At 40.5% G+C, this 144179-nt stretch overlaps 1 long non-coding RNA gene across 1 annotated transcript; it reads right to left on the bottom strand.

Annotated features, from left to right (window-relative positions):
• Positions 1-40814: 40814 nt before the first annotated feature.
• LOC144579959 (uncharacterized) lies at positions 40815-139038 on the bottom strand. The gene is made up of 4 exons (XR_013528736.1): positions 138850-139038; positions 137458-138336; positions 43640-43776; positions 40815-41809 (listed from the first exon to the last, which is right to left on the bottom strand). It is a non-coding gene; the product is annotated as an uncharacterized LOC144579959 (long non-coding RNA).
• Between the last annotated feature and the right edge of the window lie 5141 nt (positions 139039-144179).

Here is a 144179-nt window from a genome sequence, read left to right as displayed (position 1 = left end):
TGTCATCACAGGTTGCAGTCACGAGACTTCATAGGAGATAAAATATGAGATGGTTCTAGAAAAACAAGGAAAATGTTGACAGATGGTAATGGGGGGGATGGACGGTACTTTCTGCTCAGTGACACACTCTCAATCCTGGTTGACCCCTCATATGGAGACCTTCCCTGGACCCCCAAATCTGGGTTACTTGGCACTCCATTGGGTACTGTGTTAGTCTGTTCTCACACTTATTTGAGACTGGGTAATTTATAACAAAAGAAGTTTAATTGACTCACCGTTCCACGTTGCTAGGGAAGCCTCAGGAAACTTATAGTCATGGCAGAAGGTGAAGGAAAAGAAGGCACCTTCTTCACGGGTGGCTGGACAGAGTGAGCGCAAGCAGGGGAAATACCAGACGCTTATAAAACCAACAGATCTCGTCAGACTCACTCACTATCACGAGAACAGGATGGGGGAAACGCCCCCCCATGATCCAATTACCTCCACCTGGTCCTACCCCTGACACGTGGGGATGACGGGGATTACAATTCAAGATGAGATTTGAGTGGGAACACAGCCAAACCACATCAGAGACCAAATTCCTGCTCACCCTTCCCCTTTCCTCTCCCACCCCATGCCTCCCTGCCAGTTTCTCTTGATAGCAACCCCCAGAAAAATCCCATAAACCCAGATCCCTGTGTCAAGCTCTTGGATATATAAGACAGTTACCCAAGAAGCTCTTCTAGAGCTCCATTTCCTCACCTGTAAAACCCTGATAATACCCCACAAGTGGCTGTGAAAACAAGGTGATGTAGTTTTAAGTTGCTTGCACATGTCTGGGCTCAATAAAGCGTGGCAAAAGCTTTTTCCATCTTTATCTACATTTCAAGAGAATTTCTGGTCTCTGGGACATGAAACAAAGAGACCAGAAATTCTCTTGAAATGTAGATAAAGAAGGAAAAAGCTTTTGCCACGCTTTATTGAGCACAGGTAGCAGCATCAGGTGTCAGTAGCGGCTGAGGGGCCAGAGCAACTAGGAGTTTGTAAATGCAGGAGGCGCCAATCAGGCAGGGAGCTGGGATAGGAGGTTGTGGAAGGGGACAGGTGGCAGGGCAGTGGGATGCCATTGGAGAAGTTTCAATTCAGTACATTTGTAGGTTAGCGTCACTGTTTACCTTTTAAGCAGAAGGGCAAACAGATCGCCCACCAGATAAAATGGCTCTCTCTGAAATACTGCTTCCCGACGCCACTGTTTCACCTTACTGGCTTCCGCCTCCCTCCACCCTCTCCTTTCAGGCTGGCTTCCCACAGGCCCTGCAGGGTGAGCCTGAGCTGATGAGGGCACCTGGCTTTGGCGGCAGCTCTTCAAAGCCAGAGGTCAGGTGTGTTTCTAGGATTTAATTAAGCTAGAAATGAAATCCAGGCCTGCAGTGGCTCATCGTCTTTATTATCACATTTCTTACTGCTTGTCAGGCCACAGTGGCTGCAGGTCTTGAAAAGAAGCAGCGGCATGCTTCCTAGGAAGGGCTCAGTTAATCTATTCCACACGGCATTTCAGGTACATTCCTCCATTTTAGGATGGGAGAAAAACACAGTATTCTCAGGGTCCTTTGTGGGGGAAAGGATCACTTTTAAATGAACAAAGGTAATTCTTGCTATAATACGTGACCACTATAAAAAGTATAACAGAAAGAATGTTAAAAATCACTTGTAATCTTACCAGCGAGAGATAAACGTGGCTAGTATTATAGTCTCCTTTCTGCCAAGTTACAGGTTGTAAAAGAGAGAGAGGTCTGATACTGGGGGGAAGGGGGGTTCTGATTCACTGTATAAACAAATCATATAAATCATATTTTTCACTTATGTATGTACTCACTAACATTAATTTTTATAGGACGCCCATTCACTAAGATCAGTGTTCCCCCACTTTCAAACAATGTGGAACTAGAAAAAAAAATCAGGACTTAAAGGAATTTTCATGCTCCATAATACTAGATGATCACATTGCAGTCATGTTTTCTGTGCCTAATAACATATTCTATAGTCTCTCAGATTAATCAAATGAGATGAGGGGATTTATGCACTGCTGTGCACTGAGAAGGGGGCTTAACAGTCTCCCAAAGTAATATCATTTGACATTCGGTGCTGCTAGACTGCAACTGTAAAGGGCATTCATTTTTTAGCCTGATTTGTGTTCTGCGGGTGGCAGTCCCCTTCCTGTCCCCTTAGTGTGGTGAGGTTTGGCAACTACAGGGCACTGACCTTTCTCACTCTGGAGATGTGATTGCTTTCACACTGATTGCGCAGAAACACTTAGCAAATCTCATACTGTTAACTCCATCCCACACTGGCAATGTTGGCATTTTCTGACTGTCATGTGGCATTAGCCAGCTGAAAAGTCACTTAGATGAGGAAGCTGTGCTGAATTAATAACTTCTGAGATAGTCAGTTTTCATGAAATTAATAAGTTCCACCTTGGCCAATGGTAAAAGCTACAAAATCATGAACCATCCAAGATGGAAGGAACCTTCAAGAACTCCTAGTTCAATACCTTCATTTTATAAATAAAGGGAACTGAGCACTAAAAAAAGAAAGGGATTTTTGTTTTCAAGATCATAGAGCTAGGATGGAGTAGTGGTTTTCAACCTGCATAGTGACAGCTGAGATCTAAATGGAGTCCTGCATGCATCCCTGCAACATGTATGAAGCATCTAAGAAAGAAGTACCAAGACTGAAGCAGGGTGGGAATCCATAGCCTCACCCACCGCTTGTCCACCTCAGCTCTCAGACACCTCGGAGAAGCCCTGAGCCTCAATGAGGCACGGATCAAACCACCTTCTTATAGCATGTTGGCTTCAGTTACATTTCTCACACCTCCAAATACCTGTTATATAAACAAATAGTCTCTTTTAGACTGATACATAATTCGAAATGTAAGAGTGTGATCTCACAGTTCTCTCATTTGCTAAAGGAAGACAAAAATGATCTCTGTCACAGCAAAGGAAATACCCATTAGAAGTTGAAAAGATAAGAAAAACAAGTAGACATTGTGATATCCTCCCTCAGCATCAATTTCAGCCCTGATCAACTGTAGAACTGTTATGAGGTTTAGGCAGGGACTGACACCAGCTCCAGCTTCAATGATGCTCCAGGATTGGTCTAAAACACTGAGCTATAGGTAACCACTGAATTGGTAAATGTCAATAGTAGGGTAAGTATGTGATAGTTAATTTTATATGTCAAGTTGACCAGGCCACAGGGATGACCAGATATTTGGTTAAATGTTGTTGTTGAATATGTCTGTTTCTGGATAATAGTAACATTTGTGTTTTGTTTTTTGGTTTTGTTTTTTTTTTTTTTTTTGAGATGGAGTTTCGCTCTTGTTACCCAGGCTGGAGTGCAATGGCGTGATCTCGGCTCACCGCAAACTCCACCTCCTGGGTTCAGGCAATTCTCCTCCCTCAGCCTCCTGAGTAGCTGGGATTACAGGCACGCACCACCGTGCCCAGCTAATTTTTTGTATTTTTAGTAGAGACGGGGTTTCACCATGTCGACCACGATGGTCTCGATCTATTGACCTCGTGATCCACCCTCCTCGGCCTCCCAAAGTGCTGGGATTACAGGCGTGAGCCACTGCGCCTGGCCAATAGTAACATTTGAATCAGGAGACTGAGCCCTCATCCAACCTGTTGAAACCCTAAATAAAATAAAAGAATGAGTAAGAAAGAAGCTTTTCTCTCTGTGTCTGACTGTCTTCAAGCTAGGGCTTTTCCTACCCTCAGACATGGACTCAGATTGGAACTTACACCTTTGACTCTCCTGGTTTTCAAACTCAGACTTGAAATGGAACTTACATGATTAGCTTTCCTGGTTCGCAGGCCTTTAGTCTCAGAATTTAACTATACCATCAGCCTCTTGGGTCTGGACTTCTCAGCTTCCATAATCATGTGAGCCAATTCTTTATGAAATATCTAGACAGTCAGAAAGATAGATACATACATACAAACATAGAGACATATATGGATATAAACATACAGATACATTCTATTGGTTCCGTTTCTCTGGAGAACGCTGATTGGTATTAAGAACAAACACTGGCCTTGGCTTGGGCAACTCAAACAAGGTTTAATAATTGAAGAAGTACAGAAGGAAGTCAGAGTGGTAAAAACAGACACCAGAGAGAGTCCAACCCGACTATCCAAAGGAGTAACAAGCTTCCAAGTCACAAAAATTCTCAACAGTAGACCCACACTTGCAGATAATAACTTTGCAAGAGAAAAATCACATTAGACTTTCTAGACACCCAGCAGCCCCGCTTCATGAATAAGGCTAGAATTGCCCTACGTGTTAGGTAGCCTGAATATTGGGCTGCCCTCATTTGGGTAAGCTGCATACCATCACTTTTGGAACTATATCATTTATGATAAAACTAAAGTTGGTGGTCAGCCCAGTACAATATACTTGGACATAAAAATAGCCCGATTTATCATTCTCAGCCTTCCCAAGCTAATATAGCCTGGTCCAGTGACTCTCTTAACTAAAGATTGTCAAATCGAAAGAACCTCTTTTACGCAGGTATCCTTACCAGTCAGTCCAAGATGTCATTGAGCTGCTTGATCAACCCTCACCTAAAGTCAGTACCTGTTGCACAAGCCAATAAATTCCCTTTCTTTAAGGTTGACGTGGGTTCCTTGATACTTACGATGGAGACCACACCTATTGATATGCAAACACAGGGAGGACTCCTAAGTTCATGAAAGCCTGAGACACTTAAATGCTTCCAATTGTGTGAAGATAATTCACTTTAAAAACCCTTCAGTATTAGGCCATATATTCAATCCTTGAGTCAACAATTTAGATCAATGAATGTGTGGAAACCCACTCTGTGCTGGAGCCTGTGATGGGCAATGGGTAAAAAAGAATGAATCCCTTAGAATGGCGATCATTAAAAAATCTGGAGACAACAGATGCTGGAGAGGATGTGGAGAAATAGGAACACTTTTACACTGCTGGTGGGAGTGTAAATTAGTTCAACCATTGTGGAAGACAGTGTGGCGATTCCTCAAGGACCTAGAAATAGAAATTCCATTTGACCCAGCAATCCCATTACTGGGTATATATCCAAAGTACTATAAATCATTCTACTATAAGGACACATGCACATGAATGTTCATTGCAGCACTGTTTACAATAGCAAAGACCTGGAACCAACCCAAATGCCCATCGATGATAGACTGGACTGGGAAAATGTGGCACATATATACCATGGAATATTATGCAGCCATCAAAAATGATGAGTTTGTGTCCTTTGCAGGGACATGAATGAACCTAGAGAACATCATTCTCAGCAAACTGACACAAGAACAGAAAATGAAATACGGCATGTTCTCACTCATAGGTGGGTGATGAACAATGAGAACACATGGACACAGGGAGGGGAGCACTACACACTGGGTTCTATTGGGGGAAATAGGGGAGGGACAGTGGAGGGGGAGCTGGGGAGAGATAGCATGGGGAGAAATGCCAGATGTGGGTGAAGGGGAGGAAGACAGCAAATCACACTGCCACGTGTGTACCTACGCAACTATCTTGCATGTTTTTCACATGTACCCCAAAACCTAAAATGCAATTAAAAAAAAAAAAGTAGGAATGGGATTGGAAGGGTCTGCATGTTATTTTTCAACACATCGAAAGGCCCAAGAGAAAAACTACATATATAAACAGAATCAGACTGGCTAACTATGTTTGGGCTCTGGTTACCTTTGAATAAGGTTACATTGATTATTCTAAGGTGTTGAGTTCTGATTGGAAGTTAGAAATGAAAAAACAAATTTAAGACTAAAAAATATGTTTAACACGTTTTCTATTTAAGGCAGACAAATTCCAATACAGAGAGATGAAGAAGGGGTAGGAGGAAGAGCAAGAAGTGAGGGAAAGGAACAAAAAGAATTAAATGGTAGGCAATGATTCAATCTGTAATTAAATCGCTTTCACACTTGTTAAGGTGTCCTAAAGTTCATTCTTCCGAATTGCTTCATTTTCACCTCTGTTGACTTGGAAGAAAAGCCACCTTTGAAAATACCAGAACATAAGAAGCTCATAAAGATGAAGGAATAGCTTCATTTTCCCTCTACTTTACAGCACAAGAACAGTATCATTCACAAAGTACATTTTGAGCTCCTGAAAGAGGTACTGATTTGGTTTCCTAGGGCTGCTGCACAAATCACCACAAACTGGATGGCTTAAAAGAACAGATAGCTATTCTCAGACACTTCGGAAGGCCAGAAGACTGAAATCCAGTGTCGAGGGGGCCATGCTCCCTCCGAGGGCTCTTGGGCAGCATCTTTTCTTGCCTGTTCTAGCTTCTGGGGGTTCCTGGCTTGCCATGGCTGGTAGCAGCATCACTCTGATCTCTGTCTCATCTTCACACGGCAAGTCTCCCTCTCCTTCTCTTATAAGGATACTGGTCATCAGCTTGGGGCCCACCTGAAATCCAGGATGTTTACATCTGAAGATCTTAACTTAATTCCCTCTTCAAGGACCCTACTTCCAAATACGGATCACAGTCACAGTTACTGGGGGCAAGGATTTGTAGATATCTTTTTTGAGAGATGTTATGCAAGGTTCCAAGTCAGTGAATGCATACACCTGACTTTTACATCCATCTTTCCAATTGCCTGAGGAAATAACCACCCAAACCAACATCAGTCCCTCGAAAGCAGCATAACTGAAACTGAGCTAATTCTGATTCCTCTCAAATGGTTTTCTTTTTCTGCCTCTTACTAGCAACATCCCACATTGAATCAGACACCATACTCCATTTGAGCTCTAAAATCTCTCTCACCCGCATTTCCTTTTCATACATGGCCTATTTTTCACATGTTTATACTCCTTCTCATAAGCCAACTTCACGGTTAGCCTCCCTGCCCCCAGCTCCACAATCCCCTACCACTAACCCATCCTCCTCACCACTAAATGATTGATTTTCCTGAAATAACAGTCTGCTCAAAAGCCAACCCCGACTTTCCCCCATTTACATCTTTCCGCACTCCACACTTACTTCAAGGGCTATTTAAGCCACCAAGTGCCACTCAATCCCAAAAACTTTATATAATTTTCCCAAGTAGAAATATTCTCTTCTCTGAATACCTATAGTTCATCTTCTCTACCTTGTATTATTTTAGGCATTGGCTGTGTGGGTCAGTAATCTACAGTCATTTCCATTAAAGTCAGACTTATCATTGCTCCCCTAGCAAACGCCAAGTCATAGTCACATATTAAATCCTCTATTAGTCATTTCTTGAGGTTTCTTTTCACCCTTGCTTCTCTGAGTACTAATGCTTGCTTTTACTGGGCCCAGCATGATTTTACTTTCTTCACTCTGTCAAAACTTATTGGACCTGGACAAAGTTTGGGACAGTCAGATGCTCCTCCTAGGACTTGAAAATTAAGGCTGATAAGTTACAGCTCCTTCAGGGACTCCTTATTTGAACAGAAAAGGAATTTCTTTTCCTTAATGTTCATGCCAGTGCAGTCAGTGGAGTGTTTGTGACTGGTCTATCACAAAATAGATATAGAAATTGAAAGTAAGTATGTAGAAACTTTTATGGAAATTTGAGTAATTTTATGTCTATTCACTCTCTAATCATGAAAAATGTAGAGACTGTATTTTGAATTTTATTTTTATTTTCTAATAATTTATATTTAATAACTTTTTTGAAATAAGTTAAAACTCACAAGAAGTTGCAAAAATAGTACAGAAGGCTCCTAAAGTCCCTTCACCCAGCTTTCCCCAATGATAATATCTATACACCATGGAATATTATGCAGCCATCAAAAATGATGAGTTCATGTCCTTTGTAGGGACATGGATGAACCTGGAGAACATCATTCTCAGCAAAGTGACACAAGAACAGAAAATGAAATACCGCATGTTCTCACTCATAGGCGAGTGTTGAACAATGAGAACACATGGACACAGGGAGGGGAGCACTACACACAGGGGTCAGTTGGGGGTAATAGGGGAGGGACAGCGGTGGGTGGGGAGTTGGGGAAAGATAGCATGGGAGAAATGCCAAATATAGTTGAAGGGGAGGAAGGCAGCAAATCACACCGCCACTTGTGTACCTATGCAACTATCTTGCATGTTCTTCACATGTACCCCAAAACCTAAAATGCAATTTAAAAAAAGAAAAAAAAATCTTATTTAACCATAGTACACTGTCCAAACCAGGTAATGGACACAGGTCTGATTCTAATAATTCACTTTTATTGTATTTTACAAAAGTATACATCTATGACAGATTAGAAAAATTTTAAAAACTGGTTATTCACCATAGATACTTCAGAAAAAGCTAATTCACATCATCTTACTCCAAAAATAATTAAGGTAGCAACAGAAACTAATAAAAGAGTGGAAATGTCAGAGACTTGGGACCAGCTGACCTGACTGAGCACCTAATCACTCTTCAGTGTAGTTGTGGGCAAATCACATAACCTAGACATAGAGTTAATAGTTATTAACTAGAAACTAGGGGAAATAGTCTTTCTCACAGAACTGTAAGGATCAGATGGTATAACATTTGCAAAGGTACTTTGAAAAATACTTTCAAGTGTGAGCGTGTGTTCTTTCTATACCAATAAAACATCGACATCCAGCTTACATCTGCATCTATTAGTGCACAAACTGTGTCCAAATATAGCAAAATTATAGGAATTCCTTCTTTCACAAGCACTTAACAATTTTCAAGCCCTTTTCTCATGAACCATAAACCTATTTAATCTCAGCAAAGGTGCTTTTTCCAATTTTATCCATAAAGCTCAGGAAGGTTAAATGGTCTGCACAGAGTAAATAACCAGGACAAGTCAGAGTTGACAGAGGAACTAAGATATTCTTTCTCTGAATAGTTTCCTTTCACTTACCAAAATCTGTGTGCATTTGGCAAAAACCTGAAATTAGCTCAACTCTTCAAGACTCCAACAAACCAAGAAAAGAAAAAGACAAAATTTGTGCAGATTTTGTAAGTTACATTGCCAACTTAAAGACCTAGTTGAAAAAAAAACTTAGTATTTTATGATGATTGGCCTTTTTTCATACACGCTTCCCTTTCATGTATATGTAATTCTATCCGTTAATTTCCCCTTTCCCAAAAGTGGCACCAGAGAGGTTGCTAAGCAATTGTCCCTGACAAGGTCTCAGCACCTGCCAATAAAACTGAACATTTTCCCATTCTCTGTTCCCTTCTAGGACTAAGGAGTATGTCAATCAAAGAACATCAGTAAACGCTGGCAGAAAGACCCTGACAGGCAGGGAATAAGAGATGACTATTTTTAAACTAACAAGTCCTTTCTTAAAGTAAAGCCAGTTGAATAAGAGAAAGACAAGCTTCAGTACTCTTGTTTGTCTGGGAGGTAACAGGGCTCCTTCGGGTCAAGCTACCACCTTGATTTGAGAAAGATGCCTTCGTTGTCCAGAGAGCAGTTTTCAATGGTGTATCACTGCTCTACGTAAATCAAAGATTAAAAATCGTCAACAAATAGAGAGCTGAAAATAATATTTTTCCAAAAGATTTGGGGATTTAGAAGACTCTAAAAGTATTGGTCATCATACTTGAAAGAAAAATCTTCACAGAATGGAGAATTGATGTGCAGAGTAGGTGTATTTAAATATCCAACTTATGAACCTATATTTGTACTTAATAAACACAATCCAAGTTACTGTATTCATACATACACATTGGCTGCCATCTTTGCATATAGCATTAGAGTATACAAAGACAAATGCCTGGAGATTAAGGTAAGGAGGCATTTGCTCCCTGCAATATGTACAACTAGTTGAATGCAGAATTGATACCTGGACACAGACCCATAAGGAGGAACATTTAGTCAAGCTACAGATAATCTGTCTTATATTTAAGGTTGAAGTAATCAATCAAACTGCTATTCCATCCACTTCCAAAAAAAAGGAAACTTTCAAATTGTATTGCCCCAAACTGACCTAGTTCTTCTTATAACATACCACTCTGCAGCATTAGAATGTACCAAGTTGCTCTTAAGCTCTTACCTGAATCATTTTTCAGAATAAACTCATTAACCTTTGCTCAAACATATGCATATGTTCCTAGCAGGTGGCAGGCGTTCTTCAGTCCCTGGTAATATCAAGATAATTCTAGTGCAAACACAGAAATGTCAGTGTTGCTAAACTTTTTAATTACACAGCCATATTACCTTCATGTGACAGGAAATGACAAAGTTCTTCAAATAGCCTGCACTGAAAGCAAATGCGTGTAAGGAAGATATTACAGTGAAGTCAACACAGAATATGTTGAGGGTAAAGTGGTAAGACAACTTTGACTTGGTGAGGCCATGACAATGGAGGTGATAGGGAACAACTGGCCAGTGTGATAAGCGTTTAGTTCTCCACCAAAGTGGCACTGAAAGTATTCTACCCCCCATATCTATGATAAGCCAGAAGGTGTGAGACCAGCCAGTGGGGAGCAAGAAGCATAGAACTCTCTTTTACAATATTTTCCTTAAAGACAAAGTAAAAGATCTACTTGCATACATATTTTTCTGAGTGAGAAACAGTACATTTTCAATAATATTTATGTTTGGCTATTAGTTTTTAATCTTGTGGCATCAAGTTCCCCACGAGATTTTGAACCTGTTTCTTAATCCCTACTCTCTTTTTAACCCATTCTCCAGTCTCTAGATGCAAACAGAATTTCAAACAACAGGCTGTAGACTCCATGACATAGCCAAAAAACTGTGAGTGTCCCAAGTGTGTAATGGGGGAAGTCCACCGCCTAACACACATCCTCACTGGGGAAACTGAAGGTCTAGATCACAGAGGGATTTAACCTTACCTGAAACTGAGGAGAATTTAAAGAGCCAAGCAAAAATATGGGGTAGAGGAAGCAGTGGGAAGAGCCTGTGGGAACTCTTTGTCCCCAGGGAAGCCATTTATGACTGTCTTACAGGGATCCTTGGGGAGAACGGCCAGTGGAATTGGGGAAAGACCACAGGGAGGAAACTTCCAGCTGAACTTTGTAACAATTTCAACGCAAAGTTTCCTGGGCAGAATCCAGGGGAGGGGGTGAACAGAGAGTGAAGCTACAAGCACAGAAGCCGCAGCAGGTGGGGAGGCATGAAGCCCTGCTTGCCTTCTCAGTCGGGAGGCTTACAGCCTGGACTGTTTTCTGTTGGTAATTTACAAAATTACCATTTAATTCTCGCTGCTTGTTATAGGTCTGTTCAGAGTTTCTATTTCTTCCTGGTTTAATCTAGGAGGGTTGTATATTTCCAGGAATGTATCCATCTCCTCTACGTCTTCTAGTTTGTGAATATACAGGTGTTTATAGTAGCCCTGAATCATCTTTTGTATTTTTGTGATATTGGCTGTAGTATCTCTTGTTTCATTATTAGTTGAGCCTATTCAGATCTTCTCTCTTCTTGGTTAATCTTGTTAACTCTATCTATTTTGTTTATGTTTTCAAAGAACCAGCTTTTTGTTTCATTTATCTTCTGTATTTTTTGTTTCAATTTTATTTAGTTCTGCTCTACTAAAGCATAATCAGTGTGGTACAGTAAAAACAATGACAGCTTCAAGGACATTGATTCAAGTTTGAGCTCTACCCCTTCACTCTGAATCTCAGCTGTGTCTTCTATAAGGTAGGCCTGATAATATCCATGCAATGGAGTTGTTATAAGATATAAATAAAATATTGGGGGTGGGGCCAAGATGGCTGACTAGAAGCAGTGGCAATCAGAGGCTCCCGTTGACAAGAACCAAAACAGCATGCAAACCTTGCACCAGCACCCCAGGTGTCCAGGTTCTATCATCAGGACTAGGTGGCTGGCATGACCCACAGAGAGTAAGGAAGAACAGTGTGGTATAGAGAGCTACAAGAGGAGGGGAGTCCCCACCCCCCAGCCAACAGAGGTGGTGAGCGAGTGTGTTACCCAATCTGGGAAACCGTGCTTTTTCCATGGAACTGTGCAACCCACAGATTGCAAGATCCCACTTATGAGCCCACACTACCAGGGCCTAGGGTCTCAACCATGAAGCCGTACAAATTCTCAACAGCTACTCAGCTAGAATCTGTCTAAGCCTTTTGCGTTCCTGGGCAGAGGGATGGCCATCACCACAGCTGTGGTTGCCTACTGTCTAAGCCATCTGGGCTTCTTGGGGGAGGGGTTGCAGCCAACACTGAGACTGCTAGCTCCCAGGGTTGGGGAAGGGTGGCATCCATCTCTATAGCCCCAGGCCATGCTTTTCCTTGGCTGGAGCCAGGGAGGCCGGACGGCTTGGTCCCAAGAGGTGTTCCCCACAGCCCAACATACTGGCTGTGGCAGATTGCAGCCAGGGTACCTCTTCAGGCCTGACCCTGACCCATCCCTCCTCACTGGGTGGGGGCTCCCTGCAGGAACTCCAACAACTCCAGCCAGGGGCTCAGGGACATCACTCTGATCTCCCTGGGCCTGAGCCCACAGTGGGAGGGGTGGCAGTAGTCTCCATGAACCAGGTGACTTAGTCTTTTTTCCTGCTAGTCCTGAGGAATCTGGCAGTGCAGAGGAGTGCGTTTCCCCCAGCACAGCACACCTCCTCCACCAAGGAACAGCCAAAGTGCTTTGTTAAACAGGTCTTGCTTCCCATGTCACCCAACTGGGTGAGACCCTCCAACAGGGGTTGTCAGACACCCTATACAGGAGCTTTCCTACTGGCATCAGGTGAGTGCCACTAGAGGTCGGAGATCCCAGAGACCCATCTCTGCTCCTGTTCAGCCTCCTCGAGTGACATCTCCAGACACAAGAGCTAACTAGATGAATGACCCCACAGCAAACCGCAGCATCCCTATAGAATAGGGACCTGACTATCGAAAGAAAAATAAACAGAAAGCAATAACAGAAGCAACAAAAAAACTCCCCACAAAAACCTCATCTAAATGTCAGCAGCCTCAAAGATCAAAACTAGACAAACTCATGAAGATGAGAAAGAATCAATGAAAAAAATGCAGAAAACCCAGAAGTCTAGAGTGCCTCCTCTCCTCCAAATGATTGCAACACCTCTCCAGCAAGGGTGCAGAAATGGACAGAGGATGAGACGGATGAACTGACAGAAGTAGGCTTCAGAAGGTGGGTAATAACAAACCTCACTGAGGTAAAGGAACACGTTCTAAGCCAACACAAAGAAGCTAAAAACCTTGATAAAAGCTTACAGGAGCTGACAACTAAAATAAGCAGTTTAGAAAGGAACATAAATGACTTAATGGAGCTGAAAAACACAGCATGAAAGCTTCAGGAAGCATACCTGAGTATCAACAGCTGAAACAATCAAGCAGAAAAAAGAATATTAGAGATTGAAGACCATCTTGCTGAAATAAGGCAGGCAGACAAGATTAGAGATAAAAGTATGAAAAGAAATTAACAAAACCTCCAAGAAATATGGGACTATGTAAAAACAGAAAACCTACAACTGACTGGAGTAGCTGAAAGAGACAAGGAGAATGGAACCAACATGGAAAACACACATCAAGATATCATCCAGGAGAACTTTTCCAACCTAGCAAGAGAGGCCAACATTCAAATTCAGGAAATACAGAGAGCACCACTAAGATACTTCTTGAGAAGATGAACCCCAAGACACATAATCATCAGGTTCTCCAAGGTCAAAATGAAGGAAGAAGTATAAAGGGCAGCCAGAGAGAAAGACCAGGTCACCCTACAAAGGAAAGCCCATAAGACTACCAGCCCATCTCTCAGCAGAAACCCCATAAACCAGAAGAGAGTGGGGGCCATTATTCAACATTCTTAAGGAAAAGAATTTTTAACCCAGAATTTCATATCCGGCCAAACTAAGCTTCATAAGTGAAGGAGAAATAAAATCCTTTCAGACAAGCAAATGCTGAGGGATTTTGTCACCAGCAGGCCTGCAAGAGGTCCTGAAGGAAGGACTACATACGGAAAGGAAAAACCGATACCAGCCACTGCAAACACACACCAAAGTATAAAGACCAATGAAACTATGAAGAAATTGCATCAACTAGTGTGAAAAATAATGAGCTACCATCATGATGGCAGGATCAAATCCACACATAACAATATTAACCTTATATGTAGTCAAGACACATTGGTGTGCTGTATTCAGGAGACCCATCTCACGTGCAGACACACATAAGCTCAAAGTAAAGAAATGGAGGAATATTTACCAAGCAAATTGAAAGCAAAAGAAAAAAAAAGCAGAAGTTGCAATCCTAGTCTCTGACAAAACATACTTTAAACCAACAAGTAAGATCAAATAGATTAAATAAGACAAGAAGGGCATTACATAATGGTAAAGGAATCAATGCAATGAAAAGAGATAACTATCATAAATATATATGCACCCAACACAGGGGCACCCAGATTCATTAAACACATTCTTGGAGACTTACAAAAAGACTTAAACTCTTGCACAATAATAGCAGGAGACTGTAATATCCCACTGTCAATATTAGACAGATCAATGAGACACAAAATTAACAAGGATATTCAGGACTTAAATTCAGCTCTGGATCAAGTGGACCTAATAGATATCTACAGAACTCTGCATCCCCAATCAACAGCATGTACATTCTTCTCAGTGCCACATGGTGTCTATTCTAAAATCGACCACATAATTGGAAGTAAAACACTATTCAGCAAATGCAAAAGAATGGAAATTATAACAAACAGTCTTTCAGACCACAGAGCAATCAAACTAGATCTCAGGATTATGAAACTCACTCAAAAGCACACAACTACATGGAAACTAGACAACCTGCTTCTGAATGACTACTGGATAAATAATAAAATGAAGGCAAAAATAAATAAGTTCTTTGAAACCAATGAGAACAAAAAGACAAAGTAGCAGAATCTCTGGGACACAGGTAAAGCAGTGCTAAGAGGGAAATTTATAGCACTAAATACCCACATCAGAAAGCGGAAAAGATCTAAAATTGACACCCTAACATCACAATTAAAGCACTAGAGAAGCAAGAGCAAACATATCCAAAAGCTAGCATAAGACAAGAGACAACTAAGATCAGAGCAGAATTGAAGGAGATAGAGACACACAAAAAAATCAATGAATCCAGAAGCTGTTCATTGAAAAAATTAACAAAATAGATACCCCATTAGCTATACTAATAAAGAAGAAAAGAGAAGAATCAAACTGACACAATAAAAAATGATAAAGGGGATATCACCACTGACCCCACAGAAATACAAACTACCATCTGAGAATATTATAAACAGCTCTATGCAAATAAACTAGAAAATCTAGAAGAAATGAATAAATTCCTGGACAATACACCCTCCCAAGACTAACCCAGGAAGAAGTCAAATCCCTGAATACACCAAAAACAAGTTCTGAAATTGAGGCAGTAATTAATAGCCTACCAACCAAAAAAAAAAGCCCAGGACCAGACAGATTCAAGCCAAATTCTACCAGAGGTACAAAGAGGAGCTGGTACCATTTCTTCTCAAACTATTTCAAACAATTGAAAAGGACAGACTCCTCCCTAACTCACTTTATGAAGCCACCATCAACTTGATATGAAGACTTGGCAGAAACAACAACAACAAAAAAGAAAACTTCAGGTGAAATTATTGATGATCTGATGAACATCAGGGCAAAAATCCTCAATAAAATACTGGCAAACTGAATCCAGCAGCATATCCAAGAGTTTATCCAACACAATCAAATTTGCTTCATCCCTGGGATGCAAGGCTGATTCAACATATGCAAATCAATAAACATAATCTATCACATAAACAGAACCAATGACAAAAACCACATGATCATCTCAATGGATGAAGAAAAGGCCTTTGATAAAATTCAGCATGTTAAAAACTCTCAGTAAACTAGGTATTGATGGAACATATCTCAAAATAAAAAGAGCTATTTATGACAAACCTGCAGCCAATAAAAGCAAGCAATGGGGAAAGAATTTCCTATTTAATAAATGGTGCTGGAAAAACTGGCTAGCCATATGCAGAAAACTGAAACTGGACCCCTTCCTTACCTTATACAAAAATTAACTCAAAATGGATTAAAGACTTACACATAAAACCCTAAAACATAAAAACTATAGAAGAAAACCTAGGCAGTATCATTCACGACATAGGAAAGGGAACGATTTCATGATGAAAATGCCAAAAGCCATTGCAGTGAAAGCTAAAATTGACAAACGGTATCTAATTAAGCTAGACAGCTTCAGCATAGTAAAAGAAACTTAGCAGCAGAGTGAAGAGGCAGCCTACAGAATGGGAGAAAATGTTTGCAATCTACCCACTGGAATCTGTGAGGAAATTAAACTTACAAGAAAAAAAAAATCAAAAAGTGGGCAAAGAATATGAACAGGCACTTCTCAAAAGAAGACATTTATGTGGCCAAGAAACATAAAAGAAAGATCAATATCACTGATCATCAGAGAAATGCAAATCAAAACCACAATGAGATACCATCTCCTGCCAGTCAGAATGGTGATTATTAAAAAGTCAAGAAACAACAGATGCTGGTGAGGCTGTGGAGAAATAGGAATGTTTTTACACTGTTGGTGGGAATGTAAATTAGTTAAACATTGTAGAAGACAATGTAGTGATTTCCCAAGGATCTAGAACCAGAAATACCATTTGACTCAGCAATCCCATATACCCAAGGAAATATAAATCATCCTACTATAAATACACATTCACATGTATGTTTATTGCAGCACTATGTGCATCCTACTATAAATACACATGCACATGTATGTTTATTGCAGACATGGAACCAACCCAGATGTCCATCAATGATAAATTGGATAAAAAAAAATAGGGTACCTGTATACTATGAAATACTATGCAGTCATAAAAAGTAATGAGACCATATCCCTTGCAGGGACATGGATGAAGCTGGAAGCCAAACCAAACACCACATGTTCTCACTCATAAGTAGGAGTTGAACAATGAGAACACATGGACACAGGGGTGGGAACAACAACGCCTGTCGTTGGTGGGGAGCCGAGGGGAAGGACAGCACCAAAACAAATAGCTAATACATGCAGAACTTAAAACCTGTGTGATGGGTTGATAGGTACAGCAAACCACCATGGCACATGTGTACCTATGTAACAAACCTGCACATTCTGCACATGTATCCTGGAACTTAAAGTAAAATAAAAATTTAAAAATAAATAAAATACCAAAAATAATTTGTGCTACATTGTGTTTAATAAATGCTAGTCTATTGCTCTCCATATGAGTGTGAGGGAGATGATTTATTCATCTTTGTATTACCAACAGCATAGAATTTAATAGGTTGTAAAGTGTTCTCCATTTTTAAATATCCTTTTCATATTTCTTCCCTCCATACTCAACCCATCTGTCAACGATTTCTGCTTTCAATGTAACAGACAAAAATGCAGAACATGTAGTAGAGTGTTGCTAAGCAGCTCAGTGACTCTGGAAGATTATAATAAAAGGAATACATAGATAATGTCATCCTTGACATTGGAAGATGTTTATAGTGATGGTATAACGCCGTGCGAGTAAAAATATGAAATCTCATGGAACGCTTACACCTTCCAGATCACCAAAAAATAGAAACTGCTTGCTGTGTTGTAACATAGCCATTCTCTACAATGCTCACTGATTCTACATCATGACTTCTTGTTATGAAAAGGTCAATCTATTACCCAAGTTATTTCCCAGAATTCTACAGCTACGTCTGTGCATAAGCAGGTGGGCACATTGAGAGGGCGTGACACTGTTGTAGACCAAACCACAAGCAAAGAGCATGCCACATAGAATGTCAAAGCACCTGCTTCATTGGCCCTAATGTGATGGCACAATTTGATCAATACCTCTGTCTTAAAGAAATTTAGAAACACATCCCTAGCTGTCCAACAGACTCCCAAATATTAGGTGTGGGAGAAATAAGCCAAATTAAAAACATAAAACCAGAGATGAAGATTACATAAGGTTTCCCATCACTTCTCCCCATTCTTAAAATTATTCAAGTGTGTAAGTGAAAAGGTATCTTTTAAAAATGCAGATGTTTTTCACTTTGCCTCTGTCCTGTGAATCGGACTTCTAATGTAAATACTTCTTTTCAGATCATAGAAAATGCCCATAGAAAGTAAATTTTCTCTTTTTTTTTTTTTTTTTTTTTTTGAGACGGAGTTTTGCTCTTGTTACCCAGGCTGGAGTGCAATGGCGTGATCTCGGCTTACCACAACCTCTGCCTCCTGGGTTCAGGCAATTCTCCTGCCTCAGTCACCTGAGTAGCTGGGCTTACAGACACGTGCCACCATGCCCAGCTAATTTTTTGTATTTTTAGTAGAGACGGGGTTTCACCATGTTGACCAGGATGTGGTCTCCAACTCTTGACCTCATGATCCACCCGCCTCGGCCTCCCAAGTGCTGGGATTACAGGCTTGAGCCACCGCTCCCAGCCAGAAAGTACATTTTCTAAAGCTGAGGAACTCATTCTGAAGTAAGCTCTTTCTCTTGTTTGTTACAATGAATGGAGGAACTAGGGTAGACAAGGCTGGTGGAAAAAGCCCCTCTAGGACCCAATTTGATTTGGAATGGCAGAGGAAATGAGACTACACTAAAAAAATGAGTAATTTAATTTTTAAAAATCTCACAGATAAGCTATATTTTTAGGAAGTAGATTTTCTGTAGGAGCAAAGACAAAAAAGCCCTTGGATTGTGCAACCGGGAAGACTAGGCATCTTTTACCTCCCTCCCACCATCATCAAGAAACAACTTATGAAGAGCTCATCCAGAAAAATGAAAGTGATTAAAATATGAACAATAAAAAGATGTAGGTAAAATACTGATACAAACTTCCAAAAGATGCATGAGTAGCAACAGACAAAAACTCTTACTGAACAACGGTGCCAGCGAGCTGATCAAAATTGTGATCACGCATTTTACGAGGATTTATATTCAATATTAATAAAATAAATACCTCTGTGAATAGGAACCACAATGCAGGAATGCATAAATTCAAAAAAGAGATGGGGAAATGGCAGGAATATTCTTCCTATGAGCTCTTTTTAAAGAAATTACTAAGATACAAACTATATAACAGAAGTAAAGATACATGTTGCAGTGCAAAGGAAATACTTTCTTATTTTTATTGACTAACATGAGACAGAGAGAAGAAAGAGAAAGTTTTAGGAAATGGGATTATGCTGCTGTGGTGTGTCCTCTCCAAAATTCAGACATTGCTTAATGCTGTCACTAAGTACGATAGTATTAAGAGGTGGGGGCCTTTAAGAGGCCATGAGAGCTCCTCCCTCAGGAATGCAGGTAAATGATTTTATAAAAGGGCTTGACAGAGGGAGTTCATTCCTTTTTTCCCTTCCACCTTCTGCCATGTAAGGATACAGGACTCCCTCCTTTGGAGTATGCAGCATATAAGACAGCATCTTGGTGGCAAAGAGTGGCCCTCACCAGACCACTGAACCTGCTGTTGGTTTGATCTTAGACTTTCCAGCTTCCAGAACTGTGAGAAATAAATTTCTGTGTTTATAAGCTACCCGGTCTATGGTATTTTGTTATAGCAGCTCAAACAAATTAACACAGCTTGTTTAGCTTAAAGCCAGTTTTCTCAACCTAGGCACTATTGACACATTGACTTGGTGATTCTTTGGGCGTAGAGAGCTGTCCTGTGCATTGTAGGATATTTAGCAACTTCCTTGATTTCTACCACTAGATGCCAATAGCACCCTCTCTAGTCGTGACAATCAAAAATGTTTCCAGACTGTCAAATGTCCCTGGGAGGACAGCACTTCTCCCAGTTCAGAACCACTGCATTAGTAGTAGAAGAACCTCTATGGGTGGCAGAACAGCACTGAAGAGCTCATGGGAGTTTAGTTGATAGTAAGGTATTTCTTATAGAGCTTTAGTGTGAAAGCATTCCATGGAGATGCCTACAGCATTTATTCACTCCATTGATGTAATCATGATGTAGTGAGTAACAGTTCAAAGCTCTCACTAGGGACCCCTTTCCCTCACGTCTTTTAATCATGAATACCTAACCCCTCATATACAGGGCCCCCTACCTCAAGAAAGATTTTTATTTAGAAACCCTCTTCTTATATTTTATGTATTTAGCCAGAGGGTCTGTTATCATTCTTGATTATTTATTTATTCCTTCTCTAAGATATTTACATAGATCATAATGAACATTTCCACAACATTCTTAATTCAGCATTTGTAAACTGTTATGAGTGATAAAATAGTGACATTGTAATGAGTGAAGATCTTTGCCCGAATCCCTCATTAGCATAGATAAGGCTTCACACTGTAGGGAAATGACCTCACTAAAACAGTCCAGTCAAGTCCCTAAACAAATAAACAATCAAATAACAAGAAGTCCCGGTGAGGGTAAAGGAGTGAGTGTCCAAAAGTTCTACAATATTTTATCTAAAATGTCCCATTTCGAAAAAAAAAATTGAGACATGCAGAGAAACAGCAAAGTGTGACTTACACATAAGAAAAAGTGTGCAACAGAAACTGCCTGTGAAAAAATCCAAAAGTTGGCTTAAGAGGCAATGCAACCATTATAACTATGTCCAAAGAACTAAACAAAAACATATCTAAAAACTAAAGCAGGCCAGGCACAGTGGCTCATGCCTGTAACCCCAGCACTTTGGGAGGCTGAGGCGGGTGGATCACGAGGAAAGGAGTTCTAGACCAGCCTGACTAACATGGTGAAACCCCATCTCTACTAAAAATACAAAAATTAACTGAGCATGATGGCACACACCTGTAATCCCAGCTACTCAGGAGGCTGAGGCAGGAGAATTGCTTGAACCCGGGAGGCAGAGGTTGCAGTGAGCCAAGATCATACCATTGCACTCTAGCCTGGGCAACAAGAGCAAAACTCCATCTCAAAAGAAAAAAAAAAGAAAAACTAAAGCAAAGATGAAAATAATGTCCAACCAAACGTGTTTTAAAAACCAAATAGATATTCTGGAGTTGAAAATGTACCATAACTAAAATGAAAAACATCACTAAAAAGTAATTTTTTCTAGTGATTTTTATATAAAAAATCGGGCTCAACGGCGGATTAATGCTGTCAAAAGAAAGAATCAGAAACATTGAAAATGCAGCTATTGATAGTTGTAGAAAAAGTACCTAACAAAAACCAATACCCTCATGATAAAAGCCCTCAAACTAGCAATAAATGAAGCTTTAGCAATCTGATAGAGTATCTGTGAAAAACCCACAGTTTACATCTTACTTAATGGTCAGGAAAAGACAAAAATATCTGCTCCCACAACATCTACCTAACATTGTACTGAAGGTCAGAGCCAGTGTAATTAGATGACAAATTAAAGACATTCGTATTGGGAAGAAAGAATTAAAATTATCTATACTTGCAGATGGCATAATTTATATACAAAAATATCCTAAATTATTCACTCAAAAACTACTAGAACTAACTAAGAGTGTTTGATAGTAGGCAGGACAAAAAATCAATATACAATACATAATAATACACAATAATCACAATGAGCAATCAAAAATAAAATAAAGAAGCAATTTCACTTACCATAGCATTGAAAAGAAAAATGCTTAATAAATTTAACAAAAAGTGTAAAACATATAGTCTGAAAACTAAAAAGTACTGTTGAAAGAAACTGAAAAAGACATAAATAAACGGAAAGACATGCCATGTTCATAGATTAGAAGACTATTTGTCTAAGATAGCAATAAATATTCCCAAAATTGATCTACAAGATTCAATGTAATCTTCATTAAAGTCCAAGATGACTTCTTTGCAGAAATTGATGAGCTGATTCTAAAAGTCGAGGGATTAGAGTAGCCAAACAACCTTTAAAAAGAAGAACAAAATAGGTGGAGCCAATTTCAAAAGTTTCTACAAAGCTGCAGTCATCAATATAGCATGGTACTGCCTCAAAGATGTCATATAGTTCAAACACGTAGAATTTAGAGTCTAGACATAAACCTTTGGTTAACAGTTAGTTGATTTTCTTCTTTTTATTTATTTTAAGCAGAAAAGGATTTTTTTTAATTGTACTTTAAGTCCTAGGGTACATGTGCAGATCTTGCAGGATTGTTGCACAGGTATACACATGCCATGGTGGTTTGCTGTCTCTATCCCCCCATCACCTACATCAGGCATTTCTCCCAATGTTATCTTTTCCCAACCTCCCCACCCTCTGCTGTCCCTTCCCATCCCCCCCACCCCTCAACAGACCCAGTGTGTGGTGTTCGCCTCCCTGTGTCTATGTTCAACACCCACCTGTGAGTGAGAACATGTGGTGTATGGTTTCCTGTTCTTGTGTCAGTTTGCTGAGAATAATGGTTTCCAGATTCATCCATGACCCTACAAAGGACATGAACTCATCATTTTTTATGGCTGCATAGTATTCTATGGTGTATATGTGCCACATTTTCTTTGTCCAGCCTATCATTGATGGGCATTTGGGTTGGTTCCAGGTCTTTGCTATTGTAAACAGTGCATGTGTCTTTATAACAGAACGATTTAAAATCCTTTGGGTATATACCCAGTAATGGGATTCCTGGGTCAAATGGAATGTCTATGTCTAGATCCTTGAGGAATGGCCACACTGTCTTCCACAATGGTTGAACTAATTTACCCTCCCACCAACAGTGTAAAAGTGTTCCTATTTCTCCACATCCTCTCCAGCATCTGTCTCCAGATTTTTTAATGATCGCCATTCGAACTGGCATGAGATGGCATCTCAATGTGGTTTTGATTTGCATTTCTCTAATGACCAGTGATGATGAGCATTTTTTGATATGTTTGTTGGCCTCATAAAAGTCCTCTTTTGAAAAGTGTCTGTTCATATCTTTCACCCACTTTTGAATGGGTTTCTTTGGTTTTTTCTTCTTGTAAATCTGCTTTAGTTCTTTGTAGATTCTGGTTATTAGCCCTTTGTCTGATGGGTAGATTGCAAAAAATTTTTCCCATTCTGTTAGTTGCCAGTTCACTCTGATGATTGTTTCTTCTGTTTATTTTTTATTTTTATTTTTTTACTTTAAGTCCCGGGACACATGTTCAGAATGTGCAGTTTTGTTACATAGGTATACATGTGCTATGGTGGTTTGCTGCACCTGTTGACCCGTCCTCTAAGTTCCCTCAGTCAATTGATTTTCAATGAGTCTTTCAATGCCAAATGTTGACAAAGACGTGGAGCAACAGGCTCTCTCACCTACCATGAGATTATAATTTTGTACAATTATGTTGGAAAACTGCTTAGCATTATCTAATAAAGTTAAAGATGGCACATTCTACAACCCAGTGATTTTCCTTCTAAGTATATTTCAAAAAAAAAATATCTAACAAGAGATTGTTTTTGTAAATAAAGACCTGAAAAAATGCTCAGGAAATCTTAGTCCACAATTTAAAGAGAAACACTGGAAGCAATTCAAATGTTCATTAACAGTGGAATGAATAAATAAGTGATTTCTTCATGCAAGGTATTCATATGTACAATGTAAAACTACAGGTTTATGTATCAACACGTGGAAAATCCAAAATGATGATGTTGAGTAAAAGAAGCAAATCACAGAAGCAAATACTTACTGTGGATCTGCTTACACAAAGTTCAAAGCAGACAAGACCAAATATTACTTAGCGATATATTACTTAGGGAATATACCTATATATATAGTATATTAATTGAGGCAATATTTGTGCATTATAAAAGTATAAAGAAAAGCAAGGAAATGATAACCACAACATCCAAGAGATTGGGTTCTCCGAGAAAAGGAAGAAATGGGATTTTTTAGAAAGCATCATTAGGAGCTTTTAAGGTTTTGAAAATGATTGTTACTTTTAAACTGGGTAATGGGCATTTGTCTTCATTACATTATTCTTTTAAGTGCCCATGTAAATGTTGTTCATATTAAATCACAACATTTCATTTCAGCTTCACTGGAAATTACACTAAACCTCTTGCTTTTAAGACTGGAATGTCAAAATTTGAAGGAACATATGTCCATGAGAACAGAAAATGCAACAGATTTAATGAGGAGTTTGGAGACAAGGAGACCAAACGGAAGTAACTTGCTGCCTTAGTCTCCCCCCCATTCCATTCCCACATGTTAAGTGAGCAAATCAAAGACAAACAAAATCACTCCCACTAAAAAAGATAAGCAATAATTAGAAATAAAACAGCATGAGCCATTGCATAAATATTCCAGTAAAAATTGGAAGAGCCATAAGAGCAAAAAGCATGTGAAATACAATTCAGAAAAATGTTTACTCTAGAAAACAAGTGAAAAATCTTCCTGATACATTACTCTTTATTTTCAAATAAAGATGACAAAAACTCCTTGAATAAAAACAATTCAAAGAAGAAATAAGAGGCAAAAGAGAATATAAGACAAGTAAAAGACATGGAGAGTTTGCTGGCAGTGATCTGGGGAAGAAAGATAATGGCTTGAAGATTGATAGAATATTCATGATCCTTGAAGTAAAAGTTTGAGTTCAAACCTTGCTTAGTACTATAATCTACAGTCGTATGAACCCTGAGCAAGTGAAATCCCTCTCTGAACCTGTTTTCTCATCTATAAAATCAGGACAAATTTTATTTCAATGGGTTTTTTTTTTGACGGAGTTTTGCTCTTGTTGCCCAGGGCAATGACATCATCTCGGCTCACCACAACCTCCGACTCCTGGGTTCAAGCGCTTCTCCTGCCTCAGCCTCCCAAGTAGCTGGGATTACAGGTGTGTGCCACCACACCCGGCTAATTTTGTATTCTTTTAGTAGAAACTGGGTTTCTCCCTGTTGGTCAGGCTGGTCTTGAACTCCCAACCTCAGGTGATTGGTCCACCTAGGCCTCCCAAAGTTCTGGGATTACAGGCATGAGCCATGGCTCCCGACCTTCAGTGGGTTTTGTAAGTATTAAGGGAATAACCTAGTCTAATAATAGACTCACAGAATGCACTCAATAAATGTCTCTCCTTTGATCCATCCATTTATCTGTTTGCCCCTGTCTTTGTCCTCTCCATCTGTCAGTCTCTTACTTTTCTCTTCAGTTGAAAACTACAACTAATTCTTGGTTATTTGTGCTAAAAGAACACAAATGAACAGGAAGAGTTTAAATCTGCACAGTATTCAAGACTCCCTCAACTATTAATTTCAATCAGCTTTTCTAGCTAGAATTTTTTTACATTTTATTGCAGAGTCTATGCTGACGTACTAAATCTGGATATTCTACAAAGCCAATAAAAGAAAGAAGCAAAGAAAGAAAAAAAGAGAGAGAAAGGGGAGGAGAGGGGAGGGGAGGGGAGGGAGAGAAAAGGGGGAGAGAGAGAGGGGAAAGAAAGAGTGAAGGAAGGAAAGAAGGAGGGAAGGGATAAATGTGAGCTCATATATTTGGTTATTTAGGAAAAATTATCCTAAAATAATTGAGTAAATATGACTCATTTGTACCAGCTCCAATCAAAGCACTAATAATGTAATAAGATGAACAAAGGGAAGGGGAGTATAAAACATCTGGATGAATTGTTTTGCAAAATGGACCACTGATTTAATTGCTTGGGTCATTCACTGCTTGTTATTATCTCAACCAATGCTATCCAATAGAACATTATGTAATAAAGGAAATGTTCTGTATCTGTGTTATCCAATATAGTAGCCAAATAGTCACATGTAGTTACTGAGCACCAGAGGTATTCTTAGTATAACCAACGCACTGAAATATAAAGTTTACTTAATTTTACTTGGTTGAAATGTTAATATAAATAGCCACATGCGGCTAGTGGCTATCATTTTGGACAGTGCAGATCTGGACTAATTAAGTCATATCATCTGGTAAGTAGAAATAATCTCATTTAAATTCATTTTCTTCATCTTAAACAAGTCTCCTGTTATTAATGATTATGTTCCTTCATATAGTGACCAATTCACAATAGTAGTAGATCTCACTTTCCATTACTCCCTCTTCTCTTACTCAAGCCATCATAGAGGTACAAATAACCCCGAAATAGTTAAAGACATAGAGTCATCAATGAGCTAAGCTACATGACATGCACAATAGATTTTTCCTCCATGTTTTGCACTGTATAATAAAAGACATTCTCAGGCTCATTCTCTCCACAGTCCCAACAAGGCATTTCTAATGCTGTTTCTCATAACATTCTTCAACAGAGACTCACAATTCACCTTATAGTACAAATCTTTGAGGACACCATTATTATTCAATCCAAATTCATAGCTCTCTTGGGTCTAGAGGGAAATATTTACATTTCAAAAGAAAAAATTAATTGCATATCCTTTATGAAATGCATGCTGAATGTTGTTTATTCTCAGCTGTGATTTTAATAACTTTTGGACAGCTATAAATCTGAGTGCACTCCTGGAAAGTACTTGAACACAGGCATCTATGTGACCATGGGAGTGAAGGGCAAGCAGCCCTGCACAAGTAGTCAAATTCAAAAAGTCAATTTCACTATCGGGAAACTTAAGGACCCTAGCAAGGACCAGCGCCTGAAGGGTATACCCCATCTCTTCTAGGAGGTAAATAGCACTGATTACCTTCCCTAACCCCGACTTAATATTACTTTATATAGCTTCTGACCTCCAAAATGTTTTCACAACCCTTCCCAATAATGGGATGTTACCCATTTATGGCCTCTGCCGTGTGAATATTTTATTATGGGGTTTAGAGCAAATGTCCCATTAAAAAGAGACCATCTTGTTCTGTTTACTCATAGTGCCTAAGACCCACCTTGTACAGAGTGAGTGCTCATTAGCTACATGTCAATTACACAAAGAACGACCGTAATTGGGATAAGCAGAATTCCAACCATGCCATACTACCCTTGGATGATTTAAAAGAAATTGCTAAACTATGTTTAAAAATAAAAAGGCTTAATTTACATGGGCCCTTCAAATTATTGCCATCCTTAATGAAAATGATAAGTCAGAAACACAGCTCTTCTCCCAGGAAATATTTCTTTGAGTGTTTTCTCTTGACCAAAATAAAACGTCATGTCAGTCTCTCCCTTTATACTTCATTTCTTCTTTAATACTTATTTACAGAAATACTTTCAAAAATTTGTTTTATATTATCTCTCTTTCCCTATAAACAATCTCTAGCCAATGAGTTTCCTCATTTTATTTCAAAACAGACTGTCAGGTCAGACTGTTCAGAGAGGCTTGATGTGCCTATAGTTGGTATGCACAATGACTAAGAGAAGACAGCATCAAACTTTGGAATGTGCGTAACACCTGAGATGTATACTAGTGGAGGAGATGGGCAATGGACATAAGTTTCTACTGGTCTTGAGTTGTCCACATTCCAGACACTAAACAGGGCTCATGGGGATCCAATTAAAGTGACTAGAGGGTGTACTTTTATAACAGTAGTTTAGCAATTAAATTAATGAATCTAAAAGAAGGAGTAAGTACTTTGTGGAGTTTGGGAAAATTGGCACCTAAGAACAAGAACATTGTAGCAGTTATCTATTATATGAGAATGCTCTGGTCACTAAAGTGGCATACTGTCTTCTGTGAACTGGAGAGAGTGCCCACCTGGTCACTAATTCCATTTCTTCTGAGTCTATTCACTAATAAACCTTAGACTACAAAGTCGGTAGCATATCACCTTAATACCAAGAAAAACGTTCTTCGGTGGTGGGCACCATTACTATGTCCACAGGAAATAAAAGCTTTGTTTGTAAATCAATAAATGGATGCTCAATTCTAAACATTAGTCAGTTCCCTGAGGCTCATCAGATCTGGGGCACTGACAAGTTTAGTTTATGGATTCAGGAAGAAAAGAGCCTTGGATTGCTCATTGCCATTGTAAACCTTCCCTAAGAAGTCAGGCTGTCTCTTTTCGATATCTCCAACTCACTATCTTTATTCTCAACATTCTATGTCTGAAAACACCTTGACAAATCCTATTCTTTTCACTACATTTGTGCATGTATTCTTTTCTATCTAAGAGCCAGAGAAGCAATGGAAGATAGGCATTTTGCCAACTGTCAATATGCGTGAAGCAGAAACTTCTCATTTCTTGACTTGTGGATAACTTCTTTGTTTTACCCCTTATATTGGTGTTGAAGCAAAACATCTTCTGAATCAAATTCATTCACCCTACAGAGGTCCGACTGATGGAAAGAGAATACATTTAGAAGCTAAATAGATATGGGTTGAATTTTAGATCCATCATTTGCATTCACTTGCCATTTGAGATTAGACAAATCCTTAACCTCTCTTACCCTCAAAGTCTTCATCTGTGAAAATAATAATACTTATATCACAAGATTAGGAGTATTTCAGGAGTCTATATATTTAAGTATCTGGAACTTAATGGGTATTCACACGTATTCATTTTCTTTTTCTCAATATAATCTTCTCTGGCAAATAGCTTTGGCATTCAGTAACATTTGCAGGGATTATTCCAATTACTATTCCAGCCACTTTTTTCTGAAATTACCAAGCCATAGTTTATCATCGTGTGTCCAATATTAGTTATATCCTTATTACCAGCTGTAACTACAAATGCATGAGTTATATTGTTATTTATAATAAAACTATTTTTCTATAATCTTTCAAGGGACACTTTGATTTATTACAGGCATAGTCTGTGTTTGGACATCTAATGCATGGCTTAGCACAAAGCTAATCCTCTTTCTTTCTAATAATTACCACAATAAAGTTGTTAATATCAACAAAAGTTACAGGCTGTTGAATATATAGTCGTATATCACATGATGGCATTTTGGTCAAAGATGGACCACATATATGACAGTGGTCACATAAGATTCTGATACCACAGTTTTGCTGCACCTTTTCTATGTTTAGATACATATAGATACACAAATACTCACCACTGTGTTTTAATGGCTTGCCAACAGTATTCAGGACAGTAACATGCTTTACAGGTTTGCATAGGAGCAATAGGCTCTACAATATAGCCTGAGTGTGTAGTAGGTTACACCATCTAGGTTTATGTAAGTATACTCTATGATGTTCAGACAATGATAAAATTGCCTAATGATGCATTTCTCTGAACATACTCCCATCGTCAAGCAATGCAGGCTGCATATAGTTAAGCCGAAGAGGAAACAAAGAATTTGGCCATCTGTGTATATTTATTGCACTATTTCCCTTACTGGTTGGCTCCACCTGAAATCTGTTCTCCAGCTCTGATCCTGGATAGTCTATGCCCAAGCTTTGGATTCCAATTCTAGCTTTTGACTTACAGCCTGCCTCTTTGAACAGCAAAGACTGTATAGTGTCAAGTGCATAATAATGCAGACATGTAGATAATCACAAGCTCCAGAGGAAAAGTGGGTCAGAATGGAAAGAAATTACATTCTAGGCAAACAAGAATATTTCTTGCATTAACTGTAGATTTCGTCATTAACTGTAGATTTCGTCAAACCCTGTCCTATCCTTGCTACCAACTATGTTACTTCTGAGTAAGGCATCAGGATTTGTGGGAAAGCCAGTAAACATTTTATAAGGTAATAAAAATACTGGCAGGCCAAAGGATTATTTCATCTATCTGGGAGCCAAAAGAGTCAGACTCCAAGATTTTGAGTGATTTGGCTAAGTCAGTTTTGCACCTGTATCTGAAAAAGATGTAAACAGAAACATTAATCACAAGTGTGCACAACCTTAAAAGAGAAAAATCTAACCCATATTCAGTTAAATCTCTCCTGACTCTTGCCACTCAGAGATTCAGTTAAACTTCTCCTGACTCCCAATTCCACTGCCTGGTAAGTCTTTCCACAACATCTCAAAGCTCAAAGGTTCATTTCCTCCTGCTTATTTTGCCACTGAATCTCTGTCTTCTTTATTTGTTTTTATTGAGAGGCAGGATCTCACTCTGTTGCCCAGGCTGGGGTGCAGTGACATGATCACAGCTCATCATAAACTTGAACTCCTGGGCTCAAGCAATCCTCCCGCCTCAGCTTCCTGAGTAACTAGGACCACAGACCCACAGATGCATGCATCTACATTCAGCTAATTTTTTTTTTTTTAAAGAAACAAAGTCTTGCTATGTTTCCCAGGCTGGTCTTGAAATCCAGGCCTCAAATAATCCTCCCACTTTGCCTCACAAAGTGCTCAGATTACAGGTGTGAGCCACTATGCTTGGTCCTTGGTTATCTTTAATTCCGCAGCACCCTCAGTCCCCTCACCAGTTTCCAAAAGAAAGACACCACTAAAAAAGCACATTTCATGAATTGGAGAGGCTTCCTGAAGACCAGGGGTGACACATGGAGAAGGGTTACCTCAGACAGCTCACATCCTTCCTCAATCTCCTGGTTGATCTGTCAACATCTCTGAACAACCAACAGAATCTCTTGTATCACCCAAACAAAATCGATTTAGAATATACCCTAATTCCTTGGGGCAAAGGAAAAGGGAGAATATAGTGCCACACTAAACTCATAAAAATCCTTTTCTTCAAAGACACCTTTCACTTTCTCAGGAGAGTTCCAATGAACATCATTTTCTCTGGCTCATTACAGTGACATTCAAAATGGTGGTCTTGGCCGGGTACAGTGGCTCACACCTGTAATCCCAGCACTTTGGGAGGCCAAGGCAGGTGGATCACAAGGTCAGGAGTTCGAGACCAGGCTGGCCAAGATGGTGAAACCCCATATCTACTAAAAATACAAAAATTAGCCATACACAGTGACAGCCACCTGTAATCCCAGCTACTTGGAAGGCTGAGGCAGGAGAATCGCTTGAACCCAGGAGGCGGACGTTGCAGTGAGCCGAGATCAGGCCACTGCACTCTAGCCTGGGTGACAGAACAAGACTCTGTCTCAAAAAAAAGAAAATGTTGGTCTTAGCAACGCAAACTAACATTTGTGAGTGTTTATTATGTGCTACCCACTTTATATTTACCACCTACATTCCTCACAAAGCTGACCCTGTGCCATCTGCATCATGCAAAATAGGAAACTAAGGTTCAAAGAGGTTCAACAACACTCCAGGTATCACAGCAAGTAAATGATGGAACTGAGGTTCTACCTAACTAGATTGACAGCAAAGCCTAAGCTTAACTCCCCAACCTCTAACTTCCTCCACACTTACCCTCTCATCAAAAAGGAGCCACTCACCCAGTTCTAAGATAATGCCTCAAGCTGTGAAATACCCTGGGGAGCTGGAAAGGTAACAGATGAACTCCAAACTATAGCAAAGGAGAGAACCCTTCTCAGCTTTCTTTTCTCTCATTATAGAGAAATCCCAAATTCCAAGTGCTTCTGAGCAACACTGATAATGTCTTGTGAAAGGTTTGCAGAATACTCCAGCCAGGAATGCCAGAAAAAAGCCTATAAGCTACCGATTCTAACAATCATTAACAAAAAGCAACTTGATTTTTTAAAAAGCAGTTAACAAAAAGCAAGGCAGTTATTTTTTACCTTTTGCTTGAAGGCAAAAAAAATAAAATAAAATAAAATAAAGAGCTTTATCCCTGAATACACCATGTTAAGTTTCTATTTTATTTCCTCCATTTTAGAGAACCTAAAGCAACAGGCTAACCAGCCATTTTTATTCCACATTTATGCTGACATTTTGCATTTACAAAAAAGCATAGGGGACATATTTACAAATTCAACAGCAAGGGAAAGAAAAACTTTTCAAGTTTGGCCTAACCTACTTTTCACAGCATTTTTAAATATTTCTTTCGTCAGAGGAGCAGATGTTGCAACCCTGTACAAAATCTGAGAAGGCAAAAGCCTTTTGAGAGTCTCTAATCATCGTCAACTTCTGTGGGATTTCCCTGTGTGTTTGTGTGTGTTCTCCCACCGAATTCCTTTATGCGTGCATGTGTGTGTGTGTGTGTGTGTGTGTGTGTGTGTGTGTGTGTGTGCTGAAAGAGCGTGAGAGAAGGGAAAACATTTCCTATTAAAAATTTGGCTGAGAAATGCAAAAGACAAGGAATTGCAGCAACCAACAGCCTGAACCACTGAGGTACTATCATTGGACAGTGATGCTGCATGATTTTTACAACAGAAGTAAGAAAACTATAAATATCCATCAAGAAGGGAAGCAATAAACTACAGACAATCAGACAATGAATCTTAGGCAATCAGTACAAGTAAATTAGGGCTTCATACAGTGGCAGGAAACAATTTCAACAATATTTTCATTAAAGATGTTATAGAATAATATAGGTAGTATAATCCCATTATGTTTAAATACATATATTTGTCAATTTATTATAATAATTATGCATCACATTATATTATATAGAAATGAGTCATATGACTTACACTCAATAAAGGAAGTTTGAAAGGTGTTAACAGCACTTGTCATTGGATGACATTATAGATGCTTTTTGCATTCTTCTTTGAGTATATCTGTATTTTTAGTTCATGATATAATGAATATGCATTAGTCCTTTAAAAGATATTTTTCCAGCCTGACCAACATGGCAAAACTCCATCTCTACAAAAAATACAAATAATTTTTTAATTGCATTTTAGGTTTTGGGGTACATGTGAAAAACATGCAAGATAGTTGCATAGGTACACACGTGGCTGTGTGATTTGCTACCTTCCTCCCCTTCACCCATATCTGGCATTTCTCCCCATGCTATCTCTCCCCAACTCCCCACCCGCTGTCCCTCCCCTATTCCCCCCAATAGACCCCAGTGTGTAGTGCTCCCCTCCCTGTGTCCATGTGTTCTCATTGTTCATCACCCACCTATGAGTGACAACATGCAGTATTTCATTTTCTGTTCTTGTGTCAGTTTGCTGAGAATGATGTTATCCAGGTTCATCCATGTCCCTGCAAAGGACACGAACTCATCGTTTTTGATGGCTGCATAATATTCCATGGTGTATATGTGCCACATTTTCCCCGTCCAGTCTATCATTGATGGGCATTTGGGTTGGTTCCAGGTCTTTGCTATTGTAAACAGTGCTGCAATGAACATTCATGTGCATGTGTCCTTATAGTAGAATGATTTATAGTCCTTTGGATATATACCCAGTAAAGGGATTGCTGGGTCAAATGGGATTTCTATTTCTAGGTCCTTGAGGAATCGCCACACTGTCTTTCACAGTGGTTGAACTAATTTACACTCCCACCAGCAGTGTAAAAGTGTTCCTATGTCTCCACATCCTCTCCAGCATCTGTTGTCTACAGATAGTTTAATGATCGCCATTCTAACTGGCATGAGATGGTATCTCAATGTAGTTTTGATTTGCATTTCTCTGATGACCAGTGATGATGAGCATTTTTTGATATGTTTGTTGGCCTCATGAAAATACAAATAATTTAGTCAGGCGTGGTGGCATATACCTGTCATTCCAGCTTCCCAGGAGGCTGAGGTGGGAGGACTGATTGAGCCCAGGAGGCTGATGCTGCAGTGAGTCATAATCATGTCATTGCACTCCCACCTGAGAGAAATAATGAGACCTTTTCTCACATTTTTAAAAATAATTAATAAACACATAAATAATATTTTTAAAGTAATTTTTTTTTTTGAGATGGAGTTTCGCTCTTGTTACCCAGACTGGAGTGCAATGGCGCGATCTCGGCTCACCGCAACCTCCGTCTCCTGGGTTCAGGCAATTCTCCCGCCTCAGCCTCCCGAGTAGCTGGGATTACAGGCACGCGCCACCATGCCCAGCTAATTTTTGTATTTTTAGTAGAGACGGGGTTTCACCATGTTGACCAGGATGGTCTCAATCTCTTGACCTCGTGATCCACCCGCCTCAGCCTCCCAAAGTGCTGGGATTACAGGCGTGAGCCACTGCGCCCAGCCCTTTAAAAGTGATTTTTTAATGAAAATAGATGCACATGAGAAGAATTCTTCAGTATTCCAGCAGCATCCAGAATTGAGAGCACATTCTTCAAGAGGTGTTTTTGACAAACCTGAGTGTCTATGGGAGGAGATTCCCACATTAGGTAGAAAACCTTCCTCAGGTCTCTCAGATCATCAAACAATTCGGGCCAGTGTCACCTGGATCCCCAGGGTTAGTGTTCCTGCACAGCTGACAGCATGAGCTTCAGTGGGTAGGGAGAGCAGCAGGCTGGAACTCAAATGACTTGCAGGGACCCACATAGGTTTTGTAACTTAGAATGAAGCTCAACCCCCTAGATAAGAAATGCATATCCTGTCCACATTGTTCCACTTATCTGTGGCAGTTAATGACGCACCACAAGCTTAGTGGACTAACACAACAATCATTTTATTAGCTCACAGTTGCTGTAGGTCAGGACTTAAAGCAGAACATAGCAGGAATGGCTTTTCTCTGTTCCACAGTGTCTGAAATCTCAGCTGGGAAGATTCAAACAGCTGGGGGCTGACATATCTGGAGGCCTCTTCAGTTCCATGTCTGGTACTTGGGCTGAGATGACTCGAAGACTGGGCTCCACCACAGCTGACAATTGAAGCACTCACATGTGGTCTCTCCATGTGGCTTTAACTTCTCACAGCATGGCCACTGGAATTCACAAGTGTCACAAGCCTGAGCATTCCAGGAGAACCGGGAAAACACTGCAAGGTCTTTCGTGACTTAGTCTCAGCACTCACACGGTGTCACTTCCATCATACTCCATTGGTCAAAGTAGTTACAAGTCTGTCTACAGTAAAAGAGTGAGAACGTGAACTCCACCTCTTGATGGGACAGTGTCAACAAACTTGTGGCCATTTCTTTCTAAACTATCACACACATTTGTCAAGTTTCTGCTCCATGATAGCCACTGGAACTGTAGCTTCAAAAAAGAAAAAACAGTATTGGGGATTAGAAGGGCTTGCAGCCTTCCTTCCTGATTTCTCCAATAAATCCAGTCTCCAATAACTCTGTATCAGTTATTAATTCTATTTCTCCCTCAGCAAGATAAAAATAGTAACGTTAGGTTGAAACATGAAATTGCTAATACTTGACCATTTCTAACCCTAAAATTTTGCAATTTGTTTAATCATGTTTGCCTTACGTGCTTCATAAAACTGTGAGTCTACATCCTGGCCAGCATGGTGAAACCCCATCTCTACTGAAAATACAAAAATTAGCTGAGTGTGGCGGCACAGGCCTGCATTCCCAGCTACTCAGGAGGCTGAGGCAGAAGAATCGCTTGAACCCAGGAGGCGGAAGGTACAGTGAGCCAAGATCACACCACTACACTCCAGCCTGGCAACAGAGTAAAATTCTGTCTCAAAAAAAAAAAAAAAAGTGAGTCTAAAAAGTGATAACAGATAAAAGGTTCTTGAGGGGCAAAAGGATTTGACGCTCCTTATTTTCTGAGCTTTCTTTTATAGGCCTTTGTAATGTATCTACTTATTTAATGAGAAAATTATATTCCACACTGGCTTTTTAAAATATTAAATAGGCAATGTCTAGTCTATTGCCAGGATGTATGTTCTGTGATTATGATTCTACTCCCCTCATCATGTGAAATGTCTTTTCTAAAACCTTCTTGGATGTCATTTATGATACTGTAACAATGCTTAGTTGTTATTCACCAAATTCTGAATTCTTGTCAATTTGACATTATATTTGAATAATGTTCTGTCAAATGCTACATGATACTAGTATGCAGGGTCCTCAGTATTCAATGGGTTACTTCCTTTACTTATCAAACCACGTTGGCGGTCATTAAGCACCATCTACACTTACAATCAACCACGTTTTCTATTGTTACAGATATTTAACCGCTAAAACTAGTTTGTGTACAGAAATGAAAACATTAATAAAACAGAAAAAGAGAGGCAAGAAATTCTTTTCTGGCCCAAACTAGAAGAGCAAGAGAGGCGAAACAAGGGCAAATCACTCACAGGTAATTTTGTCACAAAATACAACTGCGAAATAATGAGACTTGGTCTCCTAAATGGCCCTAGAAACTGCATCTAGTGATGAATCCCAAGATTTGGAATTTCCAAACATGTAACTGAGCAACCTCTCAAAGGCAATTTTTCAAAAGGCACAAGCCAATGTTGTCAGTATTTTCTTTCTTCGTTCTCCTGTGTATCTCTAAATCAACCATATTACTCCACTGGTAGGGCAGCCATTGTCTACATGCAAAATAATAGAAGCCTAAACAAAGCCAATTAATACAGCAACTAAAACAGCGAATATACCAGGGAAGCTGTGAAAAACAAGAACGAATCCTTTCCTTGGATTTGAAGATCCAGAACTGAACTTACTAGTAGGGTGACCAACTGATCCCACTTTGCCCAGAATTGTCTTCAGCTCATCAGCCTACTTATAGATAACTTCAGATAAACCACTTGCCTTTCATATGATTCAATTTCTTCAAATGTAAAGTGATTTTTAAAATAAAATCTAATTTGTAGACTTGCTATGAGAACAATGAAAATAAAGTTTCAAAGCACATTTTTCACTGTCTACAAGCCTTTTGTAACCTGACCCAAGGGTACCGAGACAGTTGCCCGGCTCTCTAGTAATCGCATGGTGTGGTCCCTAGACTTTTAAGATAAAATCTTAAATATGAAAAGGATGTTGGCCGGGCGCAGTGGCTCATGCCTGTAATCCCAGCACTTTAGGAGGCTGAGGCGGGTGGATCACGAGGTCAAGAGATTGAGACCATCCTGGTCAACATGGTGAAACCCCGTCTCTACTAAAAATACAAAAAATTAGCTGGGCATGGTGGTGCGTGCCTGTAATCCCAGCTACTCGGGAGGCTGAGGCAGGAGAATTGCCTGAACCCGGGAGGTGGAGGTTGCAGTGAGCTGAGATCACGCCATTGCACTCCAGTCTGGGTAACAAGAGCGAAACTCCGTCTCAAAAAAAAAAAAAAAAAAGAATGTTGTTGCCCCCTCCTTCTTCCAGAGGACCCCTGAATGCTGCCCAAAATCAGAAGAGCCCATAAAACCCAGATCCTAGGAAACGTTACTTAGAGTAATCCCACATTTTTAAAAACTATGAGGACTTGCTTTGTCTTTCTCTTGCCAGATGAGAATCTCAATCATCCTTCATTTTAGAACCACACCCACCTTTCCTCCCACCCAAACAAGAAACAATAGGAGGAGAGGCAGAGGGAGAAAGTGTAAAAACTCTGTCTTCAGCAAATTTTGGAAATATTTTCTCTCAAAGTCCTATCAGACACATTTCCTTTCCTAATGCAAATTAGCAATAGAACAAGAAAGAAAATGCTTTCAGACTATTACACTAATAAAGAAGACATTAAGCCACTACAGTCAGAAAGCTGAGCACTAATAATAATGGAATTTTTCCAGCCTATCACGTAATTAAAAGTTGCCAAAATTAGCATATGTGCCCCTCTCTGGGTTCAGTAGCAGTGAACCCCTCCCTCATTAATCCCCCACCTCCTGTCCCACCCCTGCCCCCCTGTCCCACTGTGCCCCCTTTTCTTGTCTCTCCGTAGATACCATCCTTTCTCTCCCTTCACCTCTCTCACACCTGGAGACCACAAGGATATGCAGCTCCAAATGCGCTGAGAAAATGAAAATTACCTTCCTAGAGACAGGAAAGTGCATTTGACATCCCTCTTGTTCCAGACCTTGAGAGACTCTGATATAATTACCTCTGAGAGGCTGCAGGCAGATGGCAGCCTCGGCAGTCCCAGGTCTACAGTCAGCAGGACACTGCCGAGATGCTCTCCATGGCATTTTGTTCAAGATGTTTCCAGAACACAAAGCTGAGTGCTGGCAACCAGCAAAGGCGCCTGCAGAGCGTTCGTCAGCCTGGAATTACAGCCATCTCATACATCCACCCTGCAGGTCCCAGCCGCCATACCTCTGCCCAGTCCCATAGGCAAAGTCAGGAACATGACTGATGGTCGCATATTTACAGAGAGGCTGAAGTGTGAGCACATGGGTGAGATGGAGACAAGCAGAAAAAATGGTGAGTGTGCTGTGCCTGACTCTGGTCCTCCTCAGACATCATTCTCCTCCATTTTCATCTGTGGGGGGTTGTACAGGATGTCAATGCAAGCTGTGAACCTCTAGGCAGATGTTTGGGATTCCTATCAAAGGGAATAACGGAGGAGTCAAGCAGTATAGCCCCACCATGTGTGTAATGTTTCCCTCCCTTGAATTGCCGTTTCATTAACATCTGACCTTTCAGGAATTTCTACTAGTATCCATAATAGTTAGGGTAACACACCAGCTGCTGTAACAAGCAAACCCAAATCTCAGTAGCCTAATCTAATGGAGATTTATTTCTCACTCAAGACAAAGCCTCATGTGGTAGTAAGCTCTCCTTGGTGCCTCCCCTCCAAGAGGACCCAGCTGCTTCTACCTCAAATACATGGCCTCTGAGATCACTGCTGAAGGGGAAAGCAAGAGCATGGACTTATAGCCATGTCTGGAAGTGTCCCTTGGATGTGACAATACTGGGAAGTAGCTAGTTGCCTCGATAATAGTCATTGAGGCTGAGGCATTAACAGCCAGATAGCAGAGTGCTGAGACTTCAAGATTAGTATTTTAAAAGACAATTAAAAATTAATTAATTAATTAATGAGGACTTTCTAATAATTGAGACAAAACTGAGCTTCCTTTTTGTCAGCAAATCCCTCCTAGATGCAAATTAGAGTGTGAAATATTCAGAACAGGGGGATGTTGGAATACTGAAGAGACCGTCCCATTTTCAGCCAATTTCAGGATTCCTCAAATAGGAGATCCTAAAAGCTCAGGTCCAAGTCACACTGTATGACATTTGTCCCTGGGAAAAGTCAAGTTAGGGAGTGAGTGTAGGTTCAAAGATGGCCTTGAAGGAAACAGAAAGTCCCTACAGGAAGAGGTGCAGTCACAGTGGAGGGGACATGGGCAGAGGCACAGCCCATCAGGCTCACGATTGTGGGGAAGGCATTAATGGGTCAACTTCACTGGTGTGTCTACAGCCCAGAGGCATCCTTTGCTCCCACAGGCTACCTCCCTGGGTCCTTGCCCAGTGGGGTTGGGCTCCCTGGTCCTTGCCCAGAGAGAAGTAGAGGAGTCAGAGCCCAGAGGTGGCAGTTGATTGGGGTAAAGGGTAGATCAGCTCTGACTTCAGGCATCTCAGCAGCTTATTTATGTACCAGAAATTAATTAATCTCCTTAAAATTCCCCCCTGTCTATAAGTTAAATAAAGCAATCTTTTTATATCTGTAGTCATTCAGTTGACATTCATCAAGCACAAACCAACCATGTGCCAAGCTCTGTGACAGGTGCTGGGGTGAATGCTCACTTAGTTCCTCCCAAAAGTTCCCAGGTTGGGACCTATTTCAGGCTACACTGAGTCATTTCATTAAATTGAAAGTGGGGGGAGAAACAGAACATATGTACTGCCTCTAATTGCAACAGGAAAATAAAGCACTATTAATCACCGTGCTCAGAGAGGCAAAGCAAATTTCTCAAGGTCACACAACTGGGAAATGACAGACAAAATGCACAGTGAAAATAAGAGAATTGAACTTTCGGAAACACTTTTCATTTAAACTTTATGCCATGTCAGGCCCATCTTCCTGCTGTGTGTCTCCTCACTGCATTTTGCTGCATTGTGTTTTGGGTTTCTGGAGTTATTTACAACACCCCCTTCAGCCCATATTTACTCCAGCACACAGGGCTGTAATTTGAAACTTGCTTTCCTTCTGACAGAATGTCATGAAGGCTAACGACACCATGTCTTCAAATGCTTTGATCATATAGAAGACAAACTCAAGCAGAAGTTCATATTGTTATAGTGATTATAATGATTATAATTTATACTATACAACATCATGATAAGAACGTGTTGCATTTATAATGGGTAATTAGAGCCATTTTATCATTATTTTCTTCCTAGGCCTAATGATGATGATCATCATTATTAATAATGAACATAACCACAGGAAGACAGTGATGACAAACAGCTCAGTGCCAGCTTGGGCTTCTGCCGGGAAGATCACTCCTTCCAATCATCTCTCGCTGGTCAGAGTGACTTTGTTAGTTGTGAAGTGATAGCTTTAATTGTAAATGACAAGTGGCATCACGTTGCAGAGAAGAAAAGATGGTCAGGCCTCCGACACATCACTGGGACAGTGCCTGCCCCCCGCCTCCCACAGGCACTATTGATACACAAATATTTATATAGCCATAACTACGAGTACAGCCTCCAAGCAGGCACTATAATTTATCCATTCATTTAAAAAAAAAAAAAAAAGCTCTGCAGTAGGAAAGCCTGGGCATAAGATCCCTGCTCCCCCATTGGTCTGGTTCCTGGGACCACCTAGGTGCCATTCTACTTTTATTCAGACTTGTGAGAAGACCCGGCGCTATCTTAGGTGTCATATAGGAGAGATACATTAGGTTTAAACAACAGATGGCTAATATATGCTCATATATACAGGGCCAGGAAAAATCTTAGTTAAGTCTTGGGTACACTCACTGAGTCACAACTGAAGTCCCCAAAGGGAATTTACGAGTCATCCAGGAGAGACCAGGGTGGTGTTTCTTTTGCTGGCAAATGCGACATAAATTGTCCAACTTGAGCAACACTAAGGCCATGGAACTACAGCTGATGAACTTTGCAGCACTTAAGACTTATTGAAGAACCAAAAGTGACCATCCCCTCTCCTCCTGCCCCACTTCAGCGGCTCGGAACCCTTCTCTCCCTCTTTGCTGAACAGACAAGTCACTCTGTACATCCTACCAAAGAGGTAGAACACGTGTGAACGTTACCATCCTGTAACTCTCCAACAACATGTCTACCCACATAGCAAGCTATGGAGAAGAACAGTAAAACCATCTGTGAGAGGATGGAGAATCAGGCGGTGGAGAGAAGGAAAAAGGCAGCCATGCCCAGTGAGAAGAGAAGCATCAACACAAACAGACAGTGAGACGTTGTTCCTGAACACAAACCATCAAGCTTACAAATGCTGGAGGCGCACAAACAGAAGTACTTTCGAAATTCATTTATTCGTTCAACAAGTATGCATTGACAGTTTCAGGCATGTGCCCATTCGGATAAAGCAACAGGCCCGACATGCAAGATCAGCCCCCAAGAAACTCACAGCCTAGAGAAGACTGGCAATAAATAAACAAGTTATAAATTATAACAAGTGTTCAGAGAGCAGAGACTGAAACCCAACCCTGTAGAAAAACAAGCAACCTAAGGATTGGGGGTTTAACTAGTACAGACCCACTGTGCCTTAGTGATAGATATCAAACCTCAATACTCTGAGTTCTGGGTGTCCTGTTTACAAATAACAAATCTTTTAAATATAATTTTTGAAGTAAATACCAGGTGATGTTCAACAAACGAAACCAACAATAGTGTCAGCCACAGTGAGCACCAAGCTGACCCCAGTGCCCTAGACTTGGTTGTGAACTGGCTTACCAGCACTGATTCTTGGGGCAGAACTGGTTCCTGGAAATAAGAAGCTGCCGTTTTTCCCATTCACTCAAGAATGCTTTTGTGCCTATGAAAAGGCTGAACACCGTGCCACAGCAGCAGTCTCATAGAATTTCAACATCCCCTCCCCAAATCAACCCCAGAGTTTTGTTGACGATGCTGAAGGAAAACTTGGTAGAGTCCACACCGGGACATAGATAAGCAATCCCAGGGTTCAGGAGGTGGAAAAATCATTGCTCTACTATGCCACCGATTTGCCCTTCATCCAACACAGTCTACCTTATGAGTATGCGAGAACTCTTATCTCCCTTCTCTTTCTCAATTTCATTCCTACCCTCTAGCTCTTTGTCCTCAGCCTGGGTTCTTGGGTCCACTTAATAAGCCACCCATAAGTGTCTCCTGCCATTTTTAAGGAGAGATGTGAAGTTTTCGGTGTCCTCAAAGTAGAGCATCCACAGCGCTTTCTCATGGCGACGCCGATCCTTTGTTTAATATGATCTGGGTGCATTGCTGTGAGTCTCTGCCTCCTAGCTTTATCTTCTAGGAATGAGGAGAGAAAGAAAATAAGATCAAGACAGAGAAAGAAACATACCCTGCCACACTTGGTCTTGCAGAGCTACATGAGAATTTTTTTAACTGAAATTAATCACTAACAGGCCTCTTCAGTGTGCCCATCTCCAAGGGCTGGAGAAGCTAGAGCCTCTGTACTCTTCAGGTTGCTGTCTAAATAGGCCGTCTGAGCGAAGGCTATGCCACTCTGAAAGTGTGCACCAGACACATATCCTCACTCCTCTGAGTTTCAGGCTTCAAATCCCGGTTATAATGAAAGAGGAGAAAATTCTTGCGGATTCAGAGGCCACAATCTATGCTATTCTAAAATCTCAGGAAAGTGCCTGTCAAGCTCTGGTCTGAAAGAAATAGACATTTGAGCACTTCAGAGAGAGAGAAGGAAGGTGTGACATACACTGCAGGCAGCCACTGTCCACCCAACTAATTATCTTCTCTCCACCTCTGGGTCTCTGATCATAGGTAATCTTTTTGCTTGGAAACTTCTCGTGTCTTTCCCATAAAACACCTAGCAGCAGTTTTTGGCTTGATTTAAAGATGGTTTCCTATAAAAAGTCTTCCCTAATTTAATTCCTTCATAAACAATATGTTAACAGTAACATGGTGAGCTTACTATATGCCACGTATGTCATGTATTTTTTGTTCATTTGGTTCTCAAAGCCATGTCATTAATGTTATTGGTATGTTTATCATTAATGCTGCCTTTCAGATGAAGCTCAAGTAGGTAATTTTGGTAAGGTCACGCATCCAGAAAATGGTGGAGTCACAGCCCTTTGCTATCTGTTATAATACTTGACAATTTGCCTTCTGTATTGGCTACTAGAGTAGGTGGCCATGTATCATACAAACTTGGAAATTTCTGCAGGAAATGCTTGACTTTTGGTTCTCTGCTTTATAATTAGTAATAAAGCCCCCACTTCCTGCTCCCACCCCAGTAGAAAACCTTTGATATAGTAAACGTTCAACAAGTGTTGTTTTTCATGGAATGGAACTAACACTGAGCAACAAGAAACAGAGTGCTCAAGGATAAAAAGATGGGCTGGGCATGGTTGCTCACACCTGCAATCCCAGCACTATGGGAGGCTGAGGCAGGTGGATGGCCTGAGCTCAGGAATTCAAGACCAGCCTGGGCAACACGGTGAAACCCCATCTCTGCTAAAACACAAAAACTAGCTGGGTGTGGCAGCATGTGTCTGTAGTCCCAGTTACTTGGGAGGCTGAGGCAGGAGAATTAGTTGAACCTGGGAGGCAATGTTGCGGTGAGCTAAGATCACACCACTGCACTCCAGCCTGGGCAACAGAGCGAGACTCTGTCTCAAAAGAAAATAGATGGATGCATACCTAATGTGAGTTTAGTCCTTGCTTTGGAAGTATGGACTTGGATGGATGACATTTTTCAGTTATTCCACTGAAAAGATTAGGAAGATTGGCTTCCTAATCACGTGGTAATTTTGGAATCAGAGACTAGGCCATACTAGCCATCCAGCCCTATGGAGACATATTCACAAATAAGAAGAGCCTGGATTGGCATCTAGCTGCAGAAATGTGTATGTGACAAGTGCATTCTTGATCCTCATTGCCCTGCCCCTCCCACCAGAAGGGCTAATGCACATAGCCTTGCTCCATTTGACTTTCTAAAAAATAAAATTGAAAATCTAGGCCCAAGTCTGGATTAGTGCTCTATTGCTTTGTAACAAATTACCACAAACGCAGTGGCTTTAAAAGACACCCATGTATTATCTCATAGTTTCTGTGGATCAGTAGTTCAAGCACAGCTTAGCAAGTTCTCTGAGGGCTTCTCACCGAGCTGAAATCATGATGTTGACCTGGGCTTTGTCTCATCAGTGAACTCAACACGGAAAGATTTCTATTGCCAAGCTCCCTTGGGTTGTTGACAGAAGTAATTTCCTTGCAGCTGTAGAACGCATGGCAGCTTGCTTCTTCAAAGTAAGCAATGGAGAGAGAGAGAGAGAGAGAGAGACTGTTGCTTGGAGTTTGCAACTTCAAAGAAGGCCTAAGCCCTCTTTTGAAGGGCTTACCCAATTTTATCAAGCCCACTTATAATAATATCCCTCAAGGCAACCGATGTAGGACCTTAATTACATCTGCAAAACCCTGTCATTTTTGTCATGCAATGTTAATAATCACGGCAACAGTTCTGTTAGAAGCAAGCCAAGCAAGCCACATGTTCTGCCTATATCCAAAAAAAAAGATTATATAAGGCAGAGGAAATCATAGGGACTGTCATAGAATTTGGTCTACAACTTTCTCCATCTTCCCCAGAAAAGCTTCTGTTGCTTCAAAATAAGAGAATCTGGGCTCAAATTTTGGTCAGGCTAATATAAACTTGTCTCCCTCAGGCAACTCAATTTCTAAGGTAAGATGTCTTCTAAATTATCGATTCTATCACTCAGGTACTAATTTTTCCCTTTATTAATCATCAAGACACAAAATTGTTTATTTGGAGTCCTTATTTTATTCTCCTTTTACTTTTCTTTGAGGATGTTCCCATTATTTCCCAATAATGATTTGGGTTACACTTTGGTTTTCCTCTCCCTCCCACCCGTTGCTTCTGACACAATAACAATAATGACAATGACAGCACTGGGGATGTCAATGTCAGACAGCTCTGACAGAAGGCAATCGTCCTCCCCCATCCCCTTTAAAGACTTCCACAATTGCACATCTGTCAGGGGCTGATGGGAAAACAAACCAAATTAAGTTTAATGTCAACTTGTATCACCTCATATTTGTGAACTCTCTTTATTTCTTTGTCTCAGAAGCTGTTGAACGTGATGGACAGCAGCAAACCCCTGATTAGCATATTTCCCACTGCCATTTCAGGCAAATGAATCTTCCCTCACCAGGATTTGAGATTCCAGTCAGATTCTCAATTCCATCTGGCTAGTCATTCTCATTATTATGCAAATGTCAGCTTTACCTGAAGGCAAGAGCTTTCTTCTTAATATTTAAATTCCATCTCTTTTTCATTGATCTCTAAACAACAGCCCATCTTTGAACTTTCCTTGGAGAACGTTTTTTTAGGGATGAAATGTCCCCTGAGATTGTTTGGTTCCCTTTTTAAAAATAGACCGGGATGACTTGGAAAGTGGTGGAGGTAAGTGCCCTTCCTCTGCTTCCAGAACAGGATTTTTGAGTGACTTTGAAGTCTGATAGAGAGTGCCCTGCTGCTAGGTAAAGGCATTCAGGGGAGAAACTGACTGGCAGAGATAGGAGAAAGTCAACACGTCAGGCAAGCCCCTGTATTGAAGAAGACCCAGAAACCAACAAGAGAAACTAACTGCCAAGGCAAACAGTCTGTATCAGGCTGGCAGCAAATGGACCTCAGCCCTGGGAATCCAAACCAGCAAGTGGGCAGACTTGAAGACGGCCGGCTTGGGAACTAGAGGCAGGGCTAGAGATGCTGGTTTCCTCAGTCACTATCTGGAGTGAAGAGTGCATTACCGCAGCATGGCCCCAGTCACCAGAATTGTGGCCTGGCATGGCGACCTAGTGTCTAACAGATGCCAGTTATTCTCTCCACAAATCATGCTTTCCCCTGTCCAAGTGTCTTCTCAGAGTGTCTATACCCTCAGCAGGTTTGCTGTCAACCTGAACACCTTTGTTTGTATCCATGTAAACACTGACCAAAGCCAAACCAATCAGATTTTCTAGCAGGAAATGTAAAATTACGGTTCAGAGACCAGTTGATCTCATTCTCTTTTTCTTTTTCTCTCCCTGTCTATCTTTCCCTTCTCCCCTCTCTCCAATATCTTCCTTGCTGCTTCAAAAGAAAGGTTATATAAAAGCTAACCAACAAGTCAGTTTTTCAGCTAATGTCTGTGGGGGCCATAGGCTCTTGGTTCTCCTGTTTTTCCTAAAAAATCACTGACATGAGGCAGATTGATTAATAGGCAAAAAGGCATACAATTTAACATGTATACACAGTAGCCATCAGAATGAAGACCCAACCCATAGAAGCTTATGTCCCATCTTGAGAATATGGAAAGAATGTGGACTCAGAAAGAGCATGCCCAAAACAGGTTTTTAGTGGTAAGACAGGTTATAAGAGAGAGAAAATAAGGGGCTTGGCTGGCAAAGGTGGACCTGCTTTAGAGATGAATCCTCCCTCAGAGAGAATACATGGTAAGTGTGTCTCTTTAGACTTGTGAAAGTTTCAGACTCTCAGTCTCTCCTAGATCTGGGAAAGGCACAGAAAAGGCCAGGCTACATTCATGGAGATTCTCTACAAATGCAAGTTTTTCCCCACAAAAGATAGCTTTGCAAGGCCACTTCTGTTTGCTGACTCTGTGGCAGCCATTTCAAAATGTGTCAAAGAAATACACTTTGAGGTAAAATATCTTTATTTCTTTTGTGCCTTGTTCTCTAAGAAAACATCTGCAGAGTGAGAGAGAAGCAACCACATGGAGAACATGAAGGGTGGGGAGAATGACTGAAACTGTCAGCTACCAAATTCCCACGTTATGGTCAGTTCTGGTATTAGAACCCAGAAGCAGGGACCATTAGGAAGTAAGCAGAGAGTACTCACTAGACTATTCTAGAGCGTAGTCTTGATACCCAACACCACTCTTCGTCTTCCTCCTTTCCCTCAAGCAATTGTCTTCTAGGGATCAAAGATCCAGTTCCTCAGAGTTTTAATGGCTGCTTCTAAATGTCATCAGTGATAGAATCTTTTCCTTCCACCCCACCTTTAGCTCCCTGAGACATTTTTGGAGACTGGCATAAAATTTGAAAGATAAAGTTTTGTTTTCATTTTCTAATTTATCTCCAGTACAAATGTCAGCATTTTAAACTTTTTGTCAGAAGAAAGAAGTGTTTTCAACTGTTTGAAGTTACTTTGGACATTTTTAACTTGTCAAATGAAATAATGTTAAAACATCACTCCCACCTGTCTCAGCATGAGAGAATATGAATACAGGAAGAACAAAAGGGAGAAGGCTAGAAACAAGAAGCAGAAAGTTAGGGAGGAAAAAAAGCAACTTCTTACCTACCCTGTGCACTTGTCTGAATTCATATTCCGTTACTATAACAGAATTCCTGAGACTGAGCAATTTGTAAGAAGAAAAACAGTTTATTTGGCTCATAATTCTACTGGCTGGAAGAATGGGCACCCACATCTGGTGAGAGGCTCAGGCTGCTCCCACCCATGGCAGAAGGCAAAGGGGCCTCACATGTACAGAGGTCATGTGGTAAGAGGGAAAGCAAGAGAGAGGAGAGAGGTGCCAGGCTCTTTTAAACAACCAGCTTTCACAGGAACTGATAGAGAAAAACTCACTCACCCTTGAGGAAACGCATGAATCCATTCATGAGAGACCTGCCATCATAACCTAAACACCTCCCATTAGACCCCACTTCCAACACTGGGAATCATATTTCAACATGAGAGTTGGGGGGACAAACATCCAAACCATAGCAATATTGTTCTTGGCTCTTGATGTACATTATTGTTTTAATCTTCTAAACATCCCTATAAGGTAGATACTGAACACGAGAGGGATTATTTTGGACAAGCATAGGCTCTGAAAACAGATGGCTGAGGACTGAATACCAGCTCTGATATTTATTTAACAACTTTTTTCCTCAGTTTCCTCATCTGTAAAATGGAGATGATACAGGTGAAACCTACATGAGTTAACACATGTAACACTCTTAGAATGGTGCCTCTCATAGAGTGGATGCCCAGTAAAACTTTGGCTATTACTATTAATATTACTACCATTTTACAATTGAAGAAAACTAAGGAACAGAAGAGTTAAGTTTCTTACTAAGGGACACACAGCTATTAAATGATAGAGTCAGAAGTCTACCCTATAACTACTATACTCTATAACAGCCATGTAGCTCTTGTTCTATCAGTGCTCTATTGTGAGCCTTAGGAACCTGGGAGACTCTCAAACTGCTCAAAAGGAAAGGAATAAAGAATTGAAGTGAATACAATCACTTGGACCTTCCATTATAAGGTCTTGTCTCCTTTTCCTCCAGGAAGTTACCCCAAAATTAAAAATAGGAGACAGAACACCAAATTCCATACACAACAAACTAGAAGACTTTTGAAATTCTGAACCACAATAAAAGAGAAAGAGCTATGAAATCCAGTGAAGAAGTTCACAAGGACATCAGCAGGTGCAGATCTCAGACAAAGCTGTCAGAGCACAGTTGTCCAAACAAGATGGTACACTCTAGGGAGAAAAACTCTCGCATTTGGAGCAATATTAGGGGCTCAGCAAGCTGTCAGTGAGAGTGTTTCGGGGGAAATGGGCTCAACGAGGAAACACAAAATTTGCAGGAAGCAAGCTGTTATGGTATAAATGGAAGAGAGTTTCTCAATTGCAAACAACACTGCACTGACAATTTCTTTTGTGTGGGGAGAATTAAAAGCCAAAATAACCCATTCAGTCTCAAGTGCATATAACCCCGCATTATAAGGCCAAACCTAATGAAAAATGTGAATTCATAAGGAACTGGCTTTATTCCAAGATGTCCTAATGCAAAAAGAACCAACACAGATTTATATAAAGAGACCACATGGAAATGAAAGACAGAAGAAAATATGTCAGAAATAAAAATATTGAGCAGAAAAAAAATTAAATATTGTTGACAAAGAGCAGGAAAAACAGTCACTAACATCACCAAGCATTTAAAAGTTTATTTAAAAAAAAACCCTCAAGGCAAAAAAAATAAAAGGGAAAAATTTTATGACATTGGATTTGGCAAGACGTTTTTGGATATGACACCAAAAACACAGGCAATAAAAGAAAAAAATAGACAAATTGAACTACCCCAAAATTTAAAACTTCTGTGCATCAAAGGATATCAAGAGTAAAAAGGCATTCCCAAGAATGATAGAAAACATTTTCAAGCCATATATCTACTAACTGGTTAATATCCAGAAGATATAAAGAACTCCTACCACTCAACAACAACAACCTCAAAATTCCTCTGAAGAAGAGACACAAATAGCCAATAAGCACAGGAAAGATGCTCAACATCACTAATCATTAGGGAAATACAAATAAAACCCACGAGGTAGCATTTCTCACACTTTAGGATGGCTATTATAAAAAAAATTTTTTAACAGAAAATAACAAGTGTTGACAAGGATGTAGAAAAATTGGTACACTGCTGGTGGTGAAGTTAAATGCTGTGACTGCTGTGCAAAGCAATATGGTGGTTCCTCAAAAAATTAAAAATAGAATTACCATGTGATCCAGTAATTCCATGTCTTAGTATATACACACACAAAAATGAAAGCAGGGTCTCAAAGAGATCTTTGTACACAAATGTTTATAGCAACATTATTCATTGCCAAAAAGTGGAAGCAATCCAAGTGTCTATAAATAGATGAATGGATAAATGAAATGTGATACATAGATGCAATGGAATGTTATTCAACATTAAAACAGAAGGGAATTGTGACATATGCTACAACATGGATGGCCCTTGAGGACATCATCCTAAGTCAAATAAGATAACCACAAAAGTTAATATTGTATGTTTCCATTTATATAAGGTATTGTATTAGTCCATCCTCCCATTTCTATAAGGAAATACCCAAGACTGGGTAATTTATAAAGGAAAAATATTTAATTGACTCACAGTTCCATATGGGTGGGGAGGCCTCAAGAAACTTACACTCATGGTACAAGGTGAAGGGGAGGCAAGCAACTTCTTCACACAGCAGGAAGGAGAATCACTGAAGGAGGAACTTGCCCACTTATAAAATCATCAGACCTCCTGAGAACTCACTCACTATCACGAGAGTGGCATGGGGGAAACCACCTCAATGATTTAATTATCTCTACCTTGTCTCTCACTTGACATATGGGGATTATATTTAGAGATGAGATTTTGGGTGGGGACACAGCCAAACCATATCAGTACCCAGAGTAATTAAATGCATAGAGACAGAAAGTAGTAGGGTGGTAACCAGGGACTAGGGTAAAAGTGAATTAGTTGTTATTTAATGGGTATAGAGTTTTAGTTTTGCAAAATGAAAAGAGTTCCTGAGTTGTGAACAACAATGTACACATACAAAACTATCGAAAATAGAGTTTATACCTCTATTTTTAATAACAAAAAATAGATAATACGGTAAATTTGGTGTTATGTGTATTTTACCACAATTAAAAATAAATTTTAAAATTAAAAGAATTATAGACCTATAAAAGAGATCAAAGAAGAGCTATAAAGTTTCAGCCAAAATGGGTAATGAATGATAATAGAAGGAGATAAGCCATCAAGTGACAGGGCTCAGGAAATTCATAGAAAATATCATAAATCACAAATATGAAGTTCATATTAAAAGGGAGAACAAAAGGGAAAATACATTAATGAAACACACAAAGATAAATAGAACGAGATGGTAAAAATGATCACAATAAACAAACTTTTAAAGGATTCAAGAAAAAAATGATGTAGAAGACAGATAATGATATTACAACATATGTATAATCACTATATTTACTCTGAAGAAGAGAACCAAGTAACTGGAAACCAAAACATAAAGAGTTATTTTAGAAAATATTTTACCAAAATAAAAAAAGGACTTATAGATAGGAAATGCCCATGGAGAAAATTTTACAGGATGATCAACACCAAGGTCTATTGGAGATTTTATACTTCAAAAATAAAGCATACTTCGAGCAGCTAAGCAAAAGATCTAATCATCTTAGAGCTGAGAAAAAATATGATGCCTCAAACTTGATCTCAGCTATATTAAATGAAAGAAGATCATAAAAAAAGCTAATAAAATCCTCAAAGAAAGTGTGACCCAAGAACTTTATATCCAATCACACTTTTGTTTAAAGATAGCAGCAACAGGAAAACATATTTCAAATGTGCAAGAATTCAAGGAACAAATTCCTATGAGCCTTTCTTAGAGAAACTACTAGAGACCAAACTTCAACTGAGAGACAAGAGAACTATAGTAAAAGGACTAATGATGGGCATTGATCCATTTCACTGAAAGGCTAAGATAAAAAAAACTATGAGGATTACATTTAGAGAATAGAATACAGGTTATTCACAATGATAAATGCAGAAATAAAATTACTAACAAAAATTGGGAGGAGGTGAAGAGAAAGGTAGTTAACTTTGTCAGCTTTTCTAGGCTGCAGTCCAAACATATTTAAATCCGATAAATCAACTGAGAAGTAGGATAATTATATTTAAAGGTATAAATGTAAACTCTAGAAATCTCATAAAAGAAAGGGAACTGACAAAAGCTGAGTACAGAAGGGGAAACAGAAGAGGTTAAAAAAAGCAAAAGTTATTCCAGCAAAGTCAACAGAGTCTATTGTTATTTTTAACATTCTAAATTTTCAAATTAATTGATATAGTAAACTTGGTAGCTGAAAAGATTTAAAAAAACATATATTTGATTTGCATGTGTTGAACCATCCTTGCACCCCCGGAATAAAGTTCACTTGGTGATGGTTTATTATCTTTTTTATGAGCTGTTGGATTTTGTTTGCTAATATTTTGTTGTGGATTTTTGCATCTGTGTTCATTAGGGATACTGGCCTGTAATGTTCTTTTTTTGTTGTGTCCTTACCCAGCTCTGTTATCCGGGTGATACCAGCTTCACAGAATGAGTAAGGGAGGATTCCTCCTCTGTAATTTTTTGGAACAGTTTCAGTAAAATTGGTGCCAATTCTTCTTTGCACGTCTGATAGAATCTGGCTATGAAATAATCTGATCCTGGGCTTTTTGATGCTGTTGGTGGAAGGTTTTATTATAACTGATTTAATTTCACTACTCATTGCTGGTCTGTTCAGAATATATACTACTTCCTGATTAATCTTAAGAGGTTGTAAATTTCCAGGAATTTATCCATTTTCCCTAGATTTTTCAGTGTCTGTGCATAGAGATGCTCATAATAGACTCTGATAATCTTTTGTATTTCTGTGGTTTCAGTTGTAATGTCACTTTTATTGTTTCTCTTTGTGCTTATTTGAATCTTTTCTTTCTTTTCTTACTTGATCTAACTAGTGGTCTAGCAAATCCCTGGGAAATTTGGTTTATCTTTTCAAGTAACCCACTTTTTATTTACTTGATCTTTTCTATTGCATTTTTGGTCTCGGTGTCATTTAGTTCTGCTCTCTTCTTTGTTATTTCTTTTCTTCTGCTAGCTTTAATTTTGGTTTTTTTATTGTTTATCTAGTTCCTTCAGGTTATGACATCAGGTTGTTATTTGAGATCTATCTTTTCAATCTAGGCATTTAACAAACTTCCCTCAGTACTGCTTTTGCCACACCCTAGAGGTTTTTGATACATTGTATCTCTATTTTCATTTGTTTCAAAACTATGTTTTAATTTACATCTTAATTTTATTGCTTATCCAAAGATCATTAAGGAGCAGGTTATTTAATTTCCATGTATTTATACGGTTTTGAGAGCTCCTCTTCATATTGATTTCTAGTTTTATGCTACTATAGTCTGAGATGTTTGATGTAATTTTCACTTTTCAAAATTTACTTAGACTTGCCTTGGGCCTATAATATGGCCAATTTTGAGAATGTTCCAAGCACAGATGAGAAGAATGAATATTCTGTGGTTACAGGACAGAATATTCTGTAAATGTCTATTCGGTCCATTTGGTCTAGAGTCCACTTTAAGATAAACTCATCTTCGAAAGAGCACAAAATCCAGATGGCTCTTTCTTGGGAATGTCTCATCATTAAATCTCTCCTCCTCTATCTATTCTGATTTTTATCAGCCTATTTCTACCAGGTGTCATTATCTCCATCTTCCCTTTAAAACATTTTTGTTTTGTTTGTTTTGAGACAGGGTCTCACTCTGCCATTCAGTCTGGAGAGCAATATTGTGATCATGGCTTACTACAGTCAGGACATTTTGGCCCAAGCAATCCTCCTATCTTAACCTCCTGAGTAGCTGGGACAACAGGTATGAGCCGCTATACCTGGCTAACTTTGTTATTGTAGAGACAGAGTCTCCCTATGTTTTCCAGGCTGGTCTTGAGATTCTCCCACCTCAGTATCTCTAGGTTCTGGATTACAGGCATGAACCACCATGCGTGGTCCTTAAAAACTTTTGTTTCAAGATGCCTCTCTGAAAGCTAGTCATGCAGTTTGGAAAATGGTCTTGCAAATAAATATGAGCAGAAAACTTTACCCAACGAGGTAAAGGTGATTCAAGTGCATCCTGAGAAAGCCAATTACCTTCTCTAACCTGAAGTTTAGTGTTCTGTTTGCAAAGGAATAAATATATGGGTTAATAATGAGATTGTATTTGGGACATGGATAATAAGAATAATTAAAATTTATTTATCATTTACTATAGGTTAAAAGCTTTATATAATTTATCCCAGCAACTCCCCTCAATAACTCAATAGAGTACATGGAATTTTATTCCAGAAAGTACAAATAGGGAAACTACGCCTCAGGAGCAAAATAATATGTCCAATTAACATTCAGGCAGTGGGTGGCAGAGCATACCTGCTATTGACTACAGAGCCCAATCCTTTAATGCAGTGACCATTGCTCTGAGCCTATATCTTTGCCCCCAAAACTAAGATTTAGAGGCCTATTTAAGAATCTGCCTGAAGATTCCAGATATATCCAGAAACGGAATACAAACTGTGTTTCTGGCCACAGGAAAGGTTTGAGATAGATTATGAATAAACTCCAGGACAAAGATAGATATGTTTTTTCTTTGGAAAGAATATTGGAGGGTTATTCCAAAACAGAAGAACAAACAAGGAAATTCCTGAGACAAGATAAAGTCATCTGTATAAATGTCAGGGAAATGAAGCAAATGCCAAAGTGAATGCATGATGAAAGGTACCTCCTCCCAACTTCCCTCCACAGAGCCAATTCTCTTCCTCTCACCTATACTTAAATAAAGTTGTGTTTTTGCATGCAGATCTTTCCATCTTTGTTTCTTTTTTAAAATGCTTTTAAGGGAGTCCTTCCCTTAGGTCCATATTTCTACATTTAGTTCAATGCAACTATGTAAGGAAACATAGAGCTTGACTCCCACCCGTGTTCACAGCTTACGAGGAAGTCAGACAGCCTGCGGGTACAGCCATCTGCTACATCTGGTACCTCTGAATTCTGATCTGGTCTGGCAGCTGAGGCCTCGGCTCAGTCCCACCTGGGCCACTCTCTCTAACCCTTTGGCCCTCAAATCGAGGTCTCTTCCTGCTCTGACATGCTATTATATAAAGTAGTCTCTTGTCAAAAATCAAGGTTGTAGCACAACCTTGATTTTTCCTTTTCTTCTCCATGGGGCTCTCCGGAGATTTTCTCATCTGAAGTGCGGTTCTGAGTTTCCCCCTCTCTCTCCAGTATTTCTTGCAGGTCAGGGTTATCAGCCAGGGCAACCTTCTAGCCTATGGTCTGAGACCCTGAGTTCTTCCTCTGAAGTTGACGGTTCTTCTGTGACCACGCCAGCTCACAATTTCCTGAGTGTCTGGAACACTGGAATAGCTTTCTCTTATGATTCCCATCGATTGCACCCCACTGAATAGCCCAACTTGATTCATCAGACTGAGGTCCAAAATATCAGTTCCTTTTGTCACATTGCTCTAATTTTCAGGCAATAATAATAACAGCAATAATTAGAGCTGACATTTAGTAAGTGCCAGACAAGTAACTAAGAACATTATGTGCATTATCTCAGTGAATCTTCACAGAGAACATGAAGTTCAGAGACAAGAAACTTTTCCAAGACCACAAGGCTAATAAATGAGAAAACTAGAATCCTAAATCGTCTGTCTGATTCCAAAACTTTTAATACAAATAATATATACTACAAAAAATATAAAAATGAAAATGTGAAAGAAAAAAATTGCCCCTGCTCTCTTCTCAAGCCTCAAAATAGAATTCCACACATTTTGGTATATAAGGAAAGTAAAAATTCTCAAGGGCTCCCTTCATAACTAGGCTCAGTAAACTTCCAGAAATTAGTTTCTTAGCCTAGCAAGTCAAGAGCAAGATATGAACTTTATTGTTGTCATTCATGTCATGCCACACTACATTAACTATCTCTGTATCTGAATTCCAAACAAGAGTCTGCACTCTTGAAGGTAAGTCTCCATATACACAGTGACCGGCTTACAAAGATGCTCAGTAAAGATGTGTTATTGCTGTTGTTGCTGTGACCTGCTCCCTGGGATCTGTAGGCATGTAGCTCATTCTCTCAACCCAGGAAAGTTTTAGTATTTATCCCAATGCCTCTAACAGCGAGTAATCAGATTTTGAACAGTCAGCTTTTCCCTCCAGCAGCAGTCTGGATACTTCCTATGACAGGAGATGAAAAGGATCCCAGATACAAGGAAGGAAGGAAAACTGGAATTTGAAGAAATTGTACCCAATTTCAGAAGTTTGCTATCTCTCCCTGTGAGATTGGGCCTCACCCACCATGCTCTGTGCATGGACCACTGACACTGAGATGAGCCATGAGTCAAATTGCCACAGAAAGTACTGTGATCTGATCAGTTGGAGACTGAGGTCATTGCTACTCAGAGCCATTCTCTAGATTCCATTGGCCACTCCTTGCTGTCAGGGAGAGTCCCGGGTTTGCGGGGAAGAACAATCATTGGTGAAGAGACAAAAGATCAAGATTGATCAATGCACAAACAGTGAAAGAGGAGAATTTCAACAAGATCCATAAGGAAGGATTACCTTGGCAAGCCAGATCCATCCAGATTTTATTTGGGTACTGAAGATAAACCTGTAAGCATTCTCCTTCAAGCCTCTGCAGCAAAGTCTTCCCGTGGAGCACAGGCTGGAGGATCCAGTGTCAGAAGAGTGATGTGTTTTTAATTCTGTGTGCCTGTAATTTAGAAGGAATGTCGTCCCTCCATCACTACCTTAAGCTGAAATTCTGAGGCTTCTCAAGGGCCTACAGGCTGAGATAAGAATCAGCTCTCAACTAAAAGTAAAAGGGTCAAAAACAGCTTCTGCCTCCTATGGGTGATCCAAGAATTGATGTAAAGAAAATAAAATGTGAACTGAAACGATTGATGCTTTGTTTCTTATTCTTTGTTGCTTTATTTTGTCTTTTATAAACTTTCTATCAGTTTATAGACTGAAGACCTATATCCAATCCTACCATCACCACCCCCTCCCCTGTTACAAATAAGAGAACTGATCTTCCGCAAAATTAAATGACCACCTCATTACCATATGGCTCAATCAAACTCTTGGTTAAGTCTGAAACCAGGTCTCCTGTTTCCTAGTCCCAGCGATTCTTTCTTTGCATAACAAGCCTTTTTTTTTTTTTTTTTTTTTTTTTTTTTTTTTTTTTTTGCATCATGAGTACAAAACTCAAAAGGAAGTGGACTGCAAACTGCAACCTGCTGAAATAGAAAGTAATCAATCATTTGGAGAGAGGGTCCATGCAGGGTCCCTGGCAAGACTTTGCCTCTCAACCCCAGGCCCATATGCCACTTCCCTTTGCCAGGGCAGCTCCTGAACTGCTGGGTGTCCTTCTGCTCGGGACACCGAGAAAACTAGGTCAAACAGTATTCAGCAACCTTTCTTGCAGCTTTGAAGGTCACCTCAGTGCTCAGCATTTTTGCATCTTTTCAAATAAATAATGAAAATGGAGATTTCTCAATATGGCATAGCTGGACTGACTCCCTAGGAGCAGCATTCACACTGCACTATGTATTGCCAGCATATGTTTCTCCTTGTAGAGTAGATGCCAGATTGATATCACATTAGGGAATAAATTTTCACAAAGAATTAAGGACATTCAGTGATAACTTATTAGAAAAATATGCTAGGAAGGAATACGGGCAACGAGAAATCCTGTTCACAATAGCAACACACAATATGGAAGTTTAAGGAGTATAATTAATAAGACAGGGTCTATACAGCTAGTAGAGGAAACCTCAAAATGTCACCAGGAGATCACTATGAAGATTAAACTACATCTTACTGATGGATGAAATTTTGCAAAATGCCAATTCTGCCAGGATTCTTTAACACACACTTAACAGACATCCAAACAAAATTCTAATGCTATTTGTGGCAGGTAAATTTATGGTTCTCCAAATATGCCCACATCATAATCTCTAGGACCTGTGAATATACTATCTTAAAAGGCAAAAGAAACTTTGCAGATGTGATGACAGGTGAAGACTTTATGATAGGGGGAATATCCAGAGGAGCCTAATCTAATTACATGCTTCCTTCCTTAAAATTGGAGAATCTTTATTGGATGTGCTCAGGGAGAGAAACCGGTCAGAATGATGCACTATTGCTACCTTGGAAGATGGAGGAAGGGGCCCATGAGCCACAGAATGTGGGCAGCCTCTAGAAGGTGAAAAAGGCAAGGAAACCGATTATCTCCCAGAGCTTCCAGAAAAGAACACATCCCTCCTGATATCTTGATTTTAGCTAAATGAGACCAGTGTCGAACTAGTTCTATCTAACCTATAGAATTGTAGGGTCAAAAAAAAAACTAGGGTTGTTTTAAGTCTTTAAGCTTGCGGTTTTATTTTATAGCAGCAAAGGAAAATCGATACACTATTTTTTAACCTGACCAAGTTATGAAATTGTCAAATATGAAGTTAACCAAAGAAGGTAACAGAGGGACAATTTTTTTGTTTTTTTTTTTTTTTTGAGACGGAGTTTTGCTCTTGTTACCCAGGCCGGAGTACAATGGCGTGATCTTGGCTCACCGCAACCTCCACCTCCTGGGTTCAGGCAATTCTCCTGCCTCAGCCTCCTGAGTAGCTGGGATTACAGGCACGCGCCACCGTGCCCAGCTAATTTTTGTAGTAGAGACGGGGTTTCACCATGTTGACCAGGATGGTCTTGATCTGTTGACCTCATGATGCACCCGCCTCGGCCTCCCAAAGTGCTGGGATTACAGGCTTGAGCCACCGCGCCCGGCTGACAATTTTTTTAATACACAACTTTTAAGTTCAGGGGTACATGCACAGGACGTACAGGTTTCTTACATAGGTAAACATAGGCCACAGCGGTTTGCTGCACAGATCATCCCATTACCCAGGTATGAAGCCCAGCATTCATTATCTATTCTTCCTGATCCTCTCCCTCCTCTCACCCCCAACCCTTTGACAGGCCCCAGTGTGTGTTGTTCCCCTCAATGGGCCCATGTATTCTCATCATTCAGCTCCCACTTATAAGTGAGAACATGCGATATTTGGTTTTGTGTTTCTGCATAAGTTTGCTCCATCTCTATCCATATTCCTGCAAGGGATGTAATCTCATTCCTTTGTATGGCTGCATAGTAGTCCATGTTGTATGTGTATCACATTTCCTTTATTCAGTCTGTCATTGGTGGGCATTTCGGTTGATTCCATGTCTTTGTTATTGTGAACAGTGTTATGGTGAACATATGTGTCCATGTGTATTTATAGCAGAACAATTTATATTTCTTTGGGAATATGCCCAGTAATGGGATTGCTGGGTTAAATAGTACTTCTGCCTCTGTTCTTTGAGGAATCACCACACTATATTCCACAATGGTTGAACTAATTTACACTCCCACCAAGAGCATAAAAACATTCCTTTTTCTGCACAACCTCACCAGCAACTGTTGTCTTTTGACTTTTTAATAATAGCCATTCTGACTGGTGTGAGATGGTATCTCACTGTAGTTTTGATTTGCATTTCTCTAATGATCAGTGATGTTGAGCTTTTTTCCGTGTTTGTTGGTTGCATGTATGTCTTCTTTTGAGAAGTGTGTGTTCATGTCCTTTGCCCACTTTTTAATGGAATTTTTTGTTTTTTTCTTGTAAATTTGTTTAAGTTGCTTTTAGATGCTGGATATTAGACCTATGTCAGATGGACAGATTATAAAAAATTTCTCCCATTCTGTAGGTTGTCTATTTACTCTGCTGATAGTTACTTTTGCTGTGCAGAAACTCTTTATTTTAATAAAATTCCATTTGTCAGTTTTGGCTTTTATTGCCTTTGCTTTTAGTATCTTTGATGTGAAATCTTTGTCCATGCCTATGTACTGAATGATATTGCATAGGTTTTCTGTTAGGGTCTTACATTTAAGTCTTGAATCCATCTTGAGTTAATCTTTGTATGAGGTATAAGGAAAGGGTCCAGATTCCATTTTCTGCATATGGCTAGACAGTTCTCCCAGCACCACTTATTAAATAGAGAATCCTCTCACCATTGCTTGTTTTTGTCAGGTTTGTCAAAGATCAGATGGTTGTAGGTGTGCACTCTTATTTCTGGGTTCTCTATTTTTTTCCATTGGTCTATGTGTCTGTTCTTGTACTGCTATTTGAGTTACTGTAGCCCTGTAGTATCAGGTAGCATGAGGCCTCTAGCTTTGTTCTTTTTGCACAAGTTTTCCTTGGCTATTTGAGCTCTTTTTTGGTTTCATGTGAATTTTAAAATAGTTTTTTTTTCTAATTATTTTGAAGAATGTCAATGGTAGTTTAATAGGAATAGCATTGAATCTATAAATTGTTTTGGGCAGTATGACTATTTTTACAGTATTGATTCTTCCTATCCATGAGCATGGAATGTTTTACATTTCTTTGTGTCATCTCTGATTTCTTTGAGCAGTGCCTTGTAGTTCTACTTGAAGGGGTCTTTCACTTCCCTTGTTAGCTGTATTCTTAGATAATTTATTCTTTTTGTGGCAATTGTGAATAGGAGTTTATTTGTAATTTGGCTCTCAGCTCACCTGTTGTTGGTGTATAGGAATGCTAGCAACTTTTGCACATTGATTTTGTTTCCTGAGACTTTGCTGAAGTTGCTTATCAGCTTAAGAAGGTTTTGGGCTGAGATGATGGGGTTTTCTAGACACAGGATTATGTCATCTGCAAACAAAGACAGTTTGACTTCCTCTCTTCCCATTTGAATATCCATTATTTTTTTCTCTTGCCAGATTGTCCTGCCAGAACTTCCAATACTATGTTTGCCCATTCAGTATTATACTGGCTATGGGTTTGTCATAAATGGCTCTTATTATTTTGAGGGATGTTCGTTCATGCAATAGTAAGCTGGATAAAGAACCAAGACCCATCAGTATGCTGTCTTCAAGAGACCCACCTCATGCAGAGACACATATAGGGTTAAAATAAAGGAAAACAGGGCCGGGCGCGGTGGCTGAAGCCTGTAATCCCAGCACTTTGGGAAGCCAAGGCAGGTGGATCACGAGGTCAAGAGATCCAGACCATCCTGGTCAACATGGTGAAACCCCGTCTCTACTAAAAATACAAAAAATTAGCTGGGCATGGTGGCACGTGCCTGTAATCCCAGCTACTCGGGAGGCTGAGGCAGGAGAATTGCCTGAACCCAGGGGGCGGAGGTTGCGGTGAGCTGAGATCGCGCCATTGCACTCCAGCCTGGGTAACAAGAGTGAAACTCCCTCTCAAAAAAATAAATAAATAAATAAAAATAAAGGAAAACAGAAAAAGCAGTGGTTGCAATCCTAGTTTCAGACAAAACAGACTTTAAACTTAGAAGTAAAATGCTTGGTGCTACAAAGTGGAACCAACACTCAGGCAAAGTTTTCTCAACAAGACAATTTACTTCTATAGAAGCACACTTTCTGTATGTAAGGCAGAGGCAAGGGAGAGCACACAGAACAAAGCAGAGCAGAACTTTTTATCCTTAATGCAGACCTTGTTCCTGTGTCTTCCCCCTATGGGCTGGGGTGGACTGCACAATCTAGGCTAATTCTGATTGGCTATTGTTGACATCAAGGGGGCAGGGTGGGCTTTTGATGGGAAAGGTGGTCACATAGGTGACAGGAAATGCCTGGGCATGTTTGGGCACAGCAGATATAGGGAGGGCTCATAGGCAAATGGGTAAGATTACTTTTTAGAATAGAACAAAGAACTAGAAACTGAAACCTTTTGATGAGGAACTGTTTGTTCTTAACAACAAAACCAACAAAGATCAAAAAAGACAAAGAAAGGCGTTACATAATGGCAAAGCATTCAGCTCAACAAGAAGAGCTAACTATCCTAAATATACATGCACCAAGTACAAGAGCACCCAGATTCATAAACAAGTTGCAAGAGACCTTCAAAGAGACTTAGGCTCCCACACAATAATAGTGGAAGACACTAACACTCCACTGACAATATCAGACAGATCATCAAGACAGAAACTAAACAAAGATATTCAGGACCCAAATTCCGCTCTGGATCAAATGGACCTGATAGATATCTAAGGTAGTCTCCAACCAAAAACAACAATATACATTCTCCTCACTACATGATACTTACTTTAAAATTGATCACATAATTAGAAGTAAAACACTTCTCAGCAAATGCAAAAGAACTGAAATCCTAACGAACAGTCTCTCTGACCACTGTGCAACAGGATTAGAACTCAATATTAAGAATTTCACTCAAACCATAGTTTATTTTAAATGTTTTTAGTTTGAAAAACATTAAAAGAGATCATCTTATTAGGTGTTGTTGATGAAAAAAAAAATGCCAAACTCTGTTAAAATAGTTGAAGAGGTTTATTCTGAGCCAAGTATGAGTGATCGTGGCTCAGGGTATAATCTCAAGAAGTCCTGAGCACGTGTGCCTAAGGCAATTTGGTTTTATGCATTTTAGAAAGACAGAAGTTACAGGCAAAAACATAAATCAATACATGTAAGGTGTACATTGGTTCGGCCCAGAAAGGTGGAACATCTCAAAGTGAGGGTTCACAGGTCATAGGTGGATTCAAAGATTTCCTGATTGGCATCCAGTTAAAAGAGTTAAGTTTTGCCTGAAGAGTTGAATTCAGCAGAAATAAACGCTTGAGTTAAGATAAGGGGGGTGGGTTGTGGAAAGCAAGGTTCCTGTTATGTAGACGAAGCATCTAGGTAGCAGGCTTCAGAGAGAATAGATGGTCAATATCTCTTTTAGGACCTTTAAAGGCGTCAAACTGTTAGTTAAATCTCTCCTGGAACCAGAAAAGGCAAGGAGATTTGCTACAGAATGCAAATTTTCCCCACCAGAGATGGCTTTGCAGAGCCATTTCAAGATATGTCTGAGAAATACATTTTGAGATAAAATACTTTGATTTTCTTCAGTGCCTACTATCTGTCTGTCATATGATCAGATACCATATCAAGGTGGGGTTAAAATTTAGTATATTATGGCTACAGAGTCTGTCTCATCAGTCTTATGATCTCTCTTTTAATGTTAATATTGGTCAGTCGTGCCTAAACTCCCAAGGGAGAAGGTATGATGAGGCATAGCTGAGCTCCTTTCCCATCATGGCTTGAACTTCCGTGTTTCAGGTTTCTTTGTGATCCTCTTGTGGGGCAGGTTGGGAGAAAGGGTGGCTCCATTCAGTTGGTTGGGGGACTTCGAATTTTATTTTTGGTTTACAGTATTAAAATACATCTGGTACTGTTTTTTAAAATGTGGAACAAAATGAATGCTCCAAAAATAGATTCTATTACATGGTTTTATATTGTAGTCTCAGTGAAAGTATCACAGAACAACAGGGGGAAAACTTATTTAAGAAATAGTTTGGCTAGGCGCGGTGGCTCAAGCCTGTAATCCCAGCACTTTGGGAGGCTGAGGCGGGTGGATCATGAGGTCAAGAGATCGAGACCATCCTGGACAACATTGTGAAACCCCGTCTCTACTAAAAATACAAAAAATTAGCTGGGCATGGTGGCGCGTGCCTGTAATCCCAGCTGCACAGGAGGCTGAGGCAGGAGAAATGCCTGAACCCAGGAGGCAGAGGTTGCGGTGAGCTGAGATCGCGCCATTGCACTCCAGCCTGGGTAACAAGAGTGAAACTCTGTCTCAAAAAAACAAAAAAGAAATAGTTTGGGGATATCTGATTAGCTAACTTAAAACAAAATTAGTTTATATCCTCAGCCTATATCATAAATATATTTTAGATCACCAAAAAAGAATATTTCAATTGTATGAAATGTGGTGAATTTGTGAAATTTTTAAAAATATGTTTAAATATGTGCAGGAATTAAAACTTTCTAAACTTTAACTGATGAAAATAATTCAGACTTAATGCAATAAGGAAACCTAACTTGTAACTTTTAAAATAATATCATGACATTTAAAAGAAAAACAGGGCATTAAGGTACTTCTAAAAGAAAGATCAAGGGTTATTATTCATATTGTATGAAATATATAATTATCATACAAAATAAGATGCTTAATAGATGAATGAGCAAAGAATAGGATCTGGTCATCTATACAAGAGGAACTGAGCTTAGTAAACAAATATGTGCAAAAATGTTCCACCTTGCTGTGATCAAAGAGAACAAATTAAAATATTTATTAAGTACCATTTTACACCTATTATGTTAGTTAAAATAATGACAATACTCAACTCTATCCCAGTTCTGATTAGGCTCTAATTAATACTCAAACCTATCTTAAATTCTGATTAAGTTTTTACATTTATATACCGTTGACTGCAATTTAAGTAGATTGTTTGTAAAGTGATTTAACTATACATATAAAATGCCAAAAAACATTAATTTTCTTATATTCAGTAATTTCATCGCTGGAAATTTATCCTAAAGAAATAATCCAAAAGAGAGGAAAATGGCTATGCATAAAGATCTCCACTTACAATAGTAAAAAAAAAACTAAAAACAACAGAGAGAATGGTTACATGATCTTTTACTTGGTGGAACATTAGACATTCACTAAAATGATAAGTATGAAGGCTACATAACAACATAGAAAATGTTAATACTAAGTGTGAAAAATTTCAGATTGAGCCATACCCAATTATCATTTGTGCAGGTAAAATGGTCAAATGTTGAACATTTCATGTGGTTCAATCTAACAGCTTTGTCATGGATACAAGAAGGTAAAAATGAGATCTTCTTGTGCACCAAATCCGTGATGAAACACGAAGAGATAACAGCTGATGGGATGGTCATATTCAGGATTAACTGTTTAGCCTGTGTTATTTTTTGTGCTGCTGTAATACTATTTGAAAAGTCAATTTTAATCTTAAAATACTAAGGACAAGGTAGCTGTATAGAAAAATGATATCACATGAAATAAATTAATAAATATAATTTTATGACATCTTCATCCCATTTTAAATTCTGCCTGAAATTCTTTAATTTACCATACAAGATTCAAGGAATTAAGCTTCCAAGTAAAATAAGAATTTATTTCTGAAATGATCTGATCAAAAAGAAAAGTTAACTTTAGGAATAAAGCAACATAGCAAGGGAGTTAAGCACCAGGTTTTAGCATCAAAGAGTCAAATCCTATTTATTACTAGTGAGACGTTAGAAAAATTACTTTACCTGACCTCAGTTCTCTTATCTGTAAAATGGGAATACTAATGACACTTATGTCAGCATCATCATAAATATTGATTGAATGATGCATATCAACGGCTTAATAGAATATCTGCAAATAACAGGCATTCAGTAAATATGAATAAGTATATTATTATTTATTAAGCAGTATAAATCTTTAGATGAACAATGAATGTAGTTAGGGAACAGTGTGCACTGAAGAGTATTTCCAGCAGTAGGTTGGAAATCATTCCAACTTAAGTAATTTTTTATGTTGTTATCTATTCTTAAAACAGACCAATCCACACTGCACCATATATACAGTCATCTTCAGAATCACAATATTATAGAATATATATTTAATAGTAATTGTGTAATTCAGAAACAAATTTCTCTCTCCCATTTTAACCTATGAAACAAGACAACTGAGTGGCCCTACATCACAGTTTTTACAAGTATTTACAAAAAACTCTTTTGTACTATTGCTCATCATTTGTTGATGTGCTTCATCATTCTGCAATACAATAAGATTTTGAAGGTTATAGTTGACACGGATTCCCTTTTTCATCTGTGCAATGCGTATTTCTTTTGAGGACTGACCCTCCCATACATGGTGGAGCTATTAACCTCATGACCTCCACCTCTCCTGTTACAAGGGGAGGAGGAATCCAGACTGGATAACAAAGTCTCCTTTTATCACAAACATCACATGGCAAGAGGGGAGGGAGTCTCTCTTCTCCTGAAATAATGAGTAAAAATGTTGAGGCTTAAGCTGTCAGGGTCATGTTTGTTGACTATAGTGGATTCTGTAGTGCTTTGTCCAGCTACCCTATTTGGGGCCAACACATGTATTCCCTCAAATACTGGTGGTACTGGCTGATAATGGCTCAGAGCTATGTCTCTGACCAGGAACTGCTCCCTACCGCAAGGAAACACTTCATCAAAGTTATGCCTCGTCTCAGGGAGCAGCCCATAGCCATGGAGGCATAGACTCTTTGCTTCAACTTGGGGACAAATCGGAAGGGTTCCAGAGTTCCCTGTAGAATCAACAAAGGCAGATCAGCTTCTTCTTCTGCCCAATTATATTTTTCTCATTTCCTCAAATGTATAATTCCCCAGAGCCCTCCACAATCAGTCTTCATGCAACTCTCATTCTAGAATCTGTTTCCTGGGAACCCAATCTAAGACAGTGGGCATGTAGATAGAGCCTATCTTATAATGAAGCAAAGAAGAGACGAGAAATGGAGAGACCTAGTAATGTCATCTGAACACCTTGATTCTGCTAATTTAAAGTAAGCCCAGTCTTTGACCTTCTGAGTTTCTTGAGTCAATTCCATTTTTCTACTTAAGCTAGCTAAAACTGGGTCTTAAATCTCTTACAACTGGAGTCCTGACTAGTACACAAATGCGATCTCATCTCCTGAAATACTTATATCAATGTGCTATGTACATAAACAGTACTTAACAAATAATTATTGATCACAATTGTTGCATGGTTATATCTGTGTTTCATATAATAGCCTTGTATGATGTTCTACTAGGAGGAAATAAAGGAAAAGGAGATGTGTTATAAAACAAGCTTACTGGGCCAGGCATGGTGGCTCACGCCTGTAATTCCAGCACTTTGGGAGGCCGAGGTGGGTGGATCATGAGGTCAAGAGATCAAGACCATCCTGGTCAACATGGTGAAACCCCGTTTCTACTAAAAATACAAAAAATTAGCTGGGCATGGTGGCGCATGCCTGTAATCCCAGCTACTCAGGAAGCTGAGGCAGGAGAATTGCCTGAACCCAGGAAGCAGAGGTTGCGGTGAGCCGAGATCGCGCCATTGCACTCCAGCCTGGGTAACAAGAGCAAAAAAAAAACTGTCTCAAAAAAAAAACAAAAAAAAACACCAAGCTTAATACACTGGGGTCTGTGGTGGGGGGATGAGGGGAGGGACAGCAGGGGGTGGGGAGTTGGGGAGGGATAACATGGGGAGAAATGCCAGATATAAGTGATGGGGAGGAAGGCAGCAAACCACATTGCCATGTATGTACTTATGCAACAATCTTGCATGTTCTTCACATGTACCCCAAAAACTAAAACGCAATAAAATAAAATAAAGATAATGCATATGTAACAAATTGACAAAAGAAAAATAAAAAAATAAAAACGCTTAATCCAAAATAAAGCAAAAAGATGAGATAAGAGGTATATAAAAAATAAGAAAAAAAAACAAAAAACAAGCTTAGTAAGTGGTACATGCTATATGCTCCTCCAAATTTAGTGTATATTAATATATTTTCTAAAAACTCTGAAAAGCCTTGCAGTAAAATTTTTTAAGTAAAACTAAAACCCGCTTAGCTTTTGTTTAGGAAGAGTTTATACTACCTATTTGGACACAAAACTTTGTCAGTATGAGTATAGCACAAAAATAGATTTAGTTTGCTTATAGTTTGGAGATCACCAACTATAACATCTCCTTTAGTTTCTTTGGTGGCCCTCCTCTGGTGTTCTGGGGGCATTGGAACAGCTTGAACAATTTTTATTACCAGAATCAGTATTTATTTATTTCCAGAGATTAGCTCTGGGAAAAGGAAACTCTAGACACGATGCTGAAAACAAATCTTTGAGAAAGGTCATTCCATCTCCTGAATGACATTCATTTTAAATGAGGTTCTAGTCTCATGCAGCATCTTTGCGGGTCCTCAGTGCTAAGAAAAAGAAACATGTTCAGGTTACTCCAATCTACCACAAAGCAAAAAGTCAGAAAGCAGGGGAGGTTGTCTTGAGTCACGTTCCCTTGAGGCAGAGTCTGAGATGGGAATTCAAGTTCACACAATTTGTTGAGAAAGTCCTTTTAGGAAAAAGGGAATGAGAAAAGTAGGATTGGGCAGGGGATGAAGCTAAACAAGAGTGTGATCTCCAGAGAGAGAGGCATGGCAAGATGGTCAAATAGAAGACTTCACTGATTATCCCCCTATAGGAACACCAAACTGAGCAAACATGCACACACTAAAAGCACCTTCATAAGAACCAAAAATCAGGTAAGCAATCACAGTACTTGGTTTTAACTTCATATTATTGAAGGAGGCATTGAATAGGGTAGGAAAGACAGTCTTAAATTGCCAACACCACTCCTCTGCCATTCCCTACAGCAGCCTCATGGTGCACACAGAGAATCTGTGCATTTGGGGAAAGGTGAACACAATGATTGCAGAACTTTGCATTGGAACTCAATGCTGCCCTGCCATAGAAGGAAACGCTGGGAAAACAGAAAGAAACTCAGAGATCCTCAAAAAGAACATATAGACCAGCCCTAGCCAGAGGGGAAGCACCCATCCCAGCAATTAGAACTTGACTTCTGGCATGTCTTGCTCTGGGGTCCCAAATAAAATTGAAAATCAGTCTAGGCAACAAGGACTGCAATTCTTGACCAAGTTCTGATGCTCTGCTGGGCTTGGAGACAGTGGACTTGGGGAGCATGCAACCCAATGAGACACCTAATGGAGTGGCCAAAGGAGTACTCATGCCACCTCTCCCCCAACCCCTAGAAGCACAGCTCACGGCTCCAGTAATGACTCCTTTCCTACACTTGAGGAGATGAGAGGGATGAGTAAAGAGGACTTTGTCTTGCAACTTGGATGCCAGCTCAACCACAGTAGGATAGGGTACAAGGCACAATCCTGGGGTCTCCCATTCCAGGCCTTCACTCTTGGATGACATTTCTAGACACACCCTGGCCAAGAAGGGAACCTGCTGCTTTGAAGAAAAGGACCCAGTCCTAGAAGGGTTCATCACCTGCTGGCTATAGAGCCTTTGGGCCCTGAATAATCAGCAGTGATACCCTAAGATACCCATGGGCCTTAGGGGAGACTGAAGAGATGCTCTGGCTTCAGCTGTGACCTAGCACATTCCCAGCTGTGGAGGCAACGGAGAGAGACTTCTGCTTCAGAAAAGGACAGGGAAGAGTAAAGAGGATTTTGTCTTATACTTCAGACACCAGCTAAGCCACAGTGGGAACGAGAACCAAGTGAGTTTTGGGGGTTACTGATTCTAGGCATCAGTTCTTGGATGCCATTTCTGGACCTGCCCTAGACCAGGGAGAAATCCACTCTCCAGAAAGGGGAGTCCCAGGCCTGGCAGCATTCACCACAAGCTGACTGAAGAGCCTTTGGGCCTTGAGTGAACATTGGCAATAGTTAGGCAGTACTTGCCGTGGGTCTGGGGTGGTGGTGGCCATGAGGAGAGACTCTTCTGCTTATGGAAAGAGAAGGTAAGAGTGAGAACTTTGTCTTGTAGCTTGAGTGCCAGCTCAGCCACAGTAGAATAGAACACCAAGTAAATTTCTAAGGTTTCCTACTCCAGGCCCTGGCTTCCAGTCAGCATCTCTGGACCTGCCCAGGGCCAAGGGATCTTGCTGCCCTTAAGAAAGGGTAAAAGTCTGACTGCCTTTTCTACCTGCTGATTGTAGGGCCCAAATCCCTGAGTGAACATAAACAGTAGCCAGGCAGTGGTTACTGGGAGCCTTAGGAAAGACCCACTATCATGTTGGCTTCAATTCTGCCCCAGTGCAGTCTCAGTGGAGCTGACCACAGGGAGCTTCTGTCACCTTTCCTCCAGCTGCAGGCAGCCCAGCACAGAGAGAGAAAGACTGTGTTTGGGAGAAAGTAATGGAAGAGAAAAAAGGGTTTCCACCTGGTGATACAGAGTATTCTTCCACATCTCATCTAAGATCGCCAAGGTGGTACCTCTATGAGTCTTCAAGAACCACAGAATTACTGGGCTTATCATGCCCCCAGACACAGCTGCAAGAGCAAAAACTTAGATTACAGCTCCCTCAAGTCTCTTCAAATACTTCAAAAGGACCAGCACAAACAAGCCTAGATTGCAAAGACTACAATAAATACTTAACTATTTAATGTCCAGATACCAACAAACAAACACAAGCATCAAGACCATCCAGGAAAACATGACCTTATCAAATAAACTAAATAAGGTACCAGGGACCAATCTTGGAGAAACAGAGATATGTGACCTTTTAAACAGAGAATTCAAATAATCTGTGTTGGGGAAACACCAAGAAATTCAAGATAACACAGAGAAGAAATTCAGAACCCCATTGGATAAACCTAACAAAGAGACTGAAATAAGTAAAAAGAATCAAAAAGAAATTCTGGAGTTGAAAAATGAAATGACATACTGAAGAATGCTTTAGAGTCTCTTACCAGAATGATCAAGTGGAAGAAAAAATTAGTGAGCTTGAAGACAGGCTATTTGAAAATATACAATCAGAAGAGATTTTTAAACAGAACAAACTAGAATAAAGCACACCTACGAGATCTAGAAAATAGCCTCAAAAGGGCAAATCTAAAAGTTAATGCCTTAAAGAGGAGTCAGAAAGAGAGATAGGGATAGAAAGTTTGTTCAAAGGGATAATGATAGAGAACTTCCCAAATCTAGAGAAAGCTATCAATTCCTAAGTAGAGAAAGATTATAGAACACCAAGCAGATTTAACCAAAAGAATATTACTTCAAGACATTTATTAAAGTCCTAAAGGTCAGTGATAAAGAAAGGACCCTAAAAGGAACAAGAGAAAAGGAACAACATCCAAAGGAGCTCCAATATGTCTGGCAGCACACTTTTCAGTGTAAACCATATAGGCTGGGAGAGAGTGGCATGACATATTTACAGTGATGAAGGGGAAAAACTTATAATCTAGAAGAGTATATCTATCCAGAAAAAATATTCTTCAAACATGAAGGAGAAACAAAGACTCACCAAACAAACAAAATCTAAGGGATTTCATCAAAACCAGACATGTCCCACAAAAAAATGCTAAATGGAGTTTTCTCAGTCTGAAAGAAAAGGATGATAATGTGCAATAAGAAATCATCTGAAAGTACAAAACTCACTGCTAATAGTAAGTACACAGGAAAATGCAGAATATTATAGCATGTGTATGTGTATGTGTAAACTACTCATATCTTGAGCAGAAAGATTAATAGATGAACCAATCAGAAATAATAACAAAAACTTTCCAGGACATAGACAGTACATAAGATATAAATAGAAACAGTAAAAAGTTAAAAAGCTAGGAAATAAAGTTAAGGGGTAGAGGTTTTATTAGTCTTCTCTTTGCTTGCTTGTTTATACAGTTAGTGTTAACTTGTCATCAGTCTAAAATAATGGGTTAAAAGATACTTTTTCCATGTCTCAAGGTAACCTTAAATAAAAAAACATACAATAGATACAATAAAAAATTAAAAGCAAGAAATTAAAACATACCACCAGAGAAAATTGCCTTCACCTGAAAAGAAAAGAGAAAGGAAGGAAAGAAGGAAAAGAAGACCACAAAACAACCAGAACACAATGACAAAATGGCAGGATTAAGTCCCTACTTATCAGAAATAATATTGAATATAAATTGATAAACTCTCCTATCAAAAGATATAGAGTGGCTGAATGGATTAAAAAAACAAGACCCAATGATCTGTTGCCTACAAGAAACACACTTCACCTATAAAGACATATATAGACTTAAAATTAAGAGATAGAAAGAGATATTCCATACAAATGGAAACCAAAAAAGAACAGGAAAATCAGAGATGAAAAAGGAGACATTATAATACTATACTTATACCAGACAAAATAGATTTTAAGACAAAAGAAGATACAAAGAAGGTTGTCATGTAATGATAAAGGGGTCAATTCAGCAAGAGGATATAACAACTGTGAATATATATGTACCCAACACTGGAGCACCCAGTTATGTAAAGCAAATATTATTAGAGCTAAAGAGAGAGAGAGAGATCCCAATATGATAATAGCTGGAGATGTCAACACTCCACTTTCAGCATTGGACAGATCATCCAAATGGAAAATCAACAAAGAAACATCAGACTTAATCTGCACTATAAGCCAAATGGACCTAACAGATATTTACAGAACATTGCATCCAATGAATGCACATTCTTCTCCTTAGCACATGCATCATTCTCAAGGATGGATCACATGTTAGACCACAAAACAACTGTTTTTTTTTTTTGGTTGTGCATTTTATTTTAAAGGAAAATAATTTTTTTTGGCCAAAAAAAAGAAACTCCATTTTTGATGGAGTTTCACTCTTCTTGCCCAGGCTAGAGTACAATGGCAACCTCCACCCCCTAGGTTCAAGTGATTCGCCTGCCTCAGCCTCTCAACTAGCTGGGATTACAGTCACCCACCACCATGCCTGGCTAATTTTTGTATTTTTAGTAGAGATGGGGTTTCACCATGTTGGCCAGGCTGGTCTCAAACTCCTGACCTCAGGTGATCCACCCGCCTCAGCCTCCCAAAGTGCTGGGTTTGCAGGCATGAGCCACCACACCTGGCCTAGACAGGGTTTTGCCATGTTGTCCAGGCTGGTCTGAACTCCTGGGCTTAAGCAATCTCTCCCACCTCAGCCTCCCAAAGTTCTACGATTACAGATGTAAGTCACTGCACCTGGCCTTTTTTAATCAAAACAACTCTTAAAACATTCAAAAAATTGAAATAATACCAAGCATCTTCTCTGACCACAATTGAATAAAACTAGAAATCAATAACAAAAGGAACTCTAGAAACTACACAAACACATGGAAAATAAACGATATGCTCTTGAATGATCAGTGGGTCAGAGAAAAAATTAAGACAGAAATTGAAAATTTTCATGAAACAAATGATAATGGAAATACAACATACTAAAACCTATGGGCTGCAGCAAAAGCAGTATTAAAAAGGAATTTTATAGCTGTAAATGCCTATATTAAAAAAGTAGAAAAATTTCAAATAAACAACCTAAGGATGTGCATCTCAAAAAATTAGAAAAGCAAGAGTAAACCAAACTCAAAATCAGTAGAAGAAAAGAAATAATAACGATTAGAGCAAAAATTAACAAAATTGAAAATAAAACAATACAAAAGACCAACAAAATGAAAAATTTTTTTTGACAAGATAAAGCTGACAAACCATCAGCCAAACTAATGGAGGAAAAAAGAGAAAGACCCAAATAAATAAAATTAGAGATGAAAAAGGAAGCATTACAGTCAATACCCCAGAAATTCAAAGAATCATTAGAGGCTACCAAAAGTAACTAAATTTATGAGCCACTAAATTGGAAAACATAGATGAAATGGACAAATTCCTAGACACATGCAACCTACTAAGACTGAACCATGAAGAAATCCAAGATCTGAACAGACCAGTAACAAGTAACAAAATCGAAGACATAATGAAAATCTCCTAGCAAAGAAAAGCACAGGCCCTGATGGTTTCACTGCTGAATTTTACCAAACATTTAAAGAACTAAGAAGGGTAATGGGTAAGGGAGTGTGAATGGTTAATGGGTACAAAAACACAGTTAGAAAGAATAATATCTAGTACTTAATAGCACAACAGAGTGACTACAGTCAACAACAGTTTATTGTACATTTAAAAATAACCAAAAGAGTATAATTGCATGTGTTTGAAACACAAAGAAAGGATAAATGCTCGAAGTGATGGATGCCCCGTTTACCCTGATATGATTATTATGAATTGTATGCCTGTATTAAAATATCTCATGTACCCCATAAATATACACATCTACTATGTACTCACAAAAAATAAATAAACAAGAAAATAAAGGAAAATAAAAAAGAATGTGGTCTCAGCGGGAGTCAGCTTTGTCATCTCCCATGAGGAGCTTGAACATGAGTTGCTCCACGGAATTCCCTTCCCTCAAAGTGCTGGCTTTTGTTCTTCCATGTTAGTCAACCATTAGCTATGTACTCTCCCTCATAGAGTACTCTGGAATTTATAAGCCTTTAGCAAACAACATTCAAAGCAGCCTCCTAAAGAGAATCTGAGCAAGGAACCACAGCATCCACCAAAGAGACTGAGGGTAGAATTAAAAGGAAAGAAATGAAGGGGGGAAAAAGAGCATGGTGTCTAAAAACAAAGAGCTGCAAAAAAGAAAGAAAAACGTGGAAGAAATGTGAAAGGAAAAAAAGAAAATATAAAGCGGCTTTTATTTCCAAGGCATAACAGAAGAGATCCTTGAAAACAACATGCAAAATACATTTAGACGTGAAAGAAACAAAACTTCAAGCAATGATAAAGGAATAGTTATGTTAGCTTCTTGGTGAAAGGGATGGTTTAGTCACCATGGTTTACAGTGACCCTGCTGGGCACTGCACTGTGGCAAATCTGGTATGTTCAAGGCAGTAAGAATGATCTTCCTCCAAAACAATGGCTACTTTACTCAGAACGGGGCGTGAGGGGTAGAGAAACCAACCCATTAGGCCACCTCTCCTAAAAGCTCTGGTTAAGAGCCAGCAAGATGAGATGAACAGCCCCCAGAACACAAATGTGCTCAGCACAACCTTAAGCTAAAAAGTTTTTGAGATTGGCTGGGCGTGGTGGTTCACACTTGTAATCCCAGCATTTTGGGAGGCTGATGCAGGCAGATTACTTGAGGTCAGGAGTTTGAGACCAGCTGGACTAACAAGATGAAACCCCATTCCTACTAAAAATACAAAAATTAGCTGGGCATGGTGGCATGTATTTGTAATCCCGACTACTCAGGAGGCAGAAGTAGGAGAATCCCTTGAACTTGGGACTGGAGGTTGCAGAGAGCCAGGAGCATGCCACTGCACTCCAGCCTGGGCAACAGAGCAAAACTCCATCTCAAGAAAAAAAATTTTTTGCCTGAGACTTCCTTCTCCCAACCAAGGAAAAAATACAAATACCTTCCAGAAATAAGAAACACTGACATTGGGTAAATTTATTCTGTCCTGGCCAAGCCATGGAGCTGTCCAAGGAAAAACTTTAAGAGCTGGACTCTGCAGATCTGAGGATCAGAAGAAATGTGTAGGCTAGATTTGTATGAGAGTTGCTTCCATCTAGCTGGTCTGAAGATTTGAAAAATCACTTGGTAATTATGTATAGAGCGAGGAGAAGAGGCCCAGGAGCATCTTTGTGTCACAGGAGCCAAGGTAAAAATGTTCCAAGGATAATGAAATGGTACACTGTGTTGATTTCTGCTGAGTCTTATAAGATAAGCACAGAAATTGTCACTGGACGTAGTGATGTAAAGGTCATCGAGGAAGAAATGATGAGGACACAAACCAAACTGGAGTGGGATGAGAAGTGTATTTGGGAGGTAAAAAACGGAGGCAGCATGTGCACAAAATGCTCTGCAAAGTTTGTATGTGGAGTAGAGAAGAGAAATGGGGCTATATTTGCAGAGGGACATGTGTTCAAAAAAATGGGGAGAGAGTTTTCTATTTTAATTTTTAAATGGGAGAAATTTGAGCACTTTAAATACTAATATGAAGGATTCCTCAAGAGGGAAAATTTTAGAATTCAGGAGAGGGAAGGAATGAAGGATAGTATATGATTCCTGGGAAAAAGGGAAAGAGTGAAACCCAGTGAGCCAAGAAACTGTCCTTAAACCAATCTTGATCTTGGGATCTCTGTCTGGGCTGGAACTGTGAATACAGAATGGATCATAAAAGTCATAATAGAGAGTGGCTTCACCCATGGGAGCACGGGGAGGGAAGAGAATAGAGGCAACAGCCAAACAGTGGGAGGTGCCAGTGCTTAAGCAGAGAGGAAGGGAGCCAACTGGGAGACTGGAAAACGTCGGCCAAAGGGATCATAAGAGAGAGTGAAGCTCTGGAGACATGCAATCCCTCCTCTCCTCACGTCTGGTCCACCAAAAATAGCCTCCTGGCTGGTTCCCTAACTATTTAATCCATAATCCAGTGTCCTCCAGCCTACCACCAAGACAGCGAGGCAGAGGATTCCGGAGCAGTTAACACAGAACAGATGGGTGAAAGTAACAACTCGAGTTTCCAATTATCTCTACATTGACTTGCTTTGTAAACTTGGGGAAGCCTTTTTTTCTTTCAATTTCAGCTCTCCCATGTATAAAATAAGGACAGTTTCTTTAACAACCTCATAGGGTTGCCCTAAGAATTACATGACTTACTGACTGTGAAAGCATTCTAAGCACTTGTAAACCACAATACGGGTATGAGGAATTATTGTTCATCTTGAATCACTATTTGCTTCCCAGTTCATCCTTTCTCAAGCGGTTCCACCAGCTCTCTTTCCTGGCTGCCAGCAAGTTAATAGATGGTGCTGTCAGCACCCAAACACCACTGCCTGTTCCTTCTCGGGTCGTTCCAAATCTGAGTCACAGTTAAGCAAATGTAATGCAGGTAAAGTTGGCAAGATGTGCTCCATCTGCTTTTTGGCCCAGTCCTTTAATCGCTCTTCAAAGTAAACAGCACACTATAGAGTGAAGATTAGAATATAATTTGGAAAAAGAGAGACAAAAGGAAACCGAAATGGTTCAGGGGAAAAAGGTACGTGACACAAACTTTAACAGATTGGGAATATATATGATTTCTTAAGGGCATTCAGAACTTCAGCCTGCTTGCTGGGCAGACCCCTCACGTCTCCTGTACCAGGATTTCATGATCCTCTGTGATGCAATCCAAACACTAGCTGCTGCTGCTTTCATGCAAATCACTTAAGTCTCCCCTGTGCCCACCAACATGCCTATTTCTGCCTTCACAACATCCGTTATGAGATGCTTTCCATGTGCTGACTCTCATCACTTCTGTCTGCTCCATTGATATGCCCAGCTCAAGCCTCCTTTTATTTAAGAAGCCTGTCCTCCTTTTCTGAACGTCTCCAGAATTTGGAGTCCAAACCACAGTTTGGCACTTCACTGTGGTGCCTCCCTGACTCTGCCATTATTTCAAGTGCACTGGCCTCATCTCTCCAACTAATATCATTAACATTAAACAAATGATATGCTCTGGATGCTTTATACTCATTATCTTATTCAAGGTGCACACTCTCCCCATTTTGCATACGAGGAAATTGAGTTTGCCCAAAGTTGGCAGGTGTTGAGGCCTACTGGTTATGACTGTAAAGATCGGCCTCATATTTCTTCTTTATCTTTCTTGTAGTTCCTACCACAGTGCCACTTACAGAGGAGACATTTGAGTATCTGGAGAAAAGAATGCCTAGGCAAAAAAATAGCTGCTGAAAGCAGACAGGAAGACCCCGAAGACCAATATTCTATTACAAAATTCTCTCTAGTACAGAGCTCATCACTATATTCCTGTGCCTAGCATAATGATCCTAAACTAGATTCTCAAATAGTTTGGGGGAGAAATGATGATTTTCTTTTCTAGTCACCATTAGATAATATTTAATTTGCCAATATTAACATATCTAACGTTATTTGTTAATCAGAGCAGACTGTGATTTTCACAACATTTAAAACAGAACAATACTTTCTGTATCTTAGCACTTCAGCCTACCAGAGTGTTGTTTGTGTTACTGGGAACTAATACATGCGGATTCAACACTATTAGCCGTCACCATGGTAATTTTATGCCTTTTGTTTTCAGCTTTTGTTGCATATGCTCATCAAAGAAATCGAAGCTTTATTCATGAAGTAAAATGTATTGCCTGCCTTTGGATTTAAGTGCATCACATTTAAAGAGATGTTTTCAAATCCTGATGGCATTCCATTTCTGTCTTACTTCTCAGGGGTAAATAAAACGTGCTCTCCAGAACCAAGCAAGCAGCCTTCACTTCCCCTTCCTTGAGCTGGGACTAGCAGATTCTCTTTCAACACAGTCATGGCTTTCAGTGGAAACACAGGCTCCTGAGAGCTGGCAGGTCCTTCAGACCCTTCAGGGCACCTTCCATTTGCTTGAATGACTTCAACTGACACATGTTGAAGCTGGGTCTTGCTTTCTACATCGAGCCCAAGGCTAAGTGCACAGCTATAGTAGAATGCCTGCAAAAATGGCAGCCAGCAATCTGCCCATCCCAGTACATGCATGCCACTCATTCCATCAAGAGGTGAAGTCTATTTTCCCAACCTTGATTTCAGGCTGGCCCTGTACCTTCTTCCAACCAATAGTATATGGGCTAAAGTCATGTGGAATTTTTGTTTGATTATTTGGAGACAAGGTGTTGCCCCATCACCCAGGCTAGAGTGCAGTGGTGTGATCATAGCTCACTGCAGCCTTGAACTTCTGGTCTCAAGGGATTCTTCCTCCTCAGCTTCCCAAAAAGTAACAAGGACTACAGGCATGTGCTACCACACCAAGCTAATCTTTTCTATGTAGAGACAGGGTCTTGCTATGTTGCCCAAGCTTGTCTCAAACTCCCAGCCTCAACTAATCCTCTTGGCTCAGCCCCCCAAAGTGCTGGAATTACAGTTATGAGCCACTGCACCAAGCTTTGGCAGAAGTAATATTATACAAATTCTGTAATCTAAGCCTTAGAGTCCTGACAGTTTCCCTTTTCACACTTTTAGGATCCAGCAGCTGTGCAGAAAAAAAAAAAAAGAGGAACCATCTGGAGACAGTAAGGCCTAACCAGCTGCCAGCCATTCTGGACACCTGAGCTGAAGCACCAGACATGTGAGTAAAGGCGTCTTGGACATTCTGGTCCCAGCTAAGCTCCCAGCTGAATGCCAACACATTAGTGACCCCAGCCAACACCAGGTAGAGCAACAGAATCTCCCAGCTGAGTTCAGCCAACCCAGAAAAATCATAAGAAAATAAATGGTTGGTATTTTAAACCACTTAATTTTGGGGTGGGTTTCAATGTAGCAATAACAAACTGATACAGCAGCAGTGGGAAGAAAGATGCCCCACGATCCTTGCCCAGCACTGGAACTGGAAAGAACATGTACAGCCCCTCTTCTTCCTTGCACATGAATTCCCCATTTGGCCAGACTTTATTCATTTCCTCTACAGCCTACTTTTAAACCTTTGAGACACATCTTGGATCTCACCTGTGTGGTTTTTTCTCTTTTCATTTTGTTTTGTTTTTTAAACTCTTTTCTTTCCTATTCCTCCCCAGTGAAATTAACCACTCCACTTCCCCAGGCTACTTCTGAACTCTGTAGCTGCCCTAATTATTTCTTTGGTCATTGTGTACTTAAGCTATTGATTTACCCATCTGTCTCTTCCATTTTTCCACAGTGCTGTTTTTAGTTCCACATGTTCAGTTTAGGGGCAGGAATAGAATCAGCTTTCAATTCATGTTTGTTGGATGGATGAATGAATGCATGACACCTTTGCACCTTTAACCTCCCCTGGTCTCCCTCTACATCTCAGCATCTTACGTCTGATTTTCTCTATGTGGTCTTTCCTGGTCTCCTTGACCACAATAAACTTATACTATAGAGCTCATTTTATATATAAAACCCATTTCAAAATTAAATATTAAATGGTGTTCACAATATCTGGTCATGTTATATAAACTCTCCTGTTCAGCCTTTACAGTCGCCATGCAACTGGACTCAGCTTCTCTTCTTACACTGCATCCCATTGCTGGCAACCCTGCAATGCTGGGGAGATGCTAAGCTCATTGGTCAGAGCCTACGTATTCATTTGACACATTACTGTATTACAAGGTGGGAGCCCAGGCTTCACCCTTGCTTTCTGTCTCCTGCCTTAGGCCCACCCTCTGAAGTAGACCTAGCATATTCCACTTCCTCTTCTACAATATGTGCCTGAGATGGATAAGTGAACCACTCAAAGGCTTGCACTCCTTATACAGGTAGAGTTCATTGAATGGGTCCAAAGATTTAAGCATTGTAGGGCGGAAGGAGGGAGGGATATGTGGAAGTTCCCACCACAGATCGGAGTTCTAGCCGCATGTTCTATCCAGCTTATAGCAGAGTCCTGTTACAGTAAGCAGCTTGCCAGATGGTCCCCAATGGTCATCACCTCTTAGTATTTACACTCTTGGGTAATCTCCTCCTTTTGAGGGGGGTTGACCAAATGACTTGCTTCTAACCAATAGCATATGGCAAAGGGGATGGGAAGTTACTTCCATGATTATGCTACATAAAATGTGGCTTCCATCTTGCTAACAAACTCTCTCCTTTGCTGGCTTTGATGAAGCAAGGTGATAAATTAGAGAGGACAGTGTGACAAGAAATCGAGGATAGCCTCTGGCCAACAAGAAACTGAGGCTGTCAGTGTGACAGCTCACAAGACTGAATTCTACCATCAGTCACATAGGTGACCTTGGAAGCAGACTTTTCCAGTTGAACATTCAGATAAGAACCCAGTCCTGGCTGGTCCTTTGATTATAGTCTCATAAGAGACCATGAAACAGAGGACACAGTTAAACCAGGCCCAAATTCATGACCCACAGAATCTACAAGATCAGAAATATGTGCTTTTTTATGTCACTAAGCAATAAATAATTAATGTAAGTATATTGGAGTTTGGGGGGGTTCTTGCTTAGAGATCAGTAAAATACAACTGTGGCTCCTATTGTGTTATTGTCTGTATAACTTTCCTGAGAAACCAGTGGACACATGAGATGATGGGAAAGGAAAGATTTGACCATCTGCAGATTCTAACATTTTCAAAACTACATCCTAATCTGTATTAAATATCCACATTTTAGAGTTGAGAAAACAGAGGATCAGAGAGGTTTTTATTTACTCAAGTTTCTCACTTCTTCCAGTGTTCTAAGCCCAAATACAGTGCTCCTTCCACTCTAACATGGCCGCCAGAATCACATCCTTGCTCCAGAATCATCAAGCACAGGCTCTGATTTCAAGAACTAAAGCATAAGCAGTCCGAGAGCAGGGCCCACGTCAGAGACGTTTTTGCTCTCCGTGGCAGCAGAGGGGTAGTGCTGGATGGTGCTAAAGCAGAGGCTGCGTTGCCTTCCTGGCACTCCCACAATCTCCGTCTTCCAGACCAGCTCCTCCAAAGGCCGCCCAGCAACATCATTTACCGGAATACTTCAATCACTTTCCAAATAAAGCAGTTCAAACTGAGAGGGTTTTCTGAATATAAAATGATCCAGCTATTTAACGTAGATTATTTTACGATGTTAATAAAATTGAGTGTCCTGAGAAATGACTTTTAAGTGAACCCAGTCTAAGTCCAAGGCTGTAGAAAGCTTTTAGTTTAAATGAAAATCCACTGGAAATGTGAAGCATGCCAGCAGTGAGTATTGAAGTGATGTCTAGCAGAATGTGCGGGACCCAGAGCCCAGTACCCCTAGTCCATACATCACTGTGGTCCATTCCGTCCAGCAGAGCTGGATAAACTTCAAAGGCTTCTGGGTGAAGGGAAGGGGAAGCAGGGTGGGAAGCATTTAAAAATGAAAGATAACAACGGCTTGCCTGCAACTGAATTCAAGAAAGGCTACAAGGTAAAAAGAGGAAGAACTGAAATTTCTTTTTTTTTTTTTTGAGATGGAGTTTTGCTCTTGTTACCCAGGCTGGAGTGCAATGGCGCGATCTCGGCTCACCGCAACCTCTACCTCCTGGGTTCAGGCAATTCTCCTGCCTCAGCCTCATGAGTAGCTGGGATTACAGGCACGCGCCACCATGCCCAGCTAATTTTTGTATTTTTAGTAGAGATGGGATTTCACCATGTTGACCAGGATGGTCTCGATCTCTTGAGCTCGTGATCCACCCGCCTCGGCCTCCCAAAGTGCTGGGAGTACAGGCTTGAGCCACCGCGCCCGGCCAAAATTTCTTTATTAAGTTAGTTTGAAACTCAGCAATCTGTGACTAGCTATGTGACTTCGGGCAAGTCACTCTCCCTCTCTGAATTCAGTTAGGTGGAGATGATAGTACTTACCTCACAAAGCTCTTGTGTAAAGCAAGCAAGAAATAGTGGCCAGCCATGCCCTGTGAGCTGTGAGGTGCTTTACATATGTGAGGTATTGTTATCATCCAGAGCAACAGCTGCTGCTATAGCAGTAGTGATCAAAATAGCAGCAATAAAACAAGGTAATGCTCCTTAGTGGAACACTTTAGATTTTGCCTGCAGTAATGGATGCGCTCTGATTTAACACTGCTTCCTAAGTATCAGATATGAGGAATCATTGCGATCCAATCAGGGACAGAAATCACAGCAGATACACAGACAGAGAAAAATGACTATAAAGAATTGTTATCTTGATATAACAGTGTTAACTCAGTAACGGATGCAGCTACTGTAAGAAGCATCTACCACTCTAAGGTGAAAAACATTCCTAACTCACCTGGGACTGAAGAGGTTGCCAGGTTACTGGACTTTCAGTTCTAAAACCTAGAAAGTCCCGGGAAAACCAGAAGGGTTGGTCACCCTATTCAATCCATAGGGTCGGGAGAACACTGGGAAGATATCTGAATTGTTAAAACTTTAGAAGTTTGGAGGAGGAGGCCCTCAAAGATGGGACCCAGACCTCTGAGGAGCAGGTGGCAGGTGGCTGGTGCCAGGGTCTCCGTGGAGTTTCCCCGGTGAGGCTGGTTCTGTGAGTGCTGCTAAACCTACCAAGTGTGTTCAGCCACTGCTGTGGGAATGAGCTGGCCCTGCTGAGGTGAGAACGCATTGCCAGGGCACAGAGCAGTCAGGAAAACAGGAAGCAAATTCCTTCACCCTCTTCTGCCCCCTACTGGCAAAGCTTAACAAGGAACCAGTGGGCAAGGCAGAAAATGTGATTTGCAGAGACCAGCCCCAGCATCGCTAAACAGAGTTCAGGATGCTGGGTTTGGAGCTGAGAGATAATAGCTTTATAACTGGCACAGTTAGCAAACATACATAGGGAAGAAAAAAATCTATGGGAAAGGATTTAATCAAAGAACTTGACTTTTTAGAAATTCTTCCCAAGTTACTGAATTCAGTCTACCTAGGAATTCAGAAAGAAGGCAATTCATGCTAAAATGCTGTTCTCTCAGCTCCTGCCCTCTGACCCAAATGAGAATCGAGTCATTTCTCTCCCCTCCCACCATGCAGCACCCACCAAGGAACAATCTAGGGTGCTAGCAGTCACAGCGGCAGCCCGGACTCTCGGTCATGTCTCCTGGCCTTCTTCCGAGGAGCCATGCTGCCTGCTCTACAAACTTTTAGACAGCTGAGCTGAGAGGAGCATTAGGTAGCGTTAAAAATTGATGTAGTTCATTATTCTTTCATGAGCTAATGCAAATCCAACAGCACAAGGCCAAAGGCATGTACATGGGAGCAGCTATATCACTCTGCCCCATTCCCTGCAGATTTGACCCTCTAAAAGAGGACAAAGGGAGGGCCCAGCAAATACCAGACACCACTCACCACCAGAGGAGGCATCACTAGACAACAGCAACAAATGTGTGCCCCATTTTTCTGGCTCAGGACAGACAGCGGCAGCAGCCTCATCCTCCTCGCCCTGCACCACCCCTACCTTTGGTCCAGCAATGGGAGATGAGACAAATTGTCCATACAGACAACTCCCACTCTATCTCTGCTGCCCTGACAGGTGGAAAACCTTGTTCCGGGGGTTTTTATTCACATCTTTCCCAATTCACACATTTCTTTGGCCTTATTTTCTCTTTTCCCTCCTTCTGCCTTCTATTATTCCCTTTTGCCATCTCTTCTTTTTTCCTTACTCTTTGCTTCATCCCTTTATCCATCCATCTTTCCCCTGTTCCTGGGTCCATCTTCCCTCATTCTGTTTGTCTCTCTTTTCTCTTTGTGTTTGTAAATCTGTTTACGTGTGTGTGTGTGTGTGTGTCCCTGATGGCTTTCGTCTCCTACATTCTCTATGCCTCTCCTTGGTCACCACTTCCCACTTCAATTTTTCTGGGTAGAAGAAGAGCAAAGTGTTTCTGTGCTCTGGAAAAGAAGAGTAGTCAACTCTGTCCCCTTTCTGCTGCCTCTGCCAATGCAAAGGGGGAGCTGGGACAAAGATTAGTTCAATTCAAGATGCAAATATTGAGTCCAAATCGTGTGCGAAACAATGAACCACAGATGCGTGGTTCAGCTCTTTGCTTGTTTATGAAGATGCCAGGCCACGTGCTCAACACTAGGGATGCAGAGAAGAATCAGATGGAATATGTGTGCTACAGGCCCCATGGTCCAGTGAGGGGAGCAGACTGAGGACATCTAAATCAGGCTGGGGAAGGGGAAATAATCAGTCAAGAAAGGCTTCTTGGAGAAGGTGGTGCTAAATGTTGAAGACTGTGTACATGTAAACTAGCTGGAGATGTAAGAGAAGGGCATCTGAAGTGGAAGGCATATCGTGAGCAAGAGCATGGAAGAAAAACAAAAAAAAAGAGCTTGAGGTTTGCAGAGACCCACAGGCTGTGGAGGGCACTAGAACACAAAGACTGGTGGGAGTGAAGGGAGAAGGGGCTGGAGGGCCAGCAAATACTTCGGTCATGCAGGGTCTTATGAGCCAGGCTATAGAGGATGCTACCAGCACCCCTCCCATTTTTCTCTCGGCACTCACTATTCTTCCCAAATGCATCTGCCACTCACTGCCTGAAGGCATTCTCTGGCCACCGGAGCTGCTCAGACTCTCTGCAAGGCAGATCAGAGTGACAGGTAATTAACACTCCTGAGAACACACTCACCCAATGACCAACAGGAGTTTTTATGAGGGAAACCTGGGTTGCACTTTGGGTAACATCGCTGAGGCACGTTGTAACCTGTCTCTCAGAGGCACTCTTCAGGAATGAGCTCCTGCTGCCCCCAGTGGTCATGTGTCACCAGCACACCCTGTACTGGCAGCCTTTCCTTCCCCATCTCAGGTACCCACCCCATCTCGAGTTTCCTTCATCTCCCAAATAAGCTACTTGCACTTGGTTCTTTGTCTTAGAGTCTGCTTTTGATACAACCCAACCTAAGACTCAGGCTACTGCAGCCCCTCACAGGCATGAGGGAGCCCGTGAAAACCTAAGTAGAGGAGTGACATAGTAAAACCTACATTTCAGAAAGACGCTCTGGTGCTTGGTTCGGGAGAACAGATATGAGGTGCAAGACAGAGGACAATTTAAGAGTCCACTACACAGTCTAGAATACAGATGGGGGAGAGCTCAGTGGGATGATAATAGCAGAGGTGAGGAGCAAGGGTCAGGTTCAGAAACACAGAGAAAGAGAGGGGATTAGGATCGACAAGCTACAATCCCTTCTTCAATGTCCCAACAGACCCTCAGAATTTAGTGTAATGAAAACCAAGAAAAACATGAGGTCTGGCACCACAGAGCCTCAGAACAAGGTGCCTAACCTAGACAGAGGGTCCAGGGGGAGGTATCAAAGGCATCTTGGAGCTGATAATGCCCAGGATGAGTTGTGAAAAATGAGTAAGAGTTAGGCTGGCAAGAAAGTGGGAAAAGGATTTCAGGAAGGAGAAAGTGTGGCTGCTAAGGAACCAGGAATAGACAAGGAGGCTGGGGTATAGAATGAAGCAGGGAGACCCTAGAAAGGGCATTTAGCATATAGCCCAGACACTGTCCTCCCTTACTCCTGGTGTTCTTCCTCTTTCTGAGTCCAAACCTCAGCCAGACTCTATATAGGACCAGGCCCTGCCTTGCAGGCTGAGTGCCAGGAACCCACAGGCCAGACCCCCAAAGGGGCCCAAGAAACTTCACCAGCCTTGTGTGAGGAGATGCATACCTGGGCTGTGATGCTGAATCCTCCCCACTTCTCAGTCAACCGTCTGTCTGGTGGAGCCCATTCCCCCAGCCTACTGGGGCACAGGTATCAGCATCTTCTGATGAAGATGAGGAAGAAAACCCAAAAGGGAAACTCACACAGTCCAAAATGTTCACCACATAAAACACTGTCCACCCACCCTTCCCTTATGGCTAAAACAGAGCAACATCAATTTATTGACTTGTCTCCCCAATTTTTCTGCTCCACTTTCTATGGAAGTGGTAATGATCAAAAGAGGATTAGGAAAGGGGAAAGCAGGGAAAACAGTAGGTGTCAGATAAGAGTGCAGAAAACATCCCCTAAAGGAAACTTCCCAGGAAGCACAGCTGGTTTATCTTCTGCCCTCTTTTGATAATCTACCAAATGAGTCTTTATACTTTCACCAGCGTTTAAAGAAGACTTGCTTTTGAGAAAGGAAGGAATCAGCATCTGTGGACAGCTTAGCTGTTGTCCCTAAACAAGTGTCAACTCTGCAAAGCAGGTGATATTATTCTTGTTTTACAGATGAGGAAACAGCCTCAGAAAGGTTCAAAGACTTATGAGAGGCCACTCAACTTGTCAGGAGCAATCAGAATTCAAACTCAGATTTGACAGATTCGGTTAGTCAATATTGTTTTTTACCTATTGGTAATTTATAAGAATAAATTTGACCTGCTGTAAGTTTGGGACATTCTCCACTATCTTTCTCACTCTTGGTTTAAAATTACCGTATAAACTAACTCATTGTTTAGTTGACATTTACAAGTTGTTTAAGTATTTTGCTTTTAAAAATAAATTTTGTGAAGTACATCAAGAGGTATTCCTCACTTTATAAGAACAAAAAAAAATCATGTAGAGTTGTTTATTTAGATATATAGCAATATCTCCTAATGTGCTCCAAGAACAGGAATCCTCTGGAAATTTCTTCTTAATCCTTCACTCTTCTCCTGGTGGTATTCTAGGAAAAGTGTGGGCTTTGGAGTCAGATTTGGTTAAGATCTTGGCTCAGCTGCTTAATAACTACGTGAGACAAAATATTCATTCTTCTCAGCATCAAATTGCACCTACTCTAAAATTGACCACAAAATCAGAAGTAAATCATTCCTCAGCAAATGCAAAAGAATGGAAATCATAACAAACAGTCTCTCAGACCACAGGGCAATCAAATTAGAACTCAGGATTAAGAAACTCAGAACCACACAGCTTCATGGCAGCTGAACAGCCTGCTACTGAATGTCAACTGGATAAACAACGAAATGAAGGCAGAAATAAAGATGTTCTTTGAAACCAATGAAAACAAAGACACAACATACCAGCATCTCTGGGACACATTTAAAGCAGTGTCTAGAGAGAAATTTATAGCAACAAATGCCCACATGAGAAGCAAGGAAAGATCTAAAATCGATACCCTATCATCAAAATTGAAAGAGCTAGAGGAGCAAGATAAAAAAAAAAAAAAAACTCAAAAGCTAGCAGAAGACAAGAAATAACTAAGATCAGAGCAGAACTGAAGGAGATAGAGACACAAAAAAAACCCTTCAAAAAAATCAATAAATCCAGGAGCTGGTTTTTTGAAAAGATCAACGAAATAGACAGACCACTAGCCAGACTAATAAAAAAGAAATAGGAGAAGAATCAAATAGATGCAATAAAAAATGAAAAAAGGGATATCACAACTGATTCCACAGAAATACAAATTACAATCAGAAACTACTACAAACAACTCTATGCACATAAACCAGTAAACCTGGAAGAAATGGATAAATTCCTAGACACTTGCACCCTCCCAAGCCTAAATCAGGAAGAAGTTGAAACCTTGAATAGACCAATAACTTAATTGCTGAAGTTGAGTCAGCAATTAATAGCCTACCACCCAAAAAAGTCCAGCTCCAGATGGGTTTACAGCTGAATTCTACCAGACACACAAAGAGGAGCTGGTACCATTCCTTTTGAAACTATTCCAAACAATACAAAAAGACGGAATCCTTCCCAAATCATTTTATGACACCAACATCATCCTGATACCTAAACCTGGCAGAGACTCAACAAAAAAAGAAAACTTCAAGCCAATATCCATGATGAACATAGATGCAAAAATCTTCAATAAAATACTGGCAAGCCAATTGCAACAGCACATCAAAAAGCTTATTCATCATGATCAAGTAGGATTCATCCCGGGGATGCAAGGCTGGTTCAACATATGCAAGTCTACAAACGTAATTCACCACATAAACAGAACCAAAAACAAAAACCACACGATTATCTCAATAGATCCAGAGAAAGCCTCCAATAAAATTCAACAGCCCTTTATGCTAAAAACTCTCAATAAACTAGGTATTGAAGGAACATATCTCAAACCAATAAAAGCTATTTATGACAAACCTACAGCAAATATCAGAATGAATGGGCAAAAACTGGAAGCATTCCCTTTGAAATCTGGCACTAGACAAGGATGCCCTCTCTCACCACTCCTATTCAATACAGTATTGGAAGTTGTAGACAGAGCAATTAGGCAAGAAAAAAAATAAAGGGTATTCAATTAGGAAAAGAGGAAGTCAGTTTGTCTCTGTTTGCAGATGACATGATTGTATATTTAGGAGACCCTATCATATCAGCCCAAAATCTTCTTCAACTGATAAGCAATTTCAGCAAAGTCTCAGGATATAAAATCAATGTGCAGAAATTACAAGCATTTCTATACACCAATAACAGACAAACAGAGAGCCAAATCATGAGTGAACTCCCATTCACAATTGCTACAAAGAGAATAAAATACCTAGGAACACAACTAACAAAGGATGTAAAAGACCTCTTCAAGGAGAACTACAAACCACTGCTCAAGGAAATAAGAGAGGATACAAACAGATGGGAAAACATTCCATGGTCTTGGTTAGGAAAAATCAATATCATGAAAATGGCCATACTTCCCAAAGTAATTTATAGATTCAATGCTATCCCCATCAAGCTACTAATCACCTTCTTCACAGAACTGGAAAAAACCACCTTAAACTTCATATGGAACCAAAAGAGAGCCTGCATAGCCAAGTCAGTTCTAAGCAAAAAGAACAAAGCTGGAGGCATCATGCTACCTGATTTCAAACCATATACAAGGCTACAGTAATCAAAACAGCATGGTACTGGTACCAAAACAGAGATATAGAGCAATGGAACAGAACAGAGGCCTTGGAGGCAAAGTCACACATCTACAACCATCTGATCTTTGACAAACCTGACAAAAACAAGCAATGGGGAAAGGATTCCCTGTTTAATAAATGGTGTTGGGAAAACTGGCTAGCAGTGTGCAGAAAGCAGAAACTGGACCCCTTCCTGACACCTTGGACTAAAATTAACTCCAGATGAATTAAACACTTAAACATAAGACCTGGCACCATAAAAACCCTAGAAGGAAACCTAGGCAAAACCATTCAGGACATAGGCATAGGCAAGGACAACACCAAAAGCATTGGCAACAAAAGCCAAAATTGACAAATGGGATCTAATTAAACTCCAGAGCTTCTGTACAACAAAAGAAATCATCATTAGAGTGAATGAGCAACCAACAGAATGGGAAAAAATTTTTGCAGTTTACCCATCTGGCAAAGGGCTAATATCCAGAATCTACAAAAAAACTAAGAGATTTACAAGAAACAAACAAACAAACAAACCCATTCAAAAGTGGGTGAAGGATATGAACAGACACTTTTCAAAAGAAGACATATATGAGGCCAACAAATATATGAAGAAATCCTCATCATCACTGGTTATTAGAGAAATGCAAATCAAAACCACATTGAGATACCATCTCATGCCAGTTAGAATGGCAATCATTAAAAAATCTGGAGACAACAGATGCTGGAGAGGATGTGGAGAAATAGAAACACTTTTACACTGTTGGTGGGAGTGTAAACTAGTTCAACCATTATGGAAGACAGTGTGGCACTTCCTCAAGGACCTAGAAATAGGAATTCCATTTGACCCAGCAATCCCATTACTGGGTATATACCCAAAGGACTATAAACCATTCTATTATAAAGACACATGTACATGTATATTCATAGTGGCACTGTTTACAATAGCAAAGACCTAGAACCAACCCATCGACAATAGACTGGACAAGGAAAATGTGGCACATATACACCATGGAATACTATGCAGTCATAAAAAACGATGAGTTAGTGTCCTTTCTAGGGACATGGATGAATCTGGAAACCATCATTCTCAGCAAACTGAAACAAGAACAGAAAATCAAACACTGCATGTTCTCACTCATAGGTGGATGTTGAACAATGAGAACACATAGACACAGGGAGGGAAGCATCACACACTGGGGTCTGTTGAGGGGGGCCAAGGGAGGGACAGTGAAGTGGGGGTGGGGAGGTGGGGGAGGGATAACATGGGGAGAAATGCCAAATGTAGGTGACAGGGGGATGGAGACAGCAAACCACATCACCATGTGTGTACCTATGCAACAATTCTGCATGATCTGCACGTGTACCCCATAACCTAAAGTACAATTTTTAAAAAACTACCTGAGACATTGGATAAGTCACTTGCCCACTCCAAGCCTTGCCATCCTTGTGTGTAAATCTACTGCCTCATACAGCTTGTTATAAGGATTAAATAAAATGGCATCTATATGGTGCCTGGAACATACATGAAAATCCTTAATCCCTTCCTGTCTGCTCCCTTCCACACGATTCTACCCTCCCTGGAAAATGTCACCACTTCCATGAGCCTGCAACCTCTAAACAAGCATGCAACCTCTAAACAAATTTCTTAATTTGTTTTTTCATGAATTTGAGCTCGCTCTTCACTCCATCCTGTTTTACTCTTTGCCTAAATGTGTCTAGGGTGCATTCCCTTAAGATCTATTTGAATTACATAATCTTGGGTAGCAGAAAATAACAGCATATGTCAGCCTTGTGTGAGGGGATTCCCCGTTGCAGAAATAGCATGCATTGCCAAGGGACACACAAAAGTATGAGGTTCAGGAAGTAAGCATGCTTGGCTTAAAATAGAAAATGAATCATATAATTCTGTATCAAACAGTAAAATTTAATTTGGGAATTGGCCCAAATTGACCAGCTTGACTAAGTCATGTAAAGAAGTTGGGTCACTGAGATGCAACAATACTGAATTAGGCCAATTAATAACCTTATAGTGACACTGAAGTGTTCAGATGAATGGAAGAATTGCACATCTCTCACTTTAAATCAAAAGCTAGAAATGATTAAGCTTAAGAGGAAGGGACATCAGAAGCTAAGATAGGCCAAAAGCTAGGGCTTCTATACCAAACAGCCAAGTTGTGAATGGAAAGAAAAAGTTACTGAAGAAAATTAAAATTGTTACTTCAGTGAATACATTAATAATAAGAAAGTAAAACACGTTTATTGTTGATAGAAAGTTTTAGTAGTCTGGCTAGGTCAAATCAGCCACAACATTCCTTTAAGCCAAATCCTAATCCACAGCATGACTCTAACTCTCTTCAATTCAGGAAGGCTGAGAGAGGAGAGGAGAGGAAACTGCAGAAGAAACATTTCAAGCTAGAAGAGGTTGGTTCATGAGGCTTAAGGAAAGAGGCCATCTCCACAACATAAAAGTTCAAGGTGAAGCGGCAAGTGCTGATGTGAACGCTGCAGCGAGTGGACCAGAAGACTTAGCTAAGATCATTCACACAGGTACTACACTGAACAACAGATTTTCAGTGTAGATGAATCAGTTTTCTGTCGGAAGAAGATGCCATCTAGTATTTTAATAGCTAGAGAGGGAAATGTCAATGGCTTCAAACTTTCAAAGCTTAGGCTGACCCTCTTGTCAGGGGTTAATGAAGCTGGTGACTTTAAGTTGGAGCCAATGTTCACTTACCATTCTGAAATCCTAGGGCCCTTAAGAGCTATGCTAAATCTACTCTTTCTGTGCTCTATGAATGGAACAGCAAAGCCTGTATGACAACCCATTTGTTTTTAGCCAGGTTTACTGAAGATTTTAAGCCCACTGTTGAGACTTACTTCTTAGGAAAAGAAAAAAAAAGGCATCTTTCAAAATATTACTGCTCATTGACAATGCACCTGCTCACCCTAGAGGTCTGATGGAGATATATGAGAAGATTAATATTGCTTTCATGCCTGCTAACACGACATCTGTTCTGTAGTTCATAAACCAAAGAGTAATTTCAAATTTCAAGTCTTATCACTTAAGAAATAAACTTCATGAGGCTATCACTGCCATAGTGATTCCCCTGATGGATCTGAGCAAAGTAAATTGAAAACCTTCTGGAAAAGATTTACTATTCTAGATGCCATTAAGAAAATTCTTGATTAATAAGAAGAGATCAAAATAACATTAACAGGAGTCAGGAAGAAGTTAATTTCAGCTTTCATGGATGACTTTGAGGGGTTCAAGACTTCAGTGGAAGAAGTAACTGTAGTTGTGTTTGAATTAGCAAGAGAACTAGAATCAGAATTAGACTCTAAGGATATGAATTGCCGCAATCTCATGATAAAACTTGAATGGATGAGCTTTGCTTCTTATGGATGAGCAAAGAAAATAGTTTTTTGAGATAGAATCTACTCCTGGTGAAGATGCTATGAACATTATTGAAATTATGACAAAGCATTTAGAGTATTACATAAACTTGTTTAATGTAGCAAAGGGGTTTGAGAAGATTAACTGCAATTTTGAAAGAAGTTCTACTGTGGATAACATGCTATCAAAAAGCATTGCCTGCTACAGAAAAATATTTTGTGAAAGAGTCAATCTATGTGGCAAACTTCACTGCTGTTCTATTTAAAGAAACTAACACAGCCTCCCACCCTTCAGCAAGCAGTACCCCAATCAGTCAGCACCTACCAACATAGAGGCAAGACCCCTCTACCATCAAGATGATCATGACTTACTGAAGGCTCAGATGATCATTAGCATTTTTAGCAATAAAGTATTTTTTAATTAAGATATTTACATTGCTTTTTAGACATAATGCTATTGCACTGTTAGTAGACTACAGTATAGTATAAGCATAAATTTTATATGCACTGGAAAGCCAAAAACTTTGTGTGACTCACATTATTGTGATATTTGCTCTATTGCAATGGTCTGTAACTGAACCCCCAATATCTCCAAAGTACACCTGTATTTGAAAATACAGGTATAACATAGGAAAGTCTCTAAAAAATAAAAATCTATCAGCTATACATGGATTATTATGCAACTATTAAAATTGTGTTATTAAACGATATAAAATGATAAAAAAAAGAAAATACAGGTATATCTTAGTTGTTTATTGCAACGTTCTACATATGTTATGAAGCAGAATTTGTTAATTACACTTTCTGATCTTTCAATTATTAGTTTTTGGTCATCTTGTTCTAGATTTACCATGTAGCATGTGCTGTCTCCCTTTATGACAATTGATTAGTCTAACTGATTAATATCTAGAATATATGTTTTAGAAACACTACAACTCAACAAGACACACAACTGCATTAAAAATAAGTGAACTATTTCAACAAACATTTCTCCAGAGAAGATACACAAATGGCCTGTAAGCACATAAAAAGACATTCAGCAACCCTGATCATTTTAAAAATGCAAATCAAAATTATGATGAGATGTCACTTCACACCAATTAGGATGTCCATTGTTTAAAAAAAAAAGGAGAAAATAGTAAACATTGGTGAGGGTGTGAAGAAATTGGAACACTTGTGCCCTGCTGATGAGGATGTAAAATGATAATGTCACTGCAATACAGTATAGTGGTTCCCAAAAAAATGAAACATTAAATTATCATATGGTCCAGAAATTCTACCCCTAAGTATATATTCAAAAGAAATGAAAGCACAGACTTGAACAGATATTTGTACACCAATGTTCATACCAGTATTATTCACCATACCCAAAAATGGAAACAGTCCAAATGTCTATCAATGAATGAACAGATAAACAAAATGTGTCATATACATATAATGCAATATAATTCAGTCTAAAAAAGAATAAAATATTGATACATGCTACAATACAAATGAACCTTGAAAACATTTTGACAAGTGAAATAAGCCAGGCATGAGAAGAAAAATAGTATATGATTTCATAGAAATGAATGTCTCCAAATATTTAATTCATAGAGACAGAATATAGACTAGCAGTTACTGGCTAGGCATAGTGTCTCACGCCTGTAATCCCAACACTTTGGGAGGCTAAGGCAGGCAGATTGCTTGAGCCCACAAATTCAAGACCAGCCTGGACAACATGGAGAAAGTCTGTCTCTACAAAAAATACAAAAAGTTAGCCAGGCATGGTGGCACATGCCTGTAGTCCCAGCTACCTGGGAGGCTGAGGCAGGACGATCACCTGAGCCTGGGAAGGTCAAGGCTGCAGTGAACCATGATTGTACCACTATATTCCAGCCTGAGTAATAGGGTAAGACCTCCTCTCAAAAAAAAAATAGTAGTTACCAGGAGTTGGAGGTAGTAGCCAATGAGGAGCAGCCTTATGTCTTGTGGGTACTGAGTTTCAGTTTGAGATGATGAAAAATTTCCAAATTTGAGAAGAGATGATGGTTGTACAATGTGAATGTTCTTAATGCCAGTGAATTGTACACTTGAAAATAGTTAAAATTATACTTTTTATGTTACGTGCACTTTACTAAAATGAAAACAAACTATAATCTAAAAAAAAAGAAGTAGAGCCAAAGAAAATGAAGTACTTGGTAAAGGCACATTGTCCTTGGGGAAAAGGGTGGTAGGAATGCTGGTCGTGCTCCTGCGGAACTCTAAGAGGGCTGAGCCGCTGACAGGGGTGGGAGTGCTGCTGGATACATGCCACTTGAGAAAAAAAAAAGGCTTTGAGACCCAAGTAAAACATGTGACTTGCCCCCCAAACGGGCCACAAATGAGGAATCTGGCAGCTTGCAGGCTACAATCCAACAAGTCACTACATCACAACCATGTAACTATACCACTTTCCCAAAGCTTGGGAATTCCCAAATTGAGCCAAGGTTAGGAAATTAGGAAGAGCAGTGATGGGAAGTATTTCTACTGCTTCTTTTTACCTGCACTACATAAATAAATAGGCTTTTTGCCTCTTCTCAGCTGAAGTCAGGTGGACCAGGCTGCCAGTGGGGGCACATCTGAGACTCTGTGTCACTTTAAGCTAACCGTAAGGTTGTTTCCCATCCTCTCCTGAACCAACTAAGCCCCTGTCATCTCTCTTTTTTTTTTTCAGAAAGAAAGAAAGAGAAAGAGAAAAGGGGGAGAGAGAACAGGAGTCTTGCTCTATTGCCCAGGCTGGAATGCAATCTAGAAATAGGTATTAAAAACCTCTTTTATGCTGATAATTGTGCTTAACAGCGGAGACAGGAATGAATAAGGAAAGAAAATAGCAAACAGCCAACCAACATTTCATTTAAGTCTGTGAAATGTGCAAGTGCTGAAGAGTGATTTGCTTCCATTTATGTGGTCACTTTCAAAATAGGTGTAATGTGATACTAAAAAAAATGTATGTTCTGTGGACCTGGGGTGAAGAATTCTGTAAATATTCACTGAGTTTACTTGTTCCAGGTCTGAGTTCAGTGGGCATCTCTGACTGTACGCTGCCAAGCTCATCCCTCAAAAGGCAAAGAAATGCCTAGGAAAAGCCAATATCAGAGAACCAGAAAAATGCCACTTTGGGAACCAGGGAGACCTGAGTTCAAATCTCATCCTTGGAACTTCCTGGCTTGTAATTTTAGGTAAGTCACTCCACCTTACAGTGACCAACTCTCCCTATTTCCCAGGACAAAGGGAATTCCCAGAATGCAGAAAAGCCCTGGGAAAACCAGGTTGCACTTGTCAGCCTGATGAATTTGTGTGTTTGCATTTGTCCTCTGTAAACATGTAATGAGACTTAACATGCATGGGGCTTGTGAAGTCTAGAGGCCTTTTTGTGCCAGAAACACTCTGTAAATCCTAATTACTCTATCCTAGAGGCCCATCTTTGGTGGTTGGTTTTTTTTTTTTTAATCAATTATGAGAGGAAAATAAGAAAGGAAAGCAATAGAGATGGTGAAAGAAAGGAGGAACAGTGGGGAAGAGAGAGCAGAGGGACAGCCACCACTACAGAGTTCATCATTGTTAGGCCCTTTGGAATCCTGCGGGAATGCGGCATGGGCATTATGAGGATTTGTGAGGCTCGTGACAGAGTGACAGAATGAAAATGGCTCCTTCCTGGATACTCAGCTGAGAAATCACCAGAAGTGATGCTCAGGGCACTGTCTGTTCTGTGGCCTATTCAACCTGCTCCCTAAATACTGACAGTCTTCCCACCCTCCAGTGCCTGCTCCAGAGAATTGGCAGGAGGGCGGGTGCTGCGTCCTGTCTGTTTTGCCAAACCTCCTGGAGCAGGGACCGTTACAATGACACATCTAAGTCCAGGTGTCCTTGCAAATGACATCCACACAGCACGTTCTTGCTCCCTGCCCGTACCTGACAGGCATAAGTTTTTGCTGTAACTGCTTAATCTCCAGGCACTGTCAAGTGGGGGTTTCAGCTGCTTCCTTTTGAAAGAGACTTAATTGTTGCTGCTACCTGAGTGTCAAGTGCATCTCTCTGTGCTGAAGGGGTATGGGGAGAAACTGCACTTGTTCAAGCATAAAACAGGTTCCAGGCAAATAAGGTGTCTCAACAGGGTCTCACCAGTCAGAAAAGCAGGTTTTATAATCACCTCCAAGGGATGAAGAGGGTCCCCAACTTGGGCTCTGGATGCCAGGAATTTCAAGGGAAATGCCAGCAGAGATCTGGCAAAGATTAAGAGACTAGAAGTCAAGAAACCCGAGTTCCAGTTCTGCCTCTATTTCCCACATGGCTGTGTAACCTTGAATGAGTCAACGAAATCTCTGCCAAGGTTTCTCACCTATAAAATTAAGATAAGGGTGCAAATCCCCATCCTGTGTATGGTGCTGGCTTCTTATGGGGAAGAAAAAGCATTAAAACAGTTTATAGACACTAATATGGTTCTGAAAATATTAAGGGAGCCAACAATTGGAAACAATTCAGTAAGAAAATACATAAGCGAAGTATACATTGTGGTATATTCATATAATGAATACTATACAGAAATTTTGAAAGAACTACTATAACATAAAGCTACATGGATAAATTTTATAGACAAAATAATGAATCAAAGAAAGCCAGGCACAAACGACGACATATTCTATGATTCCATTTACATGAAATTCAAGAACAAGAAAACTATTGTGTGGAGACAGAAATCAGAATACTGGTTATACAGCGTAGAGGTAAGAATGGACTGGGACAGGGCAATTGTTTTCGGGCAATTGCTTTGTTGCCTGTGTTTTTGAGGTCTTAATTATAAAATCCCTTCCCAGACCAATGTCCTGAAGCATTTCCCCTATGTTTTCTTCTAGCAGTTTTATGTTCTTGGGCCTTACATATAGGTCTCTGATTCATTTCTAGTTTATTTTTGATAGGGTGAGAGGTAGGAATCTAGTTTCAGTCTTCTGTATATGGATATCCAGTTTTCCCAGCACCATCTGTTGGAGAGACTGTCCTTTTCCCAATGAGTGTTCTTGGCACCTTTGTCAAAAAATCAGTTGGCTGTAGATACGTAAATTAATTTCTGAGTTCTCTGTTCTGTTTCATTGGTTTATGTGTCTGTTTTTATGCTGGTGCCATGCTGTTCTGGCTACTACCGCTCTGTGGCACATTGTAAAGTCAGGTAGTATGATACCTCCAGCTTTGTTCTTTTTGCTCAGGATTGCTTTGGCTATTCAGGGTCTTTGTGGTTCCATATAAATTTTAGGATTTTTTTTTCTATTTCTGTGAAGAATGTCATTGATATTTTGATAGGGATTGCACTGAATCTATAGGTTGTTTTAGGTTGTATGGTTATTTTCACAATATTAATTCTTCCAATCTACAAGCATGGGATGTCTTTCCATTTGTTTGTATCTTCTTCAATTTATTTCATCCATGCTTTACAGTTTTTCTTGTAAAGGTTTTACATCTTCTTGGTTAAACTAACTCTTAGGTGGTTTTCTTGTTTTGATTTTTGTTTGTTTGTTTGTTTGTTTATTGTAGCTATTGTAGATGGCATTGCCTTGTTGATTTCTTTTTCAGCTAATTCATTGTTTAGGTATAGAAACATTACTGATTTTTGTATATTGATTTTATGTCTTGCAACTTCACTGAATTAGTTTATCAATTCTAAACTTTTTTTGGTCTTTGAAATGGAATACTACTCAGCCATTAAGAAGGATAAAATCCTGTCATTCACAGGAACATGATTGCAACTGGAAGACATTATGTTTTTTACCACATGTTGTCATTCGAATGCAGAAGCCAAGAAAAGTTGATTTCATAGAAGTAAAAAGCAGAACAGACAGAGTACACTAGAGGCTGGGAAGGGCAAAGAAAATACAGGGTTATGAAGAGATTTGCTGATGGATATAAAACTACAGCTAGATAGGAGGAATCAATTCCAGTGTTCAATACCACTGTAAGATGACTACAGCTAACAATCATGTATCATACAGTTTCAAACAGCTAGAAAAAGGATACAAAGAAATTATCCACGTTTGATATGATGGATATGCTAATTACCCTGATCTTATCACTATACATCACATGTATTAAAACATCACTAGGCAGTTCAGGAATATGTACAATTGTTAGACGTCAATTTAAATTAGTAAAAATCTAAAAGGAAAGAAAAGCATAAAAGACTAAACAGAAACCAGAATCCCTATGCTGGGCAGACTTGCAGTTAGGAAGTTTGTTCCATGCTGATTTGTCCTTCCCCATGACCTCAACAATTCTTGATAATTAAAGTACAAAATATACAGCATTTCAAAACACGAGGCAGTGCCATCTAGGATTTAAAAGCAAAACGCACATGTGCATTCACACGCAAATACAAAAAGACACTGCCAGCCCTTGGCTACTAACAGAGACGAAAATCTCTAAATGATCTACTGCCAGGCTTGATCACGCTGATTTGTTTCTGATCCGAGCAGAAGGAAAGCAGAGACTCTGCAGTAAGACTGAAAGCACTGCTCCATTTGACAGAGGGAAATATGATTAGAATGCACTGAGGCGGAAATAATGACTCGCCTCTCCCCAGGACCAGCCCGACCTCCTGCTTGTACCCACAACAAGCCTTGCATTGCTAACGGCAGGGTGTTAGGAGGCGGGTACCATCTCAAATCCATCCTGGCTCATCACACAATCAGATAATACAAAGCCTAAAAAGCCCAAATGCTTCCAGAAGAATGGCACACGCAGGCAGGCAGCACAAACATCCCCATGCCTCCAGTAACGGCAAGGAATTTTCTCATTAGGTCAGGTTCCCTAGAAGAGCCTGGGAGACAGATCCAGGTATGTGCGTAGTTTATTGAGAGTGTGCTCTTGGAATAAACCCATAGGGAGTGAGGAAAGCAGAGAGGTCAATGGAAGGGAGGAAGTATGTCTGTGGTCTCAGCTTGAGGCAAGTTCCAGCCTGATCCTCCAGAAAGTTCTGGAGCATGAATTGTGCCCAGTCAATCACTCACTGCAGTCTAGGGTGCAGTGGTAGGGTGGTAGTAGGTATGTTCTTTTATCTCTCTGGCAAAGTAGCTAAATCAGCATAGAGTAGTTCTCCAGAAAAGGGAGCAGTGTGAGCCATTACGAGCCAACACTCGCAGCAGCTGGGGAAACTGGATACCTGTCCAGTCAAGAGCATCTGATCTGGGTACCAGCAGACCTTAAACTCCACAGGTGTGTTGACAACTCCAAGTTCAGATCCCTAGCCAGAACTCTCATCTGAAGTCTAGGTTCATATATCCAACTGCCCATCAACATCTCCAGATAAAGTCTAATTCTCAAACTGTATTTGTCCCAACTGAGCTCCTAATATTCATTCCAAATCCGGTTCCCTCTGCAGTCTTCCCATTGTCCATAGATGGTTAATTCTACTTTTTCAGCTGCTCTGCCGAGATGTGTATCACTCGCTCCCCAGCCCATCAACAAATCCTGTTGGATCTACCTTCAAAATATAATCTGAAATTAAACTCCTTCTCATTATTTCCACCACCACCATCCCAGTCCAGGCCACCATTGCATCTTGCCTCAAATATTACGGTAGCCTCCTAACTGCTCTCCCGATATAACCTTTGATCCTTTAAGGTCTGTTCCCGAAACAGCTGCCAGAGTGACCCTATTAAAGAAATTTAACAGTATTACTCCTCTGCACAAAAGCCTGCAAAGACCTCCATCTCGTGTAGAGAAAAGCCAGACTCCTCACTCTGACCCAGCAGTCCCTGTGTGATCTGGCACCTTACTTATCCAGAGCTCTAGCTAAAGATCTGAACTTGGAGTTATCAACACACAGGTAGAATGTAAGGTCTGCTGGTGCCCAGCTCAGCTGCCCTTCATTGGACAGGTATCCAGTTTCCCCCACTGCTGTAAATGTTGATACTTGATGGCTCACAACTGCTCCCTTCTCTGGAGAACTACTCTATGCTGTTTAGCCACTTTGCCTGGTAGATAACCTCCCATCTTACTGCCCTCCACTCAGTTCACCCACTGCAGCTGCACTGCCCTCTGCTCCTCAAACACTGCAGGCATAATGCCCCTCCAGGCTTTTGCACTTGCCAGCTCCCCTACCATGGAATGCTCTGTCACCAGCCTCCTGACTCCCTCACTTCCTTCAGGTTGTCTTTAAAAATCACCTTTTCACCAACAATTTCCCTTGTCACCCCAAGCCCTCCCCTGTCCTGAGTTAATAAATTCCATATGCCCCTGTCCTGAGTTAATAAATTTATCTTTAGTACTGTTTACTATCTAAAATATTACATATTATATTACATATATGCTTATATTCTTGCTTATCATCTTATCTCCCAATAGAATATTAGCTCTATGAGAGTGGGGATCTTTGAGTTCCTTTCCCCCCATTACTATAATCCCAGTGCCTAAAACAGTGCCTGGCACAAAGAAAGCACTCAATAAATGTTGGTTGAAAAAAGTATGAATGAGTTAATAAATAAATATATTTATACATACATACATATGGTATTTGGAGAAACTATCAGTTGATTTGTGAATATTTCTTATCTATTTAGTTTAACTGTCTCTTTTAGAATTTTTCTAAATTTTCTGCAATCTACTTTTATTACATATGTGCTATGTTTGTTTATCAAATCTTTTAAAATCTCCTTTTCCAAAAGTCCTCACCTTCTGATACTTTCATTGGTTAACCAGAAAATTCTACCCCCAAAACAGTCCCTGTGCCTTTTGCCAAATGGCAGATTAGGCTGTTTCACCCTAAGCTCTAGGGAATTCAGGGTGATAAACATGAAGTTGACAGGCAGGAGATGAAAGTGCCTTGCAGGAATCTTACCATCTAAGACAGTGGTTCTCACCATCAGCCTCACTTGGGAATGTTAGATTTGCAGGAAAAAAACAAACAAGCCCATTCAAAAGTGGGCAAAGGATATGAACAGACACTTTATGAAAGAAGACATATATGAGGCCAACAATCATATGAAAAAATGCTCATCGTCACTGGTCATCAGAGAGATGCAAATCAAAACCACATTGAGATACCATCTCACGCCAGTTAGAATGGCGATCATTAAAAAATCTGGAGACAACAGATGCTGGAGAGGATGTGGAGAAAAAGGAACACTTTTACACTGTTGGTGGGAGTGTAAATTAGTTCAACCATTGTGGAAGACAGTGTGGCGATTCCTCAAGGCCTTAGAAATAGAAATTCCATTTGACCCAGCAATCCCATTACTGGGTATATATCCAAAAGACTATAAATCGTTCTACTATAAGGACACATGTACACGAATGTTCATTGCAGCACTGTTTACAATAGCAAAGACCTGGAATCAACCCAAATGCCCATTGATAATAGACTGGATTGGAAAAATGTGGCACATATACACCATGGAATATTATGCAGCAATCAGAAATGATGAGTTTGTGTCATTTGTAGGGACATGGATGAATCTGGAGAACATCATCCTCAGCAAACTGACACAAGAACAGAAAATGAAACACCGCATATTCTCACTCATAGGTGGGTGACGAAAAATGAGAACACATGGACACAGAAAGGGGAGTTCTAAACACTGGGGTCTATTGGGGGGAAAAGGGGAGGGCCAGTGGGAGGGGGAGGTAGGGAGGGATAGCCTGGGGAGAAATGCCAAATGTGGGTGAAGGGGAGAAGAAAAGCAAAGCACACTGCCATGTGTGTACCTACGCAACTGTCTTGCATGCTCTGCTCATGTACCCCAAAACCTATAATCCAATAAAAAATTTAAAAAAAAGCATATTCCTGGTCCCCACCCTAGACCTACTGAATCAAACTCTGGGGAAAGAATCCAGCAGCTATGTTGAATGCTCCAGGTAGTCTGGTGCACACTGAGCTTTGAGATGAGCACATCTAAGCCATTCAAAACAGGATTGTAGGCAGGAACAGGGCAGTGGGAATCAATTTGTGGTCAAAAAGGTGGGGGAGGTTAAGAGAGGAAGCAAGTGGGGGTTCAGGAAGGAAAAACATGGCAACTGTCAGAAATGTGAGACTTGTCAAAAGTATTTGAAAATACCTCAAGAATGGAACACAAGTCTGTCTTAGCTCATACTGTCTACCCTATGCCTGGAACATATTAAATATTTGACTCAATTAAAAGTGAATGTATGAATGAGTTGCCATATAAATTACATCATATGTCATGGTTTTCTTTGTGCTATAATGATAAACATTACAAAATTTTTCTCAAGATGGGAAGTAAGAACCTAGAAGACTTTTGAGCACCATCTTGCCAAGTGGCCCACCATTAGAACATCCAAATCCTCTGCACCCTTCAGCATCCTTAGTCCTGAGATGCCTGTAGACCAGATTACCAGATAAAATACAGGACGCTCAGTTAAATTTAAATTTCAGATGAACAAAAAATAATTATTTGGTGTAAGTATATCCCAAATATAGCGTAGGACATACTTATACTAAAAAAATTATTCATTGTTTATTTGAAATTCACATATAACTGAGTATTTTGAATTTTGTTTCATCTGGCGAGTCTGTTGTGGACTAAACTCTCTCCTTGGAGAGAGCCAAGGAAAGTCTCTTTGTACTCTATTACTCAAGGGAACAGCGAGGGGTGACAGGCTCTTGCTGCTCCCTTCTTCACCCCCAGAAATGCACAGCATATCTCAGAAGGCTGCAGGTTTTGCTCACTTGGGCAACATGCTCTTGTACATAGACTTTATTCTTTTGATTAGATTCTTCTTTCCACCCATCCCTACTTCCCACCTTCCATCATCTTTTAGCTTCAACATGCCCTGCAAGACTCATTGTCTCTTTGTGAAAACCTTCCCTGGCAAACACAGAGAGAGAGAGAGAGAGAGAGAGAGAGAGAGAGAGAGAGAGAGAGAGAGAGAGAGAGAGAGAGAGACAGAGAGAGAGACAGAGAGAGAGAGAGAGACAGAGAGACTGAGTTAAATTCTCCCTTCACATGTGCAGACAACCAATTACTATTCTCAGATGGGAAGCACTCATAGATGCACCTGTCTTCCCCACGAGGCACCAAATCCTTGGAGTAGGACCGTGTGTGTTCATTGCTCTATTTACAGCATTCTATCTAGTACATGGCTTTTGAAAAGTGTTTAATACATAAGTGAATGAATGAAAGTGTTTGGAAAACTCTGCCCCTACTGCAAAAGCTCTCTCTCTCTCTCCCTCCCCCACAAAGAGGCTCCCTTATCTCTCACTTTGCATACCGGCCCTAGCCCTCCCGCTGCCCAGCTTCCCGCCGCCCAGCTTCCCACCCAGCAGTTCAAACTGACCAACAGTTGCCCACCACCTTGGCTTTCAGCTTCTTCATGCCCTCAGCCCTTCATACCCCTATAAAACAATCCTGCCCCTCTGAGCAGCGCAGCCATTCTTCCTTTTCGTCCCGGCTGGCCCGCCCGGAGGCTCTTTCCTCTCAATAAAGCCTGAACTTAAGGATTTTCTCCTAACCTGCGGTCCGGTTTTTTACTAACGAGCTCAGTATTCCCGCAGAGGGTAGGTCGGACAAATGGTGCCGAAACCCGGGACGGGAGGGGCCGTTGGCCCAGCCACAGCCCCCCTCCCCGACCTACCCAACACTGGCCCTGCCACCTTCATGCTCCGATTAACGTAAGCCAAGTTTTTCTTGCTTTGCCTTCCCCCGCTTCCCGTCTCCTCTTCCTACCGCACGGTGCAGTTGCTCCCTCTCTGGCGTTCCGCGCGGACTCCTTGCCTAGTCTCGGCCGAGCCAAGGTAGTCTTCCGTTCCGGCTCCAGGAGCCTTCTGAGGGACAGCCGCCAGACAGGGGATGCCCCTCTGACCGCTTCCCTTTCCGTACTTAATTGTACTCCGGGGAATTTGCAACGAACGGGGACGCCTTTTCGTTGCATCTGCCCATCCGCGCCGGAGGGTCTGTAGCTGTGCCTGCCATGGGAAATTCGGAGTCCAAAATACCTCTGAGCACCCCCCTCGGGTGCTTGCTGCGAAATTTTACCAAATTGGGATATTCCCAAACCCTCAGAAAGAAAAAGCTTATTTTCCTGTCCCAGGTGGCTTGGCCCCAATACAAACTCAGTAACCAGTCACATTGGCCCCCGACTGGCACTTTTGATTTCAACACCCTCCGAGATCTCGACGATTTTTGTCGCCGCATGGGCAAGGACAATGAAATTCCTTACATCCAGGCTTTTTGGGACCTCCGTACCCACCCCGACCTATGTTCTTCCTGCTCTACCTACCAAATCCTCTTAGCTCGAACCCCTCGTAAATCTTCCTCCACTACCTCTCCCCCTCCCTACTCCTCACCGGAGGATCTGCCTGAACATCTGTCCTCTCCTGCCAATCTCAGCAACCAGTCGCCATCAACGGCATGCCCTTCCCCCACTCCCTCTGCACCTCCTACCTCAGAGGCCATGCCTCGCTCTCCCTCTACTCCCTCCGAGCCCCCTCCCTCAGAGGCTGCACTTCCTCTTGCCTCTCCGGTGGCGGCCCACACCCGCTCCCACCAGCCAGCTATCCTGGCCCCACTCCGAGAAGTAGCAGGCGCAGAAGGTTTAATCAGGGTCCATGTTCCTTTCTCACTCCAAGACCTGTCCCAAATTGAGAAACGTTTAGGATCCTTCTCAGCCGACCCGTCCACCTATATTAAAGAATTCCAATACCTCACTCAAGTATAAGAAGCCCTAGTCCAGTATACTCGACTAGATCCAGCCTCCCAAAATGGGGCCACTGTATTAGCCTCCCATTTCATCTCCCAATCAGCACCCGACATAAAAAAGAAACTAAAGAAAGCAGAAGAGGGGCCAGAGACTCCCATCCAAGACCTGGTAAAAATGGCCTTTAAAGTATTCAATGCCAGGGAAGATGCGGCTGAGGCTGCCCACCAAACTCGTATGAAGCAGAAGGCTGCCCTCCAGACCCAAGCCCTAGTGGCGGCTCTAAGGCCGGCAGGGAACAAGAAGCCCAAGGCCAAAACCCATGCCCCTCCAGGGGCATGTTTCAAATGTGGAAAGGAAGGACACTGGTCCCGAGCCTGTCCACAACCACGGCCACCAACTAAGCCTTGCCCTATCTGTCAGCTCCCGGGACACTGGAAGTCAGACTGCCCCAGCTTCCCCAGGGTGCTGGTTCCTCAAAACAGACACACTGGTGTTACACAGCCGGCAGTCACCCTCAGTAGGGAGGAGCCTGGTTGCCAGGAGCTGACCTCCGAGGGAGCTCCGTTCCCCAGTCTATTAGGGCTGCTAGACGACTAGCGGGGCCCTGGCTTTCCGACTCTGGTTACCCTCGCCGAGCCTAGGGTCACAAGACATGGGGGCTACCTACTCCGCACTTCCTTCCTATTCTGGCTGTCTCACTCCTTCCCAGGTCTCGGTCATGGGAATCGACGGGACCCCAAGTATCCCCTACCAAACCCCACCACTCATGTGCTCATATAACTCTACTCCATTTACCCACTCTTTTTTAGTAATCCCCACCTGCCCAGTTCCCCTTCTGGGGCGAGACATCCTTTCAAAGCTGAAAGCCGTCATAACCTTCCCCTCCGCCAACCCACACAGTCTCTTTCTCCTAGCCCTCACCCCAGACACCGAACCCCAAAAAAGCCCTATCCGAACTCCTCCCTGGAGTCCATCCTCAGGTCTGGGACACTAACAACCCGTCTGTAGCTACCCACCACCAGCCAGTTCAGGTCCGCCTTAAAGACTCCTCACCTCGTTTTCTCTCCTGCCCTCAATTTCCCATCTCTAAAGCCCACCGTATGGGTATCAGACCCATCATAGAGAAACTAAAAGGTCAAGGCCTCCTAATTCCCATTAACTCCCCATGTAATACCCCCATCATCCCAGTATGAAAACCATCAGGACAATATAGGCTAGTCCAGGACTTGCGCTTAGTCAATGAAGCTGTAATTCCCATACATCCAGTTGTCCCCAACCCATACACCGTTCTCTCTAACATTCCCCCAGGGACCACCTGTTTCTCAGTCTTAGACCTAAAGGATGCCTTCTTCACTATACCTCTACACCCTAATTCCTACTTTATCTTTGCCTTCACTTGGGATGATCTCCTTACGAACATGTCCCAACAACTGGCCTGGACAGTCCTTCCACAGGGCTTCTGAGATAGCCCCCACCTGTTCGGCCAGGCACTCGCCACTGACCTACTCCACTGCAACCTCAAGCCCTCTCGCCTCCTCCAGCTGGATCGAAGCTTACCCCACAGCCTCTGAGTCTGCAGGGACGGTAGCCACTCATCTCATTCAAGACGTCATCCCACGCTTTGGACTCCCGGCCACCAGTCAGACAACGGCCCAGCCTTTGTCTCCAAGGTTACTAATGCTGTCTCTACCTCTCTAGGAATTCAGTGGAAGCTACACGCCGCCTACCACCCTCAGTCCTCTGGTAAGGTGGAACGGGCCAATGGCCTAATAAAGGAGCATCTGACCAAGCTCATGCTTGAGCTCCGCCAATCCTGGGTAACCTTGCTTCCTATCGCGCTCACCAGGTTGAGAGCAAGCCCCCGGGGCCCATCACAGCTTAGCCCGTTTGAGCTGCTGTATGGTCGCCCCTTCCTACTTTCAACTCCCCCACCGCCAGAGACCACTCCTCTAGACAGCTACCTCCCCTACTTTACTCTCCTTCGCAGCCTTCTCCGAGAACACGCCAACGCTTCTCTTCCCCAACCCACCCAGCCATCTGAAAATACACTGAAAGTCTCCCCCGGAGACTCAGTTCTTATCAGGTCCCTCTCCCCAAAGCCCCTCGCCCCCAAGTGGGAAGGACCATACACAGTCCTCCTTACCACTCCATCAGCTATAAGAATTGCTGAAATCCCATCTTGGGTCCACCTGTCTCGGGTAAAAAAGGCTCCTCATGGACCCTCCCTATGCTAGAAGGCTGTTCCTACTGGCCCTTTATCTGTCAAACTTACCAGGGCCTAGCAGCCACACCCCCTACAGATGGAGATTCTTCCTAACTGAAAACTATACCAAAACCACCTTCATCTGTAATACCCCCCCATACAGCCACAATCATCTTCTTGCAACTTCCGACTGCCCCGCAGCTGGATGCCAAAGTGCCATATATCTGAACTTCACCAAATTCCACAACGTCCATACTGATATACCTCTCATGTGCTTCAACCATGACCAACCATCAGGAGCATGCAATAATACTCCTTGGCGCTCCTGCATGGGATGTACTTGGATGAGATGTCGACTACATATAGCTATCAAGTCCACAGTACCTGCCCGATCTCAGCTCAAAATCATCCCAGACATAGATGGAGAAGGAAACACCATTATTGGTTCTACACGGTATTCCCTTCTCATACCTGACCCCTGGGACAACTGGTGGAAAAGCCCCCAGAAAGCTGCTGTGTATGACCACATAGATACCAAATATCCCTCTTCCCACCTGTACATTTGGCGGGCATACGTACATACAGTCCACCAAGTCCACTCTGATATTAGCCTACAAGAAAAATCTCTGAATGACCAATTGCAACCACATTCGCCTCCGTTTTTCTGGTTAACCTTTCTCCAAGAAGGAATCAAGTTAGCTAACCTCTCAGGATTAACTGACCTAACCTCATGCCTCATGTGTGCCTTCTTAGGACAGACTCCCTTTGTTGCAGTCCCCTACCCCATCCCTCTCAACCTTTCAGCCTCAACTTCTTCCTTCTCCCCCATCAAGGAAGTTGATCTCTACACTCCACCTGATTTTGAACAGCTACCTGTATGCTATTCCCTAGGCCAAAACTTCCCTAGCTGTAACAGAACTATACGGGTAACCACTAATATAACAGCCCCACGAGGAACGTTTTTTGGTGTAACAAGACCTTAACAAAAACTCTCTACATTAGTCTTTCCTCATCTCTTTTATGCCTCCCAGTAACCCTAGTCCCTCGACTCACTATATATTCCCCAGCCGAATTCCAGATGCTGCAAACTCCCCATCACCGCACCCGATGAGCTGCCTTCCTACCCATTGCCACTGGAGTCTCCCTTGCTGGTTCAGCACTTGCAGCAGGATTAGGAGGAGGGGCACTAGTCCACTCTCACCTGGCCATAGCCCGACTGACCTCACAATTCCAAGCAACTATTGATGACTACTGAGTCTTTAGCATCACTCCAACGACAGATCACCTCAGTTGCCCAAGTTGCCTTGCAGAACCAAAGAGCCCTAGACCTGCTCACTGCTGAACGAGGAGGGACCTGTATCTTCCTGCAAGAAGAGTGCTGTTACTACATCAATGAATCCGGCCTAGTAGAAACCCGAATCGAGAGCCTCCAGAAACTCAAAACTAACCTGCAGAGTCAGAAGTTCTCGGCTGAAGCCACGGCGTGGTGGTCTTCCTCTATGTATACCCTCTTGTCCCCATTACTTGGGCCCCTAATAGCCGTTTGCCTAATCTTACTTATTGCTCCTTGCTTTCTCCAGTTCCTACAGTGGCGCTTTCAAGAACTGACTCGAGTCACCATCCACCAGATGCTGCTCCAATCCTACCCTGAACGAGTGCAAGAAACAGACCTCTCCCCAAACACCCAGGCTCATTAAGAAAAGAGACCTCTTCAGAACCCCCCGTCGACCCTTGTCAGCAGGAAGTAGCCAGAGAGACAACTGACGCCCCTGACCCCCTCTTTTTCTTTTCTTTAAGGAGTCGGGAATGTTTGGAAAACTCTGCCCCTACCGCGAAAGCTCTCTCTCTCTTTCCCTCCCCCACAAAGAGGCTCCCTTATCTCTCACTTTACATACCGGCCCTAGCCCTCCCGCCGCCCAGCTTCCCGCCACCCAGCTTCCCACCCAGCAGTTCAAACTGACCAACAGTTGCCCACCACCTCGGCTTTCAGCTTCTTCACACCCTCAGCCCTTCAGCCCCCTATAAAACAATCCTGCCCCTCTGAGCAGCGCGGCCATTCTTCCTTTTCGTCCCAGCTGGCCCGCCCAGAGGCTCTTTCCTCTCAATAAAGCCTGAACTTAAGGATTTTCTCCTAACCTGCGGTCCAGTTTTTTACTAACGAGCTCAGTATTCCCGCAGAGGGTAGGTCGGACAGAAAGCAGAGTAACTTTTCAGAGGACAAAATGTCCATCTCCTTGGGAAGCAATCAAGGACAGATCTGGACTAGCGTGGAAAGGAATAATACTTACATGTGCTGGCTCTGGAGGTTTCTCTCCCTCAGGACAAGTCAGTGACCTTTCAATTAGAAAGAACATAACTTGCTAAGAGTTTAGGCAGGTCCTCATATTGCAACTACCCAGGGTCTAGCAAACCACTTGGCAGGCAGCCTAGGACTTGGGTTAATTGTCCATGGCCGGTCAGGTTGTGGACCTGAGACCACAGAACCAACCCTAGCCACACCCATTTTCCAGAAGCTTTGCCAAGGCCCTCCAGCACTGGTCTTGAACTACATGTGATTTTTCTCCCTGTGTTTCACACGTTCCACAATGCACACTACTAATTTTAGTTTAACTTAATGCCCATGAAACTAGGAGCCAAATTCAGCTCTTCACTCAGCTTCTCTCAACTCCCAGCCCTGGAGGATGCCTCTTTGTTGGATGATAACCTGGATCTCGCTCCTAATTGCTTCATGAGTCCTGAGCACCTGTTCTTTATGCTATTTCATGAAACATTCTCCACTTAAAGCCTAGGAGACCGATGAAAAACAAAGCCCATCTGCAAGTAGAGAATTACACGTTCAACAGCAATAGCAATACTAGGTCATGGGATGGATCACTAAATCACTGAATATACACATCCAGTGCAAAAAAAAAAAGCACACTTTTTTTGTGATTTTATGGCTGAGATTTAAAACTACTGGAATTGAGACATTCAGAGGTAAGGGTCTCAGAACAGCTTTCCGCCTGCCTCTGAGGCCCCAGCTGAGAGCCAGGGAAGGCTGTTTTCATCACTCTCTAGGTAATACCTAAGAAAGGAATTTGTCTTAAGATGCTAGAGCAGGCTGGGCGCGGTGGCTCACACCTGTAATCCCAGCACTTTGGGAGGCTGAGGCGGGTGGATCACAAGGTCAATAGATCGAGATCATCCTGGTAAACAAGGTGAAACCCCACCTCTACTAAAAGTACAAAAATTAGCTGGGCATGGTGGTGCGCGCCTGTAGTCCCAGCTACTCGGGAGGCTGAGGCAGGAGAATTGCTTGAACCCAGGAGGCAGAGGTTGCGGTGAGCCGAGGTCATGCCATTGCACTCCAGTCTGGGTAACAACAGCAAAATTCTGTCTCAAAAAAAAAAAAAAAAAAAAGATGCTAGAGCAATTTGTGTGGCTTCAAGGTGAGGCTCGGAAGTGCAGAGAACATTTCAATGAGTACATTTACTTCCTCTTCTAAACTTTGAATAATAATTGTAATCTGAAGAGAAGAGGAAAGGCCTACTTAGCAGCAAAACCAAACTTTCATCTTCTTTTGTGTCTTCACTGTGTTTGCAATGTGGTATCAGTAAAATGGCCTTGATGCTCAGGATGGTTCCCATTCAGACTGGGAGAGCAATTCTGCACTCTCAGTAGGTGAAAAGTCGCCCCCCACACTAAGCTACAGATATCATTTCCCTATCACCACAACCACCTGGCAATGCTCTCCCACCCCTTTTGCCCTGGCACAGTGTGCCTTTGTCTTTTCACTGGCAAACACATGTAAGTACAAAATTTATTTGCCTTAAGATGCAGGACAAGAGAAGGTAAATTCAAGCAATACCATTGATGGCAAGATGTCTAACAAAGCCCTCCAGAGTTAAACTGTACCAAAGACAGACACGCTCCTGTAGGAGGAAAGAAAAGGAACTTCAGACCTCTGACTACATGCCGAAAGCTTATGCTGCCCCACAGTAATCCCACCTGATATGCATGGATAGACTGGGGCTAAAATTAGTGTGGAAACGACAGACATCAGTAAGAGAGGGCGCTTCATGTTCTTACCCAAGTCTTGTTCAGAATATGCAATGGGGAGCCTGCTTGGGAGCAGCCCAAGGCCTGGCTCCCCACACTGGGCAGTCTTGAGGATACCAGTAAAGCTCCTAAGAACCTTTGGTTGTATGAGTCCCTCCTTTTCTCTTCTCCATGTGACTTTAACACCCCAAAAAGTTACAGATACTAAATAGGGTTGTGGTACCACTTATCCTTATTTGTGGATCTTGAGAGAAAAATCTTTCGAGCCATTTCCTGCCTTAAAATTGGGGATCTGTAGCCATTCTTGGACACTCTGAACCAGACACAGGTCAAGTGCCTACTCATGGAAGCTTCGTTTTCCAGTGAGAGCAAAAGAGAAGACTGGTGTAATGAGCTGAATAATGTAAACCTCCACAGATGACTCAACCCCAGAAAGTCAAAGACAATTCAGGCAGAGGCTCCTTTTCACCCCCAGACCAATTAACTATAAAATTGCTTCAAACCTCCATTTCACTTTCTACTCAGATATGTGCTCTTTTTGCTCAAGGTTTCAGGGAGGGAGGGCCGGTTTTCTCACAATACTAGGCTGTGCCCTTTGGGTGTCAGAATTTCCATAGGTGAGAAATGACAACTGTTCCTTTATCCTCAAATAACCCCCTGCATCCCACACTTCTTCCTCATACTCAGCAGAACACAAGACATACAATTTACTCCTTCAGTCAACCAGGAACACATTCTGTGGCTGCCTGGAAAGTGGGGCATGGAGAGGTGAGTCATTCAGCACTAACAACACGCCAGTCGCTGTGCTGCTGCCTTTACTCCTTTACCTTACTAAATCTCACAACAATGCCAAAAAATAAGATTTATTGCCCCACTTTACAGATGAGCAAATTGTACCCAAGTGGCCCGTCTCCCTCCCATGGACAGCAGAGGAACTGGATGCCTGTCTGAAGCAGCCAGCACTGGGGGTGAAGCGACCTCCTCCTGGATGGCTTGCAACATGTATTGTGATTTTCTAAAACTCACTTAAACTCCCTGTTGGTGCTATTAATATTATAGGTCTCCTAAATTGGAATAATTTTGTCTGTTCATCCTCTCCCCCTTTCCTGTTTCCTTGTCCTGTGGTGCTGCTGAATTAGATAATGTCTACAAAGCTCTCTGAGTTCCTTGAAGGGAAGTTTTGATAAACACAAGTTATTAACCTTCATAGCACCCAGAGTTTTGAATGAAGAAGTTATAAAAATTATCATAAAGTCCTGCTGGGTTTTGATAATGAACAGAAGATTTACTGAATCTTCAAACACTTCCTTTTCTTCCCAAGAGCAAAGGTGAACCCTCCAGCTAGAACGGGTTCTGATTCCAATACTAGTCCCTGGCTCTTCGTCTTCTGATGTAAGGGAAGGTCAAGTGCCTCTTTCCAGAGCCTTCTGCAATGGCTTCATGGAGATTCTGAACAGCAGGTGCCTGAGACTTCTGAACAATGCAGCCACATCATTCTCTGGCTCACAGTCCCCAGGTGCAGCTGAAACGATGATGTGACAAGGCCTGCCAGGAAAAAAGAGGCCACTGCTGAGAAGTCAAGACCCAGAAATTCAGTATTCAAGAGGGGTGGCATTCCTCACCACCCTGGCTCTCCTCACACAGACAGTGTGATTATCATGGGTCAGAGAGAGACCTAGTTTGGTCCACCAAGCAACACAGGCAAGTAGAGACCCAGCTGCACCTCTCCTGAGGCTGTGCTGTGAGTGGGAGGGGAAAAGAAGGGAAAGGAGAGAGCTAATGGAGATGCTCTACCTCCTGGGCTGGGTCTGGATTACTCAAATGCTGAGCCAGAGCAGAAATGGAAGAGAAGTCATCACTCAATGTCAAAGTCATCTCACTATCAATGACCTCCACCATATTTGTTGCCTTAGCTTTCAGCTTTGCTTTGGGTTCACACTGCAACAACATGGGCAGTGGTTACTGGACATCTCCATAGCCAGCCCAGTGCACAGCTAGCCCAGCGCTCAGATACCAGTGGCCACAGAAGAGCCTGGCTACCTCCCCTGCCTCCAGATTCTGTCCAGCCAGCTGCAATAATCAGCTGAAGGTGGGGGTGTGAAGGAGGGCACCTACCACCACGTCAGTCTAGATGGGTCTGGCCTACCAACACTAACTGCCAAAAATCTTGTTTGTATAGAACCTATCTGTCCTTTGGGGAAGAAAGTGCAATTTTGAGACTAGTAGGTAAATTCCAGAACACCAGAATGGAGAATCCTGAGAAAACAGAAAGAACAAAGATACTTCCTGTCTGTGGAAATGAAGGAACTAATCTGGAGAAAGGGGAGATATGCACTGACGAGGCTGCTCTCTTTTCTGAAGCATTTGTTTGAGGTCGGCAGAATGGACCGCTTTTGAGAGCAATGTTTGTACATGCCCCCAATCCCCTCTCAGAGCAACTTGGTCCAAATTCCTCAAGAGAGAGGAAGCTATAAAAAATGTCCGGGTGCGGTGGCTCATGCCTGTAATCCCAGCACTTTGGGAGGCCGAGGCGGGTGGATCACAAGGTCAAGAGATCGAGACCATCCTGGTCAACATGGTGAAACCCCGTCTCTACTGAAAATACAAAAATTAGCTGGGCACAGTGGCACATGCCTGTAATCCCAGCTACTCGGGAGGCTGAGGCAGGAGAATTGCTTGAATCCAGGAGGCGGAGGTTGCAGTGAGTTGAGATCACACCATTGCACTCCAGCCTGGGTAACAAGAGCAAAACTCCATGTCAAAAAATTAAAAAAAAAAGTCTAAGCTGGGCACGGTGGTTTGCACCTGTAATCCCAGTGCTTTTGGAGGCCAAGGCGGGAGAATAACTTGAGCTCAGTGAAACCCCTTCTCACAAAATATACAAAAATCAGGCAGGCATGGTGGTGCATGCCTGTGGTCCCAGCCACTCAGGAGGCTGGGGCAGGACTATTGCTTGAAACCAGGAGCGAGAGGTTGCAGTGAGCCAAGATTGCACCACTGCACTCCAGCCTTCGCCCTCGAGTGAGACTCTGTCTCAAAAAATAAATAAATAAATAAATAAAAATAAAAATTCTAAAGATCTAAGTATTTCCCTTTGGAAGCAACAAAATTTAAGGGAATCAAATCCTTTGCCAATTAGATCCCGACTAACCCTCCCATAGTTTCCCTAAATGGGGAACACAGCTCTGCCCTAGAGTGGCTATGGGAAAGCTTTATTAGTCTCCAATAAAAATGCAGGTGCTTTAGAAACAGAAGGAAGTGGGGAGAGCCCAGTCATTTTGCCTGAGAAGGCTGTAGGGTCAAAGATCATTGTTGCTAACCTTACGTTTTGCTAACACGGGTTGTGCCACGTGGCTTCAAACACAAACAACTTATTTTCATTACCATTATGATTACTATTAATCCTTGCCTAGGCATGCCAAATCCCAAGAATTTTGGCATCACACATACATAATTTCAATACTTTACAAGGTGATTCACCTCAGTTTTCTCATCTGCAAAAAGGGGGATGAGTAATAGCACCTATTTATAGGGACATTGTGAAGCTTGGCTTTGTCAGTTACACACAAACAACCCAACACAGTGTCTGGCATACGGCAAGCACTCCATAAAGGGTAGTAGCTCTAATTAGTGACTAAGCAATAAGCAAGACAATATTAACAGGATGAAAGAAAGTTGGAGGTGGAAGAGAGATGGAAAGCTGAGACTTTCCTTCTCCAAGTGAGGAGGGCAGCCTTTTAAGGTGGAAAGGATGACCCAAAGTCAGCAAATATAGCAGCCTAGCTATGTGGAAGACAAGCCAGATCAGAACAGAAAGGGTTAAGAAGGAGAAGTTAGGCTGCCTTGCAAAAAGACCTTGAACTTCAGGCAGAAGGCTTGGACCAGCTACAGCAGGTCCTGGGAGGCCCCTGCTGGTGTCCAGGCTTTGGACCACCTGTGTTCACCAATGGACAATGATGCACAGGCTGGGATAGAAGGCACCACCCCTCCATCCTCTCTTTGGCCCTCCTGACAGTGGGAGGAGCCCTTGGGACACTGCCTACCTGAGCTGCAACTCATCCGGGCATAGGAGGACCCCAGGGGGCTGTGAGAGTTCAAGGCCACAAGGTCTGCTCCTAGCAGAAGTCTCACACATGTGAAAATTCTCAAGTTGGGTTTCTAAAGAGGCTTGCCAAAATGCCATTTCTGAAATACCAGCCCAGAGAGGGGGCCGATGCACTTCTTCATTAACCACACAGTGTACCTTGAAACCCCCGCTCCTGGAAAAGGAGTCCATTTTCTCAACCTCCAATAAAGAAAGCCTTCACATATTAAGAGAAATGTCCTGCAGATGAGGGTGCTCACAAGGGGGCCGCCTTGATTAAAGCAGGTTGTTCTGCCAAGAAGTCTTGAATATGCTCTCTTAGTTTGGGGCTGTTAGTGCAGCACGGAGGCAGCAGGCGACATGAATTGCCTTTTATCTAATTGGAAAACTCCCACTGAGTTTAGAAGTACTCATTTAGACAGGCAGATCAATAAAAGAAATGGGGAGCGGAAGGCCGTGGAGATGTTATGGAGACGAGCTGGTCCTCTATACATCTGCTTAATAAAGATTAACTCATCTTGGTTGTAGTAGAAACCCCGAACACCCTCTTGGCTCCAGGCTGTAAGCAGGTTCCATTTGTTTTTAATGTGCAGACATTTCTCAGGAGGGATGGGAGAGAGACCCTTCCTTTGTCTTGTCTTTATCTGGATTCAAGTGCTCCCGGGGAAGGGTGGGGAAAGGAGGGAAGAGGGGCCTTAGAAAGACACTGTTTCTTGCATCTTCCCAAAATGATATTCCTTTGACCCAGACAAAGTGAAAGGGAACAAAACACAGTGATCCAAAGGAGAAGGGTACAAAACGGGAGAGACACCTGAGGAGAGACGTAAGTCTCCCTTGTCATGTCCTATCTTTTTACTGTGTGTAAGTCACATTACACGACAGCAAACACTTCATGAACTCCTGTTTTAAAAACTCAATCAAACCCCTTTTCTCTCCCTATCTCTCTTGTTCGTCATTGAGTTACGGGCTCTAAAATCTTTTCCATATTCCCACATCACCACCTTCATAAGCTTTTTTCTGTCCTTGTCCTTGCCATTGTCCCAGCTCGCTCCCTACCTGGAATTCTACACACAGGAGGCTTAAACAGCTGAGCCCACCTCTCATTTCAAATATAAGCTTTTGTTCCAGGCCACAGCATCAAAGCTGATTCCCTTCAAAAGAAAAAACCCTCTGTGGTTATAGGTCCAGAAATAGAAGTGGTGTGTGCCTGTGTGTGTGTGCACCTGCATTTGCACGTATGTGCAGCGGGCTGGGGGTGTCTCATTTACACTGGAGAAATTTTGGAAACCTGGGAACCCTGCTTTTGATTGCTGTGTCCCTTCTATGACTCCTGCAGAAGTTTCTCTCTTGGCAAGGGCTGCAGGAGGGAAACTGCTGGCACTCGGCTTTAATAAAGGCCTTTTCTCTTGCACAGTCCTATGGCGAAGGCACAGACTCATACCTGGGCCATGGGTCGGTTGCCATGGAAATGACTGCAGAGTCACAAATAAGGCAGTATTATGTCTTCTCAGCAGGACCAGATACAAGCTAGAAGCTAGAGGGAGAAAAAGGAAGAGGAAGAAGAAACAGAGACAGAGGCAGCACCAGAAAGAGAGAGACAGCAAGAAAAACAATAGAAATATCTTCTATAAATAGAGGGCCAGAAAGGAAGCACAAATAAAGGAATGGGGTGTTGTCTGGAAGAAAGCAAATTTCAGACAGGTGCGACAAGAGAAGGGAAAAGGTGTTGTTTCCTTTAAGGCACTTCTTTCATTTTCAAAGAGGGAGGTGGGGAGGGAAACCCATTCCACAGGGACCCCTATGTACCTCCCACCCTTCTACTGGCTTTTTCTTTCTCTCCTATCTTATTGGGTAATGGAGCCAAAAGGCTGCGGTGGAAGGGTTGGGTGTGGGAAGAATACAGAGTGGTACAGGAGGCAAGACAGGGTAGGAGGCGAGCCAAGCCCCAGCTTGCAGAAAGGCTGTGCTCTGATTCTCAGCAGAAACTTGCAGCCTTGTGGTCCCTGGCTCCCTAGCAAGTTTTATGCAAAACTTTCACCCTTCTAAAAGCCATAGGCCCTTGATGATCACTGGAACCGCTCTCGGCACCCTTGTTAAGATTTTTCTCCCTAGTTGAATGTGGCTGGAGTATCAGTGGCCACATTGTCTTCCTAAGATCGCTCTCTTTTTTTTTTTCCATTCAAAACTTCACTGGTTTCCTTACTACAGAAAAAAAGTCTGATAATCAAGACCTAGATTCAGACTTCACAAACAAATAAAAAGTACCAAGCTTATTTCAGCTAAACTATGAGCCTTTACATACGATAAGGAATACTGGTAGTAAGGTCTGCCCTTCCATGCCGTTTTTTTAATGGATGTGTATAGATAGATTTCACTGTGTACAAGGCTTTTGAACAACACATAACAGTTTCCTGTGATCTCCCATTATCAAGATAATCAGATATTCAAAATGTTATAGGTTTCGCATAATTTCTCGATTCCTCTCGTTTCTGTTATAGTGGCCACTACAATACCTCTGCCTTAGCCTAGAGTCTGGACACACAGAGCAGCTTCCTGTGTAAGATGGTTTGAGTCGCACTGTGGTTTTACCAACTTGAACTTTTCTCCCCCATCAATTAACATCAGAGCCTAAAACCCCACATTCCTGTTACCCTTTTCTGTCTTCAAAAGACTTATCTGTTCAAAAAAGATTTTAGGGCATGACACCCTAGCTTTTTAGTCTGAACATGTTTGCAGGTTAGCTGAGGAATAGGACTTGGGATGAATAAACTCCAAAGCACACAGTTGGGAACAGAGTATTTCACATCTGTCTCCCTGATGATGAGAAATATTTGATATAGATTTCAAATACGTGATTCATTGGCCAGGCACTTCGGGGTCACCACAGGTACTTCAGGGAAAGATGGGAAAACACTCGAGGTGAATGCACACTGTGATTAACATAAGTTTCCTGTCCTTAACTCCTCCTGTCTGAAAACACGATCCCAGTAAGTTGAGCTAAACCACCTGTCCCCTGTCACTCAAAGGCTGCTTCTGTGCCCTGGATCCAGGCCCTTGGTTGGTGGTCTATTTCTTAATCTTCAACCACTAACTAATCTTAACCCTGGAAGGAAAAATCAAGTGATTTTTCTTTCTAAGTTATAAAGCTGCTCACTCCTGGGCCTTCCCAAGGTGGGTACAGTTTTCACAGAGGAGCAGCCCCAGACCTTCTCATGGCATCATTAGCATGAAAGCACCAAGAGGCACTACACAGGTGAAAGAGCTTGAAGCTCATTGCTCATCTCTCCAGAGATTCCCTGAGGTGGCAAAATGGCCCTAGCCTGAATCTGTACTTCTTTTCCTAAGTATGGAGTGGGAAATGGAGGGGTGAGCCCTGAGCTAACTCAAGAGGCCAACTGCAGAGTCAAGGGAAGTATCCTGGACAGGTAACAGGCAGCCAGCCTAATCAAGGTCTCCCTAGGTCTCCAGAGTGATGGGAAAGTAGAGAAACCACTTTTCTTGTTGGAACTAATAACAATGTGGTTAACCAAAACCTACTCTAAAGCAGAGAATCATAAAAATAAAAGTGGTGCATAATACCCTAGTACAACATAACCGTGCTATATTTCTGCTAACACTTTATAGAGGGCCAAGGTGTTTTCTTTGGATATTATAACACTGATAAAAATTTATCATCATCTTTCTTCAAAAGCTACTTTCATAATCCATCTGCAATTTCCAGCTCCCATTTCTTTAAAACAAAAGGAAAATATAAGGACATTTATGAATGTCCTTACAAAACATTTTGAGTGCAAAAACCTCCCATATTCTTTTATTTTTCTACATTTATAGTTGTCTCACCCACACCTAATTCAACAGCAATTTTTAGCAACTCACACTTATTTGAGTCTTTTCAAAGCATGCAATTTTGTTTTCATAGAAACAGCTCTCTTTTTATACTTAGTGTTCGTTGGTTTATGTAATATTTAATTAAATGACACAACTACATCAGTTAATCTAGTGAATTGGTTTAGTGGATGTTGGTTAAGAGAGGTTGAACTGCTATTTTTTTTTTCTCTGAAGGAAAACTCTCAACCTTAAGAAGATTTCCTGGAATTAACCTTTAAGGCAAATCACATTTTAAATATCAGAGTCAATTATCATAGATTGAGAACTGTTTGTGCAACAAATAAGAAAACAGTGTTTTGAGACACAAAAACAAAGGATAGAAGGTAAAACTTCTGGCATGACTGAAGGAGAAAGTCACCAAATCCTCTTCCTGAAAACAACTCAAAAACTGGACAGTTTCACCAAAACAGCCATTCAGGACCCTGGAAATTGACCAAAGGCTTACAACAAACTAAGAATAATGTATTCATAAAAAACTACTGACTTTCAATAAGAACAGTGTGAATTTGTAGCATATTTGTCTGGGGTTGTTCATATCAGCCTCCCCTCATGCTTCCATATTAAGTCAGCACAGTAGTTATAACAGAACTACTTGGGACAGCCTGTGAATAACCAACAGCTTCATCCACAGAAAAGGATGACTTGATTTGGAGCTAAAGGTAAACACCTGATACCCACTGAATGAGAAGTAGCAATTTCAGTGATGAGCAAACAGGGAAGGTCAGCCATTACAATAGCCTGAGGTTATCGTCCTATTTCAGGCAAGCATCAGACCAGAAGACTAGCCAGAAGTTTAATAGAAAAATACAATAAATGAGACACTCATAAAGACACCTGATAAGTTTTCCACATAGTGTTGGTTGACTTGGAGCTGGCATGCAAGTGCAAAGGAAACCAAGGAAAACCTTATGAAAAGTCAAAGCCAGGGAAGAGTTTAAAACTGCCTAAACTTTAAATGCACTCTTGAAACCACAGATCCATTAGCATTGGGTGGAAGCCTTACTGGCTAAAGATGTGTAAACGCAACTTCCAGAAAACCACTGAGTGGCCCCTAAGCTATACAGACACAAGGACAAGCCCTAGGAAGCCAGACTTTAAAATTAAAAATAAGAAATAGGCCAGGCATGGTGGCTCATGCCTGTAATCCCAGCACTTTGGGAGGCCGAGCTGGGTGGATCATCTGAGGTCAGATGTGAAATCCTGTCTCTACTAAAATACAAAAAGTAGTCAGGTGTGGTGGTTCATACCTGTAATCCTAGTTACTTGGGGGCTGACACATGAGAATCACCTGCTCCAGGAGGCAGAGGTCGCACTGATCCAAGATTGCACTACTGCACTCCAGGCTGGGTGACAAAGTGAGTGTCTAAATAAATAAATAAATTTTGTTTAAATAAGCAGAAATATCATCTGCCACACACTACAAGGTAGACAGATTTTGAAAGGTTACTAAACAAACAAACTCTAAGGAAGAAAAAAAATCAGAATTCTGATTCTGTAGCAGATCAGAATATTTGCTACAATATTTTACCTGAAATTTCCAGTTTTAACCAAAAAATACGAGACATAGAAATAGAGAACTATGACCTCTATTGGGAGAAAAGCAGGAATAAAAATTGTCTCTAAGTGTCCCCAGATGTTGGATTTAGCAGATAAAAATTATGAAGTATTGTTATAAGTACATTCAAAGAATAAAAAGAAATCATGTTTAAAGAATTAGAAAAACATAACAATTGCCTAAAAAAAGAAAATATAAACAAGAACCAAATAAAAATTCTGAAGTAAAAAGCATAATATCAAATAAAAAATTCACTAGAGGGTTAAGCAGCAGATGTTAAGTGAAAGAAGAAATGAATGAACTTAAAGAAAAATCCATTGAAATGATTCAACTTGAGGGAGAGAATAAAGACTGAAGAAAAATTGACAAACCTCAGAGAAATTTGACAAGACGTCATCAAGCACACCAGCATAGACGTGATGAGAGTCCCTTGAAAGGAAAACAAATAAAAAGGGCAAAAAAGCACTTTTGATAAAATGACGTTCAAAACTTCCCAAATTCAATTTAAAACAATCTATAGATCCAAGAAGTTCAATGAACTTTCAAGTAGAATAAAAATGAGATTCATAGCTACATTATAGTCAAACTGCCACAATTCAAAGACAAAGAGAAAATTCTGAAAGTAACAATATAAAAACTAATTTACTTTTATATTTAAATTTCTGAAAAAATAAAACTATTCTTCAAAAGAAACAAGTAAAATAGAGATTAGTGATATACATTTTTAAAAAGAAAAACACCAAGAAACGTTATTACAACCACATGTTCCCTGCAAGAATTACTATAGGTAGTCTTCAGACTGAGGAGAAATGCCAGATAATGAACTGAAATCCACAGGAAGAAATAAAGACTGCCAGAACTGTTAAACATCTGGGAAAATATAAAAGATGCTATAAATATATTATCTTTTTTTCTCTATTTTAAAAGGCTCTATAATGTAATAAGCAGGTTACTATATTGATGTGACATGTACGACAATAATAGCACAAAGGAGAGGAGAGGAAAGGAGTTAAACGAAGCAATTTCCAAAATTTATTATATTTAGTATTAATCTGAAACAGAATAGAATAAATTAAGATGGCTATTATAATCCGCAGAGCCATCTGAGGATTATAATAGCCATCTTAATTTATTCTATTCTGAAAATAATTCAAAAATTACAGAAAAGAAAAAGATCAATTAAGTTGGTATGCTAAAACTATGTATTAACTCAAAAGAAGGTAGTGAAGAAGGAATGAGGAGAAAAAATGTGATGTACATAGAAAACTAATAGCAAAATGGCAGACATAAATTCAACCATACCACTAAATTCAATAATGCCACTAAATGTGACTAGACCCAAAAAACACATTCCAAAGGCAGAGATTATGAGACTAGATAAATAGGAAGATCAAATTCTTCTTTTTTGTTTTCTCAAACAAGAAACACATTTTATATTCAAAGACACAGAAGGTTGAAAGGAAAAGGTCAGGAAAATAAATAAATGCCATGTATAAAATGATCACAAGAGAGCCACAGTGGCTATATTTTAAAAAATAATATAGAGTTACATAAAAAAATTGTTAGAGACAATAATAAGTATTTTATAATGATAAAAGGGTCAGTACCTCAAGAAGACATAACAATTATGAATGTATCCCCAGCTAACAACAGAACCCTAAAATATGTACGGCAAAAACTAACAGAATAGAAAATAGAAATAGATAATTTTAAAATAAGAGTCAGAGCTATCAATATATCACTCTCAATCATTGATAAGGCAATTCAATAGTAAGTATAGATAAAGACAAATTAAACAGTTTTATCAACCAATCTGACCTCACTGACATGTAGAGAATACATCATTTAATGACAGCATAATAATACTCTTTTTAAGGACACCTGACACATTTTCCAACACAAATCACATGCTGGGTTACAAAACAAATCTCAATAAAATTTTAATTTAGAGTTAAAATCATGAAAAGTACAATTCTGAATACAAGAGAATTAAATTAGAAATCAAAAAAAGAAAGAAATATGAGAAATCCCCAAATATTTTGAAATTAAACAAAATACTTTTCTTTTTTTAAGTAATACCTTTTAAATTTTATTTTATTTTATTTTGTATTATACTTTAAGTTCTGGGATACATGTGCAGAATGTGCAGGTTCGTTACATAGGTACACACGTGCCATGGTGGTTTGCTGCACCCATCAACCCGTCATCTATATTAGGTGCTTCTCCTAATCCCATCCCTCCCCTAGCCCCAGACCCCAAATAAGCCCCAGTGCATGATGTTCCCCTCACTGTGTCCATGTGTTCTCATTGTTTAATTCCCACTTAGGAGTGAGAACATGCAGTGTTTGGTTTTCTGTTCCTTGTAAGTTTGCTGAGAAGGCCAGTTTCCAGCTTCATCCATGTCTCTGCAAAGGACATGAACTCATTCTTTTTAATGGCTGCATAGTATTCCATGGTGCATATGTGCCACATTTTCTTTATCCAGTCTGTCATTGATGGGCATTTGGGTTGGTTCCAAGTCTTTGCTATTGTAAATAGTTCTGCAATAAACACATGTGCATGTGTCTAATGGAATTGCTGAGTCAAATGATGTTTCTGGTTCTAGATTCTTGAGGAATCATCACATTATCTTCCACAATGGCTGAATTAATTTACACTCCCACCAACAGTGTAAAAGCATTCCTCTTTCTCCACATCCTCTCCAACATCTGTTTTTTTGTTTGTTTGTATTTGAGACAGAGTCTCACTCTGTCACTCAGGCTGGAGTGCAGTGGTACATTTGGCCCACTGCAACCTCCGCCTCCCAGGTTCAAGTGATTCTCCTGCCTCAGCCTCCCAAATAACTGGGACTGCAGGCACGTGCCACCACATCCAGCTAATTTTTTGTATTTTTTGTAGAGACGTGGTTTCACCGTGTTAGCCAGAATGGTCTCGATCTCCTGACCTAGGGATCTGCCCACCTGGGATTAAAAGCACTGGGATTACAGGTGAGAGCCACCACACCTGGCCTGTTTCCTGACTTTTTTTTTTTTCTTATTTTTTTATTGCATTTTAGGTTTTGGGGTACATGTGCAGAGCATGCAATACAGTTGCATAGGTACACACATGGCAGTGTGTTCTGTTTGCTTTCACCCCTTCACCCACATTTGGCGTTTCTCCCCAGGCTATCCCTCCCCACCTCCCCCTCCCACTCGCCCTCCCCTTTTCCCCCCAATAGACCCCAGTGTTTAGTACTCCCCTCTCTGTGTCCATGTGTTCTCATTTTTCATCACCCGCCTATGAGTGAGAATATGTGGTGTTTCACTTTCTGTTCTTGTGTCAGTTTGCTGAGAATGATGTTCTCCAGATTCATCCATGTCCCTACAAACGACACGAACTCATCATTTCTGATTGCTGCATAATATTCCATGGTGTATATGTGCCACATTTTCCCAATCCAGTCTATCATCAATGGGCATTTGGGTTGATTCCAGGTCTTTGCTATTGTAAATAGTGCTGCAATAAACATTCGTGTGCATGTGTCCTTATAGTAGAATGATTTATAGTCCTTTGGGTATATACCCAGTAATGGGATTGCTGGGTCAAATGGAATTTCTATTTCTAAGGCCTTGAGGAATCGCTACACTATCTTCCACAGTGGTTGAACTAATTTACACTCCCACCAACAGTGTAAAAGTGTTCCTTTTTCTCCACATCCTCTCCAGCATCTGTTGTCTCCAGATTTTTTAATGATCGCCATTCTAACTGGCGTGAGATGGTATCTCAATGTGGTTTTGATTTGCATCTCTCTGATGACCAGTGACGATGAGCATTTTTTCATATGATTGTTGGCCTCATATATGTCTTCTTTCGTAAAGTGTCGGTTCATATCCTTTGCCCACTTTTGAATGGGCTTGTTTTTTTCTTGTAAATCTGTTTGAGTTCTTTGTAAATTCTGGATATCAGCCCTTTGTCAGATGGGTAAACTGCAAAAATTTTTTCCCATTCTGTTGGTTGCCGATCCACTCTAGTGACTGTTTCTTTTGCTGTGCAGAAGCTGTGGAGTTTGATTAGGTCCCATTTGTCTATTTTGGCTTTTGTTGCCAATGCTTTTGGTGTTTTGTTCATGAAGTCCTTACCTACTCCTATGTCCTGGATAGTTTTGCCTAGATTTCCTTCTAGGGTTTTTATCGTGCCAGGTCTTATGTTTAAGTCTTTAATCCATCTGGAGTTAATTTCAGTGTAAGGTGTCAGGAAGGGGTCCAGTTTCTGCTTTCTGCACATGGCTAGCCAGTTTTCCCAACACCATTTGTTAAATAGGGAATCCTTTCCCCATTGCTTGTTTTTGTCAGGTTTATCAAAGATTGTATAGTTGTAGATATGTTGTGTTGCCTCCGGTGCCTCTGTTTTGTTCCATTGATCTATATCTCTGTTCTGGTACCAGTACCATGCTGTTTTGATTACTGTAGCCTTGAGGTATAGTTTGAAATCCGGTAGTGTGATGCCCCTCACTGTGTTCTTTTTGCTTAGAATTGATTTGGCTATGTGGGCTCTCTTTTGGTTCCATATGAAGTTCATGGTGGTTTTTTCCAGTTCTGTGAAGAAAGTCAATCGTAGCTTGATGGGGATAGCATTGATTCTGTAAATTACTTTGGGCAGTATAGCCATTTTCACGATATTAATTCTTCCTAACCATGAACATGGAATGTTTCTCCATCTGTTTGTGTCCTCTCTGATTTCGTTGAGCAGTGGTTTGTAGTTCTCCTTGAAGAGGTCTCTTACGTTCCTTGTGAGTTGTATTCCAAGGTATTTTATTCTTTTTGTAGCAATTGTGAATGGCAGTTTGTTCTTGATTTGGCTTTCTTTAAGTCTGTTATTGGTGTAGATGAATGGTTGTGATTTTTGCACATTGATTTTATATCCTGAGACTTTGCTGAAGTTGCTTATCAGTTTCAGGAGTTTTTGGGCTGAGGCGATGGGGTCTTCTAGGTATACTATCATGTCGTCTGCAAATAGAGACAATTTGGCTTCCACCTTTCCTATTTGAATACCCTTTATTTCTTTTTCTTGCCTGACTGCTCTGGCTAGAACTTCCAGAACTATATTGAATAGGAGTGGTGAGAGAGGGCATCCTTGTCTAGTGCCAGATTTCAAAGGGAATGCTTCCAGTTTTTGCCCATTCAGTATGATATTGGCTGTTGGTTTGTCATAAATAGCTTTTATTACTTTGAGATACGTTCCATCGATACCGAGTTTATTGAGGGTTTTTAGCATAAAGGGCTGTTGTATTTTGTCAAATGCCTTCTCTGCATCAATTGAGATAATCATGTGGTTTTTGTTTTTGGTTCTGTTTATGTGGTGAATTACGTTGATAGACTTGCATATGTTGAACCAGCCTTGCATCCCTGGGATGAATCCTACTTGATCGTGATGAATAAGTTTTTTGATTTGCTGTTGCAATCGGCTTGCCAATATTTTATTGAAGATTTTTGCATCTATGTTCATCATGGATATTGGCCTGAAGTTTTCTTTTCTTGTTGGGTCTCTGCCGGGTTTTGGTATCAGGATGATGTTGGTCTCATAAAATGATTTGGGAAGGATTCCCTCTTTTTGGATTATTTGGAATAGTTTTAGAAGGAATGGTACCAGCTCCTCTTTGTGTGTCTGGTAGAATTCGGCTGTGAACCCGTCTGGACCTGGGCTTTTTTTGTGTGGTAGGCTCTTAATTGCTGCCTCGACTTCTGACCTTGTTATTGGTCTATTCATAGTTTCAGCTTCCTCCTGGTTTAGGCTTGGGAGGACACAGGAGTCCAGGAATTTATCCATTTCTTCCAGGTTTACTAGTTTATGTGCATAGAGTTGTTTGTAATATTCTCTGATGATGGTTTGAATTTCTGTGGAGTCTGTGGTGATTTCCCCTTTATCTTTATTTATTGCATCTATTTGGTTGTTCTCTCTTTTCTTTTTAATCAGTCTGGCTAGTGGTCTGTCTATTTTGTTGATCTTTTCAAAAAACCAGCTCCTGAATTTATTGATTTTTTTGAAGGGTTTTTCGTGTCTCAATCTCCTTCAGTTCAGCTCTGATCTTAGTTATTTCTTGTCTTCTGCTGGGTTTTGAGTTTTTTTGATCTTGCTCCTCTAGCTCTTTCAATTTTGACAATAGGGTGTCAATTTTGGATCTCTCCATTCTCCTCATATGGGCACTTATTGCTATATACTTTCCTCTAGAGACTGCTTTAAATGTGTCCCAGAGATTCTGGCATGTTGTGTCTTCGTTCTCATTGGTTTCGAAGAACTTCTTTATTTCTGACTTCATTTCATTGTTTACCCAGTCAACATTCAAGAGCCAGTTGTTCAGTTTCCATGAAGCTGTGCGGTTCTGGGTTGGTTTCTGAATTCTGAGTTCTAACTTGATTGCACTGTGGTCTGAGAGGCTGTTTGTTATGATTTCAGTTGTTTTGCATTTGCTGAGCAGTGCTTTACTTCCAATTATGTGGTCAATTTTAGAGTAGGTGTGATGTGGTGCTGAGAAGAATGTATATTCTGTGGATTTGGGATGGAGAGTTCTGTAAATGTCTATCAGGTTTGCTTGCTCCAGGTCTGAGTTCAAGCCCTGGATATCCTTGTTGATTTTCTGTCTGGTTGACCTGTCTAATATTGACAGTGGAGTGTTAAAGTCTCCCACTATTATTGTGTGGGAGTCTATGTCTCTTTGTAAGTCATTAAGAACTTGCCTTATGTATCTGGGTGCTCCTGCATTGGGTCCATATATGTTTAGGATCGTTAGCTCTTCTTGTTGTATCGATCCTTTTACCATTATGTAATGGCCTTCTTTGTCTCTTTTGATCTTTGTTGCTTTAAAGTCTATTTTATCAGAGATGAGAATTGCAACTCCTGCTTTGTTTTGCTCTCCATTTGCTTGGTAAATCTTCCTCCATCCCTTTATTTTGAGTCTCTGTGTATCCTTGCATGTGAGATGGGTTTCCTGGATACAGCACACTGATGGGTTTTGGATTTTTATCCAATTTGCCAGTCTGTGTCTTTTGATTGGTGCATTTAGTCCATTTACATTTAGGGTTAATATTGTTATGTGTGAATTTGATACTGCCATTTTGATGCTAAGTGGCTGTTTTGCCCGTTAGTTGTTGTAGATTCTTCATTATGTTGATGCTCTTTAACATTTAGTGTGATTTTGGAATGGCTGGTACTGGTTGTTCCTTTCTATGTGTAGTGCCTCTTTCAGGAGCTCTTGTAAAGCAGGCCTGGTGGTGACAAAATCTCTGAGTACTTGTTTGTTCGCAAAGGATTTTATTTTTCCTTCACTTATGAAGCTCAGTTTGGCTGGATATGAAATTCTGGGTTGAAAGTTCTTTTCTTTAAGAATGTTGAATATTGGCCCCCACTCTCTTCTGACTTGTAGTGTTTCTGCCGAGAGATCTGCTGTGAGTCTGATGGGCTTCCCTTTGTTGGTGACCCGACCTTTCTCTCTGGCTGCCCTTAGTATTTTCTCCTTCATTTCAACCTTGTTGAATCTGACAATTATGTGCCTTGGGGTTGAATATCTTTGTGGTGTTCTCTGTATTTACTGCCTTTGAGTGTTGACCTCTCTATGGGGGAAATTTTCCTGGATGATGTCCTGAAGAGTATTTTCCAGCTTGGATTCATTCTCTTCGTCCCCTTCTGGTACACCTATCAAACGTAGGTTAGGTCTCTTCACATAGTCCCACATTTCTTGGAGACTTTGTTCATTCCTTTTTGTGCTTTTTTCTCTGATCTTGGTTTCTTGTTTTATTTCATTAAGTTGATCTTTGACTTCAGATATTCTTTCTTCTGCTTGGTCAATTCGGCTATTGAAACTTGTGCATGCTTCGTGAAGTTCTCGTATTGTGTTTTTCAGCTCCTTTAGTTCATTCATATTCCTCTCTAAGTTATCCATTCTTGTCATCATTTCCTCAAATCTTTTTTCAAGGTTCTTAGTTTCTTTGCATTGATCTAGAACATGTTCTTTTAGCTCATGGAAGTTTCTCATTATCCATCTTCTGAAGTCTAATTCCGTCATTTCATCACAGTCATTCTCCGTCCAGCTTTGTTCCCTTGCTGGTGAGGAGTTTTGGTCGTTTCTAGGAGGCGAGGTGTTCTGGTTTCGGGTGTTTTCCTCCTTTTTGCGCTGGTTTCCTCCCATCTTTGTGGATTTATCCGCTTGTCGTCTGCGTAGTTGCTGACTTTTTGATTGGGTCTCTTATTGGACACCCAGATTGTTGGTGATGAAGTATTTCTGTTACTTGGTTTTCCTTCTACCAGTCTAGCCCCTTTGCTGTACGACTGCTGAGGTCCACTCCAGGCCCTGCTTGTCTCGGGTACACCTATAGCAGCTGCGGAACAGTGAGGGATGCTACCAGTTTCTTTTTCTGCTATCTTTGTCCCAGGATGATGCCTGCCAAATGTCAGTCTTTTGGATATAGAGGGGTCAGGGAGCTGCTTGAGGAGACAGTCTGTACTTTATAGGAGCTCAATTGCTGAGCTGTGAGCTCTGTTGTTCATTCAGGGCTGTTAGGCTGCTATGTTTGATTCTGCTGCAACAGAGCTCATTAAAAAACCCCTTTTTTTCTCAAATGCTCTGTCTTGGGGGGTTGGGGCTTTGTTTTTGGATGTCTGTTGAGGTGTCCTGCCCAGCTAGGAGGCAGTCTAATCACTATTTGACTGCCAAGGCTCCGCCCTGCTGTTGTGAGGCTCACCCTGTTGCTGCACGCTCTTGCTGTTCTGCTGCGTTCTCCACCACAGGCTACGCCCTGCAGTGGAGCCTCTCTGTTGTAGCGGGTTGCCTCGGCAACGGCAGGCTGCGTCAGCAGTGGGCGTGTATCTCAGTAGGGGCGGGTTGCCTCGGTAATGGTGGACGCCCCTCCCCCACGGAGTGCCTCAGGGACGGTCTCCACGGCAAGCATTTGGAATCACCGTTTTGTCTGTCCCACTGCGCTATCCCACACGCTGTGTCCCTGCAATCCCCTGGGCTGGCCCACTGCCCAAGTCCCTTTCAGTCTCGAGTTCAGCCCTCTCAAGTCTCAGGTTGCCGTTTCAACAGGGCACCCAGACAAGTGTGCCCTGTGGGGATCGCTGGGTAGGGCTGGCCGCCACCACCTCGGCTGCCGGCTTCTCCAGGCAGAGCCTCTGCCTGGTGTCCCGCGTCTCCTTTATACTTGGGAATTTCCCTGTTCTGTGGGCAACAAAGATCAGTCTGAAAATGCAGCTTTGACTCACCTCTCCATGGATTAACCGAGAGCTTAAATCCTGGGTTGTTGTCACAGCGCCATCTTGAGTTCCTCTCCTGTTTCCTGACTTTTTAATGATCACCATTCTAACTAGCATGAGATGGTATCTCATTGTGGTTTTGATTTGCATTTCTCTAATGACCAGTGATGATGATGAGCTTTTTTTCATGTTTGTTGACTGCATAGATGTATTCTTTTTGAGAAGTGTCTCTTCATATCCTTCATCCACTTTTAATGGAGTTGTTTTTTTTTTTTTTTCCTGTAAATTTGTTTAAGTTCCTTGTAGATTCTGGATATTAGCCCTTTGTCAGATGGATAAATTGCAAAATTTTTCTCCCACTCTGTAGGTTGCCTGTTCACTCTGATGATAGTTTCTTTTGCTGTGCAGAAGAGCTTTGGTTTAATTAGACCCCATTTGTTAATTTTGGCTTTCATTGCCATTGCTTTTGGTTTTTTGTCGTGAAGTCTTTGCCCATGCCCATGTCCTAAATGGCATTGCCTAGGTTTTCTTCTTGGGTTTTGTGGTTTTAGGTCTTACATTTAAGTCTTTAATCCATCCTGAGTTAATTTTTGTGTAAGGTATAAGGAAGGGGTCCAGTTTCAGTTTTCTGTATATGGCTAGTCAGTTTTTCCAACACCATTTATTAAATAGGGAATCCTTTCCCCATTGTTTGTTTTTGTCAAAGATTAGATGGTTGTATATGTGTGGCGTTCTTTCTGGGGCCTCTATTCTGTTCCATTGGTCTAGATATTTGTTTCGGTACCAGTATCATGCTGTTTAAGTTACTGTACCCTTGTAGTATAGTTTGAAGTCAGGTAGAATGATACCTCCACCTTTGTTCTTTTTGCTTAGGATTGATTTGGCTATATGGGCCCTTTTTTGGCTCCATATGAAATTTAAAGTGGTTTTTTCCAATTCTGTAAAGAAAGTCAATGGTAGCTTGATAGGGTGGCATCAAATCTATAGATTACTTTGGGCAGTATAGCTATTTTCACGATATTGATTCTTCTTATTCATAAGCATGGAATTTTTTTTATTTGTTTTTGTCCTCTCTTATTTCCTTGAGCTGTGGTTTGTCATTCTCCTTGAAGAGGTCCTTCACATCCCTTGTAAGTTGTATTCCTAGGTATTTTATTCTCTTTGCAGCAATTTAAATGGGAGTTCACTCATGATTTGGCTCTCTGTTTGTCTGTTACTGGTGTATAGGAATGCTTGTGATTTTTGCACATTGATTTTTGTATCCTGAGACTTTGCTGAAGCTGCTTATCAGCATAAGGAGATTTTGGGCTGAGACAATGGGGTTTTCTAAATATATAATCATGTCATCTACAAACACAGACAATTTGACTTCCTCTTTTCCTATTTGAATATCCTTTATTTCTTTCTCTTGCCTGATTGCCCTGGTCAGAACTTCCAATACTATATTGAATAGGAGAGGTGAGAGAGGGCATCCTTGTCTTGTGCTCGTTTTCAAAGGGAATGCTTCCAACTTTTGCCCATTCAGTATGATATTGGCTGTGGGTTTGTCATAAATAGCTTTTATTATTTTGAGATACATTCCACTGATACTTAGTTTATTAAGAGTGTTTAGCATGAAGGGGTATTGAATTTTATCTAAGGCCTTTTCTGCATCTATTGAGATAATCATGTGGTTTTTGTCTTTGGTTCTGTTTATGTGATAAACTACATTTATTGATTTGTGCATAACAACATACTTTTCTTAATGAAATATATGGATCAAACAAGAGATCAAAAGGGAGATTAAAAAATATTTCAAACTAAAGGAAAATGAAAATACAATCCATCAAAATTTTTGGTATACAACTGAAACTACATTCTATATCAGAATACCTACATTGGAAAAGAAAAAGATATCAAATTAGTAGCATAAATTTCTACCTTATAAAATTGGCAAGAGAACAAACTTAAACCAAAGAAAGAAGAACAAAGGAAATAATAATGATTAGAATGAAAAATCAAAGAAATAGAAAACAGAAAAACAACAGAGAACTCAAACCAAAATTGATTCTTTAAAATGACCAATAAAATTGACCAACATTTCAGCTAGAATAAATAAGAAAAATAGAGAGATGATACAAGTTTCCAAAATAAATGAAAGATATAATATCATTATTAACCATAGGGAAAGTAAAAGGCATATAGGCAATATTATAAACAACTTTTTTCCAACAAATTGGACAATTTAGATGAAATGACCAGATTCTTAGAAAGACACATATTACCAAAACGTATAAATAAGTGCAAAATCCAAATAGACTTATACCAAGTGAAGAAATTAAAGTAGTAATTTTAAATCTTACCACAAAAAAAAAAACCCAGATGGTTTCAGTGGTGAGTTCTATAAAATGTGTAAAGAACAGATAATATCAATTCTTCACAAATTCTTTCAGAAAATAACAGAGGGGGGAACACATCAGTTTATTTATTATGTAAATATTTTTGTGATACCAAAGCAAGACAAAAACATCACAAGAAAATTGTAGATCAATATCCCTCAGGAACATAGACACAAAATTTTTTTGTTTTTTTTTTGTTTTTTTTTAGAGAAGGAAAGGAAAAAATGAGTAAAGGAGAGGAAGAAAGAGGAAGAGAAAGAGGGAGGGTAAACGGAAATATTGCTTTATTCTGAAAAAAAATGGGTATTAATAATGGCCAATCAATGTTTCATTTAAACCTATGAGTAGGTGTGATGTGGTATTGACAAGAATGTGTATTTTGTGTATTTGAAGTGAAGAGCTCTAAAAATATTTATTAAGTTTACTTGTTCCAGATCTGAGTTCAAGTCCTTGATATCCTTATTAATTTTCTGTCCCATTGAATCTAAGTCTCTATGTATCTGGGTGTTAGGATCGTTAGCTCTTGTTGTTGCATTGATCCTTTTATCACTATATCTTTGTTGCTTTAAAATCTATTTTATCCGCTATGAGAATTGCAACTCCTGCTTTTTATTTATTTATTTATTTATTTATTTATTTATTTATTTTTGCTCTCCATTTGGTTGGTAAATCTTTCTCCATCCCTTTGTTTTGAGTCTTTGTGTATCCTTGCATATGAAACAGGATGTAACATGCCATTGGGTTTTGGCTGTGTCTTTTGATTGGGGGATTTAGTCGATTTAAATTTAGGGTTACTGCCATTTGATGTTAACTGGCTGTTTGATCCATTCGTTGATGTAAATTCTTCTTTATGTTGGTGCTCTTTACTTTTTGATATATTTTTAGAATGGCTAATACTGGTTGTTTCTTTCTGTGTGTAATGCTTCTTTCAGAAGCTCTTGTAAAGCAGGCCTGGTGGTAATAAAATCTCTGAGTACTTACTTGTTCATAAAAGATTTTATTTTTCCTTTAGTTGTGAAGCTTAGTTTGGTTGGATATGAAATTCTGGGCTGAAGGTTCTATTCTTTGAGGATGTTGAATATTAGCCCCCACTCTCTTCTGGCTTGTAGAGTTTCTGCTGAGAGATCTGCTGTAAGTCTGATAGGCTTGCCTTTGTGGGTAACCTGACCTTTCTCTCTGGCTGCCCTTAGTATTTTCTCCTTTGTTTCAACCCTGGTGAATCTAACGATTATGTGCCTTGGGGTTGCTCTTCTTGAGGAATATCTTTGTGGTGTTCTCTGTATTACCTGGGGTTGAATATTGACCTGCTTTGCTAGTTTAAGAAAATTTTCCTGAATAATATCCTGAAGGATATTTTCCAGCTTGGATTCATTCTCTCTGTTGCATTCAGGTACACCTATCAAACCTAAATTTGGTCTTTTCACATAGTCCCACATTTCTTGGAGACTTTGCTCATTCCTTTTTATCCTATTTTCTCTAATCTTGTCTTCTTGTTTTCTTTCATTAAGTTGGACTTTGACCTCTGATATCCTTTCTTCTGCTTGAACAATTCAAGTGTTTAAACCTGTGCATACTTCTCGGAGTTCCTGTATTGTACTCTTCGGTTCCATTAATTCACTTATATTCCTCTCTAAGTTGTCTATTCTCAATAGGATTTTGTCAAACCTTTTTTCAAAGTTCTTAGTTTCTTTACATTGGGCTACAACAAGTTCTTTTAACTCACAGAAGTTTCTTATTATCCATTCCCTGAAGCGATATTCTAGCATTGGGATGCGCTCGTTCTCCATCAAGCCTTGTTCCATTGTCGATGTGGAACTGTGATCATCTTTAGAGGGAGAGGCGTTCTGATTTTGAGTATTCTCAGCCTTTTTACGCTGGTTTCTTCCCATCATTGTAAATTTATCCTCCTGTCGTCTTTGAAATTACCAACTTTCAGATTAGGTCTCTTGAGTGGACGTCCAAGTTGTTAGTTCCCAGGGCCAGAATGGCAGCATTAAGACTGATGGTGCTTTTCTGCCCAGGATTCCCCTGTCTGGCTTCCTTCTTGTGTCCGTAATAGACGACTCTGCCTTCCCGGGGCTCCAAACCTCGGTCAGAAAAGGAACCAGTCTCCTTTACTCTGCGCCGAGAGCTGCTGCCGAGGTGCCATCACAGCCGCTGTGCCAGCCTCAGGAGTTGTGCTGGGGACCCATGTGGGTCCTCCAAACCTCGGTCGGAAGGGGAGCCAGCCCTGTTTGCTCTGAGAGCTGCCACTCCGAGGTGCCAGCAAAACCGCTGCGCCAGCCACAAGAGTCACACTGGCGACCCGTGTGACTCCTCCACTGGGGTTCTTCTGCTCCGTGGGTGACCAGAATTTGTCTGAAAGCGTGGCATCCTCTAGTTCTCTGCGCTTCCACTGAGAGCTGCAATCCTGAGATGTTAGCGATTGGCCATCTTGGATCGTTCCTCGACACAAAATTTTTTAACAAAATGTTATAAATCCAAGTCCAGTAGCATGTAAAAGGATTATACACCACAGCCAAGTGGGATATATATAAGGAATGCAAGATTGGTTTGACATCAAAAAGACCATTAATATTAATAAAATAAAAACAAAAAAATAATCAACTCATCAAGTACAGAAAAAGCACTTGACAAATCCAGTACCCATTCATAATTTATTTCTAATTTTTAAAATCCTTCAAAAGATTCAACATAGAAGGAAATCCTCAAACTGAGAAAGTACATTATGAAAAAGCTATAGCTAACATGCTTAACACTAAAGACAGAATGTTACCCCCAAGATTTGAAATAAGGAAAGCATGTCCACCCTTGCCACTGCTATACAACATTGCACTAGAGGGTATAGCCAGTGAAAGATGGAAAATAAAGGAAGAAAGAGGGGAAGAAATGGAGGAAAGAAGGGAAGGAGGAAAGTGTGAATCAGGTTCACTAATAACCAGTCCCAGGAATGGACTCCCACTGCATGGAAGCCTCAGAAATCATTACTGTGCCAATCACCAAAAGTGGGAGTCCAAAGACTTATGCCCACTCCAGCCTGGGCTGAAGTGTTACCAATGCCTGAGTCCAGTGAGGCAAACACATGAACACTCAACAAGTTGTATGAAGCGCATTTATAAGTTACAGAAAGGTAGCATGGGACAAATGGACAGAATCCATAGTGAGCCAGACCCCCAAGACTCAAGAAAGCTGCGTGGGGTGGATAGAGTCTTGACTGTGCGTGCTTCACTTGCACCACAGCTGAGAGACACAGAACGGCAGCCAGCCCTGGGTTGTATAACTCAGGGGTCATGCGATATGCTGAGAAAAGCTTGCTCAACATATTTGCTCATTAGGGAAATAGAAATTGAAAACACAACTAAATACCACTACACATCTGCTAGAATTGCTATACTCAAAAAGAGAAACAATACCAAGTATCGTTGAAGCTGTGTGAAGACTGGAACTTTCATATGTTGTTGGTGGTGATATGAACTAATATAGCCTGTTTGAAAATCAGTTTGCCAGTTTCTTAAAATGTTAAACATAAACTTACCAAGCGACTCAGCAATTTCACTCCACGGAACTTACCCAAAAGAAATGAAAACACATTTTCACACAAAGGCCTGTACACAAGGGTTCATCCCCAAACCATCAATTCATCCTACAACATGGATAAACTTGAAAATCATTGTGCTAAGTGAGAGAAGCCCAACACAAAAGGCAAATACATTCTCACTTATACTAAAGGTCCAGAAAAGACAAATTTATGGAGACAAACACCGGATAAGTAATTGTCTGAGGCTGGAGTGGGGAGGAGGAACTGACTGCAAACTGGCACGAGGGAATATTTCAGGCTGAAAATGTTCTAAAATTGGTCTATGTTGATGGTTTCACAACTTCTATAAATGTACTAGAAAGCACTGAATTTTAAATTCATGACAAGTGATTTTCTGGTATACAAATTATACCTCAATAAACTGATCCAAAAATAAGACATTATTCCACTCTTGAGATGTCTCCCCAACTAATGCTATGTGGGAAAAGGAATAGCAATAAGCAAGATAAATTCCACAGCAGTGATACACCAAACGATCTGCAAACCTAAAGGACAGGGGGTCGGGAAGCAAGAAGAGGTAGATTGGAAAGGCTTTACCAAAAAAACACGATGCTTGAGCTGATACTCAAAGAGTTCTTAAACTGGGTGAGGTGGTACATGACTGTCGTCCCAGCTACTTGGGAGGCTGAGGTGGGAGGATTGCTTGAGCCCCAGAGTTTGAGACCAGCCTGGGCAATATAGCAAGATCTCATCTCTTAAAAAATTAAATATATCACATCAAGCTGGAGTATGGTTTATCCCAGAGCTGAAAGGGAAAAAATAATGTAAAATTGTCTCAGTTAATGCAGGAAAAGAATTTGATCATGTTCAGCAACTATTTATGGAAAAATAAATCTTTTAGCAAATCAGAAAGAGAAGATGATTGGGAATGGAAGGAAATGCATTTTTTTTTAAGATTGGACAAAGCAAAAACCTCAAGTATGCGCACTATCTCTATGTTAACATAGTATTGGAAGTCTTAAAATCGTTCTAGAAGTTAAGGGAAGACAAGAAGTAAGAGGTGTTGTGATGTTTAAAAAACAGATAGGAGACCATTTGTGGATGACACAACCACTAATGTAGAAATGCAACAAATGATTAGAACTAATACAGTTAAGCAAAGTTGTTGGATACGAGATCGACTTTAAAAAGTCCAGAATCATTTCTTTCAAACTCAGTAACCAACTAGAAAATATAATAAAAATAATATTACCTTCACAACAACAATAGAAAAACTTAAAGCATCTAGAGAGTTTAACAACTTACTGTGGAGAAAATTTTTTTAAGTTTAATAAAATACAAAGAAAAGAGTGGCACAGAATGAAGTCGCATCCCATGGTCTTGAATAGGATTACGTTGTAGGCATATAAATGTCTTACCAAATGATCTAAAATTCTATGTATTTGCAATTATTCTATTGCGGAGGCAATCACAACAAAAATTCCACCTGATCTTTTAGACACTTAATGATCTTGATGATCTCTATGAACAAATAGAGGTCCACCAAAGAGTCAACACTCATAAAGGAAAAAAGATTGTGAATTTACAAAAGCTGTAATTACAAAACACAGTTTAATTTTGGAGCAAAAGAGAACAAATGGAAATAGAGCAAAATATTTCAGGAATATATATATGATTTAATAAAGGTGGCACCATAAATCACGGGGGAAAGATTAGATTGTTTAGGAGAAGGTATTAGAAAAAATAACTCTTTATATTTAGAAATAAAACTGGGACTCTGTCTAACACCATATACAAAGGTGGATTCCATATGGATAAGTACCTAAATGAAAGATGCAGTTATAAATTATAATTATAAATCATAAATTTAATAGATGAAAATGTAGTAGGATATCTTTGTTACCTAAAGATAGATAAAGCCTTCATAAGTAAAACCCCAAGTACATAAACTGCAAGGCAAAAAATCTCCATGTATTTGATTACTTAAAAATTAATACTTTCTGGTCAACAAAAAATACTGTGCATTAAGTTAACAGATAACAGATTGAAAGAAACAATTTGCACTGTCCAAGATGAATCAGGGGCTAATATATAAAATACATAGGGAACATTTTCAAAGAAAAAGATAGCAATCCTAATAGAAGAATGGACAAAAATATGAATACAAGATATATACAAAAGAGAACTCAAAACACTGCCACAAACTCAGTCATCAAAGTAGATAAACTAAAACAATATTGAAATATCATTTTACCTCGGTTAAGACCGGCAAAAATTAGAAATCTGGATAAATTCTCACAAAGGTCCATAATTCTTTGCAGTGGCAGGGAGTTAGAGCAGTTTGGGAGTCCATTACTTCCAAACTGAATAAGTAAAAGGAAGGGAAGCATTCCATGAAGTAAAATGTAGCATTAGCAGCGACAGATTGAATGTAACACAGCAACATAGATGGATCTTCTTAAAATGGGCTTAGTGAAAAAAGGAACAGAATGGGATCTATTCTCATAAACTTAAGTACAAGCACATAAAACAAACAGCAATACAAGGAATAGAGACTTTAACAACAGACACCAGGACGCATTGTAAACCCTAGAATGCTTTCTTACAGAAAGGGAATATAAGTAGAAAATTTAAATTAAAGAGAATAAACTAAGTTAAATAAATAAATGAATGAATAAACGAGAGAGAATGTCTTCAAAGAATCTAATTAGTCCCTGCTTTTCCTTCCCATTAACTCACCCTAAGGTACATTAAAGATATTCAGGAAAAATAAATAAATATTTTAAATTATTAAATTATGGATTATGTTTCAGTGAAGAGCAACGTGTCACTAAATGACAAAATATACACTCTTACTTGAAATCCAATTTCAGCTCCATGAGAAATGGAATGATATGAGTCCCTATGGTCCTCAGTGCAATATGGAGAACACTTTGAGTCAGCTCTATAAACTCTACAAACTTTACAAGAAAATTAAAATGAAACCAACACTTTCTTTTCTCATAAGTTTGCTATCCTGGGTTATTTTTTTCTGACTATTTTTATTCCTGTACATACTTTCAAACTCTAGACCTAGATTTTTTTTTTATAACTTGACTGCAAGTCAGAGAGATACACATATACTCCTACAGTGAGCCTCCCTTGGAATATGCAAAAAGATTAAACAGATTGTGAAATAAAAAAACCCATGTGTGCCAAAGACGTGGGTGTATTCACTTCTTAGTTCTGCAAAACCAACATGATTTTGTATAAGACACAATTTCAGTGGGGGGAAAACACAAATGAGAACTTTAAGATACTCAGTAAATTCTCACTCGTTTACTAATAAGTGAGTATTTGTAATGCTTTCTGTTGCCTAGAAGAGGATGATTTCAACTGTATTTGTAGTGTGTGGGTTGATAAAGAGGAGAATATAGTCTAACCCTGTATGTTGGAAGCTTTGTGAACAAAAGTGGGCATCCAGACAGCACAAGGTTGAAGGCAAAGCTCAGGATAGCCCACTCTAAGAGTTCCCCAAGAGCCAAGGTGGCAGGCTTGAAGTCTCTGATCAGCTCTTTGTCCTGTGCCCTGCCTGGATCTGGCACCCTCTCTACTTCCACAGGCATCCCTGCAGAAAACTGCTACCACCAAACAGCTCCACACTCACATAGGTCCCCATGCGGTGGACAGCATTCTGTTGATTTCCTCACAAGCTTACCTCTTGGTAGCCTTAATCTGCAACTGTTGATAATTCACCTGCGGTAAAGAAAAAGTATACTCTTTTGTGACTTATGATAACTTATGAAGAGTGTTCTAAAACACAAACTCGCCAGGCAAATGTTTAAGAAGCATACTCGGCCGGGCGCGGTGGCTCAAGCCTGTAATCCCAGCTCTTTGGGAGGCCGAGGTGGGTGGATCACGAGGTCAAGAGATCGAGACCATCCTGGTCAACATGGTGAAACCCCGTCTCTACTAAAAATACAAAAAATTAGCTGGGCATGGTGGTGTGTGCCTGTAATCCCAGCTACTCAGGAGGCTGAGGCAGGAGAATTGCCTGAACCCAGGAGGCGGAGGTTGCGGTGAGCCGAGATGGCGCCATTGCACTCCAGCCTGGGTAACAAGAGCGAAACTCCGTCTCAAAAAAAAAGAAGCATACTCATTTATAAACCTGGATGAAGAACATCCATTTAAATGCAAAAACTAATGCATGCACGTCAAATGAGTCCCAGGTAACCATCAAAGGACGCCTGGGAGCTCTTTATCACCTACCATAAATGCCTGCATTTTCAGAGCACTGACCAAGGTGGGCCCTTGCCGTAGCCCTCTGCACCAGGTTACTTATTCCACTGTATGGGCACCGAGGGTGGTTTAACTAACCAGCCTAGTGAACAGAGCGCCTTCTCCAAGTCTCCCTCACAGACATTCTCTCCTCTCTTACATTTGCCAACTTCATAGAGTATTTGGTGTGGCTGAAGCTCTCGGGAGTTTCCTTGGACCTCAGGAAAGCTGCCAGCTCAAAAATAAAAAAAGATTGAAAGTGCAACCTAGATGCATGTTTTATTTAAATCCCAGTGTTCTGCTCAAAGGCCTCCTGATTGATTCCCCTGGGCCCACCAGGGAAAATCTAAACAAATCCATGGGCAGACATGCCCTGGGCCACTTCCTCCATGTTACTACCACCCTTCACAGCTTCTACAACAAGCCGTTGAGGACAAGATGAACTTATGAGGTCATTTTTGAAAACACATTTTTTATATTTCTCAGATGTCTTTGCAACTCTCATTTCAAATATTTTCTAAGAAGACTAATTTCCTTCATTAGTTAATTATAGAAAGCCTGAACCCTTTACGTTTACAGAATCCCAGGAGGGAAGACATGCTTGGAGACAATGAGGTGGGGCCTATCTGCCCCACCACTGGACTCCTCCCCTGCTGTCACAAAGGCCACTGGCCTTTCAACCCAGGCCCTCATTCGCCTGTCTCTCTTGGAATAACACTGCACTTGAATAGTTTCATTATTTCGAAAAGTATACACGGACATAATGCAAAATTGCAGAAAGAAAAGTCATGGATATACTTACCATCTAGCAATAACCAGTATTGATATTTATGTTAGTAATGATTGATTTTATAAATACTATTAATATATTTCATATTTCATCCCATATGCATATGGACATTTTCATATACTGCATTTTATAGAAAACCTACTGTGTTTTGTGTCCTGCTTCATTTTATGTCAATATTATTTTCTAAGCATTGTTCGTATTATTCAGTATTCTTCAGAATCACAGGTTTTAATAGCCACAAAAAAACTATTCTATGGATGTACTATAATGTGTAACCTCATTTCATTACACAAACAATATGTGAGGTACAGATTTAAATAAATAAATAAGAAACACACTGCCCAAACCAAGTTAATATATTGATGTTGGCCTCTAGATTTTTTTAAGGGCATACAAATACAGATAAACAGAAATGAATGTGGTTTCTACCATATCTCTTATTTTGTCTCCGATTTTTAATTAATAAATAACATATACCAAATATTTTTCAATTCTAATGAGTATTTCTGTGTTATTTTAATTGATTATTACATTTCATTGAATGGATTTACCGTGATTTTCTCAGTCAGAAATTTAGGGTGTTTCAATTACTAGACATTATGAACAATGCTTCATCTTTATGCATAAATCTTTATATACTTGCCCAATTAGTTCATTAGTAAAAATTTCTAGAAGTGTGATTATTGAAGAATATCATTTGTTAAGGATTTTTATTCATATTCACAAAGTGTCCTTTCAAAACATTACTCTCAGACCCGCCATCAATAATGTTTAAGACTGTTAATATCCCTACATCTTATACAATCCTTGACATTATAATTGCCTTCAAATTTTTCCAATTTGATAGCTTAAATAAAGTATTTCATTATTGGAATTTATGTTTGTTTGATAACCACAAAGACTGACTTTTTCCATACCTTTCTTATTATTAAAATTACCCAATTTGTTTTAGGTCGTTCATCTTTTCTTGTTGACTTATAGGTCTCTTTTTCATTAAAGATAGTAATGTCCTGTATTGTATATGTCATAAGCATTTTCTCCAAATTGTCCTGTGTTCTCTAATCTGTTATGAGTTTCCTTATGTTCCCATAATAAAAAAAATAAAATCTAAAGACTTTTGGTTCTGGAAACACGGTAGACTGAACTAACACAATATTTCTCTACCTCTAATTAACATAATCAAATAGAAATTACAGATTAAAATAAAAATTAAATGCATAGCTTTTATTAAAATAAATAAATGAAAATGCTTTGGTGTCAAAAATAAAGAGGCAGGATAAGGCTATATGCCAATGTCATGACACTCCAGAGTCATATCAGACTTAACAGGAATCCTAAGGAGCTTGAGTCTTAATATATCCAGAGGAAGGAGAAATGTGGCTTTGGGTCCACAGAAGATGAGAATCAAAAACAAAAATCACAGACCAAAAAAACAGGCCATGGAAAAGTTAATCTCTCAATAAAAGAGAAGGGTAGGGAAAAAAACTACACCCACTGGCTCAGAAAAACATTAAGATAGCTTGTCTCTTTCTGGAACTCTGATTAGAATTTGTTAAAGTCTTTCACAAAAAACAAAGCCCAAAACCTTATACTACACAGGGATGTGGCATCCAAATTTATGCAGCAGAAAACCCCAAGTACAGAAATAAACAATAACAAATTTTGTTTTAATTCTAAGTAAGAAAAAAAGTCTCTAGGACACCTGGCTAAGTCAAATGAAAGCCCACTCTCTAGGAACTCTTGCACAGCCCAGCATCCATGAGACTCCTTAAGGAAAAAAGAAAAAAAAATAAGAAAAAGCTCTGCTGAAAATGAGCTCAAAATCCAAAATTACAAACCACACTCACAGTGACACAACAGTGTACAGAACAAACAGCCTATAATAGAACTTGTAATAAATAACAGTCTTAAAAGACTCAAATGATAATCTTCAAAATGATTGCATATATATTAAAGAAGAATTCAAGTCATAAGGAAAGAACAGAGAACTATGAAAAAAGAATTGGCAAGTGAACTTCTAGAAATTAAAAGATTCTGATTAGTCATTACAACTAAAATTTTACTGCACAAAGTAACAAACTGAACATAACTGAAAAGTTAATTGAAGAATAGAGATGAGGTAATTAACAAACAGGTGGAAAATGTCAAATAGAACTTTTAAGAAAGAGAGAAGCAAGAGAGATTAGATGAGAGACACTATAAGAATTAATGAAAGATATGAATTCTGAGATGAAGAATAACGAGCTCTGAAAATGATACACCTTAAAAATCTTATCCCTAGGCATATACAATAAAATCCTAGAACATCAAAGCCAAAAAGAAACACCATAAAGGGAATCTGAGAAAAAAAATAGATTATCTTCAACAGCAATATTTAAACTGACAGTAGACTCTTACCAGTGACAACAAAAGCCAGAACACAATAGACTGATATCTTTAAAGGACTAAGAGAAAATAAATAATTGTCCTAATATTTTATATGTTGCTAATACTTGACCCAAGGAGCGTGTGGAAATAGTCATTTTCAAACAAAGTGTGAGGAAGTGAAGACTCATATCATAACAGAAACATCTACTAAGAAAATAATGCATTAAAAAAAACTGCACCCTAAGGACAGGAATGGGATAAAGAAAACAGGGGTAGGCAAGGAAAATGATAATTATGTGAGTAAAGTTATGTAAACATTGAATGAGAAATTAAAATGAATAACAATAATGACTTGTGGAAGATTTTAAATAGATAGAAATAAAGTAGTGTAAAAGAGAAACATGGGCCAGACGTGGTGGCTCATGCCTGTAATCCTAGCACTTTGAAAGGCTGAGGTGGGAGAATCACTTGAGACCAGGAGTTCAAGACCAGCCTGGGCAATGCAGGAAAACACCTATCTCTACAAAAAATATAGATTAAAAAAAAATTAGGCCAGGTGCAGTGTCTCACACCTGTAATCCCAGCACCTTGGGAGGCCGAGGCGGGTGGATCACGAGGTCAAGAGATCGAGACCATCCTGGTCAACATGGTGAAACCCCATCTCTACTAAAAATACAAAAAATACTTAGCTGGGCATGGTGGCGCGTGCCTGTAATCCCAGCTACTCAGGAGGCTGAGGCAGGAGAATTGCCTGAACCCAGGAGGTGGAGGTTGCAGTGAGCCAAGATCGCGCCATTGCACTCCAGCCTGGATAACAAGAGCGAAACTCCGTCTCAAAAAAAAAACAACAGACTGTAACCCATAAAATAATAGGAGCAGAATGAATACATTTCAAAAACAGCAGAAGCTAAAAAGGGCAATAAATAACATTGAATTAATCTAAGAGAAAGTAGGAAAGAAAAGAACGGGAAAAAGGCACAGTATGTAGAAAACATAAAATAATATGGTAGATATAAATTCTAATATATTCATAATTACATAAATTAATTGGATTTACTGTATCCATTTTAAAAAACAGGAATGCTTGGATTGGATATTTATAAATCTGGCTATAATCTATTTACCAGAGACTTATCTGAAATATAAGTATATGGATGGAAAAATATGTGCTGGGCATAACCAACTAGGAGGTACAGAGAGGCTGGTATGGTGACATGAATATTAGCAAAGGGAGACTAAAAATACAAACATAGAAAAAGAGAGAAACATCTACATCTGTCTTAGTCCATTTGGCCTGCTAAAAGAAGCACCTCAGAATGGTCAATTTATAAATGGCAGAAACGTATTGCTCACCGTTCTGGAGGCTGGAAAGAACAAAATCAAGGTGGCAGCAGATTTGGGGTCTCGTGAGGGCCTGTTCCTGATAAATGGTGCCTTCTATGTGTCCTCACATGGCAGAAGAGCAAAGGGGCTCCCTCAAGGATCTTTTGAAAGGGTACTACCTCATTCGTTAAGATAGAAACCGTATGACCTCCCAAAGGCTCCACATCATAATACCAACACAGTAGGGATTTGATTCCAACATGTGAATTTTGGAGAGTCATTAGCATTCAGACTATAGTAATGTGTGTGTGTGTGTGTGTGTGTGTGTGTGTGTAAAACATAGTTATAGATATAGATGCATACTCATTATATAGATGTATACTCATTATATAGAGATAAATGAGCAATTCACAAATAATAATAACTCACACTTATGATGGACATACTTTGTACCAGACACTGTTGGAAGTGCCTTTTTCTATGTATTAAATTATTTAATTCTCACAATGATATTCAGGGTGCAGCCCATTTCACAGATGAGAATCCTGTGACTTTCCCAAGATTCAATGCTAGTAAAATGGCATAGCCACAATGCAGACCCAGCCAGTCTGGCTTCACTGTTTGAACTCTGCAGTTTTGTCTAAAAGCTCAGCTTCCAAATGTATGAAGCACACTTTTACAGAATTACAAAGAAGAAATAGCAAATCCACAATCATAATAGAAATTTTAATGTGTATGTCTTAGTACCTAATTAAACAAATAAAAAATTAGGGAAGATATAGAACACAATGAAAATGCTTGATCTAATGGCTCTGTACAAAACACCATTCCCAACAATTAG

This window comes from Callithrix jacchus, chromosome 17, assembly GCF_049354715.1.
Source record: "Callithrix jacchus isolate 240 chromosome 17, calJac240_pri, whole genome shotgun sequence".
In the NCBI taxonomy this organism is placed as follows: Eukaryota; Metazoa; Chordata; class Mammalia; order Primates; family Cebidae; genus Callithrix; species Callithrix jacchus.
The sequence above is the reverse complement of the archived record's forward strand: the minus strand, read 5'-3'. Positions and strand labels throughout refer to the sequence as shown.